We start from the raw sequence: 124,927 nt of genomic DNA, 5'->3' as shown, positions 1-124,927 counted from the left end.
ACCCAACTTGATATTTATATATAATATACAAGTTGTTATTATCATCGAGCCTTATCTCAAGTTGGGTCTTGGTCATAGGCGTTTTGTATGTATATATAAATAAAAGGTAATGATCCTATGAAACCCTTCCATACCTATATGTGTAGGACTTGAAATGATCACTATTAAATTTAACATACATCTCTAGAAAAGTTATCACATGGGTGTGAGACTTGACTCTTCTAGAGATCTGTACCAAATTTAAAAGTGATTCTTTGGGGTTCTACTTACATGGGTATGGGAGGATCTCATACATTACTTATATATATATATATATATATATATATATATATACACCTCAAAATATCACCATTAAATTTGGCACAGATCTCTAAAAAAATTATCACATGAGTGTGAGACTTGATTTTTCTAGAGATCTGTGCCAATGTTGATGGTGATCATTTAAGGTCCTACTATAGGACCCTAAATGATCCTATAAGACCTTCCCCCACCCATATGTTTGACAGGGATATCTAAAAAGGTCAAATCCTACAATCATGTGATAACTTTTTTACAAATCAATGTCAAATTTAATGGTAATCTTTTGGAGTCCTACACACATGGGTAGGAGAGGGTCCTATAAGATATAATTTATATTAGGTATCAACATTAAACTATCAAAGCACCACACCTCTAAATTTTGTTGAAAGGTATGGTTATGGTTTCGAAAAACCTGTCGATGGATTGAAAATTTATTTTCAGTTCTAATTATTAAATTTTAAATTCAAAAAAATATGTAGGTCGCACAAATATATAAACTCTTGAAAATCTTGAAAATAGACAACCAAAATAATATATTTAGATACACTATTTTTATGAACTAAATCATTTTTTTATATCCATCATCTAGAGGTTGAGATGATCAATTGGATGGTTTTTTACATTCAAGAAAGCTTTTTTCTGTTATTTTTTGAGATGCACCTTACTTTTGTAGCATAAAGTTGACACTTTGGATAAATTTTTTTCTTATATATGTCCTAAAAATATTTACACGTATATTTGCTCGTTTTATTTAGACTCAACAAAGTGGTTAGTCTAAGACCAAATGACCTGGACCCAACACGGGTGAGCCAGGGGTTTGGGTCTTGCTAATCCAATCAAGTCGGGGTTGACATAAACTCGACCCGACTAATCAACACCTCTACAACTAGTCATTGAATTGATGAGGGGCTTAGTCTAATAAAAAGTGGTTTTACTGCTGGTCAAATTAGTTCGACCGAATCTTATAGAAAATAAAATAGAAATAATAGCTAAAAAATATAAAATATATTAACAAAGTTGTCCAACTTTATTTAATCAGTCAAATAGGTCTAAACCAACCTCTTCAATTGGCCCAAATTCGTTAAATATTAATTTTGACTTCAACGAAAGTTAGGTTTTTACTTTGGCCAAAATTCGTTAAATATTAATTGGCCAAGACATTGACCTGTGTGTGTTGGACAGGTCAATTTGATCTGGCCTTTGAGAACTTTTAGTTATAGACCATGTTACATATACACTGATGATGCATGTGTCAATGTCTAACACACACACGAGCTCCAAAAATGTCAATATCAAAATTAGCTTTTAAAATGCATTGAAAAAATTGACATTAAAAAAAAAAATTATGAAATTTTAAGGATAGGAATTAGAAAAAAATAATGCCTAGATTTATAAATTATGGTGACATTCGCAGAAAACCATGAACATATGCACCAGTTCCCTAGACCATGGCCCCTAATGTATTTCCTTTTTAAACATATTTTTTACATAGGAGCATAAAAGCATACACATGGTGTGTACTCTATACATTTGACATAAAGAACTCAATTTAGTTCATGGCTCATAAATAAGCTCAAAACAAAGACAATGATTTCATACAATGGTTGTATCATAGTATAATGCAATCACACTTCTTAAAAAATCATGTTTGTGGTGTTTGTATGACCCAAAATTTTTCACACACTCTTTTCATCTCAATAATCAATCTAAAAAAAAAACAACTAATATGCACTCTCCTATATAGTCAAAATGAGTCACTCCAACAATGAATCTAGACCATCTATTTGATGACTTTTAAGATCTAGGCCTTTATGAATTCAAAATCATTTTTTTTTTTTTTAATATTGTTAATATAACGATAATAAATTATCTAAATTTTTTGAAAAGAAAAACAATATTCTAATGTCTAGATCTAAGTATCTCACCAAATGGACATCCTATATTAATTGGGCTAAAAAATACCTTTTAAATTGTAGTTTTCAATTTTTTCATTCTTTTTTTTTTTTTTGTTATTGTTCATTAGAATTGAAACATTGTATATTTTAAAATTTAGATCAAACAAATGGCCCTAACATGGTTTTTGAAGGTCATTGCATTATATTACTATACAACTGCCGCATGAAATCATTGCTCTAAAAACAATTTTAAAATGAGTGTGGTTTATAGTTTATATCATTTATTTTAGTTGGATGGTATAGATTTGACACATATTTTAAAACAATGTAAAAATAACACGTCTAGTATTAGATTTACGCTGCTCCAATAAATTTGATAGCGTAGATCACTGCAATCTTATATTTTACAAATAAAATTGCAATCTTACATAAACTTTTTCCCATTTAAAATTGTTCCGATACGGATGATGGAGATGAGCTATGCATAGAGAAGTTAAATTGTGTCATATCACTACATGTCTCTACCCTTGGTATTCGAAATGAACGATAATAAGTTATTTATTACAATAATATCAAAAAGCTTTAAATAAAAGGTTGTATATTATATTATTTTATTTTATTTATAAATAAGTCATAATTATTTTTAGTTATTGAATATGAAATTTAATAAAATGAAGTGGGTTACAACATTCGAAAAATTTTATTTTAGGTTTTGTGTCCAATCAATGACACATCCTCCACCACTCAATTTCATATCTCAATGTCAATAATGATTGTGACATCTTTTATCAAAAGTAAATGATTTCATCATATGTATATTTATTTAAATAAATTACTTTTTCTAAAATTTATTAAGGATTGTTGCAACAATTCAAATTATATCATGATAAAATAAAAGCAAAATAAATTTATAAAAAATATGTGTCACTGGAATCGTGTGCAACAAGAGTGAGCTATTTCCAATGGAGCTTGATTGCAAGGAGAATTCCCTCTCTCCAATGGATCCAAAGACCCTAACAAGGAGAACAACTCTCAAGGTTAGACTGGACTGGTCAGTCAAAATGTCGATTGGTATTTTGCTAGTTTAATTTAAAGTAAAAATCTGATAAAAAGTCAATGTATGATTGATTTTAGCCGGCCAAAGACCATTTAAACAAAATGGATAATTTTTTTAATATACTTTACATTTTAAATCCAATACTGTAATTTTATTTGTTCTTTTAAAATTTCAACTGTCAAACCAGATTTGGCAAAAACATATCCCTCACCTATTTATGGGCACGTCCAATCCTCGTAACACTAATTAGAAGATAACTATTTCTTGGCTTACTAGATGTTTTTAAGAAAGAAAAAATTTATATAAGATTGCAACTTTATACTATTGAATTAAGGTGCACTTCAAAAATCCTACAAAAAAGAGTGCTTCGGTGTTGGAGAGCCCTCCAATTGATCATTTCAACCTCAAGTTATATCGATATGAAGAAAAAAAAAATTCAAATTCAAAAGGAAAAAGTTTATATAAGGGATGCAACCTTATAATGTAGAACTACGGATGCCCTTCAAAAATCTATCGGAAAATGTAGTTGTAATGTTGAAAAGCCTTTTGATTGATCATTTCGACATCGAGATGTATGAATATGAAAAATAAAAAGATTTTAAGTCTCAAAAATAGTACATTTTATAACATATTATTGACCCTGTCCATTTTCAAGATTTTCATATGTTTATAGATCTACTTGATTTTAGCCATGTTTGAAATTTAAAATTTTATAATTAGATATAAAAATAGATTTTAAGATAATCCTAAGAATATTTTACATCAAAATTATGTACCATGATAAAATTTGAAGGTGCACCTTATCTCTACACCTACGGATGTATCTGTATGTCAACTACACTCAATTCAAAATATGGTGCATAATGAAACAAGTTATTTGAACTGACCATTTTCAAGATTTTTAAGTGTTTATTGATCTGTTCAATCTGTATAATTTTTAAAATTTTAAATTTCATAAATAAGAATAAAAATAAATTTCAGGCCATCATGGGATTTCTGACACATGAATGATATCTCTAAGTAAATTTTAGAGATGCGCCTTACTTCTACAGTGTGAGGAGGCAACCATATACAAACCTCACCCTTTAAAGAAAGCAAAATTCGAGAATATCATGAGTGAGGAGGTGCATGGAATTAAAAAATAGTTGAGGAGTTTATCTCCATCTATAAAATAGGGCAGTTTAGTCATTTTCCATCTCAAAATAAGAGACTTCACTGTATTGTACTCGACATATTCTGCATGGTCTCCAATATTTATATTTAAGGGTTGGTCCCATCCAAACATGAAAAAATCTATTTAATATATTATTAATAAATAACAATTAATATTTAATAAATGACAATTAATATATGGTATGTTGGTCAGGTGAGGAGGCAGTGTACCATACGCAACGAAAGGCAGAAATGTGCATGAAGCATAAATTTGCAGTAAATTGTATCGGACTCGGTTTGAATTAAATATATTTTTAAATATAAAATAATTTTAAGTTTTAGAGAATACATCATCTTTAATATGGTGTTCATGAATATGACAAAAAAAAATTAAAATTTTAAATATAATTGTTTTTAGATGGACTACCTATTTGCATATATCTTTAAGATGGATGCTCGTGTAATGTAGAACAGCGGTCCAGCTCACGTAAAACAATTTTTCAATTGTATTTACATCCAACTGTTTTTGAAACTTTAAATTTCATAATTAGAAAGAAAAATAAATTTTAAGGCCATGAAAAAGATTTCAAATATTTAAAAGTATGTTTAACTTTGATTATTTATTGTCTCAGCCTTATAAAAACCACACCCTTTCCTTATTCATGGGTGGATATCTCACTTATCATTTATAATACATTGGGTTTAAACGGGCAAACTTGTTGGCTGACTGGCTGGTATAAAGATCATGGCCATTTGCATATAATGAGTGGGTCCCTTATCGGGCATTGGCGTCCTCTGCGCCTCACCACCACCCAAAAAAAATAGTAAAGCAAAAAAATAAAATAAAAAAACAAATTATTATACGATTGTGTCCCACCTCTCTTACGCACACATTAAGTGTCATGAGCGTATGATATCTTAATATATAAATTTTATGAGAAATTGGATCTTTTCTCACCCATGTGTGTAGGATTCAAAAGGATCACCATTAAATTTAGCATGAATCTATAAAAAAGTCAAATCCTACACCTATGTGATAACTTTTTTAGATATATGTACTAACTTTAATGATGATCCCTTGGGGTCCTACACATATGAGTGGGAGAGAGTCCTATAGGATAATTATTCAAATTTTATATACATAATTGCTTATAATAATACACTTCAAGTTTTATAATGCATAAAGATGGTTTGGATCACCAAAACTTCGATTGCGTTATACTTTATAAAAAAGAGTGATAAATAGTTACCTGGAAGCTAGAGAAATGTCATTACAAAACATTAAAAAAAGGAAAAAGTTTATACGAGGATGGTACCTTATAATGTAGAACTACGGATGCCCCTCAAAAATCCATCGAAAAAGGTAGTTTTAATGTTGAAAAACCCTTTGATTGATCATCTCGACATCGAGATGTATAATTATGAAAAATAAAAAGATTTTTTACAATATATTATCTACACCATTCATTTTCAAGATTTTCATATGATTACATATCTACTTGATTTTAACTATTTTTGAAATTTAAAATTTTATAATTAGATATAAAAATAGATTTTGAGATAATTCTACAAACATTTTACATCAAAATTATATACCATAATAAAATTTGAAAGTGCGCCTTACCTCTACACCTACGGATGCATCCGTATGCAAAACTGCACCCTTCAAAAAATAGCTTATTATCATACAAAGCAAAATATTTTATGTTTTGTTGGCCTAATATCCTTTTTTTTTTTTTTTGGGACAAATTGTTGGCCTAATATCTGATGGGACAGAAAGCAAAATTTTATATTTTTAATTATAAGGTTTTACAAAGCAAAATTTTATTATTCCCTAAATTACATATTTTTATCAAAAGATGCTTATAAAGGTCTTTATTATATGCATGGATAAAAAGCGAATTGGCTTAAAAGATAGCTTACCCTTTTTTTTTGAGGGGTGAGTCAGCAGGGAGAGGCCCCCAATTGAGTTTACAGATTGTCAAGGGCTAACCAAATAAGCCAGGACTCTAGATTGCCCTTAAATCTAGTTATGTGGGTCTCTCTCAAGAGGTATATTAGTCTAAAGTTGAATATTATATGTTCCTGCCCTTAACAATGACTTGATATATGTAAAATAGATAAATATATTTAAAAACGATTATAAGAGATTAATTATTTAATATATTATATATTTTACTTTAATTCCAAAACCTATCAAATTATGAATTTATCATAATAATGAGTTGGAAAATAAGTATAATTAAATGGGGGAGGTTCGTATAAGTTTGCAACCTTAAACAATCAAATTAAGACACACCTCTAAATTTTATTATAAATATAACTTTGCGGTCAAAATTCTTAGGATGGATTGAAAATCTATTTTCCTCTCTAATTATAAAATCTTAAACTCTGAAAATAGTTCAAATCAAGTAGATCTACAAATAATTGGAAATCTTGAAAATAGATGGTCCACATAACGTGTTTACAAGATTTACTATTTTTAAGACTCTGAAATTTTTTTTTTCTTCTCGACGTCAAGATGATCAATTAGAAAATTTTTTAAATCTCAATTTTATACTTTAAAGCTGCAATTTTACATCAACTTTTTTCTCATTAAATTGATAAATTAAGTATGCTTTGATATATTTGCCTATATTTTTATTTGCTTTGTCTACACATAGCTCTTGGTGCGACACCTAGCTTGTATGAGAGGATTAGAGTTCCAAATTCGTCCTCATACCAACCTAAGTCAACCTACCCAAATGAAATTGTCATTATAAGGATTAGAAAAGAGAAATTTACATGACAATGGCCAGGAATAATTAACTTTGAAGACACGTGAAACTCATTTGTAAGTAGAAGGAAGAGAACAAGAGAAAAAAGACCCTTCCCAAATAATAAAAAAAGACAAAATGATGTTATAAAATGGTTAAACATGGTTGAGGGGGTAATAAAAGAAGGCCAGACAGTTTACAGCAAGGTTAACTATAGCGATTGCGGCTTTTGTTTTTGTTTTGTGTGTGCATATGGGTCCCTGGGAAGATATAGAATAAGAATGTTTACATCAGTGATTTAAAAAATAAATCGGTCACCTCGATCGGCACCTTTAAAATTGGTAAATCGATTGTCAGGATCACACCCTTTCAATATGCGGAGAAATAGTGAATCAACATGCGTGAAAAAATAATGAACAAGCCAAAAACCGGTCTGGATTGGTGAATCGGCAGTCCAGATTGCCATTTTGCTGTGCGGAACCGCTGGTTTCCTTCTAGAACAGGATGACTGATTCAAGGGTCAGATCGGACCATTCCCTACCGACCTGGCATTTTTTAAATCATTGGTTGACATTCTATATAAGGGTTTGTTTACATAAGGTTGCAACGTAAAACAATCACAGTAAGGTGAACATCTAAATTTTTTCACGGTATGTAATTTTTTTGTCAGAAATTCTTAAGATGACTTGAGAATTTATAAAATTTAAAATTCTAAATATGGTTCAAATCACTATATACACATAATTTTTTTGAAAGTAGATGGTCTAGATAATGTTTTGTAACGTATACTATTTTTGAGACGTAAAACTTTTTTTTTTCGATATCCATACACCACGATGTCGAGATGATCAATTATAGAATTTTCCAATATCAAAAGAACATTTTAAGATGGATTTTTGAAATGCACCTTAAACTTTTGTATGAAAAATGACAAATCTATAGTTTTCATTTTTCATATTTGACGAACCGAGGGGGTTGTGGCCTTACATGAAGACACGGTCTTATAGGAATATCACAAATTTTAAAACAAGGTGGATCGGCCACCCACCAATTTCGATAAGGATTGGCAATCCAGGTGAACAAATCCGGCAAAATCAAAAGAGAAGAAGAAAAGATAAATAAGGGAAAAAAATTTGTGTAGATCTATCTTTCATTATTTTTGATGACCCAAGAAATTACAAGTAACCCAGATTTGTGCTAAATGAAAGAAGAGTCTTAAGGTTTTTTTACCTATAAAGGACGATCATCCAATTTGGACCAAGAATCGTGATGGTGCCTCCTAATTTCTAAACGGGATCAGCAGCTTTTAAGTCACTTATATAACCCTAATTTATCTGTGAAGAACTCAAAACATATCCACACCACAACCATACAGAATCCTAATTTACCCAAAGTGCAATAAAAACACATGCAATCACTCTCTTCGAGAGGACAAAACATGGCCCCATGTGTACACAAGTGGTAACGAAGGACCCCCAAACCAACAAAAATGACCCATCACGGTCAAAGCAAGACACAAAAACACTCCATTTAAAGTTCCATGCCAAAAAGCAAGCCATTTTTAAGGACCCCCCAAGTACAATGACTCCACATTTTTTTGACCTAGAAATATGCCAATTAGTCTCTCATATGCAACCAATTACGATGCAATTACAATGAGGAGTCTTGTCTTATTGTGCGTGTCAAACTTCTCTTTCTCTCTCTCTTTGGATCCTTCTTTCGTGGATCCTTCTTTCAATTTTATATATGAAAGCCAAAATATTTCCTACTCCTACGGGAGTATGCTATCTTTACTCCCTCGAGAAAATACATGCTCGAGACATTTTCTTGAGTATCAAATTTTGGTGATGATCGTCTCAAGAAACATCGTACCCATAGGATGGCTGTAGCCGAGATGATGATGTTGAAATGGATGAGTGACAAGACAAAAATAGATATAATTTAAAATAAATACATTAACGAGAGCTTAGGTGTGGCTCTAATAAGTGATAAGATGAAAGAAAGTAGAGTTAGGTGGGCTAAAAATGTACAACATAGACCCAATACAAGACTTTTTAGGAGGTGCGAGTTGGTTCAAATAGAAGGCTAAAAAACGTAAAAGATAAGCCCAAAAAGACATGATTCAAGATAGTAAGAAAAGATATGGAGACTTTTGGTCTCACTGATGGTATGACCTTTGATAGAGCATGATAACATACCGGAATTCGTGTAGATGATCCCAAATAGTTGGAAAAAAGCTATGTTGATGATAATCTCAACAACCCATAGGATAATCTCAGCCCAATTCGACTGTTGCAGATAGGTAAATGGAGTGACCGATCCATGTCTTACAACATTGGTTGCACACACTCGTAATCATATGAATTGGCCTAGAATTGGGGATCCCCTAGTTCCAAATGTTTCCAAACTAGGGCATCACCCCATGTTGGAGGCCGTTCATTGCAGAAACCCACTGAGTTCATTATAGGGACTTTGGCAATTCTGACTTCTCCCGACTTCCTAGTAGTTTTTTCTTTCCATGTTTTTTTTTCCTAGTTTAACATTTTTTTTGGGCAATTTTTTTTTCCTAAAATCGGAGTCAGCTAACCGAATCAAATTAACAGATGCCACCTGATTCCTGGTTTTTAAACACTGGTTGCTAGTGTAAAAATTCAAACTTCCAATACTACTCAAAAAGCAATTACAAATTTTGAACTTTAAATATGTCCCAAAAACATCAAAAGTAATTATAAATCCAAATGTTAAAATTCCAAACTTCAAATACTCCTCAAAAGTAATTACAAATTTTGAACTTTAAATATGTCCCAAAAACATCAAAAGCACTCCCATTATTTCAAAACCAAGCCACAAAGGTAGGAAGAATGGGATGAAAAGAACCAAGATAAAAGATAACAATGAAAACCATATTATTGGTAATCAATGGAGTAATCCAATTGAAGAGGATTTAGACAGGGGAACTCACACCATAAAATAGTGGTATGTGGTTGATGATGGTACATACCAGTGCCACATCCACCATCCATTCTTGATGAAGGATGGTGGAGATTAACAGAACCGAAAATCGAGTGCCTATCATTGAAACAGACAGTAGATATCCCTGTGGTGTACCATACATCATGCACCATAACACCACTTCCCTTCAGTTGGATTCAAGATAAGATGAGACCTGGTCTTCAAATACCTTGGGATTTCCCTTAGGATTATCCTCAAACCTCCTCATCTTAAAGTAGTCAAGCTCCACACCCTCAGCCTCCCCCTTGAGCACCAAGTCAGTCACAACCCTAGCCACCACAGGTGCCATCTTGAACCCATGGCCAGAGAACCCAGACGCCAAAACCACATCTTTTCCAAAATCGCCCCCGAAAAAATCTATCACGAAGTCTTCGTCTGGGGTCATCGAATACATGCAAGCCTGACCCAAAGCCGGTTTTTCGGCCTCGACTCTGTCCCTGAACAGGGCCCGCACCCATGGGCCCACCACCTTCTCTAGTGAAGCCAAGTCAGGGGTGCACTCCCTAGTGTCAGGGTCACAAGCATAACCACCATGCAATGCTATCTTGACTAGACCAGGAAACTCAGACATGGGAGTACCATATATGTAATCCTTGTCATAGCATGCGAATGTCGGGAAACCATTTTCCGGTAAGAATTCTGGCCAAAATTCTGGTCTCACCCTCCAATACCCTACTGTAGTGTGCAATGGTCGAATTGGCAATTCGATCCCACTGACCCTCTTCGCAAGCCTGGATGCCCAAGCACCAACAGTAACCACACACTTCTTGCTTGTGAACATGCCCTTGGTCGAAATCACCCTCACGCCCCCGCCCCCGCCCCCGCCCCTGCTCTCTCTTTCTATGTCAAGGACCTCTGTGTTGTCTTTCAGTATAGCGCCTCTCCGCATGGCTAGCGATTGGAACATAGAAACTGCCTTCGTTGGCTTAATGAATCCGCCTTTTGTGACCAAACCAACCCAGTTTTCTGGCAAGTCAAAAACTTGCTGGAAAAGTTCTCCAACTTGTTTTGAATCAAGAAGTTGGTGAGCCATCGATTTGGCTCGACAAACCTCAATGACTGCTCCAAGGCTCCTATTTTCTACAGGACCCAAGTCAAGGTGACGGGTTTCAGTAAAGACTCGTAAACCAGATTCCAATTGCGCTTGCTCCCAAAGGTCCAGTGATTCATGGACCATGCCAGGGTAGTACGGTTCGGGGTACGTGAGGCGGAGGGTGCGGGATTCACCGTGAGAAGAACCACGCTGGTGGAGGAAGTCGAATTGCTCAAGGAGGAGGACATTCTGAGAGCATTTAGCAAGGTGGTAGGCGGCCGAGCTCCCCATGATCCCAGCGCCGACGACGATCACATCAAACACTCTGTTCTGATGTTCCATATCTCTCTCAATTATGTACGCTGTTTGATGATTTGGATGCTAGAGTATGAAAACGATATGATCCCAAACCAGTGCTAAAGCAGATACTCCTCCACTCTTTCTTTGTTGTTGGAAAGTAGCATGGTCTCCTCCTCCTTATGTAGACTTTTGAATAGAAAACCATTAGAAGCAGATTACGTGGTTGCCCTTGGTCTTCAAGACATTTACAAGATTACACTTTATGGAATTTGTAAGACCATCAGGATTGTCCAGGCTTTCAGTTAAAAAGCAAAGCTACTAGAATATAATATTTCGGTATCGAAAATTGCTACTATAGCATGAAAATTTATTTCTGCTCCTAATTATAAAATTTGAAAGCTCAAAAAATGACTAACATTTCGCAGATGACGGTCCATAAATAAATGCATTAAAGATTCATTGTACTCAGCCTTGAAATCCCCTTCTTTTTACTCATATCCATAATTGTTGAAATCAAGATGATTAATTTTGCGGTTCTTCGACATTGGAACTGCAAATTGCGGTGAAATCTAATCCACCCTTTTTGACTCGTATCCATAATTGTCGAAGTCAAGATGATTAATTTCGCGGTTCTCCGACTTTAGAACTGCAAATTGCGGTCAAATCTAATCTGCGGCTTTAGAAAACCACGGCCTTACATTAACCTGTTCCAATTTATCATCCCCCAAAACATTTAATAAGAAACTACCAGCTCTTGAATTCGTTCAAAATTATCTGAACACTATCATGGAAAGTTGGAGATATTTTAGGGGTCATTGATTGCTACAGTGGTAATTTCCAGTTAAAAACAAGGGCACTTTTGAGTCGAGATTGGACAACGCCTCGTGAGGCATGCCGCGGCACTATCTACACAGAAACAGACACCTTGCAGAAAGAGCAAGGAAGATTCCTGACCTCTTTTTCTTATAATTTAATACTAGTAATTAGATTAATGGTGATGTTGTCATCATTTGTTAATATATATACCAAATTACAGTGTGTGCATGAAAAAATATTTTAAATTTCATTGAGCTTATAGGATTTTTTTTTTTAAGTTTTTTATAATCCTTGCAAACGTTACGTACCTAAAAAACCAATAATTGGCCCAAATTTAGTGGGATTACTTGCATATAAAATGGACTCGCTTATGCATACTTGATGTTTCTAATCTTATTTTTTAATTGTTTTTTTCCTTTTTACTTGATTGTGACCTTCTAGAGCTAATGTCCTCATTCCTTAGAGGAAATTATTTTGCATGAGTTGAAAGAGAGACTAGAAAAAGACGAGACTATTTAACTTTCGTACAACAGGTCACAATTAACCTTGACCATTAGATGTGAAATTAGATGGTCGTATTTATTCCTTTGACCAAGCTCAAACTTCAAAAGAAATTTTCTAAACCTGTGTGATAGTGCACATGGGATGGGATGGTGGTAAGTTATTGTGATCTGATCTCATTGTATACAATACCAATAGATTATTATATGCTGCCACATGAGCAAATTGTACACTTGTTCCCTTGGGGGCCAACTTTTGTGGATGTAAACTAATACCCAACAACTGATACTAAAAAAGGAAATCTATCTTCTTCTTTTTTATATGTTAATGATAGGAATGGAGACCGAGACGTTAGGTAGCGGCATCCGCTGTGCTAAATACCCATGCCCCACCCCTTGGAAATATATCACTTATAATTTTAACTATTTAAGATTTCGCTCCTTTCCAACTATTTCAACTCATGATCTCATGATCGTGTGTCTTTTGATGAAATTTTTTAACTTAAATAAAAAATGAGTAAAATATATGATAGTTAGTTTCCATTAATCTCTTAGGCGTATTTTGGTAAATTCCCCTAAAGACCCAAAAACTTAATAAAAAAAAGAACAGATGGATAACTTTAGGGAGTCAAAATTTTCTATTTTTCAAATATGGCAATTCCAAGATATTATCCAAATTTTCATTTTAAAAAAAATCCTCCATGTTTTTTACGAGGGGAAGCATGCGTACAATTTGCTCCCGCAGAAGTACATTGACATGTTGAATCCATAGATTTACTTGTTGATATGTACGATTGAGCATTCTCACTAAAAATCGTACTTATCAAACATGTTAAATGGTACATGATTATTACCCTCTTGACTTGATATCAGTAAAATACAGGCCTATGTAAGCTTTAAACATTGTTCAAAGAGTGGTGCTCCTGCTCCAACTTACCGATGCCCAGTCGAGTGCGAGGCTCCGACTCAGTTGAGCCCGGATTCGGACAGCACTTTTAATGAGAAAAGATCTTTCTAAATGTAAAAACGGCGACTCGGGCATTATTCTGGAGTTTTCCTGACTGTAATCACTCGGCTATTGATCCTACAAGTCCTCAGATTGGCAAATTTTTAAACACTGGTTTACAAATCTCTTCCATGTGTGTATAAGAGAGAGATACTGATGAACCAACAGGAGTGAACCTTACAATACCCTCAAAAACAGAGAAGGGGAAATCCTCAAAGATGATGAGATCATTCTCTGTTTCTTTTCTTTTTGAATGGTGAATAGAAACTTTGAATCAATCCTAAAAAAATATACAAGTATACGAAATTTATACAACAAGAAAATTCAAAGACGAATTATTCAAAATCCTCAAAGATGATGAAGTTTTTCTCTTCCTTGAAAATAAACAAATATACGATTTAAGAATACCAACTTGGATTGATCTTAGTTGCCTTTTGCATATGTGGTCATTTACATAGCATTTATATTCTTGCTACAATTTTGATAAATCCCTCATTTTTAGAAAATTTTTACCAAGTTTCTATTGAGATTTTCAATACCATGTTTTATGAAAAACTTCGAGGAAGTCAAAAAAATGAAATAAATTATTGAAGGGGGCAAAAAAAAAAACAAACTACTGATATAAACTTCTGGTTATCCTATATTATTATGGGAGATCTACATTTAAGCACAATTTATCAATCTCAAAAAAAAAAAAAAAAGGAAAAATTGTTGAATTTTTGGACGAAAATATTTACATACATTTCAAGACCTGGAAAATTGAAGATGCTTCTCACTCTGAACATAACACATTTGAATTCAAGTCAAGTCCAGAGGAACCAGAAATCCAAAATCTGTGCCTACAATTTAATGGGTGCTTGTCGCATTGGCTGTAAAATTAAGCTATTATTTCAGTCGATGCCATAAATTTTAGCAACACCCTTGTGGTGACCAGTCTAGCCCCCATCACTTGGGTTTGGGGTTCCTTATGTTTTTTCTCTCTTTCTTTCTCAATATGGAAGTTTGGATTCTAACCCAAGATCATAGTGCCACAGCTCTGATGCCCTTAACAGGTGACCAAGGGTCAAATCATTGTTTGCGAGGTCTGGGTTTTAGGATCAAATTTTGTTATTGAGCATCAACTTGCAATAACTGGTCATTTGAGACGCCAATCCCCTGAATCTCTAAATTTTGGAGTTTAAAAACTCTATCTAAAATACTATTTAACTCTTTGCACCCCATAACTTCCTTTCAAGTGGGAAGATGATATACAACTTTGAGTTATGCTTCAAAGAATAACTTCTTTCTACATACAGAAATCTATAGGCTTTCATGTACTCCTAGTGAAATACAGAGTAGATCATACCATGTCTAAGAAACAATTTGTTCAGAAAAACATTGAGTTCACAATAATGGGGGTTAAGCATCGCAAGAACAGGGCTTAAACCCCAATATAAACCAAAGATGCGTCCATAAAGACCACAAGGAAAAAAACACTGTAAATTTTATTGTACAATTCCACAACAAAAATATATTCAAGGACAAAGCAACTTCAATCACTTATCGACACGATTCCTTCAATAGAAAGAGTCATAAACTGCTCTAGGATATTTTGGCAGCTTTATTAAGTATCAAATGCGGATTCTCAATGTAAAATGATTATTTATCAGAAAAACATCAGTAAGAGAAATGTATAAGCACACATTTGAAGTTTAGTATGTAAAAAAAATTCTATTTTCTTACTTCGAGAAGCTCATCTTTTTACACTGTGACAATCGAGTGGCAAAAATTTTGTACAGTTGCAAGTCTGGGAATATAACATGGTTGAAATAAAACCTACAAAAACAAATCTTGAGGTGAAGGCACAACCTATAAACATATAACAAAAAAAAACTACAATAACAAAGGAAATTTACCTATAAACATATAACAAAAAAAAACTACAATAACAAAGGAAATTTTTCATGAACCATAGGTTTGGGTACCAGGCATGGGATGTTAATATGTTATTACATTGTAACCAAGCTGGTTCCAAGAGTGGAAGTATATTTGCTTTAATGAATCTCACGAAAAAGAAAACGAACAACAAGAGAAATCACCATCTGCTAAAAATCTAATGCCTAAAAAACATCCTGCCCAAATTCAGAAAGAAATACAACAGATATAAGTGTTGTATAGACTCCGGAGCATGTTACTTAGCATTTCCGGAAACTCACAAAAGAGATATAGATGAGCATCCTATTAGTCAAATTGATATATACACATTATTTTCACACACATGCAAGCACACATAGATGCACAAAATTGAAATACTACAACGGTGTATTTTATATCTCTATTACATAAGAATTATGTTCACATTAAACTCTACATACATCACATTACCTGCCCTAGACATATAATTTAGAATTTTCACATTCTAACTTAGATAACCAAACTAAACATTTCAAAAATGAAGGCTAAAGTAGTCTGTTTGCGTCTTTCAGGACCAACTTCAAGGGTTCGGACCCTTGACCTCCCTCACCCAAACCAATACGTCTACTACGCCAAAGACTTAAGAACATGAAACTATATATTTCACATCAGACATCAGAATTTTAGGTATGTTATATTATACTACACAATTTAATTTTTTATTTATCTTACAATAACATTTGCTCTTAGTTTTGAGTTTATAACTATCCTATCCTAAGAATATCTTATAAAAAAAAAGAAAATAAAAAAGATTCCTAAGAATAAGCAGTATTGATTTAGTATTGACGCATATGGATACCAGTAAGTCGACCATTTCAAAACTCTATCTGTCTTAGCTATAAAGTATCTCATGACAAGCAGATGTCCACAACTTCACACCCATTTTTTAACATTATATATAGCTTGCCATCCCTCTTCTAGCCTATCATTTCTTTCATAAATATATAACTGTTCCAGTAGGAATTACATAAGATCTATACAACAAAAAATCTTTTTTTTTTTTGATAAAGTACAACAAAAAAGATCTAAACAAGATATACCCTATGTCCCTGGCTATACACAGATCCTATTATTAAAGAGCATAAATAAACACCATGAACAGCCATTGCTTGCTACTTGATACTGAGCATTAGGCTATTTTTCTTTGGAATCCAAATATGGTTCTATGTCATGTGGAAAGCCGCAAGAGGCATGCAAAAGTATTTAACCATATAGATAGTAACCATGTCCTATCTTTTGGCACAGGGAAATATAGAATACCTTCACTGAAAGGCCAAATTGATAAAGGGTGTCATGGAAAGTGGTGACCCACCTAGCGCTTTTTGATACATTGTTTCACAGTGAGTCTCGCATCTACGACCTGCAGTCTTGGCTCCCTCAACTGTTCAACATTGGCTTACTCTACTGGTATCCCTTGACAAGGCATCCTTTCACAAATTCTCGGGGAAGCATTTAAACAGCTCATCGATTGGCATGGGAAGAAACCTATTTCGGTCTATCGAATAGGCAAACTACATGATCTCCTCATCTTTCTCTTTCTTTTCTTCTCCCCAACTCTTTCTTCTTACCCATGTCACCCTCTTCTCCACAAAAAAAAAAAAATCTTTTATGAGGTTTGTTTCTTTCTGATTATTGGGGCAACTTGCTTCGCTTCATGCCAGTGGGCCCTCACATATATTAGCCATCTGGTCCCTGTCGTTACCTCTTCATCAACAGCCCCGGTTGCTGAAGACTATGCCTCGATCAGAGTTTATTCTAAGGTATGCACCTCTGTAACTTTTCCCCCACAACCTCAGTCTCTTCTTCCGTCTCTTTCCCCAAATTTTGTCTTTCTAAATCTCTATCTCAATTGATGTGCTCCCACTCACCTTTATTCTTCTTCCTTCCTTTTTCTATCTCTAGCTCCAATCTTCTTTTCACTGTATTCACTGTATTCACTGTAGCCCCTCTACTTTATCCAAGTTGGGTACAATCTCTCCCTGTATTTAACCCACCACAGCCACCTTCATATAATCTTTGTCTCATCCTGTCTATTTTCTTCCTTTACCTATTCACTCTCTGCTCTTAGTAGTGGGAATTGAATATCTAGGGATGGTCATACACTCTCTTTCTCATCCTCTCCATTTGCACTTGCCTCCTATCTACTCTCATCTCAAAGAATTGGGTTTAGTCTATACAGGGAAGAATATCACGCTGTGGTCTGTTGTTGTCCGCTGGATTTTCATCTATATTGGAACCTGCTAATTCAACCTCCTTGGCGCGCTACACTCCATGCTGCTGTTTGATCTCTTCATCACCAGAAATCAGAAATCGCCACCACAAATCATAGTCAATTGCTTCTTTACCATCTTGCAGCGGTTTGAAGCTCTCATAAGATCTTTTTGTCAGATGCTGAGGTCCAAACCTCACTACTGATTATCTCAAAGTCAATTGTTTCTTTACCTGCTTCTAGTGGTTTGAAGCTCTCATCAGATCTTTTGTCGGCTGCCAAGGTCCAAAACTCACTACTGATTATACTACAGAGGCCTAACAATTGCTACCACTACTGGAGGGCCTTTCCTCTAACCTTATGGCATTCAGTTACTCATTTCGAATTTGCATCTTTTATTCTCATGTATTTTCTTTTTCTTTTGCCTTTTTTTCCTCTTCTCTTCGTCTCTCCCCCTAACTCTATCACTTCTTTTATCTTTTCTTTCTGTCTCTCTTGTAGTCTGAGCACCCAACCTGTGGGACTATCTTCTTTAGGATTAGATATATTGCAATTCATTCATTCTCAATGAAGTTAACCTTTTCTCAAAAAAAACAAAAGATCTAACATTCCATGACTGATAAACATTGAGACAGTGGATCAATGAATTTAGATGGTCCAACAACAGATAAAGTTATAGCAAAGTACAGATTTGCTTCCAACTGCTCTCTTACAGTGCCTCTAATCCATACTTGAATTTGATAAATGAGTCATACTTTAGTATGACAAGTGAATTGTAAACAAGTTAACACCTTTATATGCAAATTATATAAGAACAAAAAGAACAAAAATGGATTCTGTGTTTACAAAGCATGTTCCAATAGGATCCAGTGGCCCCAAGAAGGTAATTCTAAAACTCAAAATCTTCATGAAAAATGGAGCAAGTGGACAAGAGTATAAAACCTGGTGATGGCGTCAATCATATGAGAAAAGAGCTTGACTGCTGCCAGCAGGCAACTTTAAGGCATGAGACTATCTAGAATGAATGGAGCCTGCAACTGTCATCGAAAGTGTTGATACATCAGGATAACATGGAAAAATGTAAGGCCTTAACATTTCAGCAAAGAATGCAAATAATATTAAACAAAGGACACCAGTTGCAGTTAATTTATGAAATGACAGAGAGAAATACCTGAAACAAACTAACCTGTAGGCAATTGTTGACTGAACATTAGACAAATGTTGATCCACCATTCATAATTTTGCACCACCTGAGCCCACCAAAAGACTGTACATGAGAAAGAGAAGCAACACCTCCTTAAGGTTGGAACCAGTAAGGAAGTAATTCCCCATAGAAATCAGTAGCAGGTCACGTATTTGGTAATAATTACCTTTGCATGGAAGTTGCAGGTATAGATTCTTTCTCCTTTTCTTTGAACAATCTGCAGTATTGACATTTCATTCAATGCTCCCGCTGATATAAACGCCAAGGCAGACAAATCAGGGGAATGATAGCAATTTTCAGGAGCCTTCCCCTCAGAAATCAAAGAATCCGGTGACCCCAAATATCGCTGGTATCCTTGAGGATTAAGGAAGTCTAAGCATATACTGAGGTTTTATGCATAGCATACCACTATTTTGAGTTCTGAAATTCCATTGCTGCTTATGAAGGATTGCCAGCAGAGAAAACTGGATTATTATGCCCAGGAACAACACCTTGAACCATCATCTCTTTAGATATTAAACTAGCTTCATATTGATGACCAGAATCATGCAACCAATGGACCAAGGTAGTGTAACTAACATCATCAAAAACCAGACCTCTCTGTGACATCTGATCACAGATTTTAAAGGCCCCATCCATATTTCCTTCCTTACAAAACCCATAAATCAATGCATTATAAGTGACGAGGTCAGGGGCAACACCCTTTTCCATCATCTCATCTAAAACCTTGAGAGCTTCTCTCAATAGACCAACCTTGCAGTACCCGTCAATCATAACAGTGTAAGTGATCTTATTAGGGACTAAAGCATATCCCTGCATCTCTTGAAATACAGCATCTGCCTCCTCCATCTTGCCCAATTTACAATATCCACCAATTAGTGCAGTGTAGCATATGATATCTGGTGCAAAACCACTATTTTGAATATCAATCAGATAGTTCCTTGCCTCTTCAACATTGCCAATGTTGCACATACCATCAATGAGGGATGAATGGGTCACAGGTGTTGGTGCTATGCCCCTACCCTTCATTTCATCGCAGAGCTTGAAAGCCCCAGACAAGTTCCCCATTTTACAATACCCACCAATCAAACTATTGTACACAACATCATTAGCCTCTAACCCTGGACCATCCATCTCCTTAAAATGCCGTTTTGCCTCTTCCATTTTCTGAACCTTGCAATATCCATCTATGATTGTCCCATACATAAACACATCAGGCACCAAACCAGCTTCCAAGCATTCCTTCCAAACTACTTCAGCTTCTTGCATCTTACCCAACAAGCAATTTCCATATAGGATCGCATTATAAGTGAAACGATCGGGCTTTATACCCTTCTTGATCATATCATCCCTGAGCTTAAAAGCTTCGTCAATTTTTTTCTCTCTACAACAACCCATAATCAGAGTATTGTAAGTTACATGGTCAAGCACCATGCCCCTTTCAAGCATTTCTTTTAGGAGCCTAACTGCCTCCTTCATATTACCAGGTCTACACAGCCCATTAATGAGTGCATTTGAAGTCACTATGTTAGAACTAAACCCCTTCTTTGACAATTTAGACCACAATTGCAAAGCTCCTCTGCAATCACCTTCCTTACAGAGCTTATCAAGCAGCATTGTACATATGGCCTCATTAGGCCTCAAATCTCGGAACAACATTTCCTTAAAAAGCCGAACAGCCGAACCCAACTTGCATTTTTGACATAAACCATGAACTACCGAATTAAACGCCCCAGCATTTATGATAACTCCTTTTGACAACACTTCCTCAAGGAGAATTTCTGCCTGTTCTATCTCTCCTATCTCACACATCCCCTGAATAAGAGCATTATAAGTTGCTCCATTTGGCAAGATTCCACTTAATACCATCTGATCCCTTATCTTCAGAGCCTCTTTCATATCCCTTAATTTACAATAACCATCAATCAATACATTAAATGCAATTTCATTGACAGGAAATCGATTATCAACCATTTCCTTCAAAACCAAATTTGCCTCCTCGATTTTCCCAGCTTTCACAAGCCCATTCATCAGAACAGTAAAAGTAACAATGGTAGGATCAAGACCCTTATCAATCATCCTCTGTTTAAATTTAAATGCTTTATCTAAGTCCCCAGATTTGCAGAGCCCATCAATCAAAGTATTATACATTATTACATTTGGAAAACAGTTAGACCCATTCTCCATTTTCTCAAATATCTTCAGTGCATCATCAAGTTTCCTTGCCTTACAAAGCCCATTAATCAGAGTACCAAAAGAATAAGAATCAGGGGTGATTCTGGCAGTGGACATAAGCTCGAAAGCCTTGAAACACTTATCAAAATCGTTTGATTTAACAAGCGAATTCAACAAGAAATTACAGGTCTTGAGAGAAGGTACATACCCGAGAGAGAGAAAGATCCGAAAGGCCTCAAAAGCCTGGAGTGGTGCCTTGAACTGAGAGCAATAAACATGTATCAAAAGATCAGGAGCTGAAGAACCAGGAAGATGGGTCTTGACCAAAGCTCTAGAAATTTGCAAATGGGGCTCGGGGCAAGGGATTGGAAAGAGATTGGGGAACTTCCGGTCGATCAATCGGATTAAGATCAACCGAGCTGAGTTTGTAGCATATGAGCGAGAAAGGGTGTGAATGAATACAGAGAGAGAATGGGCAGTAAGGATTTGGTTGGGCTGTTGAGAGGCCCAGTGAATGAACTGGAGAGCAGAGGGTGGGTGTATAGAATGGTGGATAGAAAGAAGGTGGTGGTGAAGTGTATTTGCAGAGATTGTAGAGAGAGAAAGTGGGAATTTGGAGGGGGGAGGTGGGTTCTTGGAGAGGACCAGCGAGAGGAACAAGAGGGGGTCGGGCGGGTCTGGAGAGAGGGGCGCGGGGCGAGAGAAGTGGCGGCAGAGAGAGAATGGTCTGCGTGTTCGATGGGGGAGCTTAATGTGGAGGAAATGGCGCTTAAGAATAACCATGAGAGAGGAATTTGGCGGCGGTGGTGGTGGTGGTGGCGGCGGTGGTGGCCGGGATGCTGGGAAGGATGGGTATCGATGGTGGGGGGAGAGTTAGAGAAGGTTGTTTTCAAAATATTGCAGAGCCACCTCGTTTGAAGAGAGAGAGAGAGTTGCACCGTGCGCTTGTGCGGCGTAGAGAGAGAAATACTATTTATGTGTGGTCGTGTGTACGAAGATGTGGCATGAAGAGAGAGAGAGTATTAGAGTGAATTTTTAGTAAATATATTTTTTTTCTTACCATATGAGAGTTTTAATATATTTCGTTTCTTAACTTATGAGAATTTTTAGTGAAAATATGATAACTTAATTTTAAAATATTACGGATCAAAAGATCAGGAGCTGCAAAAAATATCATGAAATTTAAATAAACATAAATTTCAATAAATATTTTTATTTTCTTAAAATATGAGAATTTTTTTTGTTGCTAAATGGGAAAGTACATAATAAAGCTATTTTCCTGTGAAATAAGGAGGTCACAATTATTCTTCACTGATGGATTTGAAATTAGGTAGTTGGGGGTGTATCACTGATTGTGGAATCTCAAAAAATGGTCACAAAATTTGTAATATACCCCCAATATGTTGAATTTGACATCTAGTACCTAGAGGTGATTTTGACCGGTACGGAAGGTAAATTGTCTTATAAAATAAATTATTTTTATATGAGAAAAAATAACATGCAACTATTTTTCTTTTATAAATATGTTTTATTTATATATAAATTACCAAGAGAAATCAAGGAACTTGGGCCAATTATAAGTTATGTAACATTGTTTATTTTGTTAAATGTAAAATTAAGTAGTTTGAAGCAGTGTTTTAAAAAACGCCGAGCCCGGTTCGACTCGAAAATCGTAAAAAAGGGATCGTATCGGCTAAAAAATCAGAAATCGTCAGGTTGTAGAGAGAACCGAACGATTCTGCACAGTGACTCGCTGCGTCACTGTGCGGAATCGGCGAGTCCGTGAAGAACACGGGTTGCACAGTGTTCTTCACGGCATTATTTGAAATTTGTCATTTTTTTATCATTTTTTTTGTTTTTTTTGGCATGTGATCTAATTTGCAGGCTGTAAACAGCTTTATTCAGCTTTTTCAAGGATTAAATGGTTGAAAAATTTGGTGTTTTTGGATCACGAAACTTGTTTTTTTAGGGTTTCCGCCTTTTCTGAAAGTTTCATGCCAAATAGAGCATAAATCTTTCAAAATTTGTAGGCATTTTGATCGTAAAGCTGTGAATCAAAACCTTTTGTTACTAATTTGTGATAATCGTTGAGAAAAACAAAGTTTTTTGGAGATTGAAGGCTTCGGTTCACAAAATCAGGTAAGAAGTTTGGGTTTTTTTTTTTTTTTCCGCCATTTGATTTATTTAACGGCATATTTTGAACATAATGAGTTCAATAATTAGGGTTTTTAATCTTTATTGTGTCTAGTATGATTTAAAATTTTCAATTTTACGTAATCTGGTCAATTACAGCAAAAAATTTGAGATGAACACTGAAATTTTTTGTAATCCATGATCGAAATGTTTGTTTTTTTTTCTTGTAATCCATGATCGAATTTTTTGTTTTTTGTTTTTTTTTTTGTAACCCATGATTGAATTTTTTGTAATCCACGATCGAATTGTTTTTTTCTGTTCTTGTAATCCACGATCGAATTTTTTGTTTTTTTATGTTTTTTTTTTTTTTGTAATCCATGATCGAATTTTTTGTAATCCATGATCGAATTTTTTGTAATCCATGATCGAATTTTTTGTAATCCATGATTGAATTTTTTGAAAATTTGTGATTTTTTTTTTTAATCCAATGATCGAATTTTTTTTTGTAATCCATGATCGAATTTTTTGAAAATTTGTGATTTTTTTTTTTTAATCCATGATCGAACTTTTTGAAAATTTGTTTATTTTTTTTTTTAATCCATGATCGAATTTTTTTTTGTAATCCATGATCGAATTTTTTGAAAATTTGCTGTACTTTTTTTTTTTATTTCTTTTTATCCATGATCGAATTTTTTGAAAAATGATGATTTTCCGAAAAGATGTGAAAATCGTGATAAAGTTTTGATTATCATGATGTATTAAACCCAATTTTTAATTTTTATTGTTTGAGTTTGCTGTAATTTTTTTTTTTTTTTTCCATGATCGAATTTTTTGAAAAATGATGATTTTCCGAAAAGATGTGAAAATCGTGACAAGGTTTTAATTATCATGAGGTATTAAACCATATTTTAAATTTTTATTGTTAAAGCTTTTGTTGAAAAAATTGTATGTTGATGGATTATTTATGCAAAAAAATGCATGTTATTATATTTTTAATGCAAAACTGTATTTTTTTTATCTGTTGTTCATGGATTTTTTTAGTTGGAATGACTGATTTGGGAATAGTCAGACGCCCACTAATATCGATGATTCGTTTTTAGATCAAATCAATGAATTGTCAAACGTATTTAATCAATGGCACCAGCGTGACCAAGAAGAACAATAACGTCGTCTATCATTTTTTTTTTAGATCGTGTGTTACTAATTTTATGCTTTATTGTAGTCCATGTATGTTGATATACTTATTCCATGATAATTCTATGTTTATCCTTTTATGTGATGTAAATTAAATGCTGAATGACGGTTCATGCAGGGAAAGAACATATCAATATTTGCATATTCATTCAAAAACATGAAAATTCTTAATGGAGTACCCTCATTTCTTATTGAATTCCTAAAAAATAATATTTATAATGAATTTTAATAATTTTTTCGGACTTTTTTGAAGCTTTATTCTGACCGATTCACCCGATTCCCGATCCGAATCGCCGATTCGTCGATTCGGATCGATTTTTTGGGAGCCCAATCCGAGTCACCGATCCATTTTTTAAACCATTGGTTTGAAGTGTACCATTGATAGCATGCCAGATATGAAAAAGTATCTTTGGACTTCTTCACACGCCCTCACCATTCAATGTTCTTGATGGAGTAGGATGTTTGTGACCATTTTGTATAAACAGTAAAGATCTCGTTGTACGCAATCCTTATAAAAAAAACAACAATATAAAAATTACACAAAAAAGGATATTGGAATAGCAGTTTCATTTCCTTTGTCACTTAAATAAGCCAGTTCTTTGATTATCTTTTTAATGTTTTCATATTAGAAACTGAATAAAAAGTTAAATGAGAAATTTCTCTGAGGAACACAACATTGTCAGGATATTAACTGAAATAATGGAAAAAATTACACATATATTTACTAATTTAAGCACTATCACAATTTCACCTAAACATTCTATTATTATTACTTTACCCATTTTATATCCGTTATTCAATATTTTGTCAATATTTTTAAAAAATAACCAAATTTCCCTTTTCGGATTTTCAAGATCCGAAATTTAATTTTGCATGGCTCCTAAGAACATGCATACATGTAATATCCAAATCTCTAAACGTAATTAGTGAAAATTTTGAAATAAAATTGTAATAACTCTTAAAATAGCAAATATATGCTACAATTTTCCCAGAAAAATATTAACAAAAACTAGACTTGCATTTAGGACCAAAAAGCATGTCACACTTACTTGGGTAGATGAAAACTGGACCCAAAGCCAAACGCATGGGCTTGAACATATTTCGTATTATAGGTAGCAAATAATTTGTACAAGTATGAGGGACCAACAATTAGATTGACAATTATCGGATGAGTTGGCAATGAGGCCTTTTACTTTCTAGGAGGTCACAATTATTTACAACCATTCAATGTGAAATTTGGAGGTCACCATTATTTATAACCATCCAATATGAAATCTGATAGCTTGGATGTGTCTCAAAATTTGAAAAAATATATTTTGGACTTTGAGCTCGGTCAATAAAATAACTACAGCTACCCAATATCACATCTAGTCATCAAGATCAATTGTGACCATCTTGTAGCAAGGTAAATGGTCTCATTATATGTTTTCCCTACTAATTATCACTACTTATGATATCGCGATAGGAAGCGCTAAATTCCCACACATATATAAATCACATAAACTATAGGTATATGCAAACCTATTGAAAATAACTTTTTCCAGAAATTGAAAACTATGGCGTATAAAAATGATAAATAAGGATGTTGCATCCACTTTCAGTCTCTGTTTTACCAATGTGATTCTCTCCTTTGTTCGTGTATACGCATTCCATAGATAAGCTCGGGATTTACTAATGGAAAAGATTTTAAAAACTAATAATCAGTGTCATTAGAGTAAATATAACCAGCCTTATTTAGAGAAAATACAACCTTTCATTCATAGATGGAAAATACCAAGCAAGCATTGGACTCAAAGCGGCTTCTTTGCCAAATCAGGAGACGGCAAACAGGCCCGAAGATGTATGTTTTCTAACCAGTCTCTCTCTCTCTCTCTCTCTCTCTCTCTCTCTCCCCCTTTGACTTCAAAACAACACCATAACGGGCAGAAACGGGAACCTGTCAACTTCTTCAGCCCTCCTAAATGTTCAACCACGTCAAAGAATCTGATGCATCTTTGATCCACCATATCCAAGAGCTCATAGCAAATTCTTGAATAAAAAACTTAAAACTGTTTCTTTTCGATGAATAATTCTGTTTTTTTCCACAAGCGCCAAGAACTCTGCAATTCCATTTTGGCTTCCTCAGAAAATTCATATTGAGTATAAGTTCCTTCCATGCTTGAACCATCTATCCTTAGAGCTTAAACCGAGAGATTTGTCAGGTGTGTAGCGATGATGTACCTACTGAGCAACTCTCTGGCTATGTTTCAGAGCTGCCCTTTTTCTGTGTTTCTACTCTGATGCACAAAAATACCCCAAAATTTCTATTGGGCTCATTCGGAATTCAAATCTTCCCTCCTTTCTTCTCCATGCTTGTATCTTCTCTTGCATGAGAGCTTAAACCAGGAGATTGCTCAGGTCTATAGCCATGAGGCCTGTACTCTCGACTGCCTGGCCATGTCTCCTCCACTAAAAACCCTCTGCTAATCTCAACCCATATCCCTAAATCTAAATTTACATCTCTCCACCTTACTTCTGCAACCATGAAACGACGTTTCCGAGGAATTTGTAGGGATTGTGCCTCCTCTGCAACCTTTGCAGCCATGACCAATAACTCATCCAAAGTCAATATATTCTCATTATACACCTCGGTAACTACTGGTGATAGCCATTCCTTCTTTGGAACAATGTACCACCTGGTCTCCTCTGATTTCCTAGCAAATGTTTCGAATTCACGGACATTTGCCCACCACCCAATCCAATGAAAAGGATTCAAGCCTGATTTAGTGAGTTCAGTTCCATGAATTCCTTGTTCTTCTAAAGAAATACCGATAAATTCCATTGAAATATCAGAAATTTTGGGAGAAATATCATGCTTCCTGCGTTTCTCCAAGACTTTCCATAGCTCAAACTCATAGAACAAATATCCCTTCAGAACTGCACCTGGAATCACAGTAAGCGGGTTCTGAATGGTTTCCATGTCGTTGTTAATTTTTCCATCCGAATGCTTCAAAGATTCATTGGCTTTTTCCAAGGTGTGATCATCAGCATCTGAATGGTTATAGGTCCTCTCAAGAAATGAAGCAGCAAGAGAGTTTTTAGAGAGATAAAGCTGGTTGGAAAGACGGGACTTCCTGTCACAGAGTGTCTCTCCAATATGGGGGCCAACAAAACAGCAGAGCAAGCAAACCATGGAGAAGTTTCCAACTTGGGTTTCTCCCATTCTATTATGGCTTTCAAATAAGATATCTTCCTTGATTTTCATGGATTTCCAGGTCGCTGTGTCTGGTGTCTTCAGACCAAATGGTTCCCAGGGACCAACATAGAGCAAGAACTTCACAGAAGCTTCCCAATGGTGAACATGTGTAGCAGAAAGATAGTCAGGAGAGAGCTCTCTAGTTTTAGTGTGAGAAACAAAATCTAAGCGTTCTCTTGCTTTAGTGTGAGGAAGATGTAAGCTTTCTAACACTGGAGCTTTCTCAATGTAAATAGAACTGGGTTTGGAGAGGTTGTGAGTCTCAGAGCATGAGAATATGAAATCAAATTCACCAACAGTTCGAGTTGGGGTAGCTTTCAATTTCTTCTTGGCTAATTTATTGTGGAGCTTCTTCTGCTGCTTATTCATGCCTGTTTTAGAGAGAGAGAGTTCTTCAAGAATACTTTCCATTTCTCTCAATGAATTGGGATCCCTGTCATCCATAGCAGCAACTGGCCGAACACCCTCAGCACTCTCTGAAGGAACCCTGATGGGTACTTTTTCTGGACATCATTGCAGAGAATGTCATTTCTGGTCAAGGATACTGAAGGAAATGCTGCTAATATCCTAAACCCTGATTTTGGAAAGGAAAATTTTTTCATGCGGGCCGGACCGCATTTCTACATATGCGGTCCAGAAAGTGTAAAGCATTCATCTTAAAGATGGATGCAAGTAGATGTTCCATCTAAAAACAATGGAAACTAATGGTCCAAAGATTTTCTTACTAGAATTTTATTTTTAGGTTTTAAAATTTATTTATTTATTCATATTCATAATCTCCATGTTAGAGACTACACGTCCTTAAAAATTAAGTCTTAAAATCCATCTAAAAAATAGATTTATCAAGAGGCCCGCATTTCTACATATGCGGGCTTGGCCGCATAGAAACCGGGTCCTTTTGGAAAACACCACAGAACTAGCACTCTTGCAAAAAGAAGCAGCCAAAGTCTCATTAAAAGGATTAGAAGACATCAACTACTCATTTTCAAAGTGATAACTCTCCCTATATGCGTGTGTCAGTGAGAGAGAGAGATGGAGGGAGGGAAGTTGAAGGAAAATCACTGTTTATCAGAAAACAAGAAATGACAGTTTCTCATAATTTCAAAGACAGTTCAGCAATTTTTGTGGCTTGTAATAGTTTTTAACTTTAATTTTCTAAAAAATGTGCTATTTTGGTAATACTATCCACAATAAATGTGTTCCACAAGGGGTTGAGAAGATAAATATGTACCATCCAGTTTGTATGCTATATTTGTCTCATTGATTTGTTGAGAAATGATCAAATTGCTAAGTTTGACTGCGGGAGAAAATCGTAACGTATATTCAATGCATGCAGCAAAATGGTCTCCTACAAGAGAATACAGAAAATATAAGATCCCAGTAAAAGAACAAAGAAATCAGTAGCAAAGAAATATTTGGGTTAAGTATGGGGGATAAAATCTTCTACTCAAATGTAAATGCTGACATTGATAAAAATGGGATGGAAGAATTGGTGGACTTCCAATTTTATAAGAAAGCTTAGAAGATAGTAAGAGTACACTATTAGGACACCAAGAGAAAAAAAAACTGACTTTAACTTTGTTCTAAATAGCATCAACATTGTAAAATAGGTGAAAACACAGAGAGAATTACTCCTCAATAGCTAATCAGGCTTATTTCAAATAGCATCAACATCGTAAAATACGTGAAAACACAGAGAGAACTACCCCCTTTACCCAGTCAATAGCTAATCAGGCTTATTTCAACTAGGAAGAAAAAACAGTATGTAGAAAAGAATCAACAGCCATCATGTGTAGATGTTAGGATAAGAAGAAAAGAAAAGCGGACTTTGTTAGAACACCAAATGAAAAGAAGGAAACTGCCAATTTACCCAATCGTGTGTTCTTCTTTCGAGATCCAAACCAATCAACTAAATGCTGCACATCCAACTCTTGAAGCCACGCTTCAGAGAGCTCCCAATTTTCAGAGCTTCCACCCGTCATGTGAGAGTCAGCAGTTGGAAGCTTCAAGTCGAAAAAACATTTGTTAGGATAACCAAACATCTTGAGTATCAAGTATCCGAATTGGCATTTTACATTTAGACATCAAGAAAATCATGGTGGTCATATAATATGTGGGCAACATAATGCATGCATAGTGTATGCATATCATTAGTAGTGATTTTACCAATGAAATTATTGTACTGGTCGTGAAAAATAATAATGCAATTAATGTACCAAGGTGTGAGTGGTTGACATAATTAGGTAACCAGCTCATGATCACTAGGTTTATTTGGATATTTGTGCAGTAGGGCTCCGTTTCAACTCACTTGGGTCTCCTATCATAACTATTGGCTGCGTATGCCCTCGCAGGAGTGTTTCAGGGATTTCCTTATGAGCTTGTATAGAGATACAGCTCACATGCTTTTCACATAGATAAATATAGAAATTGGAAAAGTTTTTAATGTGTGAAGGTATACAATAAGACAGTCTACCTTTGGTTTAAAGCGGTCACAATCACCCAGGGCAGTTAGATGAGAAATTGAGCGGCTAGGACAGTGCCATAAAACGCGCTTGAAGTTTGAGAAAATTTTCAGCAGACTTTGCATGGGGAAATGACACCCCCGCTGTCTCGTTTTACATTCAACGGCTTGGGTGTTTGTGACTTTTGTGTGCACAAGGTAACTCTCTCTTTCCATAAAATCCCTTTGAATTTTTGGGATTTCCATTGAGGGGTTTTGCTATTTATGAATTGGGACTTTATCCACTAATTCTAGTCTCCTCTCAACCTATTAGAGAAATTTTGGGATTTCCAATGAGAGCTAATAGATTATCAGAAAGCACCATAACGAGACTTTGCCACACTTTCTTTCCATGTGTAGGGGAATCCCAGCACCCCAAATCCAAAAGAGTGATGAAAATCTTTAAAGCCTAATCCAAGAGAGTACAACGCAAAAAAAAAAACCGAAAACTGACTCTTTGAGGTTATATGATGAGAGGAGATTTAAGCAATCAAACCCCACACTTTACTTATTTTTGCCCTAGATCTCACCACCTGGACATGGGTAGAGTAATTTCCGACTAAAGGGAGTACTACAGATTTTTAATAGATGAATGAGGTTCACTGGTTATCTTATGGGCTGCTTGTTAGAAATGACATTGAGAGATTAGTGTTGGCATGAGTTCTTAGAACATGCCATGACAATCCAATTACAGGGAGAATATGCAAAATTCACTAACCTCAACTGAACTGAGTAGGAGGTCGGGGCATGCTATTACAAAACCGACATCTCGCACAAGCCTGCATTCCAAAGTCCATAAAAAATTTATAATTAGAAAATGAAAGATCAATGACAGTACCTATCTGATCATTCAAATTGTTTACCAAAGAAAAGAAAAAGACTCTCCATTCGCAATGAAGAATCAAAAAGTATAAATTGGTATCAGTCCAAATAAGACCCGTTTACTGGTGGCCTTCTAATAGGGCTGCAAATGGGTTGGGTCGGCCCCAACCGGGATCAGGATCCCACCTGCCAGTTATGGGGCCAAGATCTAGATACAGGCCTATGTACATAGCAGACCCAGTCCCAAATCAGACTGGGATAGATACAGGCTTGACCCGGGCCCAACCCAAGGGGTCGGGTCCAGTCCATACCTGGATTTGTGCCCCATTGAGTCGAACCAAGCGGTTCCTATTCTCAAAAACAAAAACATACTCCAATAAAAAGTGATGGAAGAAATGAGGAAGATTTATGTTATTTTCCTTCCGACAAACACTTAGATAATACTAGCTCTGTACCACAAAATATGCAGGAATATGAAGAATCTATTTCTTTGTTAATTAACAAAAAATTTCTTTGACTCTATCCAATCCATAAGTGCAACTAATTTCTTTCTCTACAAGTCAGAATGCCCAAATAATTAGATCCATATGTTAATATTCAACTCTATGAGCGGCATTAAAGATGTCTCAAGCCACGCACTGAAAATTTAAAGTTTGTATTGTGATCAATTTAGGGTTACTTCAAGAAATTATCGATAATAGAATAAGAACAAGATCCATTAAATGAAAGATGAGAAATTCAAAACTTGAAGCAGTAATAGATTTTAATTTCAGGAACCAGCATAACAAATTGAGCTGTGGAAATAAAAAATATACCCATATGGACTTTATTTTAGTCATCAACCAAAGGAGAGAAATAGAAGAACAACAAACAAAACTCCAGAAAAAACAGGCATTGATATCAAACTCACAAATCCAAGTTCGTATATTTCTGAGTTCTTCACTTGACAACGTGAACATGGAGTTTAGGGAGATGAATTGGCACAATTATATAGAGAGAGCTGATATAAAATTAACAAAACCAAATTCGTGGATTCTGATTTCTTCACTTGATAAGGCCAAATTGGAGTTCAGGGAAAATTGGAGATGAAACAGCACAAATATAGTTTAGAGAGAGAGAGAGAGAGAAAGAGAGAGAGAGAGAGAATTGTTATCAAATTAACAGACCCAAGTTCGTGAATTCTAAGCTCTTCACTTGATAACAAGGAATTGGAGTTCAGAGAAAATTGGAGATGACATGGCTTACACACAGAGAGAACTGATATTAAATTAAGAAACCCAAGCTTCTAAGCTTTCGAGTTCTTCAGCTGAGAATGCGAACATGGAGCTTAGGAAAAATGGAGATAAGATGGCAAAATCATAGTTTTGACTTAGAGAGATGATATAAAATCAACAAACCCAAGTTAAGGGAGAGATGACATCAAATCAATAACCCAAGTTCAGTGAATTTCTGAGTTATTCATTTGATAACGCTGAAATCGCACATCTATGGTAGAGAGAGATTTGTGTTACTTGTTGGGTAGGGATTTGAGGAAGTTCCATCCATGTGAGGAGGCTGCCATCTGAGAATGAGAATGCATTTTGTTTTTGGGTTTGCAGCAGCAGAGATTGGTTTCGTGCATGGAATGTGCTCAAACTTCATCATTCTTTCCTCTTTAAACTTCATCTTTCTTTCTTTCCTTCCTTCTTTCTTTATTTAGTCTTATCTCATTTTATTTCTTTATGGAGCCAAATAAAAAGGGATTGCATCATGCAATCGACCATTTTAGATTGGGAATGCAGCCAATTAAAAGGGATTGTGTTTGTCTTCTGGAAGGCCAATTAGAGTTGTTAAATTGTCATAAAATTTGATAATTGTTCATGGGAAAATAGTTTGATAGGTTTGCAGCCCCGTCAAATTTTTGAATCAGTAAACCCTCACTTCATAACTCATTAAAAATTGCAATTCAAGCATTCGAAAACCTTTACATCGATCATCTTGACATGAACATTATGGTTCTCAGGAAAAAAATAGGACATCAAGCTTTGAAAATAAATAGGATATCAAGCTTTGAAAATAGTGTATATTACAATAAATTATCTAAACTGACCATTTCGCCTTAAAAATAAGTGTTATCATATCTGCAAAACTTGTATTATTTTTTAGTTTTAAATTTTATTGATGGCGTTGGGAATTGATTTTAGAGCTCTCATAAATATTTATGTTGGTGAAAGTGCTTTCTAGATTAGGATTTGAGGTGAGGCTTTATTTTATTTTCATAAGACGTAGGTCTTATAGAAACTTCATCCATTGGAGGGTTCTCCAACATAACCCTCTCTTCTAGAGGATTTTTAAGGTGTAATTTGCTTCAATCATATAAGATTGCATTACAATGTTTTATATTTAATTTTTCTATAAAACATTTTGACACCAAAATTTGGATGTCCACTCCTCTCGTAAACTGAACCGAAAAAATATATATATTTAAAAAATACTCTTGATAACATAAAATAACCAAATACCCCTAAAAATAAGTGTTCTCGGATCCGCAAAACTTGTACTATTTTTTAGTTTCAAAATTTATTGATGGTGTTGGGAATTGATTTTAGAGCTCTCATGAATATTTATGTTGCCAAAAGTGCTTTCTAGACTAGGATTTGAGGTGAGGCTTTATTTTATTTTCATAAAGCGTAGGTCTTATAGAAACTTCATCCATTGGAGGGTTCTCCGACATAACACTCTCTTCGAGATGAGGTGTAATTTGCTTCAATAATATAAGATTACCATTTTATATGAACTTTTTCCAATATAAATACAGGAAAGCATTTTATTTTCCCCCTATTATATATTAGTTATACACTTCCCCTTATCCAGCCTTCTGATCTAAATAGACAGCTGAGATTGACCCAATCACAATGTCACGTCATTACAGTGTTTTATATTTAATTTTTTCTATAAAATATTTTGACACCAAAATTTAGATGTCCACTCCTCTCATAAACTCAAGAGGAAAAAAAAAATATTAAACAAATAGAAAATACTTCTGATAAAATAAAATAACCAAATACCCTTAAAAGTTTTAAGGGTATTTTGGTCATTTTTATTTAAAAAATTTATTTGAATATTTGTTTTAGGTGTCCCTCATTAAGATAATAGCACACACCAATTTCATATCTATATGATCTGTAAAAAAAAATTAAAAATAAAATACTCTGAAGCATTGGATTTAAATCACACGATTAATAGCTCATTTGATCTAAATTGAAAAGCTAGATGATAACAGACGAATATAAATTATATAAAACAAAGAAAGTATAGAAAGCTGTCCCTATAAAATAGCTTGCGTAAGAGTCCAACTGAGGTGAATTAAGGACCCCTATTCTGGTCTCTCTCTTCAACTCACTGAGAGAGAGAAAATGTGGATTAAATAAGGGCGTGGCGGTGCTACTAATAACCTAGCCCAGAAAAACTAAGATCTAGACCATAAAATATGGCTCGAGGTCAGGGCCAGGTCATTAGGACCCGAAAGTAGGATCGGGCCGAGCCTGGGCAGAGATGCCTGATATAAGGGACAAAACAAGATTAGGTTGGCTCCCATGCAAACCCATCCTTTGTAATTTTAACCTAATTAAAAATACATTCCTGTCTATTGGAATTCATATCTAACAACAGGTTGGGGCATATAAGGTTCGAGAAAAAAAAAATTTATTTGAAGTCATTTAAAGGTAACCCTCGTTCACTTCACATTAACCCGGTGACCACCTTGTGACTATGGTAATGTCCTTTCCATTTTAATCACTCAATTTCCCCCTCTCTAGCTTAAAAACATGGATTGATCCACCAGCTGGACAGGTTTGAAACGATCCAGACTGGATCAGATCGTTTCAATTGGTTCCACTTAAAAACGGAAGAAAATAAAAAATTAGTAATTGGGTAAGTAAACCGATTGTTAAAACTTCGAAGTTCAAGCTCAAAAGACAGGACTAATTAAGGACAATGAAATAAACTTGAATATTTGATGGTTAAAAGTTATAAAGATTTTGATAGATTTCCCTCTAAGAAATGAGGAAACCAAGTCCCCAGCTCGGAGATTAAATACATGCGGCTAGGGACTTCCACCCCAAAAATCTCACAAAAGAAATTTATCAAAATACACCTCATTTCAACACATCTTACCTTTCTTCTACTATTCCAAGTCAAAATCATGTGTATTTTAATAGGCATTTTGTAATTAAGAAAATTTACATAGAAATCCTACTTTACTTTTTACATTTAAAAATAGTCACATATATTTCATATTTTACAATCAAGTCTCATTTTTTAGAACATAAAATATATTTTAATTTTATTATTTTTTTTATACATTAGATTAAACTCAAATTTGGTATGTGTACTCGATTGATTTAAATAAAATGTGAGAAAAACATGTGGAGAGGTCATCTATTATTTCCTCTTGGGCACAATAAGATTTGCTTTCAAACGGCCTACAATGTCGTGTGCGTGTGTGTGTGTGTGAGAGAGAGAGAGAGAGAGAGAGAGAGAGAGAGAGAGAGAGAGCTCTTGTCTAAAGATTTGGAGAAGAAAGAGCGTGAGTTTTGTGCAAGAAAAGTAATAATGTTACTTTGGCATGAAAAAAGCACACTTGATCAGATTACGAAAGACACCAGAAAAGAAACAATAATGCTACAAGATTGACCCTAGCTTTCACTCACATACAGGTACATGGCCCAAGCAAAACCAACAAAAAATGATCAGATTACAAAAGACACCAGAATAGAAACAATAATGCTACCAGATTGACACTAGCTTTCACTCACATACAGGTACAGGGCCCAAGCAAAACCAACAAAAAATTTGACACTTAATTTACCGAGACTACAAAGAGAGAAAACACCTAGCTAACAAGCATAAAGTTGTATTACAAGCAACCCTAAAGCAAACAGGCCTGCGAATTATCAACTGCACAAAAATTAGTCATTTAGCAGCTCATTAGCTACATCCTTATAACTCACTCTCTTCTTTTTTAATAGGGTTGGGTCCATCCAAGCCATCGCTTCATTATCGGGCCCAGCCATTGACGAGGCATTCTCTGTTTCATCAATCTTGAAGCCAAGGCTAGGTATCATATCAAACAGCATAGCCTCAACTGGATCTTTCATACTACCTGGATTTGTTTCTACTTGCGTGGCCTTCCTTTCTACTGTATCAAGCACAAAAGATAAATACAATAAGATAAAAAATCACATAAAATTAATATAAGTCTCCTCCAATATCCTAACATAGTTTGCCCTCCAAGGTAATCAAATACACATTCTTAGTCTCCTCCAATGCCCTACCACATTTTGTCCTCCAATGTAATCACCAAACTTCAATTTAGTCTCAATTTAGGTAGAACCTTAGTGTGGCTCCCATAGCCAATAAGATGAGAGAAACTAGAGTTAGATGGGCTGGCCATGTGACGCGCAGACACAATATAACACTTGTTAGGAGGTCTGCGTTGATTCAAGTGGAAACGGCTAAAAAAAGGCAAATGGTAGACTCAAAAGGACATAGTTAGAAGTAATGAGAAAAAATACGGGAACTTATAGCCTCACTGAAGGTATGACCCTTAATAGAGTAGAATGACAGACCAGGATTCATGTAGCCGACCCCAATTAGTTGTGAAATGATTTTAAGGATGATGATGATGGATAATAATAAATGGACAACGTGATTTGCACGTAATAGATCAATTTAAATACATAGGGAGAAAGCATAAAGATGTTTCTTAGAGAGAACGAGAGAATAGTTTAAGAAGTATTAAAAAATGTAGGGCCCAGTCCATTTAGGTATTAATTTTTTATATGAAAATATTATATTAATATGTGATTTGTAGTACATAATATACAAAATCATCATTTTTATATAATTATAGTTTTAACAGTTATGCAGTAATTATATGAACCCGGGTTATGGTGAGTGAGCCGACTGACCTATTTTTGTGAGTCTCCTTATGTATCACACATCGATCTTAGAGACGGACATCAAAAAATGGTGCCTCCACAAAAAGGCCAAATAGATAGCGGGAAAAAATTCAAAAAACGCAATATCTATTTTTCAGAAAAGAAAATTTTGACTTCCATGGTTGAGATTAGCAAATCCTATGATTTGGGATCCAAAATCCATCTTTAAGATGGATTCTACAGTGGGGCACACATACATAGATGAATCCCTTGACTCACCGAATATTTTTCCTAATTATAAAAAAATAATTCGTAGTAAATTAATACAATTATAATTTTATAATTTATAATCATAGTTTATCTAGACACATTTTTCTTTATCAACTTTTAGGAAACAAAAAGAAAAAAGAAAATACAAAAATTGGTATATGAAATAATATTATATTAACATTGATGTTATGATACCATAATTATTACAATAATAAGAGTGTTATACAGTTATAATATTCATATTTTATATTTATTTTTTTATTATTTTGTTATTTAGGATAATCTAGAAGGAAAAGAAACTCCAATAAGGAAACTTGGTGGAGTGATGAGGTTTAAAAGAACATTAACGAAAAATGATCATGTTATAAAACTTAGTAGTGCAATAGAAACGATTTAGAAGACCATAAAAATAGTTAGAAAAACGCTAAACAAATAGAAAGTAAAGCCAAACTTAAGGCATATGATAATCTATACAATAAACCGCAACAAAAGAAGGTGAAAAAGATATCTTCAAAATAGCAATAATATTCAATAATAAGAGTGTTATACAATAATAAGAGTGTTATATAGTTATAATATTCATATTTTATATTGATTTATTTTTTATTTTGTTATTTAGGAGAATCTAGAGGGAAAAGAAACTCCAATAAGGACTTGGTGGTGGAGTGATGAGGTTCAAAAGGCTATTAACAAAAAATGATCATGTTATAAAACTTAGCAATGTAATAGAAACGATTTAGAAGAGCATAAAAATACTAAGAAAAACGCTAAACAAAAAGAAAGTAAAGCTAAACTTAAGGCATATGATAATCTATACAATAAACTGCAACAAAGAAGGTGAAAAAGATATCTTCCAATTAGCAAAAATTAGAGAAAAACAAAGTAGGGATCTAAACCATATTAAATGCACTAAGAGTGAGGATCAAAGGGTCTTGGTGAAAGATGACGAGGTCAATGAAAGGTGATGAGTTTATTTTCAAAAGTTATTAAATGACAAACAAAATAGGAACATAACGATAGAAGGAATTGGTGGTACAAATGAGGGCGGAGGTCATAGATACATTCGTAGGATTAGGACGTCAGAACTGAAACAAGCATTGAAAATGATGAAGATAGGAAAAGCTTTAAGACCAGATGGTATCCCGATATAGGTTTGAAAGCGCATGGGGGAGATTGGCATTGAGCTATTCAACAAGGTGTTGAGAACAATGAAAATGCTAGACGAATGGATGAAAAGTATTGTGGTAACTATTTACTTGTGGGAACTATTTACAAGGACAAATGAGACATACGGAATTGTGTGAATTATCGAGGGATCAAACTTATGAGTCATACTATGAAGCTCTGAGAGAAAGTGATTGAGCAACGATTAAGATATGAAACAAGTGTATCTGAAAATCAATTTGGTTTTATGCTAGAAAAGTCAACAACTGAGGCTATTTTCCTACTTAGGCAACTGATTGAGAAGTTTAGGGCGAAGGGAAAAGACCTTCACATGATCTTTATTGATCGAGAAAAAACTTATGATAGACTACTTCGAGATTTGATATGGTGGTTGTTCAAAACAAAAGGAGTCTCTAAACACTACATCGACTTGGTGAGTGATATCTACGATGATGCACTAACTAGTGTATGAACTAGTGGAGAGACAAGTGAGTTTTCAGTGATAATAGATTCACATCAAGGGTCAACATTGAGCCCATACCTCTCTGTCTTAGTTATGGACGACTGAACTACGCACCTACAAGATGAGGTACCATGGCACATGTTTGCAGATGACATAGTTTTGATCAATGAGACCCGAAACGACGTCAACACAAAGTTAGAACTTTGGAGGGATGCTCTAGAATCCAAAAGTTTTAAAATTAGCCAGACTAAATAGAGTATATAGAATTGAAGTTTAGTAATAATAGGAGTAGAGATGGGGAATTAGTTAAGATTGACGGTCAGGAAGTACAAAAAAGACCACAATTTCAATATCTTGGGTCGATAATCCAGAAAAATGGAGAGATCGATGAAGATGTTGCACACAAAATTAGAGTTGGGTGGGTGAAGTGGAGATGTGCAACCATAATTTTATGTGATCGCCACATACCAATGAAGCCAAAAGGCAAGTTCTATAGGACAATTGTTAGACCAGCTTTGCTCGATAGGACAAAATGTAAGGCGGACAAAAAAAAAAAATATACCCATAGAATAAGTGTAACAGAGGTGAGGATGTTGAGATGGATGAATGGAAAGAGAAGGGATAGATTTCGAAATGAATCCATTCAAGAGAATTTAGGTGTGGCACCAATAAGCGATAAGATGAGAGAAAGAAGACTTAGGTGGCCTAGCCATGTGGCGACGACCAAATACAGCTGTTGTCAGGAGATGCGAGATAGTTCAAGTGAAATGACTGAAAAGGATAAGAGGTAGGCCCAAAAGGACATGGTTGAGAGTAGTTCGAAAAGATATGGGAATTTATAGCCTCACTGCAAGTATGGCTTTTAATATAGCAGAATGGCAGAACAGGATTCATGTAGGTCGATAATTTGGAAAAAGACTATGATGATGATGATGACGATTATTTTGTTATTTATGTTTGAAATATTATACTATTATATTAACATTAATATTATGATATTAATATGACGAAAAAGTTTATATAAGGTTGCAACCTTAAAATGAAGAACAATAGATGCACCTCAAAAATATATTGGAAAGGTTGTTTTAATGTTGAAAAACCATCTAATTGATCATCTCAATATTGAGATGTATGAATATGAAAAAACAAAAAAAGAGTGTTTGAGTCCCAGAAATAGTGCCTCTTGCAACACATTATCTAGACCGTCCATTTTTAAGATTTTCATATGTTTTATAGATCTACTTGATTTTAACCATTTTTGGAGTTTAAAATTTTCTAATTAGATATGAAAATAGATTGTAAGATAATCCTAAGAATTTTTACAACAAAATTACAAGTTATGATAAAATTTGGAGGTGCATTTAAGGTTGCAACCTTGTAGAAACGACACCCTTAATATTATGATATTATATTCTTGTCTAATTATTATAATAATGATTTTATCGTAAGATATAATAATTACACGTAGTCCTATTACATTATTTAATAGTACTATTTATATTGTTATTTATTATCATTATTAGTGAAATATTTATTATTGAAATAGTATAAATATATTAAGGGTGGAGTATATTTTGCTGGTCATATGTTATTAAAAAGTGGCCTAATACACATTAGAATATGTTTATTTTCACTTTCATATATTTTTAAGGGAAATTTTGTCAAAATAAATTTAAGATATCAACAATTTAACATTTTACCCATATGTTTTCATTTAACTTCAGAATGCCTATCAAAATTTACATCCTTTTAAGTTGGAATAGAAAAATGTTAAATAGTTAAAAAATGTGGTGCAATTGATAAATTCTCTATTTTTAATAATATATATTTCATACATGAAGATTTCTCTCCCAAAATTTCTCAAGTACATATATTTTCTCTAGCCAATCCTAAAATATCTCTCTATCTAAAAGAGATTTTTTTTCAAAAAATAAAAAGATATCCTAAATTATGCCCTAAACATCTCTATTTGAGATTCACATCTCCTAAATCCACTCTAGAGATAGAGTGCCCCTTTATTGAGATATGTGTCCAACCCTAACTGTGGCTTAATAAGGTAGTAGAGATAACCATATATACCTGTCAATAAACCATAAATGAGAGAGAGAGAGATGTCAAATTACATCGTATACACTTGAATCAAGCAAGTTCTTGGGGAATGTTAAGGGTATCTTATTCATCATCATCACCATCAAAGCCTTTTCCCAACTATTTGGGTTCAGCATTAAAGGCATCCAAATGATTTTCATGTTATCATACTCTGACTCGACCAGTTAACTAATTTGGGCCCATTCATGATATTAAAGGGAAAAGTGAGGAAGGAAGTTCTAGCAGTAAAAGTATAGCACCAGAAAATAACTCCTCTAAAGAGTTAGATTCGGCTGAACATGCTGGAATCACACCTATAGCCTGGAAAGAAAATCTATGTTGAAGCGATAGACACCCAGTCACATAAATTTCATACCTTTTTCTTCTGCTTTTTCACCTTCCTGGTTACGTGCTTCTCTCTCTACGTTTACACCACATGCAGCGTTATAAGGCTTTACATGCTCTCTATCAGGGCTCTTGCCATCTTTGATAGTATATTCCTCCTTTATGTAGTCACCATGTGTAACATTTTCAGACTGACATCTTTCTTCTTTTTGCTCCCTAAGGCACAATGCATCATGAGAATCACTTTTCTCAGATTCATTTCCACTGATTCTAACTGCTCGACCACGTCTAGAGTGAGTACTTCGTGCTTGAATTCCACCTGCTATTTTTCTTTTTATAGTCGCATGAGCTGTTGGTTTCTGTCCATTTGCTTTCCCGTGAGTTGAAGCAGTAACTGTTCGGCCTTTGCTTGCATCCAAATTTCCCGATACATCAAAATCAGATCCTCTGAGAAAATGAGAACACAGATTGCATTGTCAGAAAAACTCTTCTCGACTTCCCACCTAAAGGCTACTTATATATAGAAATAAAAGTGCATTTGAAGTGATGCCATATAGCACGGTCGCCTCTCCCTTTCAATAAGGAGGTCCTAACGAAACAAAACTATTATCAAAGGTAGCAGTCGCAAGGTTATGTGATACATACTCTGCTTCTACCATCCCCTCCTCCATGTTGTCACCATGTACAGCATTGACAGACTGATGTTGTTCTTCTTTTTGTTCCCTAAAGCTTAATTCATCATGAGAATCACTGTTCTCGGATTCATTTCCACTGATTCTAACAGCTCGGCCACGCCTAGCACGAGTACTTCGTGCTGGGATTCCACCCCTTCTTTTTCTTTTTACAGTCTCACGAATTGTTGGTTTCTGTCTGCTTTTTATTCTGCAAGTTTGGTTTTGGCTTGTATCCAAATTCTCCGACACACCAAAATCAGATCCTCTGAAATGATAAAAATACAAATTTAACCAACAGAAAAAGTCAATCTCTTCGCATTTTGCTATTTAAAAGGGTAGTTATATATATAAAAACATAAGTGCAATCAAGGGGACATACATAGGATTCAAAATATAGCAGGGCGGTCTCTCACTCCCAATAAACAGGAGGTTCAAAAGAAACAAAACTCTTACAAAAGATAGCATACAAAAGGTAGCAGTTGATCAAGGTTACACAATACATACTCTGGTTCTAACATCCATTCCACACTTTCTGGCCTCAAATTATATGCATCCTCTTGCAGTTTCTGACCCTCTTCCAAGCAGTCTTCTATCCATTTGTGCCTTAGAATATGCAATCTTTTATTCCTCAGGAAACGTCTCTCTGAATCTGGAAAACTGCAAACCAGACATATTAGATGCCAGGAGTCACAATGCTTGTAACCAAGGCATTGAAAGGCAGCAATCTAGATAGGAATCGCTCGATCTAGATTGGGTTTGGGGGTTGGGCAATATGGGTCTATGGCCACTGGCATCACCCGATTCTCACGCATTTTTATATTACTATCATTATTTTCCTCGATCTCGCCAACCAAGATTGCCTAATTTGGCTGATCTTGATCAGTTCACCGGAGGTTCAATGCGGATCAGTTCATCAAGGGCAAATTAAAAACCCGATTCTGGGGTTTTAAAACATTGCTGGTAACTAAGCACAAAAATTAAAACCTGCATGGGAATGCATGATATCACAGAGGAAATGTATAGTCCAATAGAGTATTGAAAACCATAATCTCGTCACCGATTCAATGAAATTACAGATGGGAATGGAGAGCGAGTGGGACACACCAGAAGAGGACAAGATCTCAATAGTGGCTCACTGGGTCCCACTCCCTCTCCATCACCCTCCAACTCACTGGACAGTGATGAACCCAATGGACTATGACTTTCCAAAGTCCAACGCATTGAGTATACACCCCATTACCATAACATGGAGGAGGAATAGAAAAACCCGAGATTATGCACCTCTCGAGCAGCGCACAGCAGTCCACATGAAAGTCTGTTGTTGAAACAATCACCAAATGAGTAGCAGAGGACAGGTTATTAGTTACTTGTCCACCATACATCAAAACTTCAAGCTTCATCCTCCTTGAAGTAATATCCGTGATAATTTGGGAATCTGAATTCCTTACGTTCAAAACACCAGTATTAGTTGAAGAAACAACGTGTTTTAAGTCGATTCAGTAGAATAGCAGTAACAAGTCAACCTGCAAATTGTTGCAGTCAGAATACGCAATTTTCGAATGACAACAACGTTGGGAATTGAAAATGGCAGATAAACATGGTCATTATCTAGCTAAATTTTGGTCCCAAAAGGCAGAAGTCGGAGGTGAGAAATTTTACTTGTGTGTTCAATAAAGCCACCTTTTATGAAATTTAGAAATAAAACCCAGTCAAAATAACAAATTTAAACTGCTTATCCAAACTAGTCAATGAAAGTTTATATAGGAGTGAAGGTTTTGCACCCAACCATGGTACAAACATAGGACCCTATATTGTTCATATTGAAGTAGTAAGTGAAGGTTCAAAACCTATTGTAATATATTGTAATTACCAGTTTTATTGGAGCTAGCAATTGCACCGCATCTCATCCAATGATGAATCTTTAGACGGATGAGATGCAGCAGATGGTTACAAAGCTTTCATACGCAATATACTGCCTTTTTGAATTTTCGGATGAAAGGAACTTGGATTCAAAAGTTAAATGTGGAATCCAATTTCTGCTTCTACGCTAATGGATGTGCTCCATGTGGGTGATGTCACACCCCATGTGGATGATGCCACACCCCTCCTAATGACCAAAAATACCATTACTAAAAAAATATTGTATTACAAAACAAGGGTATATAAGTGTACAAAATTTGTTGAGTACAATTATAAAATGCTCTATAGTATGAGCACCCTAACATAAATTATATATATATATATATATATATATATATATATATATAGGGGAATGATTTCATGCAACGGTTGTATAGTAATATAATGCAACCATACTTCTAGAAAACCATATTTAATACATTTGTATGACCCTAAATTTTGCACACACTCCATCCCAATAATCAATACCAAAAAAATAAAATTCAATTTTCACCCTAGATATAGTCAAAATGAGCACCCTCCAACAATGAATCTCGACCATCTATTTGGTGAATTTCAAGATCTAGACCTTTACAAATTCAAAATCAATTTTTTATTTTTTAGCACTGTTAATCTAATGATACTAAAGCAATCTAAAATTTTTGGAAAGAAAATAATCCTTCTAAGGCCCTGATCTAAGCATCTTATTAAAATGGATGGCCTATATTAGTTGTGCTCAAAAAACATATTTTGGGGTATATTTTCAATTTTTTCTTTTTTTGTGATTGTTCATTAGATTGAAAACAACGTATATTTAGAAACAAATGGGTTTAACATGGCTTTTGAAGGTTGTTGCATAATATTACTATACAACCGTTGCATGAAATCACTCCCCATATATATATATATATATATATATATATATATATATATATATGGGGCAGTGATCTAATGCAACAGTTGCATCATAGTATAATGCAACAACACGTCTAGAAAACCATGTTTGTGGTATTTTGCATGACCCAAAATTTTGTACACACACTCTCTTCATCTCAATAATCAATCCCAAAAAAAAAAAAAATCAATTTGAACCCCTAGATATGGTCAAAATGAGTCCCTCCAACAACGAATCGAGACCACTCATTTGGTGAATTTCAAGATCTTACCTTACAAACTCAAAATCATTTTTTTCTTTTTTACCATTGTTCATCTAATAATAATAAAGCCATCTAAAAAAAATAGAAAAGAAAAAAAATCCATCTAAGGCCTAGATCTAAGTATCTTATCAAAATGGACGGCCTACGTTAACTGTGCTAAAAAAATACTTTCTAGGTTGCGTTTTCGAATTTTTTTTTTTGTGATTGTTCGTTAGAATGAAAAGATTGTATATTTTAAAATTTGGATCAAACAAATGGCCATAACATGATTTTTGAAGGTTGTTGCATTATATTATGATAAAACCGTTGCATGAAATCACTGCCCTATATATATATATATATATATTAAACCTTGCAATAGCTAGGCAGCTATAATGAATATTAATATAAGAGGAATCCGAGCCATCAGATCTTTATCATATAGTTCAGAATGCATATCACCATATGAATTTTAATTTTTTTTCTATAAATCTGATTAAGATGAAATGTTGAGTGTATATACCTAACACTATTGCACACCATATAAAAATATATAAAAATTATTTTCAACAATTTAAAATGACCAAATTACCCCCATCATTTTTCAGGGGTATTTCGATCATTTTATATTTTGGGAAATATTTTGTATATATTTTTTAATTGTGCGGCCTATTTTTTAGTACACACGTCTAAAATTTCATTATGATCCGATTTGTAGAAAAAATATTAAAATTCATATAGTGATATACATTATGAACCACATGATGAAGATCTGACGGCTAAGATTCCACCTATATTACTATTCATTATAGCTGCCCAGTTATTGTTAGCTTTATATATATATATATATATATATATATATATATATATATATATATATATATATATATATATATATATATATATATATATATATCTATATATATATATATATATATATATTTGAAGACAAGAGGCACATGAATGAGAATTCTTACTTTGACTGCAGTTGGTGGAAAATGTAGATGCAGCAATCCTGGAATTGGCACCATTTTTCACTTGGGCAGCATTTCTTCTTATAGAAAGCAAATTCTTTTGAGTCATCCACTTTGTCCATCTTATTGAAGAGCTAGAGAAATTGCCAGTAAGGGAGATTACTGATCAACCATAGCATACAACCAATGCAATCACAAATGCCAAATATAGATGGATAAACACCTAGAAGTTGAGTATTTAGAGTCATCCACTTTGTCTATCTTATTGAAGAGCTAGAGAAATTGCCAGTAAGGAAGAAAAGTGATCAACCATAGCATTCAACCAATGCAATCACAAATGCCAAGTATAGATGGATAAACACCTAAAAGTTGAGTTCTTTTTTTTTTCCTTTGGGGGGCGATGTTGGGGTGGGAAGAAAAAAGGTGGAAAGAATGATAAAAGGCACCTGCAATTATTTATGCTTGCCTTTTACCAAATGTTATGTACAAGTAATTAGAAGAAATAGACTCAAACAAGAATCCCAACATAGCATATATTGAGACATAGGGAATTAAAAATCAGCAACCAATTTTGCTGTTAAACCATCACAAACACAATGTGACTTGTTGACTAGCCCTTTGAAACAAAACGTGCAAGCCAACAAACTGGCATTACTCTAAAAAATTGTGCACTAGTCGTCTTCAACGAATTTAATTTATCAATGGTGAAGTAAACGTGCTATTGCAATTCAAGTATTCTAGGGATTTAAAACTGATAGACTATTCACAAAAAAGATTTTGTGGTACAAAACACTTCTTTTTTTCTTTCCAACATTCATAAACCTACAAGAGCATTTATTTAACTGCAATTTTTATCATGCACGTGTATCCTAAGCCATACACTTCAAACTCAAAAGAACTGCTCCCACAGTTATGTTTTTAAAACCTTAAAAAATAAATTCGTAAAATCCACCAATAAGCATACCTCCCTAAGGTCGGTAACATCCAGATCCCAGTAATAGTAATCTGAAAAGGCATCGATCTCTTCTTTTAATTTCTTCTTAGAAGAGTCTGAAAGAAACAGGTAATACCTGATGTACGAGAACAGCATCATTTTTTGCAGAAAGATACCACAAAAGAAATAAAAACAAGACATAAGTCTCAGAGAACAAGTTGCCAGTTTGGATAGAATCACAAACTTTGGTTGCAAATGCAAGAGCTGCTTTTGTGAGTAACAATCCAAAACCCATGAGTAGTGTAGGACATCTCCACGAAGCACTGCAGCTTGGTATTTGATCCCTACAATATTTATCTAAGGGTGATCAGATATTTGATAAAGCCCAACTAACAACATCCAGAAGAACTGAAATTGCATAACATACCTTTCCTCTCAGCTGCTATGCAGTGAGTTACAGAATCATTCAGATTCATTGAGAAACTGCCCCCATTCTCAACAACCATTTTATGAAAGAAATCCACAGAATACGTGGGAGGAACATTTACAAAGTCTATGAAAGTCAAGGTAAGGGACAAAATCATCATCATCCTAAAAAACAGAAATATTAAAAATCATCTAAGACAACAAATTATATGGGAATATGCTGTGAAAATCAAACGTGCACGACTGAAATGGGAAAAATGCTTTAACATAGTCGACAAAACCAGAGACAAGGCAAACAACAAGAGCAAATATTAAAAAAACTGAATAGAGAGAATGGTCATTGCCAATATTGTTTTCAAGAGACATTAAGAAAAAGAAAAACACAATTTTAATACTATAGTTTCTAGCAACTCCACAAATGCCACCTTTGTTTTCCGTTTATCAAAATTGCAATCAAAGTTGAACTAATCTTCCATGAAAATATTTTACTGTATTATTCGATATCAATGCCCTTTTTCTTATCCTATAATAACCAGTGGTCACACCCATTGCTTAGCGGTGTTTACATTGCTTCTGATTCTAAACCATAATACATCAGCTCCCTATTTCCACACTGAAACACTCTCCCCAACCATGAACCATTTAACCATCTCTGTTCACCGAAACCACAAATTCTTTGGCCTTTTCCATCTACTCAAGCCCAATTTTCATATAGCTCTCTCTACCATATTAGCTCTCTCTACCCTATTTCATACACCCCCCCTTTGGCCCTCTCTATCTAGTATCTACTTAAACCCCAAATACGTATAACTCTCTTTCATAAACTCCTTCATTCCCTCCCTCCCCCGACATACCCTCTCACCCTTCATCTCTCCGCTCCCCCCAACCCACACCCCAGGAAGAAAGGGTTGAGTAAAGACGGCCTTGATATCAAATTAATACTTAAATATCAAATTAATACCTAATTGCAAGAGAAAAAGAATATTAGATTGTATAATTGTAATATATCTCTTTTGAATTAAGAAATTACAAATCAATAACCGGGAGGACTCTAAATATCAACAATAGCAATATGATAAAATTTACTTTAATTAATATGTGATTTTGGAGAAGAAATGAAGAATCTGCCGCTTCCCAATACCCATTCTTTTATATTTCATTCTTCCTGGTAGAGAATTCTATTATTACTTTGAGGAAACAATCTGTGATTCTTGATTTCACCAAACACAAAATACTAAAGATAGTTTGAGGAAACAATCTGTGATAACACAATGCTAGAGAGAGACGGGTTGGGTTCGAATACCTGAAAAATGGAAAACATAAGTTTTTGAAGAAAGTGATAAAATTTTGAACAAGGCAGCAGTAATCAATTTTGAGTGAAACTTGGGTGGTATTTTGCAAAACCTCAAATAATGGTGGCATTTTTTAAGATTTGAAAACCATGGTCGCAAAGGTGAGGTTCCCCAAAGTTAGTTTTGACATCAATGTGACACGCAATTGGAGAGACATGGAAGAGATCTCATGCAACATAAAACACTTTACGAAGCCATACTGCAGTGTGATGAAAACTATTAGGGATACAGAACATCATGTTTGTAAACAGTAAACTCTCTTCCTTGACTCTGGAGATGTCTGTTTGAATGAAATGAGAAGGCACGACTGTGGTCATCTTATTGGGTCCTTTTCTCAATGGCCTTTTACGTTTTGGTCCTTTATTATTCAAGCCCCCGGGCTCCATATCTCTTTGCATGGTGCCATCTTTGGAATGTACCAAGTCAACGAATGCTGCCCAAATAAATCCTGACTATCAGTTACAGGAGTATCCAATGCATAAAAAAAAGAGTACTACACAGAGAGTCACTAACTACAAAAGCGCATTACTGACGAAAGACTATTAACATCAAGCATACACTTCCTAGCATGTGCATGCATGCCATGATATGCACACTGCATGCACAGCACAAATCCAGAGGGGCCTTGGAACATTTTACAGTAGCAGTATAGCTGTCAAAGAAGGAATCAATGTAACGTATGTCTAAGAAACAAAAGAATGGAGAAGCAGCTTCAGTTCATGATAAGAAATGAATACAATTACCCTTTGTCACTGTGCTCCCAACAAGTGAATTTTTTTTCCCCCAAAAGTTCCTAATAAAGGAATTCTACGATCATAACAATAGCCTCAGGACAGACCTGGGATTCAAGGTGTCCTCGAAAAAATGAACAAAATTACCCTTTGTCATTATTTTTCCAAAGAGTGATTTTTTATTTTGAATAAAGTAAATTTTGTACTGATAATTGTAAGTGAATGTATCAAAAATCTTGTAACAGGATGAGTGCCCAAGGCTGGGATTACATACCAAAGACCGAAGCTTTATACAAAAGAAACTTTTTAAAGTTGTCGAAAGTACAAAAGTCCAAATCATGAGTCAATCATAATAATGGTGAAGGTATTGATCGAGTCACCTTCTTTGCTAACAAGGCAGCCACTGGGCTCCTTTCATACCAAGTATGATCGAAAAAAGTATGACTATTGTTCAATTAAGGCTGCCGCTTGAGTTTGTTTTAAGTTCCAAGGACATAGACCTCTTTAGAGGCCCAACAGATCACCTTCATCAACTCTACTTCCACATGAAGTGTTCCACCACAACTTTGGTTGAATAATTTCACTTCCATGCAGGCATAACGACTCTGCCATGGTCGAATTCACGACCAGGAAAGAGCCTGAATCATGAAAGGAGACACTGACAGAGGCTATTTCTAATAACACCACCTATATAGTGATCACCATCAGCCTGGCATTTCAAAAAAGACATCAGTTCTGTTCAAATCAGAGGTAAACCACCCCACATCGCTGCAGTAGGCCCAAAATACACCAAGGACCTTATCCTGTCCTTCAACTCTTGCGGGCTCAAATCCTCACCCTTGAATATACAGTGATTACATTCAAACCAAATACACCAATTAGTGCCATAAAAGAGGCAAGCCACAGGAATAACCCTGCCTTTGAAAAGGGCGTGAAATAGGCTGAAAACAGTCGCCATGCATTCTGTCACCACACCTACACCCACTCAAACATGCACAAACCCCCGCACTTGTACAGTCACTAGCCAGTGAATAAAAAGATTGTCTTAGTCTCTTCCTCTTCTCTAAACAGGACACAACGATTGGAAATGGGAACATCCTTTTTTTGCATCTCATCTAGAGTTAACACTCTCTTCGAAAGAAGCAACTATGCGAAAGCTTGGAACGCCTGGGAGGTAGGACTGGATGAGGCCCTGAAAGTAATGGTTCGGCCAACATTGGCGGAGGTAGAGACAATTTATATAGAGGAGATTGTAAAGCAACCTGAGGTCAGGCGCCCAAACCAGTTTGTCAAAACCCTACTGAAGTATGAACTGATTGTAATGTAGTAGAGAAAAGATGACAATAAAGGGGTGGTCACCAAGACCCACAGATTTCTCCTAAAACAAGCTGTCCCCCAATTACCTCATAGGAATCTGAAATGAGAAAGTTGGGGTCCAAAGAGACCGAAAATAGGCTTGAGAATAGTGTATCTAGGGTGCAGTCCCAGCCCAAAGGTCTCTCCAAAGTTGAATACGGTGATCCATACTTGCTATGAAACGGATATGTCACGTGAAATCTTTGTAAACCAAACAATCCCCTTCCAAGCTGCTAATGCTATAGGACCTCATGACACTTTGGCAGCCACCCCGACTCAACAAGGCTGTATTTTGCTTAGATGACCAGTTTCCAGAGGTGGACATTTTGTTTTGCGAAATCGCTACCACCATTTAGACAGTATAGCTAAGTTACACTCATGCAGCTTGCGGATATCCAAACCACTGTCCTTTAACTTACCTAAAAAATTATTTTTTTCATTCAGCTCCTAAGAAGAGGATTATTGAGAAACTGGATGCAACTTTAACAATAACCCAAAGGGAAACAGCCAAACAGGACACCTGGGATTAATGGAATCGTTAAATAAGGGAATCACTGTACATAAAACTTAAGATGGAATACAAAGACAAGCAATTCCCCAAATGATTTAAAACCTTTCAGACCAGTTTCTCCATCTGCATAACATTTCAAAGGACACCTATATATTATATAATGTGTAAGAGGAATGGTAGGTGTCACGGGGCTATTTTTTTACTATACTCCGCCAAGCTTTGCCAAAGCCGAACCTGCAAAGCTAACCTTCCGCAAGCACACATAAGAGGAATGGAGCGAGACAAAGACAAAAGGCACGCATAAGTACGCAGGAGGCCCTCAGTCCACTCTTATTAGCTTTATACATTTGGGTGTATAGAGCCACTGATGCCCCACAATGGTCCCGGCAAGGTACTGAATACACACGCACACACTTACCCTTGGTTGCATGGCCATTAAGACAATCACTACTATTCTTGCCCACCACCTGGTGCAGTAGTGACAAGCCCACGTCACCATCAACAGCTGTCCAACATGGCTCATTAAGGGCATGGTTAATAACCTGGTCAGCCCACTCCAATAGTCATTACCAGTTTATCACAAATGCATGCCTATTCAAACATGCATGGTCATTGCACGACTATTAATGCCAGACCCATTACTTGTGTTGTTGCGCACTCATAGTGCCCTTGTGACCAGCCCATGTCTGAAGTAGTTCCCCAATCTGAATTCGAATCCCACAGCTCATAGTGATGGGTCAACACACCTGCCCAGCCCAAGTACCTGGTCATCCACACCTCTTGCACATGGGCCATGCCCATGTCTCGTTAAGTCATGCTACCCATGAATCAACCATCAAAACCTTAGCTTATTGGTCTTGGCAGTCGATCAAGTCCCACCATCTTAGACATCTATCTACACCATCTTGCCCAAGGTCTCGCACCAAGTGTCCTTACTACGAGCCCACATGTGCAAACATGTCCTCTTTCCGCATAACACCAACCTCGCCTACCATCGAGGGTTGATCAATGTCAGAGGTACTCCCTCATATAGGTTTGTCAACCTAGTGAAGGATTCAATTGCCCAAACTAGCAAAAGCCCGTACAGGACTTGAGGGTCCTTTGAAATTTTTTGGGTATAGATTACTTTATTTTTCAAAGAAGTGCAGGGTAAAATAATCAATATAACCTCTAAATATCACAAGTTAAAGACTGCATAGAATTCAGAAGTTGGTCAAGTATTGTAAAGGGAAGAATAAGGTCAACTTCTTATAAGTTTGTGCTTGATGTAACCACACAAAGTGTGCATGTATCACTCCAACAAATATTAAGGGTATGTTTGACAAAATAGGATTTGAATATTCAAACTTTTAGATATCAAAATAAAGGCATTGCCTTGCTTTCTGCATATCTAGATTTTATATTATCATGATATGTCTTTTTATGTGCACGTTTGATTGTCTAACTGTATTTAAAAATGTTCATAGATTTGAAATTTTCTAAACTTTTTGGCTGAAAAAAATGAACTTATTATTGTTTTATATTTGGCACATATTTGAGGGCGGCTTTGTTCCACGAAGACAATACCAACCTCGCAATCAATTGGTACAGGAATGGAAGTTGAAGGAGATACGAAATCTGAGAAAAAATGCACCTTTCATTTGCTCTGAGAATCTAATATACACAGTTTGCATGAAAAAAGACACCAGAAAATTAATGGGACTATAACTTAACGATGAAAAGGAGATGAATTAAATCAACAGTAGAAGGAGATGAATTAAACAAAGCTAGAGAAAAAGATGAATTAAACAAACAAAAAAGGAAGAAAAAGATTGTGACTGAGAAAAACTTAGAAGAAACACAGATCAACTTATTTGGCATATGGGTGAAGTGATTAAGAGTAGAGAGAGAAACTGATACTAATGTCTAGAGTACTCTCTCTCTCTCTCTCTCTCTCTTCACTTAAGCATGAGTAGAGAATGGTTTAAACCTATAAATAAAAAATAAATAGAAATAAAAATTTCTCTCAAGAATGGCTGAAAACTGTTAAGAAAAATAAGGGCAAACTCCACCTAATCCTCAAAAATGGCTTAAAACTGTTCAAAACAAGGGACAAACCACCTAATCCTCAAATTAAAACCCCTAGGCCATCGCAGTATTCAAAATCTCAGAAGCAACCAATCAAAACAACATATGAAACAGAGAAAGCAAATAGGGTTTGATCCCTTGCTCTATGATGAGGTTTTGTAGACGCTACTGATGTACTATGTAAAGCTTCTGTGAAACAATTCTCATCTTTCTACACAACTCTTTAATGCTTCAAAGAGAGAGAGAGAGATCTGGGGGCTGAACTTAGTGTGAGAGAGAGATTAGGGTTTAGAGTGTCTCTGTTGAGGGGGAGAGAGAGGATCTCTGATGAGAGAGAGAGAGAGAGAGGGTTTCCTTTGAATGATAGGAAAGGGGCAGTTGGGCAGGAGAGGGAGAGAGAAAAAAGATGGTTAAGAGTGGATGAGAGAGGGAGAGAGACGCAAAAGATTTTGACGCACCAACTGAATCCCGTAAAATTCAAGTACAACTTGAATTTCTAGGGATTGAGATATTTGGAGGTTATCTGAATATAAAAAGATATATTTTGACCCTATCAAACAGGGCATATTAACTCGTATAATTTGAATTACAATACATTATATATTATCCTAAAATATTAGGATATTGGCGTTCTGTCAAACAGACCCTAAATTTTGAATAAAATGTTAAAGAAATACAATTTCATGCACATATCATCTTTTTCTTTTTTCTTTTTTTTTTTTTTTGGGGGGGGGTGGTGGTTATAGTTCAGCAGTAGGAATCGAACTTGAGATGTAGACTTTCATACACATATCACTTAGCAGATAATAATTCGTTAGGACAAAGAGAAGCTCAAGAAATTTGATGAGTAGCTTATACTTTGTCAAAAAACATAAACCAAAAATGGTGGACCAATCAGCTAGGACCCTGTAAAAAGCAAAGACCAGGTACAACACAAGAGGCAAGAAGTGATGACTACTAAATCCTAAGTATTGTAAAATGAAACATGATTAAAAGTGTAAGCCATCACTAGAGATGCACTGGAAAGGAAAAGTTCCAGGTATCTAACAACAATGGCTTGTCTCCCTATGCGAAGGTGTAAACATGATGTTAGAAAGACCTCACTGTATGAAGAGTCTGTCTCTCTGCTGGGCCCCTCGCATCAAATTCATCAAATTTTCAAACTTCAAAAACGAAAAAATTTGCATGAAAAAAACTTGGGGGAAAGCATCCCAACATGTATCTGTATCCTATATTGATGTCTTTGTTGATTGTGAGAGCCTTCAGATGTGCAGACTGGAATTAATTTAAGGAGTTTCCAAACCAGAAATGTCATTTCACAAAACTAAAGGTTTGAACTGGTCGAAAGATCACAGGGGTCACTTCCTCCATAGGTCCTTCATAGGAAATTAGGAGACTGGTGAGTATAGGAGAAAAATCTTCCAAGTTTTATCATGAAATTGAAAAATGCATTCAACAATGATAGCTCTTCATAAATCAAATTGAGAAGAAATATCCTTCTGTATCTCTAAGCAAACATATCAACATCTTCCACTAGTCTAAAACAGAGCAGGTATTTGAGCTAAAAATGACAATCAAAGCCATATGTGGACACACAAGATTGCAGCTGAGAGAAAGAGATTTGAGATAGACTTGCGGATACTTTAAAACATGCTCAACTGCTATTAATTGCCAAACAGGCCCATTACATTTTAACTTACTACTTATCCACTTCACATGACTTATGGGTGTCACATAAGCCCATGTCTGGGGTGGTCCCAGCATTTAAACTCAAATCCCATTTTTGACCATTATGGATCAACACACCTGCCCAAGCTAGGTGTCATTCTGCCAATGGGTCAAAATCCAAGGCTCAGCCTGATGATCTCGGTGGTGTACCAAGTGCCACCATCTTAGCCATATGTCCACACTATCTTGCCCAAAATCTCGGTCCAAAGGTCTTGCTGCTAGCCCACAGGTGGCCCTCTCCACACTGCACTAGCCTCGCCTTCCATCAAGATCGGAAAGGTTGGAGGTGCCCTTTATATACGTTTTTCGCTCTAAAGAACTCCCCAATTAAGAGAATAGCTAAATTGCCTATAGTATCACAAGTCCGTAAGGGACTTGCAGGTCCTCTAAAATACGTTCTATTGCTAAGGGAGGTACCACACTCCACGCTTAGCCGGACATAGGTATATGTGTTGGTAACTGAAGACACCTTGATGAGGGGTCCCCTTGCTTGATTAATGCTACAATGTGAGATGCAGTTTTAAATATAATTACAATTTTGTAAAATCTAAGTAATAAACATATAAATAAGAATGTTACATTCACTTTATTTTAAAAAAAAATTGTCCTTTCAAATTCCACACATCCACATTTTACTTTTTTTGTATTTAATGTTCCCATGACTTCCCAAAGAGGACCAAAATTTGGAATGAGATCCAGGAATTAGGTCATAACAGGGAATGGGAAAAAGAATCAGTTCATGAATCCCAAAATGGGCCTATAAAGTGCCAAAGCCACACCATGGAAGGAGTTTCTAAATGAAACCTAAGTTTTTGCTTATTATACTTTGGATACAAAATACTTACTCACATTGTACATCAAGGCATTCGTGCCATGGTTTATCATATCGAACCCGATGAATACGTGGGAATCTCAAAGCATAAGGTGAAGCAAAGACCTAGACAAAAGGCAAGATTAATCACAAAACAACCAAATAAAACAGAAAATTGAATAATGGATACATCTTTATATGACACCGTAATTGCCAAACCCGCACTTCTATCATTGGAAAAAAATTTATGATATAATCAACAAAACTAACCTCTGTCTTTATGGTTCTTATATCACTAGTGATTGAAAGTATAATTGACCTAGTACAACATAAATAAAGAGTTAGACATCGTAGTGAACACATTTTTTTTAGTAAGAGAGCAAATGAGAGAACTTCATAAGTATCTAACTTTTCAGGGTTGCCAATCCAAACATCTGGTCTTTCCTTGGAATGATTTGTCACCTCATAAAAGTTCGGCGCCTTCTTTGGGTTCTCATTTTTCCTGCCAATACATATGCAGAAAGATGATAATTATAATAGTCAGCTAAAGAATCCATGCTAATGCCCAATTTTATTGAAGCATCAGCAAATGATTCAACTACAGCAGAGTTTGTTAGGTGACAAAACAGAACACGTGCATATACTCATTGAAGCAACCAGAATCACATGAAACAATCCCAATGGAATTACAATGAAATGTCTTCTGAAGGAATCTAGATGTGTGATTTTGTGAAATGGAATTTTCGCACCAAAACCATGAATCAGATCACCATTAGTTTTAACATAATCAAAGAACAAAGAATCGGTTGTTAAGCCCAATCAGACACTGTTTAGCCATTAAAAAACAATAACCTATGCAGATATTCGAGACCTTTCCAGGTCCAGTGAATTAATCAAGAAGCCAGAATTATGAGGAAGATCAACCAGTAATCCTACGGACATGGCCCTTGTCAAATGCAAGTTCAAATACATTTCCCACATCAAAACATAATCCAGGTCCGACAACTATTCAGACTTTGGACTGAACATAGAGCTTTAACATGAAACTCACAATTCAACAGCAACATAAAAGCTAAGTTGATAAAATTCGCCATTTAACCTATATCTGGATCAGTCTCTCCTGCTATATCAATGACCATATATGGCATATCATTTTATGCCAGAAGAAGCACTTAGAATCAAGACATTCAGAAGCCAATCATTTCAAAGGAACTAAGCCAGGTTACAGAACAATTTATAAACAACGCCTGTAACACACATTCCCAAAGAAAAACATAGTCATTGTAATGAAGAAAAGATATACTAAATGCCAACAAATGCCTACTTCTTTCTTCAAAAAACAAAGATCGAGAAGACTTTGAAGTGATTCCTAAAAGTCATATGCATTAATTGATATCAAATATATGCATTGAGTGGATAGCAACCTGAGTTATGCAAGCTGATAAGCATGAAACATAATATGATTAAAAAGACGTATATTTTAACAGTTACCTTTTTCTGCAGACACTCAAAACAAGGCCTTATAGTTGAGAGCAATTTTGGAAGCAAACAAATTTCCTCAAATACTTGGGGAAAACATTATGTACAGGAATTACCTAAAATAAGGCTTCAATTTATTCACTAGAACATCAAGCTCATCTTCCGAAAGACCCGTACCAACACGACAAAATGAGAGAAACCTGCAATGAAGTATTGACAAGATAAGAATCATAATATTTATAAAAGATAACATGGATAAGGAGATGAAGCATCAAGATACAGATAATCTAGGTTTTAAAAGGCATAAGATGCCGCCTACATGGGTACCTCATACCAGAGGTGGCCAAAAGAAAGGAAGGGGCAGTTACTACCATAGAAACCCCCATTTTTATAATATATATATATATATATATATATATATAGAGAGAGAGAGAGAGAGAGAAGATTAATTAAGAGAAAGAGAGGCAGATACTGGTTGGTTGAAGATAGAATAATAACACACCCACAACCCACGAACCAGCACTTTTCAAGTGAACAAGGACTGGTTTAACAGGAAGAATGGCTGCATAGAGATGGAGGGAAAGGAACACACACACAAAACACAAGAATACACAGGGTAATGTTGGGTGTTATTTCGAAAGAGAGAGAGTGTAATACCACACCCACAAACAACCCCAATTTTCAACAGAGAGAGGACTAGTCCGGAGAGGGAATGGTTGAAAAGAGAGTGGAACAAAGCACAAAAAACACACACACACACAACATAACCTCCCTCTCCAACCCCCCCCCCCTCCCTCTCTCTCTCTCTCTCCCCCACAGGTGTATGCATGCTTGTGCAGACAAACACAGACAGCACCACAGGCAGGCACCTAGATAAGTTGCTAGGCACCCGCCCAGATGGGCTCTGCCTAGGGCAGCCCACCCAGGCCTAGGCAGGGTGCTGAGGCCCTTCAGCACCTCAAGCAACCGCCTACACATCCAAGGCAGACACCTCTAAATACACTGCAAATAATTATAAAGGAAAAACCTGAATCAAGAAAGCAACTATATATAGACAAAGTAGACTGCAAAAGCTTCACCCAGTTACCCCCACACACAATTTAAGTGTAATTTTTAAATCAAAAGGAAAGAAATGTCAATTCAAGACTTCAGGTGGATAGATGATAACATGGATGTATGCCAATGGTTTAAAAAACGGATCGGTGACCCGGATCGGGCTTCCAAAAAACCGATCCGGATCGGCGAATCGGCTATCCGGATCGGGAATCGGGTGAATCGGTCAGAATAAAGCTTAAAAAAAATTCGAAAAAATTGTTAAAATTCATTATAAATATTGTTTTTTAGGAATTCAATAAAAAATGAGGGTACTCCATTAAGAATTTTCATGTTTTTGAATGAATATGCGAATATTGATATGTTCTTTCCCTGCATGAACCGCCATTCAGCATTTAATTTACAGTATTTCGTGCTCATCCCTACACTGTTGCTGTTGGGACTCGATATGTGAATAATATGGCTGGGATAGGGTGTCCTCAGAATCATCTCTCTCATTTTCTCTTTGAATAATATGGATTAAAAAAAAAAAAAAACAAATTTTCAAAAAAATCAATCATGGATTAAAAAAAAAATCACAAATTTTCAAAAAATTCTATCATGGATTACAAAAAAAAATTCGATCATGGATTAAAAAAAAAAAAATCACAAATTTTCAAAAAATTCAATCATGGATTACATAAAATTCGATCATGGATTACATAAAATTCGATCACGGATTACATAAAATTCGATCATGGATTACATAAAATTCGATCATGGATTACAAAAAAAAACAAACAAAAAAAAACAAAAAATTCAATCGTGGATTACAAAAAAAGAAAAAAACAGTTCGATCATGGATTACAAAAAATTCAATCATGGATTACAAAAAACTCTATCATGGGTTACAAAAAAAGCAAAAAACAAAAAATTCAATCATGGATTACAAAAAAAAAAACAAACATTTCGATCATGGATTACAAAAAAAAAACAAACATTTCGATCATGTATTACAAAACATTCGATCATGGATTACAAAAAATTCTATCATGGGTTACAAAAAAAAAAAACAAAAACAAAAAAATCGATCATGGATTACAAGAAAAGAAAACAAACATTTCGATCATGGATTACAAAAAATTCTATTATGGGTGACAAAAAACCAAAAAATTCGATCATGGATTACAAAAAAACAAAAACAATTCGATCATGGATTACAAAAAAATCGATCAAGTATTACAAAAAAATCTATCGTGGATTACAAAAAAAAAAAATCCGTACGGGACTCGCCGATTCCGTACAGTGAATCGGCGATTCACTGTACAGAATCGTCCGGTTCTCTCTAGAACCGGACGATTTCCGATTTTTTAGGCGATCCGGTCCCCTCTTCACGATTTCCGAGTCGAACCGGGCGAGTCCGGTTCAACTCGGCATTTTTTAAAACACTGATGTATGCTATTAACAAATTCATAAAATAAAAGCTACAGCACAGAAACCTGCCACTTGGCAAGACAACTTAAAATGCACTGTAGGGATGGTACGCACCTTGTGGGATAGGTACCAGGGTTTGCACGATCTGCAAGACCAACCAAAAATTGTGCTACCTAAATTTCATAGAAACAAGTTCCAATTGAAGACATATTGGATGGAAGAAAAATTGATCTGACAGAGCTTTGGAAAAAGAGTAGTTACCTCTCCACCACGATGCCCTGACCCAAAATAGCCCCCTGACATACAAGAGATTTCAATCGAACCATTCATAACGAACAAAGGAAACTTAACAACTTTGTCATAATGGCCTTATCTACAAGTAACAAAAAAATGGAAATCCAACCTATAATTAGCACATCAAGATCAGAACCAGTATGGACATAGTCAGGCTTCAGTTTTAACCATTTTCCACTACGATCACCAGGTTCCCATTTCGAATCTAGATCTTTTAACACTATCCCTTCATCCCTAGTAAGAAGTAGAAGATGCCCAGCCTTTAGACAGCAGTCAATGAATAAACAATCTTTGCATAAGATAGATTAAACAAACAAACAATTCACCTTGTAAACTCAAGTAAAAACACAATTTTACTTCTAAAGTTTCATGGGAAATCAGCAAAAGCATATGCCTAACCTGTTCTCAATGGTCTCTTTAAAAAACTTTTCGACATCTTCCACACTGTAAGCTATGAGAGACCAGCACGGTTCATCTGCACAAGGTGCATAAGCAATCAAAACACATGTATCCAACCACGAGATTGACTAAATAAATAAATTATCTGGCTCTCATCAGTGAAAGAAAAAGAATCAGTAGCAACAAAATATGGGCAACAGAATGTTACTAACTCACCAGAGGGACGACGAACATTAAGGCCACCATCAGGCACTAAAATTTCTAACCGACCCTTTACAGGTTGTACAACTTTTCGAAGAAGTTCATGTCGTTCTCTGAGGCTTTGATGGATAACACTAGTATCTCCAACATAAAGAATATCAAATGCAACATCTAACAGTCTTTATGTCAAGGTAAAGTCAACCAAATAAATTATTCTTGAGATGGATAAGTAGTATCTATCTGGGTAAGGACTAATAAGAAGTACCATAATGGAAATTATCTGGGTAAGGGCTAATAAGAAATACCATAATGGAAATACAAAAACAATAACAACAGAGAAATACATATAAAATGAACTATGCATTCAAAAATACTGCTTCAGACCCTCACTCGGCTAGCCCCAGCTCAAGAGGTCAAAATTCCGAGCTTGCTCCATTTCCCTCGGGTATTTCAATGATCAAATGATTACTCCAAGAAAATTCGATATCAATATGCCACATACAATAAGATCAAAACACATAATAAACCAGATTCAAATTTAATAATATAGATACCATTGAGTTCATCAATTTACAGTGGATCACCATCTAAGAGCAAGCACATCCCAGTGCAAAGGATACAACATAACTGCAAAAGAACAAACATAAGAGGAAATCCATTTAATGATCCAATGTAATGGTTCAGAAACAAACATAATATCAAACAATAAAAGTTAGGTGAAGAGAACCTGCCGATCACCCTCGATACCGTCGTTAGAGGCCTTTGCTGCCAAATAACATTATAATTTTTTTCAGAAATTGCAAAAACCTGGGACTAATGATGAAAAGAAAGACCAAGCTCATTATGTTAAACACCTATTTCCTGATTCGAGCCAAATTCTGCAAAACGGTTGGTAGATGTATCCCAGACCAACATTTCCCCATCAAGGATGCACCTGTACAGAATTCCATAAAGAACATACGGCAGTTGTAATGTTATCTTTTAAGATTCAGACAATGAATTTAAGAATATAAGGGATGAAAAGTGACATATCAAGGCATCAACCACAGGAAAAAAATGTGGGTTACTTGAACATTGAAGAAGAACAACAGATGAATTGCAATTGAAAAACATGCATATCTCTGACCTTTGACTGGCAGATTATGCTAAGATCTAACTATGATGCAATAGTAATTTGTTATGAGCACAAAAACCATTTGAAGAATCAGCACTTAAGAAGGTGATATCAGATAATGAAGGGAATAAGATATCCTTAATTGCAGGAACCTCGTGCTTGGGTACAGGGCCAATATATTACAAGTAAAAACAAGAACTCAACAAGGAACCAGGTAAGACAGTTGGAAAAGAAACTGTACAAAAAAAGTACAATTGAGATTAATTTACCGTTCCACCAGAACATTTTGCAGTATTAAGCTCGACATGGCATGTCCGTACTCCGGGTGGTCAATGAAATTCCTTCAGAGATGGAAAACACAAATATAGTCAATAAGTCAAATAAATTTTGCATGACAGCCAATAAATCAAGAACCATTTTTAAATAGCTTCAGGAGAAATAAATGGTAGAAGTACCACTCAATCATTCAAATGATATTAAAAAAGAAGTCGACACTATAAATGTAGTCTAATAAAAGCAACTAACCAACCTAGATGGCCTTTATCCAACCCTTGAATAATAGTTATCACGTGTGTAACTCTACACAAAATTATTCTAAAGTTCTAGGGAAAAAATAATTTCAACAAATTCAACATGATTTTAAGGTAGTATACAGCAACATTAAAAAGCAAGTTTAATGATGTCGATGTTGCAAATGCATAGTTGGTCAATGTGCCCTTTTAATTCTTGGAGAACCAAACAATAACTAAACAAAATATATGACAAATAATTACCTAACTACATTCTGCCTAAAATCCCAGAAATAATAAATACCCATACATATATTAGTACCTCGAAAAGAAGCATAATTCATTTCCATTCTTATGAATTTGAATACGATCTCCATCAAACTTGCACTCAATAACGACTTGTTTTCCATGAAGCTGAAACACAAGAAAAATGTCATTCTATGTTTATTGAAATACCAATGGAAGGACTTGCCAAAAAAACTCTTAATTAAAGGCATATGAAATAGAGATGAATATGCATTGATACTGCATTATGAATACAAAAAAGTGAAGGTCAGCAAAGGGCTGTGGTTTTTTAAAGCCACAGCTCAAATCTCACTAGAAAAGGTGGATCCAGTGCCCAAAAACCCTCAAATTAATCATCTCGGCCTCAGAAATTATGGACAACAAAAAAGAAGTGGATATCAAGCCCTCAAGGTAATGTATCTTGTAACATGACATCTGGACCATTGATTTTCTGCCAGATTTGCTTCATGTTTGGAACTCAAATTTTGTAGCAAGGATGGAAACAGATCTTCAGGCCATCATAAGGGTATCTGGTGTGGGAACTGCATTTTCCAATGGGGTTCTAAGGTGCGGCTTTACTTTTTATCATAAAGCAGTGGCCTTACACTAGCTGCACCCGTATAAAAAAGTTAAGTGAATCTCAGGAACCAAGAAGCCGTTCATAAAACAATAATCTCTGAACTGTACTTGCATGTGTGGACATCCTGATTTCACTCAAAATTTCTAAACCTGAAGCCTCTAAAAACCTGAATTACGTTCACATAACCTCAAGTTTTTATAATTAATAACACATTAAAAAAGGCATCAAAACATAGAGTTCTTATAAAAACTAAAGAAGCAGATCAATTTGAAGGCAGCGCAAAAACCTATACTCCCCACCAAACCTAATTACATTTAATTAGCCAACTGAGCAACCTTTTAGCTTTTTAGGTGCATGGGCAGCATGACATGCATAATTCATACAAGCATTGACCAAAAACAAGTCATTGCATAAACTTCAACAAGCCTCCATGGAACTGACTAACAAAACCTTTTTCCATGCACTACTAGCATCAGCAACTCTCATAGCTAATTGAGGGCGCACAGCTTTCCCAGCTTCTATGTCCTGCACAAGGAACAAATCATCCCTGAGTAGGAACTGCCAAACATGCAAATAAGCACATATGGGGAAAGCATGCAAAAAAACTGAATAGAGAGTAGCAACCTGTTTTTTACCTAAAAGAAGTAAATGAAGCATAAAGAAACATGAATTTTTTCTTCCCAATAAAAGCAGGAATCCTTGTGATTTCAATTGAATGAAATGCACAGTTGACATATTTTTGCAGAAATCACTCAACCAGCATATGCTAAACTAGTAAGAAAAGAAGCAGTTTCAGGCAGAGATGGACTTGAATTTTCTAAATCACACCACCCTAATGATTAGAGACTCTTGGATTGAAGGTGAGCAAGCCTCCTTCCCCAGATAGTTGAACATGAAACAGTCAATCCACTTGTATAAACCAACCAGAACAGGATCAGCTCCCGTAATAGTTCAATCATCAGAGTGGTTCTGACAGTATTAACTCAAACTCTTTTCAGTAATTGGATGCAATAGGGGGACTTCCTGGAGGCCGTCAACTCTAGTACTACGCATGAATGTTTCCAACAAAATATTACATTTAGCAAGCTTATTTCATGAACAACTTTGAAGCATCTGTACCTTAAACTCTACATTCTTCTACCAACAATTCCAAGGCACAAAAACAAAAACTAATGTATCCAAATTTAAGAAGCGTAATTAAACCATATCCTTCAAACAGCATCCCCTCAACACATTCCAACATTCAGCCATAGGTCCAGCAGCTTTATGCCACCAAATTTATAACCGTATTCTTGTGTTGTGAACACTAACCATAACAAAGGCATTTTATGAATCAGAATGGACAAGAACAAGTTTTCCCGCATTAGGATTTCTTGATATTTATGGAAGTAATTCTAATGACTGACAGATTTGTGTGCGTGTGCAGGACAAATATATATACATAGATCAATAAATAAATATATATATATATATATGCATATATATATAGAGAGAGAGAGAGAGAAGATAATATTTACAACCAACAAACACACACCTACCTGTCTCTTGTTTCGTTGAGTTCGATCTTTCAGTTTTTCGCATACTAATTTTAGGTCACAAGTCACATTGAACAAGTCTTCAGCATCAGTATGAAATTCACGAAAGATGCTCTTTTCACTAATTCCAAGTTTTAGATCTGCACTATGAGAAGAGATTAAAGTTCATCTATGACAAGAACGTGTCAAAAGTATGTAAATTACTGTATTGAGAAAATGTTCGAAATAGAAATAGTAATCACCTTTAAGTATAATCATGACAATCCACTTCATTTCAACAGAATTCGTTTTCTTAATAAGCTCAGAAAGAACGGATGTCTTTTGCTCCCTGCAACAAATATTTTATCAGTACAATACAAAGATAAGAGAATGAAAAGGAAACAGGTTATAAGAAACAAGTAAAGTTTGTTTGCAACTCTCAAATTTGCAATTCTCAATTCTCAAATTTAGATTCACCCATGCATGCAGAAACAGAAATGTATATGAAATGCAGATGAGCACCTATTTTCAGCTGCTGCCAAACGATCAAGCAAATCGTTCACCTCTTTAATTGTTAATCCTCCAGAGGTCATTCCTTGCCTGCGTTGTAAAACCTGGCAAAAAAGAAATCAAGGGCAACAAGGTCCAGTGAAAATAGGTATCACAGGCCTCGAGGTTCAAGGCTTTAAAGTAAATTCATAGCTTTCACATCATTCACATGCATGCCAAATATGACAATTTTTTAATGTTTCAGATGTTGGCAAATATCTCATACCTATCTATTAGAACAAGAACCAACAAGGGAATGCAAAGAAAAAACACATATCTAGAAAAAAAGGAAACAAACAGGAAAATTAAAATGAAAACCAATATATAAATCACTAGCATACTGTGCATAAACCAAAGTTCTAAGAGGACTTTGGGCTATAAGATGTTCTGAGATTGCTTCAGTATACAACTTTAAGATTGATTAATCGAACCATTTTAGGCTAATGAATTTGGCATTTTGGAGAGCTCCATGTGTATTCTTTTTATTATGAAAACGAAGTCATGAAATGAAGGAAAAGGTTTTCAACAACATCCTAGTGACTACTTCTCAAAGACTCAAACTTTTATAAGTTCTCATCGGCTAGTGCCTAGTATTTAAGTCTAGCCATGTGTCTAAATAATTCCACTGGGGGTGAAGATATATCAACCAATGGGACTCTTATCAAACAAACCTTGGGGCTTTGTGGTTTTTGTTTGCTACTTCCTAAATGCTAATACTTCTTATCTAGTTCAGTGTTTGAAAAATCAGCGAGTCCTGCATGGACTCATCAGAAGCACTAGGAACCAGCACCCTGCCAGTTCGGGATTACCCTGACTCAGATAACCCAGTCTTAGAGGAGTTTACCAAGGGTGGCCCAGTCTTGACTTGGCTCTTTAAAAAAACATATTGAATTTTTGGGTCCAAATCTCGACAGGTCCGAGTGGGGGCTCTCCAATGACTCGGACTGGGCCCTGCCCTGTTCCGGATTTTAAAACTTTAATTCATTCATCGCATATTGTGTGCTATTTGTTTACAGTCGTGCCTAAAATAGCTGTATAACTATTTATAAGTGTAGTCTAACAATGTTTGCAGGAAGAAGAAGACCACAATCAAATCTAACAAGTTCCACTAGCACACTATCATAAAAAACAGCCGATCCCAAATAGTTGGGATAATCAGATGACAATTACACTATCATCAGAAAGTTCAAAAACAATCTATTAAGAAACGAAACATATAATCATGCTTATGCAGCAACAAATCATAGTTCTGTGGAAACAAGGGAAAACTTAATACAAATACAAACAATGCTCAAGGCAAATTAAAATAACTGCAGAGATTAAGCATAATTAGCCAATTAGCAAAAATAATAAGCATAATCACCCAACAGGTCATATTTTTAGCAGGGCTAACTAAAAAAATAACAAAAAATAACAAATTACCCAACAAAAAGAGCAATTAAAAAAATTAAGCAAATCCTATCAACTACCCAGCAAAAAATAAGCACAACGATGAATAAACACATAAACAAATTACAAATTACCGAAAAAAGAGAGAGGGAGAGAGAGGGAGAGAGAGAGAGAACAATCAACACGAACAAATTTCATCAACTACCCAACAAATACTAGGAACATTCAACCGTGATATAATCTTTTCGCAGTACCTCAGCAGCAACTAAGGCAAAATTCCCAGCATTTGGCCCAGTTTTTGCCCCACCCTTTCGCCAATTGATGAGGCGTAGTGCATCCTCCGATTCTCGAGAAATCCCTAGGGCATCGATGAGACAAGTAGCGAGAACAGATTCCTTCAAACCATATGTTCCTCTCTCTCTGTCTAGAGAGGGGAGAATGAGGCGAATTGCACTGAAATACTCTTTCGATTTGTAAACATGATCCAAGAAAGTGCGGAAATGCTTTCGCTTCATAACAGAAGATTTGTTCCTCGCAAGGGCCTGAAACATACTACAAAGAACGCTGAATTTCACCGTTTCATCTGACATTTTTTTGATACTGAGAAACAGAGAGGGAGAAAGAGAGAGGGCTAGAGAGAGAGGAAAGAACTGTGAAATTGACGTAAGCAATAGATGGTGAGGAAGTGGGATATTGAAGTGAGAGAGATAGGATAGAGCCAGTGTAGAGAGAGAACCGGTTGAGAGAGAACTGGTTCATGAGAGAGAGAGAGTTGATTGAGAAAGAACCAGAGACTGAGCGCGAAATAGAAAAATGTGCGCATATGCTTAAGGGGTGAGTTTTGCACAAAGTTGCCTCCCTATACTGTAGAAATGAGGCGTGGTTTCTAAATTTTGTAAGGATGAAGTAGCGTTATAAATTTTATGATGGTCCAAAAAATTTACAAAGGACCTTAATCGTAAAATTTATTTATTTTTAAATAATACTGATCGAGAAAACTTTTAAACACTTCAAAATCGGTACCAATTTTTGGACTGCAATTTATTTTCCTTCTTTATATCCATGAGTTGCACCTTACTTCTACAATTGTGTGGTCCAAAGAGGAAAATTGTGTCATCTACTATGGGAGAGTCTCCCATCCTGTGACGGTGGAAGGGTGCACAGGCACTTTTTCAATACTTCAGTTAAACACTGTACAAATAAGTTATTTCTTTTTATATATTTTTATTTAAAACTAATCATCCATGCTTTATCTTAATTATTTGAGTTAACCATACGAATCATGTTTTACCGTTATACCCTGTCAACGGTCATTTTACCAACATCATAATCGATTTTTCTCTTCATCTTTTAGAGCATTTTACTTGAACCAAATCACCCCTTCTAATTGGTACTCGTCTTAGATTGATAATATATATAACAAACATATCCTTTATATATATATATATATATATATATATATATAACAAACCCCACCTTAATCTACTTTCCTTCATAGTCACCTCTACGTTCTATTGATTCTATTCATTCTAAATTCTATCATTTAATGTCTTGTTGCTCATTCATTACACTTATTCATCTCAACATTTCACCTCAGTTATACTCATTCCATTAATATATTGTTTCTTTATCGGCGGGCATACCATCTCATAAAGTATGGTTGGTCTTACACCTATCATGTATTATTTTAATTTAAAAATAAATCTATTTAAAATTTAAGGTATTTATATATTTATATGGTGCATCAAATAAAAAATAACAAAAAAAAAAATTTATATTGTGTATCAGGATTTGTGTAACCAATCATCGAAGGACATGGTTGAAAGTAGTAAAAAAATATATGTAGATTTATAGCCTCATTGACGGTAAGACCCTCAAAAGAGTAGAATGACATACTATGATTCATATAGATGACCCCAAAATAAACATTAAAACTCAAAATACCAGTTTTTTTATAAATATACTTATAAGATGACATTATAATTATAGATAATTAGTTAAGATTTAAGGTTTATCCATAAACATTTAAACCCTACATGTCTTGATTTACATTTTATTTGGATGTAATTTCTAAGAGACCTAGGGAAAAAGTAAAGCTTAACCTCCCTCGTCTGAAAAAATACTCCAGACATGAAAATTTGGTTCTTAATTTATTTTCACCACCTATTATTAAAGTTTGTAATATGTTATGTATAAACCAGTGTTTAAAAAAACGCCGAATCGTTCGGTTCTAGAGAGAACCGGACGATTCTGCACAGTGACTCGTCGATTCACTGTACGGGAATCGGCAAGTCCGTACAGTGAATCGGCGAGTCCTGTACGGAATTTTTTTTTTTTTTTGTAATCCATGATAGATTTTTTTGTAATACTTGATCGATTTTTTTGTAATCCATGATCGAATTGTTTTTTTTTTTTTTTTTGTAATCTATAATCGAATTTTTTGTTTTTTTTTTTTGTTTTGTAACCCATGATAGAATTTTTTGTAATCCATGATCGAATTTTTTGTAATCCATGATCGAAATGTTTGTTTTTTTTTCTTGTAATCCATGATCAAATTATTTGTTTTTTTTTTTTTTTTGTAACCCATGATAGAATTTTTTGTAATCCATGATCGAATGTTTTGTAATCCATGATCGAAATGTTTGTTTTTTTTTGTAATCCATGATCGAAATGTTTGTTTTTTTTTTGTAACCCATAATCGAATTTTTTGTTTTTTGTTTTTTTTGTAACCCATGATAGAGTTTTTTGTAATCCATGATTGAATTTTTTGTAATCCATGATCGAATTGTTTTTTTCTTTTTTTGTAATCCACGATTGAATTTTTTGTTTTTTTTTGTTTGTTTTTTTTGTAATCCATGATTGAATTTTATGTAATCCATGATTGAATTTTATGTAATCCATCATCAAATTTTTTGTAATCCATGATTGAATTTTTTGAAAATTTGTGATTTTTTTTTTTTAATCCGTGATTGAATTTTTTTTTGTAATCCATGATAGAATTTTTTTAAATTTTGTGATTTTTTTTTTTTAATCCATGATCGAATTTTTTTTTGTAATCCATGATCAATTTTTTTGAAAATTTGTTATTTTTTTTTTTTAATCCATATTATTCAAAGAGAAAATGAGAGAGATGATGATTTTGAGGCCACCATATCCCAGCCATATTATTCACATATCGAGTCCCAACAGCAACAGTGTAGGGATGAGCACGACAGTGCAAGTGAACATGAAGGATGAACAATCTTCGGGGATTTTAGATTGGGAACACAACAAAACACTAACACTCAGGGATTTGGGAATAGTCAGACGCTTGATAATATCGATAATTCGTTTTTAGATCGAATCAATGAATTGTTAAACGAATTCAATCAATGGCACCAGCGTGACCAAGAAGAACAATAACGTTGTATATCATTTTATTTTTAGATCATATATTACTAATTTTATGCTTTATTGTAGTCCATGTATGTTGATATACTTATTCCATAATAATTCTATGTTTATCCTTCTGTGTGATGTAAATTAAATACTGAATGGCGGTTCATGCAGGGAAAAAACATATCAATATTCGCATATTCATTCAAAAACATGAAAATTCTTAATAGAGTACCCTCATTTCTTATTGAATTCCTAAAAAACAATATTTATAATGAATTTTAATAATTTTTTTGGATTTTTTTTAAGCTTTATTCTGACCGATTCACCCGATTCCCTATCCAGATCGCCGATTCACCGATCCAGATCGGTTTTTTGGGAGCCCGATCCGGGTCACCGATCCTTTTTTTAAACCATTGGTATAAACTATTTTTAAGGTTTGAAATCTAACTTTCTTTCACAACCACAATGGTCAAGGTCGAGATGATTGATTTTAAGTTGTTCGACGCCCTAACTACATTTTGAGGTAAATCTTTATCCCTTTTTTTGTCTTTATTTTTAGGTCCATGCGTTATTTTAATATTTTTCTTTTTTTCTCATTTGTTCTTCTAAGTTGGCGGAGTTGAGTTACCTAGTTCCCATCATTCGATTTTTAAAACCTCAGGGTTGGATAGAATAAAATCTCATAGATGCAATAGACAGTATATACCTGCATAAGATTCGTGATGGTGCATTGAGTATTCCGGAAGGGCACGTCTCTTCCGTCCATCTCCACAATGGACGGTGGATGATTATTACGGTGGCCCACTACTAATAATCCACTTTGGACCATCGTACAATATGCCCCTCGGCCTCCCCCTTCTCTCTCTCCGCCCTCCAGCGAGGAAGTAAAATAATGGAAGCCAAAAGGTTTTATATTCCGGAGGGAGCGTACTGTCCATTTACCACCTCGAATAAAACCTAATGTAGGAGCTTTTATGGGATTTATGAGGATGTAATTTTCTCAATCAAATTAGGGCGCACTTCAAAAATTCATTAGAAGATGTTGTTTTGATGTCCAAATATCTTAAAATTGATCATCTCGACCTCAAGATAATGGACATGAGAAAAATAATGGATTTCAAGTTTTGAAAACAGTACATCCTATAATGCATTTTTTGACGGTCAATTTTAAAGTTTTCATAGTCTACTGGATCAACATTATTTTTGAAACTTTAAATTTTATAATTATATATAAAAATATATTTTAAAGCTATTAGCAAGATTTTCACTATTGAAAACACATTTCTCAACACTATTTGAAAGTGTGTTTTATTTTAATTGTTTAAAGCCTCGGTTTTGTACAAACCGCACCTTTTTTTTTTCTTTAAGTGTTCTTGATCCACATACTATTATCAATAAAAAAAATTGCTAATTGCATTTGTAAGCCTTGAAAAAATAACATTTTAATATTGCCTCGAGACTCGATTAAAAGTGTCCAATTGTTGAAGGGTGAGATCCAAGAGCTAGAAAAACTCAATTTTTTTATGGGTGTATTTTGCATAAGGCTGAGGCCATAAAGCATTAAAGTAAGGAGCACATTCAAATAATATTAAAAGCATGTTGTTTCGATACTATAAGTACTTAATATGACTTGAAAATTAATTTTTATCTCTAATCATATATTTTAAAGCTTCAAATATGCCTTCAAATTTATTACAATATGCCATATTTTTAGTATTTGAAATCTATTTTTCCACATGTCATATTTAGGTGGAGCCGATGCATTTGCGGATTTTTTGGGCATTGAGATAAGCTCTTCTAATGAGCCATAATTTAATTTTTTAGGGCTCATAAACGTTTTCCTGATTTGGAAATTAGGAAAGGTTAGTATCCCCGTGAATCATCTCCCTCGTCCTCCCCCCTCTCACTCTTCTGTGTATCACCCCGAATGCAGAACCTTTCTCTCTGTAAGTAATTAACCAGTCTCTCTATCTCTCTCTCTACCGATAAATTTTTCATTCTCCTGGTCTTCCAATCAATGGAGGTTATCTCCAGATCAATACTGCTTTCCAGATTATCTGAAACCTCTGCAATTCTGCAACAAAACCCTAATTCCAGAACTTATGTGCATAAAAACCGTCCTTTTAAGTTATCTGAGAATCACTGTATCGATCTAAGAAGGGTTGATGGTGCAGAACCCGCTTGCCTGAAAGCTTTATCATCTATCAATAGTAGCTCGAGGAAAGGAAGTTCAGATCATAGTGTTAGTAGGGACAGGCTTAGGGTGAGGGTTTATCGGTTTAGTCCAAAAGCTTCATCTGACGAGAATGGCGCTGCTGATGGGGAAGGGATGGTTTTGGATAACGGTCATGCTCTTATGCCTGAAGAAAGTCATGTTTTTAATGTAAGTTGGAAGCCATGATCACTGTTTTCTAGTTCAACTTTAGCGATTTTGCACTTTTTTTCCCTGGCTTTTATATTTTTCTTTTTCTCTTTTACTTTATTTGTTTGTGGTAATGCATTTTTTTTTGGGGGTTTTACTTCGATATTTTTGGGAATAATATCACTGGTCCGATAAATGATAAAATTTCTGAAGTTTTTAAAATTACTGGCATGAAACTATTTTTCCGTCATCGTATTTGGTGCTATAAATGCTTAGATGGAAGATGTTGTAAGCTAATCGTTCAGGTTATAAGTTTTGTGATGTAATTTTTTTTGGTAGATTTTATAAGATACCGGTTGTAACTGATTTCTGGGTGATTCAGTCTATTCCATTATGAGTCTTTTTTCTTTATTCAACTTTTTTTTTTATTTAAAGTTGATTTGTCCAATTCCTTTTGCCGATAATGGTTTACCCTTTATCGAAAAGCAATTGCTTCGATTCAGTAGCGCTTGTACTGCTAAATTTCGTGTGCAATTAGCATCATTGTTAAATCCCAAGTTTATTTGATACAAAGAGTTATTGATGAAGATGGGCATGATTGTTTCATTTATGCTTATATAACTTTACTGTTAAAAGTGTTGTCATCATTCAGTGAATAAGTAGATCAGTTTGTTATAGCCATGGGAGTTTTATGGTGTCTCTTTGTCTATTTTGTGCTAATTTTTATTTTGTTTTCTTCAATTTATGTATAAATTCAAACGATTTGAGACTCGCGGAGGAAAAACCTTGGGAACTTCTCCTGGTGTCCAAGTTTTATGTTTACTTTTTTTTCATTTTTAGAGACTTAGCTGAGTCTCTCAAGGACTTGGCTGAGTTGAGTTGCCTGCTCTGGCTCTAGACCATTGTTAGAAAAACCGGGCGATCTAACTGCTAACCGCCCGGTTAGATCGGAATTGGCCAGTGGCCGGTTTCGGTTTTGGTGATCAACGGTATTTAAAATTTCTTTTTTAAAAAATGTATATAAATTCCCAAAAATAAGAAATTTGGTTTGTAATACATTTTTAAATATTTTTTACATTGTGGTAAAGATTAAAAATTGTTTTTGTCACTAATACTCACGTTAATTCAAAAATCAATTCATTAAAATCTATTTTTTTCCATTAATTTTCAACTTCATTTGAATGTGTTTGGTTTTAATCATTCTTTATATGCTTTTCATATTTTAGTAGATTTTTTTTTGTGTCTTTTTTTTTTTCAACACTTTTAAGACCGCCTGAAACTTACCCAATTAGAATGGCTGAATCGGCCGGTTTACCGGTTAGGCCGGTTAAACCTCTTCCGGGCCCATGTCCGGTTAACCGTTCCGTTTAGATTTGGCGAACACTGCTCTAGACCCTTGTGGGTCACGATCTGAGTCCATACTTTACAACAATGATACTTTTTGTTTGACTTAACTAAAATGTGAAGTTTTCCTTAAATGTCAACTTTCCTATGCTCTAGATACATTTATTATTTGGAGTTGTTTGAAGAGAGGTATACTTGCTTCGCTATTTTTATGATTATTGTTATTTTCAGGCAAATCTTCAATGTTGCAAGTATAATTCATTGCATTTTTTTAATTTTGTAGATTGACTTTTATGTTTTAGGATTACTCAGTCATATGCATGATCATGTCTAAGGATCGGTATAATCGCATGTGTGCAATGCAAAGTTTGCAAACTGTGTTTATTCATATATAATTTTGCAGACCACGATGATTTACGTATATATTTGTTTTGAACAATGTTTTAAAACCACTGATCTGGAGCAGGAATAGGTCGGGACCAAGCAGGATCTGGGAAGGTATCGGTCCTGGACCCGATATTCTATTTTTTGTCCCCTTCTCTTAAGATTATTCTAGTGTTCTCTTTGGTCCTGTTAAATCTCAAACCCATAAGCCCCTATTTTAATTTTTTTATTTTTAGGAAAATTTATCAAAACATCTATAAGAGATGAACTATTTAAAATTCTACTAAATTGCAACTATTCCAACTCACGATCATGTGTCTTTTTGATGGGTATTTTGAAGTTAAATCAAAAGATATGGGTATAATGTTAAATATTTATCCTCTTATGGGTATTTGGATAAATTTCCCTATCTTTTAATAATTTATAAATTGCCGATCCGGCGATCCAAGTCGGATGTGGGGTGGACTATCTGCCCCTTGGATCCAGGTTCTGAAACACTCATCATCATCATCATCATCATCATCATAGCTTTTTTCCAATTATTTGCGGTTGGATACACGATCCTGGTTCGTCAGTCTGCTCTATTAAATGCCATACTTTCAGTGAGGCCATACAATGCGTCGTTTATGGGAAACGCCCTAGCACAAGTAAATATCGTAGATTTAAGATTCATGATATGTTTTGGCAAAATTTTGCGTTGGCTGCCTACGTAACACAACCCAGCCTTTTTACCTGGGTATGGGACAGGTTAAGGGAAAGTCTAAAGTCATCACCCTTCATAGACCAATACGTGTTCTAGCATAATAAACATAATATTAATGAACACTATAAGGGATTAAATCCTCTTAAGTGGGAAGAGAACAAGGAACAGAGATCAAAATATAAACGATTCATTGGGTAGAAAATGTGAGGGCTTTTTTCTATTTCCTTTTCTATAGTTTGGGATGCAATGCTGTTGGATCTCCTGGTGTTTCCTATGAAGATTGCATAGACAGAGGGAAAAGAGAAGATAAAGTGATGAGGGAGCTTGAGACATGCTGTAATTGTCATCAATGCATGGGCTACAAAGTTGAGATAAGATAGAGGCCCAATTGTAAATGGAAAGTTTTGGAAGAAAGAGGCTTCCATGGAGTATTTGTATAAAACATGGAGTATTTCTATAAAACAAGAATGAGAATATCATTAATGATCTCTAGGAAAGGGGTTTCAATTCCTTAATTTTGTCATTTTGTGTGAGAAGAAGACAAGGTGGTAATTTGCAGAAGCAAGGAGATGATTACTGATTCGGTTTGACTATAACCCAAGTCAATTGGGCTATGACAAGTTCAATTTGAATTTAGCACAAGAGTGGCCCATTGTGGAATGGAACAAAAGAATATATCATTGCCCAGTGTATGTTCCCAAAAGCAATTGGAAAGTAGAAGAAAGAATGCAAAAAGGAAAGAATAAAGGAGCATCCGCAGACCATTTATGGCATCAACAAAAGATATGACATTCCACGAAGGATAAATATTGGGGCACAGTGGATCAATGAATTTAGATGGTCCAACAACAGAAAGTTATCGCAAAGTATAGTTTTACTTCCAACTGCTCCCGCTCCCCAACAGTGCATCCACCTGATACTTGAATTTGATAAATGAGTCATACAAATAGTATGACACGTGGATTGTAAACAAGTTAGCACCTTATATGCAAATTATATAAAAACAAAAAGAATAAAAATGGATTATGTGTTTACAAAGTATGGTCCAATAGGATCCAATGGCCCCAAGAAGGTAATTCTAAAAATCAAAATCTTCATGAAAAATGGAGCAGGTGGGCAAGAGTATAAGACCTGGTAATGGTGTCCGTCATATGAACAAGGAACTTAACTGCGGCACCAGGCAACTTTAAGGCGCATGAGACTAGCTTAAATGAATGGAGCCTGCAACTGTTGTCGAAAGTGTTGAAACACCAGCATACCATGGGAAAAATGCAAGGCCTTAACATTTCAGCAAAGAATGCAAATAATATTAAAGAGAGGACACCAGTTGCAATTAATTTATGAAATAACAGAAAGAAATACTTGAAACAAACTAACCTGTAAGCCATTGTTGACTGAGCATTAGACAAATGTTGATCCACCATTCCTAAATTTTGCACCACTAGTTTTGAATATTTCAAGAATAGTTCGAGGATTGATATGTTTATATATTCTTATGCACAATACCTGGGGTCGATTTATTATGTATTACACAAATTGTGTTAAAACATCTCCCAGTACTACATTGGATGTTGTGCTTTGTTTGATTGGGAATTGTTATTGTTTTCCTTTGAGTAAACTGATCCACTAATTCACATATGCATTCACAAGAAGGGCAACATTTGAACTTCCTTACTCCTTGTCAGTGTTTGAAAAGTCGGCGAGTCGAGCCGGGTCGGCGAGTTGAACCAGACTTGCCCGGTTCAACTCGGGAATCGACGCCCCCATGCCGGTTCCAGCAAAATACACGGAACCGCCCGTGTCTAGAGAGAACCGGGTGGTTCTGAACAGTGAACAGCCCGATGACATCATAAACCAGCGGTTCTGACATCACCAATATTCGGTTCTACACGTGGCACAATTTCACACCCGTGGTGTCACGATCACACGTAGTATCTCACACGTTGGGTTGCTTCAGCAGCTTCACGCGTGTACTTTACACGTTATTACATTGTTATTTATAGAGGAAAGTTCAATACCGATCCTTCGATGTGGGATAATTCCCACAAACATCGTTAAATGAAGACCGAATTTGAATATGTACTATTAATAGGAAACTTGATATCACATGCGGCGAGGTGGCGTTGACGGTTATCATGTCCAATTTCTTCCTTGACGTCCCAAGGTCGAATCCTCTTGCCTTGGGCGCTATGTATTTCTTTTGTTGTAATTTCTTCCTTGTTGTCCCAAGCGCTATAAATTATTTTTGTTGTCAATAATATAAAAGGCATAAAAAAAATGAAAAAGAAAAAGTTTATTCTATTTGAAATCTCTCTCTTTCTACTAACAATCTCTTTTACTAAATTTATTCTAGAAACCTAAAAATTTAAATTTTTGAAAATTTAAAGTGTTATTTCAAAAACTGGTACGCATTTTAATAATTTCTACATTGATATTCAAATCTTTTATTTTATTTATTAATTTTTACATTATAAATCATTTATTGTACTATTTTTTTTACAGTTGTCAATAATACATTTTAAATTAGATAATATTATAAAATATTTTGGATTTGTTATTATTTGTATAATAAAATAATTATAAAATGTAAACCAAAACTTCTAATTTCAGTATATAATATTATAGTTAGTTAGGTTGTAATAATTTTGGATTATAGCTAGTTAGGTTGTAATAATTTGGGTTTTTTTTAGCGGATTAGGATTTTCCGCCAATTCGAGATTTTAGTGGTCATTTTTTCATCGATTTAGTCTACTCTTTGTTGTAGTCCATGTATAATTATATACTTTATCCACGATAATTCTATGATTTTTCTTTTACGTGATGTAAATTTAATGGTTAACATGAGTTTATATAGGGAAAGAACATCTCAATATTCACAAATTGATGAAAAAAATGAAAGTTAATAATGTAGTACCCTCATTTCTTATTGGATTCTTAAAGGTAACATTTATAATGAATTTCAATAAATTTTCTGGATTTTTTTTAAAGCTCAATCCAATCGATTCGGGGGATTCCGGATCCGGATCGCCGATTCACAGATCCGGATAGATTTTGGAGTGGCCGATCAGGGGCAAATGATCACTTGTACCAAACACAGAAATTTGAACAAGTGAAAACAAACCTAGCTACATATTGCCTAAATTTTGAGGTTATACATTGGTTTTGAAGCACTTTAACTGTTTTTTGACCATTTTCTACTGCACCCATTAATCATGTTTTATCCGTTCGCTTTTGGTGTTTGTGATTAATGTTTTTATTTTCTTTTGATATGTTGAAGAGTAACTTAAGCTATGGGGAAAGCGCTGAAAGGGGTGAGGATGGAAATCCACTGCCCATTTTGGGGGGATCTACTGGAGGCTCTAGGACTGGACTTTTCAGAACTCCAATTTCAGGTGGTGTGCAAAGTGCAACTTCGGCTCATGGGTTACCTCGACCTGCTTTAGCTGTGCGGAATCTAATGGAGCAGGTGAAGTTGGCTCTTTGGGTTGTTTGATTCCTTCTTTATCTCTCTTGTAACGCACACAACTTGAATCATTACCTTGTATCCCTTCTTGCATGTGGCTGTGTTTCTTTGGCATTTTACTTACTTAAATTTAAGCACATTGGTGTGTTGCAAGGGAAGAAGTGGTTATGTTTTCTTATTATCTTATATATTTTACTGGCTGTTATTCTTCTACTGATTTTACCTTCATTATTTGCTTGTTTTGGTCATTCAAGGCCAGATTTGCTCATTTATGTACTATGATGTCCCGAATGCATCATCGTCGGAAGGGGTACCCTTTTGGTTCTTTGGTAGATTTTGCGACCGATTCAATGGGCCGTAAGTTTGTTATTGCTAACATTTTCTTTTTTGCTGAAGTGGTTGTTTATTTGCAAAAGAGAACTCTACAGTCCGTAATTCATGAAAATGGAGGATGCTTCTCCTTAGCCTATTAACATTTGATTGTTGTGGTTGATGTAGATCCGATCTTTTCATTTTCTCCCTTGGCCATCCACACGAGGAATTTGTTGGCTGATTCAAGATGTACACTTGTTGTACAGGTAATTTTATGTCATTGCCTCTAGTATGATACGGTCATCTATGGACAGAAGTAAAAATCCATGTAAGGATAGAGGTTCTGTTCATGATCTGATCTTACTATGTTGACTGCTGGTTTCAATCATAGATACCTGGGTGGAGTGGACTTTCAAATGCACGGGTGACTATTTTTGGTGATATTTATCCACTTCCTGATGATAAACAGGTGCTCTTTCTGTTCTCTTATGTTATATACTTTGCCTATGATTGATTTACAAGTTAAAAACTGCAGTTGTGTTAGATTTTGTACATTGGAGGAGTTAATCAGTGGTATATTATCGATACTTCTTCATATTGCCAGGAATGGGCTCACAAGCATTATGTCACAAAACATCAACAAGGGGCATCACAACAGTGGGGCAATTTCTATTATTACAGAATGCAACATATCAGGTTAGTCCTTTACTTAACAGCATTTTGATCTGTCCTCATTTATAGTTTGTACATAGTGCTTTTCTAGAGCTATTTATTTATTCATTTAAAAAACATAAATAACATTTGCATTGTCCCGCGAATGGGTTGGGGGGCAGATGCTTCAACATAATGCCTCACCCTCCCTTCCTACCAGTAGCATATCATCATCATTTTAGCCTTTTCTCAATTAATTGGGGTTGGCTACTATTAGCATTTAAACATTGACCCTGTTGTGCTATTGTCACATTGTCTCACTATTCAACTAATGTTTATAGTCTTGTCCTTGCATCATTTGAAGGAATTATGTCTATTAGCTAGTCATCACTTGGAGATTTCAACTCAAGAAGCTTGGTCCTTGCAAATTAAAGTAAAAGAATCTGTGAAGTAATGGTTTGGGAAACAAATAGCATGTCTTTTCTAAGCACGATTGCCATTTGTCTTTGGTGAAACCATATACCATTGTTTTTTAATGAATTTTGAGCATTAAACTTTGTTATTATTTAATGGAAAATATTTGCTCTCATCTTTTCTCAAAATTTCTATCCAAGCAGTGACATATACTTTATCGGTGGTTTTGGCACTGTGGCATGGGTTGATGTGAAGGAATATGAAAACCTGAAGCCTGATAAGATAGCTGTTGATGGAGGTGAACAAAACCTTAAGGTACATTTTCATAAGCTCAGATCTGCTTGACGTCATGCTTTTCTAACCATTAAATTTGCGGTTAGTTTCATGGAGTAGTATAGGGATATAATGGTGCAAACTTCACAGACCTCTTAAACTGAAGGGAAATTTTCGAAGAAAATGCTCCAGAGATTAATTATTAAACATCTCACCAATTTCTTTTAATTTAATTTCGAAAAAACTTTTAAAAACACGTGATCATGTGTTAGAATAGTTGATACTTGATATTTTAGGCGTATTTTGATAATGGATGAAATGTTAAATAGTTGATGTTTTAGGTGTGTTTTGATAAACTTTCCTAAATTAATGCCCAGTAGTCAAAGGCTGATACTCCCTTCTGCTGGGCAGAGAGAGTGCGCACTCGGTTTTTTTGTTTCTTTTGTTTGTTGGGGCGGGGGGGAGGGTGGGGGTGGTTGGTGTCACGGGTTGCTGTCGTGACTTGCTCCTTGTTTAGTCTATTGTTCACATTAAGGGGTTTTGTTGAAGCTTTTAATTTGTATCCAGGAACTCAATGCAATGTTCTCGAAGCCTTTAAAGGAACTCCTCTCATCAGAAGCGGAAATAGATGATGCTGCTCTCATCTCCATTGACAGTAAAGGCACTGATATTCGTGTACGCCAGGGTGCACAGGTGCTTCCTTCTTTTCCTTTATAACTTGTCTTTCCCTTTGTAGTTACTTGCTTTTCGTAGTGAGTCATTTGGACCTGCCTACTCTGATTCAGAAAATTGACCAAAATGCTCTTCTACTTTGGAATATAATATAATCAAAGTATTTTCTACTAAAAACAATCATTTGCTATTCTGGTTTGAAAAAGAGTGAGTGATTTGCAATTGTAGTCTGCAGACTCTGCACTGCATTCTGTAAATGACCTAAATGCTCTTCTACTTTGGGAGAAAAATCAAAATGTTGTTCTGTATAATGTATATGAAATAGTTGTCTTGGAGGAAAAGCCAGTTCAATTTTCCTTGAGAACAAAGAGATGAAGAGTCAAGATTTGGCTGCGCCTCTAGCTGATAGATGTTCCTCTGCTTAGATTCATACTTCTTGCCAATTGATGGTGAATCAGTTTTAGCACTGATCCAAATTAGATTTTGCTTCCCTGCATTTTGTTCTGATTTTGCCATTTGGCTATTTTCCTCCCATTAATTAATTATGAAGTTTCTATTTTCGCATGCAGTTTAACATACAGAGGCTATCATTTGAAGCTGGACAGGGAATTGAGACCTTGGAAGAAGCTAAAGCTGCTCTTCAGAAATTAGTGGACAAGGGTACGCGCCCAAAGTTGCATAAGAAAACTTAACATTAATGTATTGTGTAATCTACAACTATTTTTAACATCACAACACCCCACTAAATGAGCTAGTTTTCATTTCTTAGGATTATGACCTTACAAGATTATCTATTTCGATATATATATATATATATATATATATATATATATATATATATATATATATATATATATATATATATATATATATATGTCGTAGCATTCTCCCAACTTCCAAGTTTTTTCTTCAGTTTTTTGGAATGGAATCAGATGGCTGTATGTGAGAGGAATGTTAGTCACAGTGGCGTAATTTTACTGTCTCTACATTTTCCATGTTGAGATTGTATTCCTTGCCTCTCCAATCATCCATGATTGCATTTTCCATGTTGAGATTGTATTCCTTGCCTCTCCAATCATCCATGATTGCCCTGTCCCCCTTCTCTCTCTCTGGGCAGATAAGATCTCGATCTCTCTCTCTCTCTCTCTCTCTCTCTCTCTATATATATATATATATATATATATATATATATATATATATATATATATATATGCACACGTCTTTCTCTACAAACACATGTACTCTCTCTCTCTCTCTCTGTGCACGCACACTCTGGATGATGATGGCATGTTTGGGACTTGAGATACTGCATTTGGAAGAGCACCTTCGGAATACTTCAAATTTTAGGATGGGATTTTCTTAGGGCCGCAGTTTTTATGAATAAAATTTAGTGGCGCCTCATATCAGAACCCCTACCGAGCACTTTTGGTGCATGAAAACCTTGTGATGGCTTGCCTATCCATTTGATGCCCTAACTTGGTAATTTGAGGACTTAACAATGGTGCTGATTTGTGGACGGTTTGAGAAATACATTACAAGGAGTATTTTTAGGGCTTGAAATACATTTTTGTTTAATCAGTGATTGTCAAGGTTGAGATGATCGTTTATAGATTAACTTCATTATCCAGTGAGATATGAAATATAGTTGTACTAAAATTGCAGCCTTAGATAATACTTATTTTAAATTTGAAAGAATAAAGACTATACTAAGCAATAGCACACTGTCCATTTGCTTCAGTCGGATTGCATGAAATAATTGAGATTGTCTACAAGGAGGTTATTTATCCTTTGTATATAAGGGTTACAATTTTTTTTGTCCTTTAAATTTCAAAATGAGTGAATATAAGAGTGTCATTGAATAGACACAAAGTTCTAAAAAAGAATTATTGAACTTCGAGGCATATTCCAAACCATCCAATTTGACATTTAATGAGTGAAAATGATTGTGACATTCATGTACAAAAGATAAATAGTCTTGATAAGATAATTAGTTTTGATAGATAACCCCGAAATAATTTTTGTACTTTTTAAGATGCTCTATATGTATATGAGGTGGTCTTGGTTGGGTTTGACCCTTATGGGGTTATGGTCTATTGCAGTCTAATCAAAATACTCTTCTTAAATTTGAATGCATATTTAACTTTCAAGCTAAATCCCTTGTCTAGAAAGCATGCAAGTGTATCTGCATTTGTATAATATTGTCCGTATGAACAGGGCATCGAAAAAAAGAAACCAAGCTTTTCTCTAATATTTGTTGCACTTCTTTTATTGCTCTCTCTCTAGGTGGGCATGTGCAAAGACCGAAGTATTGATTCCATGCATCCTATATCTTTTTTCCCATGGTCAGGTTTTAGGACCGCATGCATTTGACCAACATGCCCTCAAGGGTAAATATTTATAAAATGCCGGCTTCTTTCTAATTTCTTCATATTTATGTTACAGTCCCAATTCGAAGCCATTGAGATCGAACTCCTTTTTCCGGCAGCCCCCGCTACCAAAATCTTCATTCGAGGGCTCAAGATTGGAGTTTAAGTCCAAAACTGGGGCCATTGGCTTCTTTTTTAACCTCTCTAACACTTCACATTTGGCTTGAGATCCAGTGAGCCCTTGGTGTCCAATGAGGGAGAAAGTTGCTGGATTCCGGCAACCGTCCGACACTTTTGCCGATAATTCTGACAACTCTCTTCGTGTTTCTTCTATCCCGGCCGAACCCATGTGATGCCTTGCAAGTGTTTCCCTTGCCTTCTCCAAAATTGATTGCAAGTATTTTCCCTGTGCTTCTATCCTCATTTGCAAATGCCTTTGCACCTAGACAGAAACACACAAGTCAAATTCGCACTCTCTCTCTCTCTCTCTCTCTCTCTCTCTCTCTCTCTCTCTCTCTCAAAAAATATTAGTAGTTTTGATTACCTCAAGTTGCTCATGGAGACTTTTCTGCACCTCAATTTGCAGTCTCAGAGCTTCTGAAATTTGCAGGGTGCTGTGAGACATGCAAAATAAATGAATGAGTGAAAGTCTCTCAAAAAGTAAGAAAACAAGTCAAAAGAGATATTACATCAGTATTGCTTTTTTGGCAAGTAGAAAACGTTGTTGAAAAATTATGTCCTAGACATAATAATTATTCATCTTTTTGACAATAAAGTTTATTGATTTTGAAAACCTTGTGGAGGCATGTGTAGATGTTGAATATGCAGGTACATGAGTTTGAGATGTTTTAAGAATTTGTGGGGACTCTTTTTTGTCCTTTGATTTATTCTAAGGCCTCTAAATTTTGGAGATGTAATTTCTTCAAATACTAACTAATAAAAAATAATAATTTAAGATCTTGAAGCCGAGCAAAGCCCCAATGATTGTTAGCCAGTCTTGCCAAAGCACCAGTTGAAGAAGTATGCGATGTGCAATGCCCGATAAAATTGAAAAATGTGAGATTGAATAAAGACCGTCCAACTTTTGAATGGTATAACCTATGGGTTCAGAAACTCAATATCCAAGTTTTGTCTTCTGAAAACTGAAGGCGGAAACTGAAATGTCAAATTGGAAAAATTATCATGATTAGCTTAGCCCATGAAAGCAAACATACAGTAAGCTCCCACGGAAGGAAAATAAGCATGCTTATCGATTAAAAGGTGCGGGTTGTGCAACTTTAGACAATCAAATTAAGGTGCATCTCCAAACTATGTCATGAGATGTGATTTTGATGTTCAAAATTTCTAGGATTGTGTGTTAATCTATTTTTATCTCCAGTTATAAAATTTTTAAACTAAAAAATTAGTTCAAATCAAGAAGATGCATATAAAAATCTTTAAAATGAACGGTCCAGATAATGTGTTGTAAGATGTATTATTTTTAAGAACTGAAAATCTTTTTTTTTACTGTATATATATACATCTCGATATCAAGATGATCAATTGAATGTTTTTTTAACATCAAAACAACCTTTTTCCAATGACTTTTGAGGTGCACCTTAATCCTATGTATCAACTTTATATAAACTTTTTCCTTTCCTTGATTGAATGCCCTTTGTTGTTGGTAAGAGTTCATAGTGATCAGAAGGACTAAACTACCCATACTTTGTTGGGCCCAAAAAAGATAACTTTATCTCTTATAAAATGGCAAGAATGCTTATTATGCCATGGAGTGATATAATACTCCATAGCGTACCATCATTCCTTTCAAGTCTAGACAGAAACAGGAAAGTATAATAGCCTTGAGAGTCACCCTTCAGTCCAGTTTAGGTTCAAATCTCCCAAAAAACCAAACAAGGCTAATTCACCCTTGTTTTTTGGGTGCACGCATTTACGCACCGAATCCCATCGTGGCGCACCACTTCACTTGTAGGACACATGCTTCCGCTTGTTTATGGGAACGTATTTTGAAATGAGTAATATGCCCTTATGACCAATCTACCCTTATAAGGACTCATGGTTTAGGGTGGCCAATATTCTGAAATAACCAAAATGCCCTTTTGACCAAAACGGCCCCTATAAGAAACCATGGTTTAGGGTTTACTTACTCTGTCACCATGGTGGGGCTGCAGGTGTCCGTAGGTCGGTTTTCCGATCCCAGGCAAATTGATGAATCAGAAACTGTAGTTACTTCTTCAAGGGACACTGCTACAATAAAAGGCCAGGCCAGGCCAGGCAATTAATTTATTAGAGAAAAGCCAAAAAAAAGCACTTTTTTTTTTTCTGTGGAACATAAGCAAAAAGAAACACTTGATTAAACATGAAATACATTATAGAAATTTAGATAAAAAAATATTTTATTTTTTGAATTTAAAATAGACTCTTATATTCAAAGCCCCAAACCATAAAGCTTATCTCAATTTTATTTATTTTTATACATCTTGAGCTTGAATTTATTGAGTCCATACTTTTAAGTTTTAACCCTCATAATATTTGAAAGAAATAAAATTAACAAAACATACCTAACTCTTGTGAGGGTGTTTGAGTTATTTTTTTATATTAAGTTGCTTTTTTATATTTTTTATAGGTGCGCTATGGTGAGAACTATAGCCAATCCAATTTGAGATTAATCCAATAAAATAAAAAATCTAAATCTAAAATACACTATAGGCTCTTAAAAAATAGGATTTTTAGTGTAAAATTCAAAATACAGTGAACTCATTCTTTTCACATGAGCTTTTTATGTTGAAGAAAAAAGAAAAACAAAAAGAGCCATGGCTAAAACTAACTACCCACCATCTCTGCCATTTGAATTGATGACGGCCTCCCTTTGAGTTTGCTTTCCCAGCCTGTATTTCTAATAATCCACAAACAAGAAAAACCAAAAAAGAAAAAAAACATCTATTAAACAAAAGAAATAAATAGCAAATGCTTTGAAAATTAAATGTTTTATTGCCTATAAAATTGAGTGCTTCATGCTATAAGCTTTATGAATAGTTTCTGATGAGTAGGAAACTATTAATAGTAAAGATACACATTATCCACAAAAAATTATTTTTTTTGCTAAATGTTACAAATGTTAATGACAAAAATATGCCTAGTCACAAATGGCTAAATTACACCCACATTATCAATTTAATAGGGAAAGGTTTCTATATTTTTCCTATATCTATGCTTCCCTTACCATCTAGTCGTCTAATTTTGATCAATAGAGCCACTCACCGTTTGATCTTAGATCCAACATCTCAAAATATTTTATTTTTAGTTTTTTTTATACAAATTATATGAATATGAAATTTGGTACGTGCCATCTTTTCGTTAGGGCACACCTATAAAAATTATTAAAAATAAATTTTTTATAAAATATAATGGCTAAAATACCTTTTGAAACTTTCAAAGGCATTTTGATCATTTTATTTTATTGAAAATATTGTTTTTATAGTTTTTGCTAGTGCAAGTTTAATAGAGGATTGGGCATCCAAAATTTGGTTTCAGAATAACTTATAGAAAAAAATTAAAAATAAAATAACGTAGAGACGTAAAATTGTGATTGGGGCAATCTTATCCAGAATGAACAACTGGATAAGGGGTAGTATATAAACTTTATGCTGTAGTGGAATCATAGAAACCTTGCCCAATTTAATATGCTTGTTGGGCAAACATAGAAAGCTTGCCCATTTTAATATGCTTGTAGGGCAAGCATAGAAAGCTTGCCCATTTTAATACGCAGAAGAGCCCTCCAGTTTCCTCGGAATTAAATATTTAACCATCAAATTTTCCATAAAACTAGAAAAATAAACTAAAATATGAAATGATTACTACCATTAGAATTTGGGCCCTTTCTGTTTCAGTGAACTTTTCTATCGAACAACCCAAAGTTCCATATTTTCATGGGGTAATTAATATTTTTTTTTTCCAGTACTAAAAATCCAGAATCTAAAATTTGACGATGATTATTCAAGTTTCACCAAAATGGGTCCCTTTAACCCATTAAAATTTCCACGTTAATTATCAAGTAAAAAATAAAACTTACCTGTAAATGACTCTTGAGGTGGTAGAGAGTGAGGCCTTTCACATCCATAATCCTCATCACTGATTTTGGAGTAGCTTCTGCCAAAACAAAAAAATAAAAAAATAAAAAAACTGGAAAAATGAGAAAATATTGTACTTTTAAAATAGTCAGATTAATAGAATTAAGAAATGAAAAAATCAATTCCACCCCAAAGCTAGCAAGTATAATTAAACGAAACATTTCCTCAGAAATATTTATTTAATTGAAAGTCAATAAGAAGTGAAAACTGAAGAGAAAAAGGATTCAAGGAACAGTACAATTCTGAATAGCTGTTTACTAATTGATAAACAAAAGTTGTTTTTTTTAAAGAAATTCGATCCATGCTGATGCAAATTGTGAATTACAAAAAAGAAAAGAAAAGACTGATAACTAGAAAAAAAAAACATTGTGTTTTTTATTTTTTCATTTTGTTCCCATACTCTCTGGTCCCCCAAGCTGGGTTACTGCATCGACAAAGCGCTGGTGAAGCTCAGCCGTCCATCTCAGCCTGGGCTTGGGATCGGCGGACAGGATAAGCCGTGATGAATCCGAAGAATCCTGACCGTCTATCTGCCTGAACGATCCATTCGCTTCAGAATCCATGATCGGCTTTTTGACCCCCCCTCATGCATAAACATGAATCTCTCTCTCTCTCTCTCTAACCAACACAACAAGGCTTCTGCAACAAGACTTCTTTCTCTCTAACCCACACTTGTCTCTTGCTGGCTTCTGCAACAAGACTTCTTTCTCTCTCTAGAGCTTCAACAACAAGACTTGTCACTTGGGCCTTCATGGACCTCCCTCTCTTTATGCTAGTGCAACTCCAGCAAACATACAACTGAGGGCATATTTGTCCATCTTTTTCTTTTCTCTCCCATGCTCTTTTCTCTCTCTCTATCTTTTGTTTTTATCAAAGAAAAATTCTGAGTTACTTTCACATTGGAATCTTAGACACCTAGACCTCAATTAAAAAAAAAAGAAAAGAAAAGGCCAACAATTTTTTTTCATTTTTCTAAATAAAAAAATTATTTTTTAACTCTCTTTTATTATTAGGGTCAAATCCAAAGCCCTAATGGAAAGTGACTTCAATGAGGATTTTTTTATGGATTGACCAAATTGTCCTCGGTTTTTCCAAAATTTATTTTTAAATTTTCGATCTTCCCCTTTTTTTAAATTTTTACTTGGAATAAATTACTTCATGTATTGTTCAGCGTCGAATCTTAGACCCTCCAAAAAAAGGGCCGCAGCAAATCTATCCACTTTATTGTTATCATTATTTAAGTGCTTTCTTTTAGTGGCCATATCCAAAACCCTAGAAAGGGATTGGGGATTTTTAATCCTACCCTTGAGCTTTTAGAATTACCAAATCTATCCATATTTTAATGAAAACTATTTTTTTTATTTTTTTTTCTTTTTCTTTTCTCATTTATTTTCTCTCTTTATAATGTGATCAAAGTTAGACCATCACATCCCACGACACTGACGGGAAAAATAATAATTACTTCATTAAATAATTTTTGTTTTACAAAAAAAAAAAAAGATAAAAGCTCCCCACCGTTGTGTTTAAAAAATCGCCAATTCAACTCGAGAATCAAAACAAATCCTAGTTCAACTCAGAAGTTCGAGAAGGACCAGGCACATTAGAATCGGATCCCACTTGAGTTAAGAGGACCAGATCCGAATTTTTAAATCACTGCTCCAAAGTCACAAGAGAAATTTAATAATTTTCAAAATTCACAAGAAGGTTACTTTTCATGATTTAAGGGGGACAAACAGATATCTGCCTCATGGAAGTCGAGTGTCACTTCCAAATTTTCAAAGGGTATTAGTAATTTTACCATTAAAGGAAACATAAAAGTAGGGGAATGAAAACGATGTAGAAGACTAAAAAAACCTGAGATAGATTCGCTTCTTATTTTTTAATTCCTTTTTTCTTAAAAAAAATATACAAATGAAATTATGCTAACCAAAATAAATAGACCACACAACAATAAAAAATAAATCGAAAATATAAATGGTTATTAAGTAGAAATTTCCCTCATTCACTACTGATTTAGGACCCAATTGTTTAGATTTAGAGAAATGAGTATGTTATATTTTTTTTCCTAATTTATTGGGTTATGGTCTTTTTATAAAAGGATGAAGTTTCTATAGGGCCTAGGCTTTATGAAAACAAAATAAAAGCTCACCTCAAATCCTCGTCTTGAAAGCAGTTTTGGTAACGGAAATCTCCTTGATGGATCTAAATCAATTTCTAATACCGATAATGTAACTTGAAACTAAAAAAATGGTACAGATCTTGTGGATTTATGAACACTTAATTTTAGGGTGAAATGGATGGTCTAGATATAATTTGTTCAACATACATATTTTTAGATCTTAAAATCCTAATTTGTTTTCACAACTGATGTATTCAAGCCGAGATGATCCATATAAAAGTTTTCCAATGCTTAAATTATAAATTTTGACGAGTTATGAGGTGAGGCTTTACTGATTTCGATAGGGATATAGCCCTATCAACCTATTTTCCTTCTATAAATACCAAAAAAAAAAACATCTTCTTCAATTCAAAGCATTATAGCTTCTTGAGATATTCTTGCATCATCCATGACTTTTTCTCTCTCTAAGTACAATTTGCCTCATGAACTTCTCACCAAAGATATTCCTTATGCATGAAAGATACCGCAACACATAAAGTAAGGGAAAAGTTTATATAGAGCCGAGGCTCTAAACAATCAAATTACAGCGTACCTCGAAATACTAGAAGAGGTTATTTTGATGCCCAAATATCTTCTAATCGATCATCTAGACATCAAGATACATGGACAAGAGAAAAAAATGCATTTCAAGTTTTAGAAATAGTGCATATTGTAATGCATTTTTGGATCATCAATTTTCCAGATTTTTAAGTTTTCATAGATCTATGGATCTACACTATTTTTGAAGCTTTAAACTTTATAAATAATTATTAAAATACATTTTAAGGCTATCACAAGATTTTTAGTATTGAAACCACATTTATCAATACTATTTGAACGTAGGCTCTAATTTGATTGTTTAGAGCCTAGGCTCTATACAAATCGCCCACATATAATGTGTAATTTTTTATCACCATTCCCTCTTAAGAACATTATTGCATCATCTCCTATGTTAAGACATTTTTTCTTCCCTCTCTCTCTCACACACACCCCACCCCATTCCTTCTTAAGACATTATTGCATCATCTTCTATATTAAGACATTTTTTCTTCTCTCTCTCACACACCATTCCCTCTTAAGACATTATTGCATCATCTTCTATATTAAGTTAGTTTGTGTGTTCTCACACACACACATTTGTGTATGCATGCATGTGTGTTTCATCGACGCGTCGTTCAAATTTGTTAAAATTTATTTCCCATAACGTTTTTAAATGGGGATGTCTACAAAAAGACCGTTTACCCTTTGTACAAGAGGTCACAATAGTTCACATTCGTTGTATGTAAAATTGGATAATTTGGAGGAAGTCATGAAGTCTGCGAATTTTTTTTTGAACTTTGTGCTTATCCTCTTACGCTCTTACAACCACTCATTTTAAAATTTAAAGGACATGAATGATTGTGACCTCGGTATACAAAAAATAAATAGTATCTTTGTAGACAATCCCTTTATACATCATCCAATCCATAAAATTCTCTGTCTCCATTTATTATGACTATGGTACTTTCTAGATGAATAATGCAAAGTCTTGTGAAATGTGATTGTGTATTTCATATGCAATTTTTTTCTCAATTCACCAAGTTTATGAAAACTTGATCTCCCATGGCATTTTTACACCATCCAACATATATAATCTCTCTCTCTCTCTCATTTCTTCTATTTTACATAAATTTTCTATATGGTAAGACCGTATGCTGCTTGTTTTTCCTGAGAAAAATAGAAAGTGAGGAATGATATTGAATGGTAAAATAGAAAAAGTAGAAGAGTTGAGGGGGCGATTCTTGCGTGTGTGGAGGGAGCAAAAAGAATCAGAATAAGGGAGCAAAAAGAGGAGAGAGAAAGAGAGAAGAGAATAAAGTTAAAAGGGAAGTTTGGAAAAAAGTGGAGATTGACAAACGATTCCCTTTCAAATTCAAACATTTCAATAATCAAAATTCGCCATCGCAGCTGCCTCCTTTCCCCTTTGTGTGTCTCTTTGCGTCCACCACGAATATTCCCCTTGCTTGTCCTTTGGGTGGCCCATCTATTTTAATAAAGCGGCCCCATAAATATTCCCATCTCACCTTTCCCTCACCTAAAGACCCCTTTACTTCTCTCTCTAAAACACACTCAAAAAGCACCATCCCATTTAGCCCACCCCTCTCAACCACCCAGTCCTAGGGTTGGCAATGGGCCGGGCGGCCCGACATGCGGCGATCGAAGAGTTATAGCCTGAGCCAAAAAATGTGGCGCAACGGCCAGGCTGGGCCACGTAGGTATCGACCTGATCCTGCCTGGCCCTGTATTTTTACTTGCTTTTTATTTTAATGTTTTTAATTAGGCCCAGCTTAGACAAGGCCTGAAAGGACTTCGTTAGGGCTGACCCTATAGGGACCCGGATCCGGCTCGGCATGGCATGTTGCCAGCCCTCCTCTCTCTCCCTCTTTAGTCTTTGTTCGATATCGGACTTAACTACTGAATAAGTGAGGGGGGTGGTCTAGTCAAAATTAGATTTACAAAAGTACAAAAAGAGATAGACTAATATATTCAAATTATGAAAACATTAAAAAATAGGATTGTATACTATAAGACCATTTATTTTTGGTACAAAATGGTCACAACTACTGTTAGATATTGGATGTGAAATCTAATACATAAGAGTTTATAACAACATTCGAGAAATTTTGTTTTCGACTTTGTGCCTAAATAATGACACATCCTCCACTACCTGATTTCAAATATAATGGTTAATGATGATTGTAACTTCCTTTTATACAAAATAATTGGTTTCATTATATATATTTCCTAAAAACATTTGTCAACTTCATTTTGTTAGAGGAAATAATCATAGTGTTTGACTATTTGGTTCGAGTACTTGGGTGTTCCATAAGAGGATATTAAAAAAAAATCAAATCAATCATAAAAAAATTAAAAAAATAAGAAATTTATTTGTAATATAATTTTTTTTTGTTTTTTATATCATTTTGACGAAGATTAGAAGGTGTTTTGGCCATAAATACTTGTTTTTACATTTTTCCATCTTTTTAAAATTATTTTAAAAATACCCCCAGACACATAAGTTGATTTTTGAAAATCTATTTTTTTTACTATTTTCTAACCCCATTTTGATACATTTTGCTTAATCTTATTTTAAACATACAATCCTTATTTTTATGTATGTTTTTATATCTTTTAACCAATTTTTTTTTGCTACTACAGTACATAACACTACTCGAGTCGAGTATTCAGATCGGGCATGGGGCCAAGTACTCACCCTGATTAGTGGCTTCGAACACTATTAAAACTAGCCTGTCCAGCAGGCTAAAATTGATCCAACATTACTTTTTTACCAAACTGGACTTTTTTTTTGGATCAAACCAACCAAAGTACCAGTCAATTGTTCGGAATCAGTCTCGATAAGTATATGCATCCATGCAAAAACGTGTTTAGTCTTCCCCGTTCTCTCTCTCTCCACGAAGCTCAAGAAAGCTGCCTCCTTTCCCTCCCTCTCTGAATCTAACTCTTTGGCATACCCCTTCCTCTATGTATATTTGAAATTATAAAAGTGTTCCTATCTCCACATAATAATCTCTCCACAGGGCTGAGAATAGGTCGAATCGAGCGTGTGTGAATCCACCGAGATCTAAATTTTGATACGAAAAGTAAAATGGGATCTTGATTCAGATCCGGACCCGATTAAATCTAAAAAATTATTTTATATATTATTTATCTATAAGATAATATATAACAAAAAGTATTATATAACACATATGTATATATAAAAAAAAGGCTGTAACGCGATGTTGGTCCTGCCTATACAGGGTCCCGAGAGCGGTGAGCTGGAAATGGTTATAACCTTTGGCTTTTAATACACAAAGTGGCATCATATAACATATATGTATATATAAAATAATATAAATATTTCAATAATAATTGGGTCAGATCCGAATCGTATCCACCTCTACCCAGATCCTATCTAAATTACTATTTGGTTTCAAAATTTGGATCTATACCCAGATTCGGATAGGGTTTGAAGTTTGAGTTTCAGATCCAAACCAAGTAAATTCTAAGCCCTGTCTCTCCATCAACTTTTGTTACCTCCCTCTTTGAACAACTCAACCAATTGAGGCCTTTGGTTAGTTCGCAGTGCTTATTTATGGTGCGGCTTAAGGTTGCGGGATACTACACTATTTATTTTAGTTTGTACATTCAATACATCTTTTAAGGCAATGTAAAAAAGTGCACATTTTTTAAGATTGTATCAAATCTACATCATCCAAATAAAAAGATGTGGATTTACAATATATTTTTAAGAGATGTTACTTTTTTTTATAGTATACGATTGACGCATCATATAGATTTTTTATTTTAGAAAATGGTGTAGACATGGCAAATCTATGAACACTTGAAGTGAGCAGTCTAGATCAAGTATTACAAGATGTGCCTTTTTAGGGGATTTTTGAGATGTGGCTTTACTTTTTTTATAATGCGTAGTCCTCGTATAAACTATTTCTCTAAAGTTTATAGTACTTTTAATATTTTAATTATAGAAATGTATCATTTACTTTAGGTACAAAGAGGTCACGATTACTCTTGCTAGTCAGATTTCAAATGGGATGGTTGTAAAAATCTTATTAACTAGACTCGAAGTTCCATATTTTTTTTTTTTTTTTTCGAACTTCATAATACTCTTCAAGCTATCTAATTTGATATCTAATGACTATGAATAATTGTGGCCTTCTTATACCAAAAATAATGGTCTCATAATATACAATCCCTTTAATTATAGTTTTTGAACTTTTAAACTAAAATATAAAATATTGTATCTTTCAACTATCTTTAAAAAGTGTTATCTATGTGATATCTAATATGGAATAAAATATTTAAATTTCTTAATTACAAATATTATTTCCTTAAAAAATAATTATTGCGGAACTATATATGACAGTAGAAGAATATATAGGAGGCGGTTTTTGAATTCCTTAATGTGATTATCTTTTCCCTCCAAATTTCTTAAAATTTTCAGATACACATTAGATTGCAGTGTTATCCTATTTAAACATTTATTTAGTTACAAACTATTTTTTTTATGCTATGAAAATATGTTTATATTATGACAAAAAAGTTTCCTATCAAAGACAATTTTTAATACTTTAAATGATAAATATTATTTGTTACAAAAATAATTAATGTAATTTTAACATCGATGTTTTTAAGAAAATATGAGATGATAATTCTAGTTTCCCTGCACTTTTGAGAGGGAAATTGATTACTTGGAATTAGACATAAAGGACTTGCTTAATGTTAATAGTGATCGAGAATAGAACTTGAACAGAGATTTATGAATTCCATACCTATTCCTCATAAGATAAAACTTCGGGGAAATTGGGCCGAAAAAAATTCTTCCTCCTATTTATTCTCCCTTAATAACATAAATTTATGAATCTAAATGCAAATCTAATATACTAAAGGAAAGGTATACAATGAGATTATTTACTTTCAGTATAAGGTAGTCACAATTAAACTTGATCATTGGATGTAAAATTTGGTGGCTATATTTATTCCATTGACCAAGCTTAAAGTTCAACTATCAAATTTCATATTGGATGGTTGTGCATGTTTGTGACCTCCTTATATTTAAAGGTAAATGGCTCATTATACCATAAAAACTTCTCGACAATACAATGATACATGGCCTAATGTATAATGCATGGCACATACTTGGGTTATCCACCATTTGTTGTTTATGACCGACGATGGAGATTAACTAGAATTTTTGATGACATAAGTTCACTATATGGGGTGGAAATTAAGTATTATTTTTGAAGATGTATACTCGATCTTATTAGTTATAAAAATAATTAAAACATATTCACTATACTGAAAATATTCCTCTCTCGCGTGGGAGCAAGCACACTGCCCATTCACTCCCTTGGGTACAACCCAACCTAGTAATATTTTTTGGGAAAAGCTTTCTATACTTCCCATTCTGTATAGAAGTTCTATATTTTTCTCTATCCACCTGTCCGATATGAATTGATGGCTGAGATGGACCCAATCACAATGTCACGCCACTACAATGTATTATTTTCATTTTTATTTTTTACAAAATATTTTGACACCAAATTTGGGCTTCCACTCCTCTCTTGAACTCATACTTGAAAAAAAATAACATAAATATTCTTGATAAAATAAAATGATCAAAATTCCTATGAAAGTTTTAGGGTTATTTTGGTTATTTTATTTTATCACAAATATTTTTAAATATAATTTTTAGGTGTGAACCATTAAGATGATAGCACTACCAAATTTCACATTCATATAGTTTGTAGAAACTATTAAAAATAAAATACTCAAAGGCATCAGATCTAGATCAAACGGTCAATGACTCACTTAATCTAAATTTGATGGTTGGATGAGGAGGAAGTTATTTAACTTCTATACAATAGGAGAAGCATAGAAAGCTTTCCCTATTTTTTGGACCTTGCATCTTTGCACTTGCAGATATAACCTCTTAGAGGTAGCAACCTAAAAGTTGGACTTATGTGATTTCACTGGGGCATCTATATATATATATATATATATATATATATATATATATATATATATATATATATATATATATATATATTTTTTTTTTTTTTCTTCTTTTTTTTCTCCTCTTTTTTTTTTTTTTGGCTTAGAAAGTCCATTTCGATAAATTGATTTGAAAAGAAATAAAGAAAAATAAATCTAGGATCTAAAACTTGATGCTACTAAAATCTTTTTTTTTATTAACCAAAGAAAATCATAATGCTAATAACAAAAGACATAAGAAACAAATATAGGAAGAAACAAAAAAAAGAGTGCTAGAGATGGGCAAGCTTTCTATGCTTCCCCTACAACATAAAACTTATATACTTCCCCTTATCCAACTGTCCGTTTTGAATGAAGGGTTGAGATTGCCCCAATCACAATGTCACTTCTCTACACTATTTTATTTTTTATTTTTTTCTATAAACTATTTTGACACCAAATTTCGTATGTCCAATACTCTATTAAACTGGCATTAGTGAAAAATATGAAAAAAATATTTTCAATGAAAAAAAATGACCAAAATACCTCTGAAATCTTCAAGGGGTATTTTGGTTATTATATTTTATCAAAAAAGTATTTTTAATATTTTTATAGGTGCGCCCCAATGAGAAGATGACACGTACTAAATTTCATATTCGTAGATTTTTTTATAAAAAACCTAAAAATAAAATACTTTGAGAAGTCGGATCTGAGATCAAACGGTGAGTGGCTCTCTTGATCAAAATTGGACGGCTGGATGGTAGGGTAAGCATAGATCTTCTATGCAGTGAGGGAAGCATAAAGACCTTTACTGTAAGATATTTCCTCAACCGAGCTTGTTATACCCCACACCGAATCACCACCTTCTAATGGTGAGGGATCAATAGTCAACCTTCAATCTTGGGAAAACAATTGGGCCAAACCCTCCAATGGAAGATGAACTCATTCCAAAACTTTGGATCTCAAACTAAAGCTTAACCTCTAGATAATCTAGTTGACGCTTAACCCATAGGTCATTATAAACAAGATGGGAGAGAGAGATCTTCAACAATAGGTGGGGTGTGCCCCTTTCTTTGGGCTTAGAGAGAGAGCCTCATCTAACTATATGGGGGTGCCCCTATCTTTGAACTAAAGAGAGAGACTCTTGGTGGGTCGTGCCCCTCTATGGGCTTATAGAGAGATGTAAGAGAGAGAGAAGAGAGAGGTGTGTAGAGATAAGGGAGAAGGTACCCTTTTTTATATTGCTTTAAAAAGTTTAAGGTGTTTTAGGGTTTTTCATGACTTGCATCTTCTTGTGATATTGAATATGCACTATTGATCTTGGATGACTTGTGAGGTAAGAGATATGAGCTCTCAATCCTATAGATTGACCATCAAGATTATATAGAAGGTGTTAAAACTTTTATCCCCCATTTTTTAAACCATTTTTTCATCAATTAATTTAAATAATAAAATATCTAAAATAAATATTATATTTTCTTATTTTTATGCATAAGCCTTCTCATACTTTCTTTATTCAATTTAAGCTTCATTTAAACACAAAGTTTATAAAACGCAAGCTTTCTTTACTCTCAAGCCATGAGCTTGATGCAACAAAAGAAAGGTTCCATAAGGTGGGGCGTGCCACCCTAGGTGGCACTTCATGGCCCCCACCAAATTGCCATAGTGGGCCCATATACATATTTAGGCCTCCCATGCAAATATTAAAATTATTTAAAATAATTATGATTTTTAAAAATTCATAGCATCCAATTTGAATAATTAAATCAATATAAAATCAATATCTTTGTTGTTATAAATCTAAATTTCATAAATAAAATACCCAGTGATTCAAAAAAATTCAAATAACAATTCTAAAAATCATATAACATTAAAATAAACATAATTAAATACTTTTGATCAAAAAATGATCTATATGGTCTAAGAATAAATAAATAAACACTGGGGCATGGTCCACATTTACATTCTCAAACCTATCCAGTGTTGCCCATGACCTACAGTCTATGCAGTGGCTCATTAATAGATCACTAAAATCTAGCCAATGGACAAGGGGTCATAATTTTAATCTGTGGATTTCAGGTTCTCCTCGAGAGACGTACCAAACTCACCTGGACTTAATGCAACCACAGTTCTATGGTGTATATGAGTAATCTCTCACACATACACAAGCTTCACCCTGTAAGTTGGTTTGTTTTCTCCAAATGGCTATCATATGTGCAAACTGTGATGGTACGCGAATGAGGCTTTGGCCTCCGTCAAACACAAGAGCCACACAATTCATCGGCTTACTCATCTGGGCATACCTCGACCTTATCAAGGGATGATTCACTATAACCTTATCGATTTATTCTCTATGATCAAGTAACATAGGTTTTTCCTAATCGACTGACCACGCTCGTCAAGCTCAATTCGGTATCAGCAAACATTGTTTGTTTAGTATAGTCCACACATGACCACACTCTCACTGAGTTTATGTTCTATTATATCAAAAAATTCACTTACAAAAACTCATAAAGCTTTTAATGGCCACATATACCCTACACAATTTATCTAATAAAAGACAGACATTCAAATTATATTTGCGATGTGCCTAAAAAAAATAACATCCGAAGATTGAACAAAGATCGTCCAATTTTTAAAGCGCAAGATCTAATCCAAATTTAAGTTATTTTTAGAGGGGGTCCTAAAATTTCATGTAAAAAATCTTTCCAAGCCACTCTTTTTCCCAAGAGCGTAAGAGTACAATGTGTTCCCACTAAAACACGCATACGCGTTTTTCACTGTAATATCCACCATTCATCATTGACAGCGGACAATAGATGCACTAGCTGTTTACCAGTTACCACACATTACATACATATTCCACAGTATACTTTCCCTTTATTCTAGCTCCAAGGAATTATTGGCATTGAAAACATATCACATTGTGACAGCAGGATAGTTTAGATAATGTGTTAGACTATATATTACTTTTAAGGCTTGAATTACTAAATTTTTTCGATGCCATGACTGCAATCTTGGGTAAGTTCCGAGGTACTTAGATTATCTGATTGGCCGCATCTTTAAGCACAGTAACACAATGTCCAAAACAAAAGAAGGGTGTGTTTCGTTCATAGAGATGGAAAAAAAAAAGGCTCATTATATATGGTTAAGATTTGAAAAGTTATAGGGATTGAGTAATGTTTCATTGAATACAAATTATATCCAACCATAAAAGGCCCTTTTCAATAACAAATGCAAAAAAAAAAAAAAAAATGACAAACTGAGATTAGTGCCCAAAATCAGGAAATTAATGAGTTGTTTGGGTCCCTGAATACACAAATCCTGAAATTGTCTCAATACCTAGATTTACATAGTATATGTAAAAGCTGGTTTTAGAAACAATATTGGGCACCATGAAAATGAAAACTAGGCTTTGGTTGTTTGCTTTTAATATAGTTTAGCCGTTGATTCTATAAGTTGATCTTGTACAGGCTTAGGAAGGACAACACAGGATAAGATCCATCTTTCAGGTAGATTCACCTGATCCCACGAAATAGTTATGGGATGATTAAATTGGACTTTTCAACATTAGTCTGGAAAAAAATAGTCTGACCCTTAGAGTCAATCCTCCTCACATTTGGATAGATTGTCGTCATAGCGTTATAGCAGACCCTATAGGTAAGAGCTATATTTTGTGACCTAGCATCCATATCAAAACTATTGGTTAAAAAGTTGAGAGTAAGGACTTTCAAAATATGGGGGTCGGTTAAGGAAACAGAGAATCCTGGTAAGCAGTTAAAAGAAACTGGTCCTTCACATAGACTAGTTCAATAGCTCCTAATAAAGAATCCATAAATTGTCTATATCTACTATCTCTTAAACATAAGAGGATAGCAGTTTGAAGCCCAGCCCTAGTTAAGGGTCTAATACCAACTTGAACAAGACCAATGTGTAAATAATTATATTTCTTTTTTAAAATTCTTCAATACGGTCTTTGTTTAACAGATTTACGGTAGTCTCAACATTTAAGACAGGCTTGGTTTCTTCTTCAATTTTAATTGCATAATAACTTCTGAACTCAAAAGTTCCTTACTATATATTTCAGAAGTAGAGACCTTAGGCATATTCCAATTGTTTAAGTCATTTTCTATGTTGGCAATAACAATTTCTTTAGAATTCTTAACTGACCTACTAGATGATCTGGCCTCAGCATCAGATCTTTGAGAACCGAGTCTGAAAAGTCATGCCATCGAGTCAATAACGTAATTACGCCCGCGAGTCAACCAAGTCAATGAATTAATAGCCTGTCTTCGACACTATTCATGACTTTGGCGACTTATGGTGGCTTATTACTATTACGATTATGATGAACAATATTTTTTCAGGACTTGGACAGAGTTTTGATACAAAAATTGTTTATCTAAGATAGGAACAGATATGCTCTGATACCAATTTTGAGTACGTCAAGCGGAATGGAATTAACAAAACATAAGTAAAATAACAGAATGGTATTAACAAAACATAACAAATAAAATAACAGATTACGATAAACACATCAACTTATAAATAAAAAGTATTGGAATACTTACATAAAATCAGATACACCAGCACACTAATACACTCTAAAACTTTTACAATCTTTTTAGAGAAAGAGAGAGAGAATAGAGAGTAGGAAAGAAGGCTAAGCAAACTTCAAACTTAAGCACACTCCGAGAGATGCCTTCTTCAAAGGAGAAGTCCTCTATTTATCATCTTGGACTTCAAATTTTATTCATCAAAGTTTCTTAAACGCGGATGTCGGTCCATTGATTTCCTGCCACGCGGAAAGACGAGGGTAGTGGATGTCGGTAACGTCTGTGGTACTTGCTATGTGGAAAGGTAGGAATAGTGACAGATGGTGTTGGTGGCAGCATCTTAGTGGAGACATATGTCCATTGGTGTGACAGAAAGGTGTCGACAGCATCTTAGTAGGGACACCTGTCAGTATAGTAGGGACACCTACCTTTTGTTTTATCTTAAAGGTGTCGGTAGGATTAGTGAGCCTCGTGTCCTTGATAGAGTGGAGTCGGGCAGGCCCAATAGTCTACTTTATGTTTGACGGATCGGGGGTAGAGTCCCCTAACTGACATCACCGTTCAGGTTTCCTTCTTCTTCACTGATTGACATTGAGTCTTCTTCAAACATTGATAATAGTTTCTCTTTGAGTTCTTCTTTTGACAAATTTGAATTTTCAGTCTGTAAAAGCCTTAAATATGAGGTTGTACCTGTTGGCTGGTTAAGCCCAGGTGTATTGACTTTAATTTTGATGATTTTAATGGTTTCTTTAATATCAAAATTGTCCACCCATTTTATTTATATTATTCGTTCAAGATGGGGGATATAATCTCAATTTTCATCATCTCCAGTAACAGTATAAGACCATCTGAGGATCCAAAGGACCTCATATAAGATGGTAAATCGGACTAGGGTCTCTATTTTAGACCAGTTTCTGTTAGCTACTTCAAATTTTGACAGCAAGCATCGTAATTGTTTGAGATAAGTATCTGGGTTAGGTCCCCAATATAACATCTATTTTTTAAACCATGTGGGTATTCATTTATGACTTCATTAAACCTGAAATAGATAAACCAAATATGAGTATTTTGCTTGTTTTGGACTATCAGAACCTTTTCCCAGGCTTCGATGTAGTCATAATAATTATAGCTCTTGATTTTAGAGAAAATATTTCTAAAATACCTTGGCTTAAGAGGATCGAATGCCCAATCTTTATAGGCCAATATTCTCTTTATTCGGATTTTTGAGTAGGTCACAATGTCATGCCCTCTATATTTTCGGAAGACTTCTATTGATAATGTTTCTTTAATGATCGTTTTATAGAACATTTGAGACTTAAATTCGCCTTTAGGATGCATATGATTTATTAGATAGATTTTTGCAATATCATCTGGATTAAGATGTATATGAATATTATCTATTGGTAAGATGGGAAGATAAGATTTTTTTCCTGTATTCAGATGACTGCATTAAGCCGTCACTTGTATTTGGATTGTTTTATTTGTAAGCAGCCTGTCTTGAGGTTTCACCGCTGGATTTCATTTGGGTTTTTCCCCTGGATTCCCTGCAAAAACTCTTGAGTTAAGAAATTTGGTAAAGAATTTGTATTACCTGAGACATGTTCAATATTGAAGTCAAATGTTGCTAGGATAGCTTGCCATCTGGCAAATATTTGTTTTGAGACAAATATTTTAACATCTTTTTCTATTACATCTTTTGTTGCCTTACAGTCTATTCTAATGATAAATTTTTGATTAAAAATATCATCTTCAAATTTTAAAACACAGTAAACAATAAATAGAATTTCCTTTTTTATTGTGGAATAATTCTTTTGGGCATTATTCCATTTTTTAGACATAAATCAAACTAATTGTTCTTTTGTTGAATTTGGCATTCTTTGTTTTAAAATTCCTCCAAATCCTATTTCAGAAGCATCAGTCTTTATTATTTTGAAAGCCTCAAGATGAAGGATTGCTAGACATGGTAATTCTTTAACTTTTATCTTGATTTTTCGAATTACTTGGATATGTTCTTCTCCCCATTCTGAAAAATCCTTTTTGAGCCGATCATAAAGAATTGCACAGTCTTTGGCTAGGTTTTTATAAAAATCAGCAATATAATTAAGACTTCTAAGAAACCTTTGAAGTTGTTTTTTATCTTTAATTTCATCAAGAAAATGTTGAGCAAAGCTTATTGCTCTGTCAATGAGAATAATTGATTGGTTATGGATATTATGTCTTAAAAATCTGATTTTGGTTTGAAATAATTGGATCTTTTTTCCAGACCGAACCAACCATGCATTTTTTACTGCCTGCAAAAAGATTGTCAGATGTTTGCTGTGGTGACAATCTGTATAAGGCAATGGTTTAAAAAACGGATCGGTGACCCGGATCGGGCACCCAAAAAATCGATCCGGATCGGCTAATCGGCGATCTAGATCAGGAATCGGGTGAACCGGTCAGAATAAAGCTTCAAAAAAATCCAAAAAAATTATTAAAATTTATTATAAATATTGTTTTTTAGGAATTCAATAAGAAATGAGGGTACTCCATTAAGAATTTTTATGTTTTTGAATGAATATGCGAATATTGATATGTTCTTTCCTTGCATGAACAGCCATTCAACATTTAATTTACATCACAGAAAAGGATAAACATAGAATTATCATGGAATAAGTATATCAACATACATGGACTACAATAAAGCATAAAATTAGTAACATACGATCTAAAAATAAAATGATAGACGACGTTGTTGTTCTTCTTGGTCACGCTGGTGCCATTGATTGAATTCGTTTGACAATTCATTGATTCGATCTAAAAACGAATCATCGATATTAGCAGGCGTCTGACTATTCCCAAATCCTTGAGTGTTAGTGTTTTGTTGTGTTCCCAATCCAAAATCCCTGAAGCTTGTCCATCCTTCATGCTCACCTGCACTGTCGTGCTCATCCCTACACTGTTGCTGTTGGGAATCGATATGTGAATAATATGGCTGGGATAGGGTGGCCTCAAAATCATCATCTCTCTCATTTTTTCTTAGACCCGCTTCCCACTCTCCCTCATTAGGTGCAATATCACCGACATCTCCGACGAATTGTGGATACGTTGGCTGGTTGCTTCATCTTTCATGCTGCTCATCACTTTCTTCAAGATCTTCATCACCGATAGCCTTAAGGAACGCTCTCTTGTACAACACTGGCTCCTCCTCTTCTACTACCCATTGGTCTTTTCGGAAAATCATCATTTTTCAAAAAATTCGATCATGGAAAAAAAAAAAAAAAAAAGTACGGCAAACTCAAACAATAAAAATTAAAAATTGGGTTTAATACATCATGATAATCAAAACCTTATCACGATTTTCACATCTTTTCGGAAAATCATCATTTTTCAAAAAATTCGATCATGGATAAAAAGAAATAAATAAAAAAAAGTACAACAAATTTTCAAAAAATTCGATCATGGATTACAAAAAATTCGATCATGGATTACATAAAATTCGATCATGGATTACATAAAATTTGATCATGGATTATAAAAAAAACATAAAAAACAAAAAATTCAATCGTGGATTACAAAAAAAGAAAAAAACAATTCGATTATGGATTACAAAAAATTCAATCATGGGTTACAAAAAAAAAAAAAAAACAAAAAATTCGATCATGGATTACAAGAAAAAAAAACAAACATTTCGATCATGGATTACAAAAAATTCGATCATGGATTACAGAAAATTCTATCATGGATTACAAAAAATTTGATCATGGATTACATAAAATTCGATCATGGATTACAAAAAATAAAAATAAAAAAAAAAACAAAAAATTTGATCGTGGATTACAAAAAAAGAAAAAAACAATTCGATCATGGATTACAAAAAATTCAGTCCTGGATTACAAAAAACTCTATCATGGGTTACAAAAAAAACAAAAAACAAAAAATTTGATCATGGATTACAAAAAAAAAAACAAACATTTCGATCATGGATTACAAAAAAAAAACAAACATTTCGATCATGGATTACAAAACATTCGATCATGGATTACAAAAAATTCTATCACGGGTTACAAAAAAAAAAAAAACACAAAAAATTCGATCATGGATTACAAGAAAAAAAAACAAACATTTCGATCATGGATTACAAAAAATTCGATCATGGATTACAAAAAATTCTATCATGGGTTACAAAAAAAAAAATTCGATCATGGATTACAAAAAAATCGATCAAGTATTACAAAACATTCGATCATGGATTACAAAAAAAAAAAAAATTCTGTTCTCCACAGAGCCATTTTACATAAGCCATTTTAACTAAAAAATCCACCTCTAAATGAATAAATTACATCCAATTGAGTACATTTTCTGATAAACAACAATATAAGGAATCAAAACCCTAAATGTTTAACACATTATTTCTAATATATCATGAAAAAAAAATCAAAAGGCAGAAAAAAAAAAGAAAAACAGTGGAATTTTGGTTCCGCAGACATCTCTGTGTTCATCTCAAATTTCATGCTGTAATTGACCAAATTACATAAAATTAAAAATTTTAAATCATAATAGACACAATAAAGATTAAAAACCCTACAAATTGAACTTATTATCTTCAAAATATGTCGTGAAATAAATCATATGGCGGAAAAAAAAAAAACCCAAACTTCTTACCTGATTTTGTGAACCGAAGCCTTCAATCTCCAAAAAACTCTGTTTTTCTCAACGATTATCACAAATTAGTAACAAAAGGTTTTGACGCACAACTTTACGATCAAAATGGCTACAAATTTTGAAAGATTCATGCCCTATTTGGCATGAAACACAAGGAAAGGCGGAAACCCTAAAAATGCAAGTTTCGTGATCCAAAAACACCAAATTTTTCAACCATTTAATCTGTGTAAAAGCTGAATAAAGCTGTTTGCAGCCTGTAAATTAGATCACATGCCAAAAAACACAAGAAAAATGATCAAAAAATAACAAATTTCGAAGAATCCCGTGAAGAACACTGTGCAACCCATGTTCTTCACGGACTCGCCGATTTCGTACAGTGAATCGGCGAGTCACTGTGAAGAATCGTCCGGTTCTCTCTAGAACCGGACGATTCCCGTTTTTTTAACCGATTCGATCCCCCCATGGCGATTCCCGAGTCAAACCGGGCGAGTCCGGTTCGACTCGACGTTTTTTCAAATACTGGTATAAGGCGTAAAAATATCATTCATAATATGTTGAAATTTGGAGAGAGCATTTTTTAATCCAAATGGCATCACATTCCATTCATAATAACCGAATGGTACATTGAACGTTGTTTTATATCTATCCTTTATGAGATCTGTATTTGCCAGAAGCCTGATTTCATATCAAATTTGGAGAATATTTGGGCTTCAAAAAGTCTATTAAGCAAATTTCTTTTGTTAGGGATTGGGTATCTTATCCATCTTAAGGCTTTCTTCAAAGGCTTATAGTTGATGACAAGTTGGGCACTCCTCTTTCCTTTTCTGAAGCCTTTTCCACATAAAATGCTGGGCAACTCTAAGGAGAATATGAGTTTCTGATTAATTTTTTATCAAGGAGGTCTTGTATTTCTTTCTTACAGATTTTCAAAAGTCTACTATTCATTTGAATTGGTCGAGATTTTGTAGGAATAATTTTTCATTGAAATCAAGTTTATAAGGTAATTCAACAATATGTTTTTTTCTTTCCCAAAAAGTATTTGGAATATTAGCACAAATTTTCTTTTCAAGTTTATTTCTAAACTGCATAACTTTCTCTTGGATAGCGGGGTTATTAATCTTTTCATTTATTGTTTGGTTATGATCTCTTGATTAAGCGTACTGAGTAGAGATTCTTTATTCTTTCTTAAAATCGTAACTTGATTTATTTCTTTTAGTTTTGGTTTATCGATGAATTCAAACTTGACTTTATAACCTTGGATCTCAGATTCTATTCCTGAAGAGTCTAAAGATTTTATAGGATAAAGAAGACTCAGGAAAGGAGTTCTTAAAATTATATCTTGAGCAAGACCTTTCACCATAATGAATGGCATTAGAAAGCAAGCTCCGTTATTACAAATAGTAGCTTCAGAAAGTTTATAATTGATTAAAAGCCTTTTACTATTAGCAGTATTTTAGACTTGGGTAATCTTATCAAAGAATCTTGATGGGACAAGTCCCTCATTGATGCAATTTAGATTAGCACCTAAATCAATAAGAGCTATGGCAGAAAAACTGTATTCTTTGGATACAACAATTGTGACTTTGGTACGCCATTTTTGAGTAATAACTTTATTTACCATATTAATGTAATTTAGTTGACTAAGAACAATTTTCTCAATAGTGTTAACAGTCTCTTCTTCGTCCTGATTTTGTATATTCTCAAATTCATTTATTAAGTTCTCAAGTGATTGTGGATTTTTTTTACCAAGAGTTTTTAGTATAGTTACTCTATTATTAAGAGCTTGTAATTCTTCTTTTAAATTTTTTATTTCAAACCTTAGTTCGGAAATAGTGGTCTCACGCTCAGAGAACACTTGTTTTTTATTAACTCTATCAATTATTTGTTTGAGGTCATAAGTGAGTTTAAAAACTTGACTTTCAGTCTTTTCTTTGGCAAGGTATTTAACAAGAGCATCCCTTTATTCAAGTGGGTCAATAATTTTATCAATAATATCTAGAACCAAATTTTGTTCCTCAGCAAGCATATTGAGACTAAGACCTTGCATATTTAGCAAGGCTCTATAATGATCATATTTACAGTCCTCTTCAGTCTCACTAGTATCAGAGGTTTCAGTGTTGATGTCCAAAACTTCAACTTCCGAGTCTGTCTTATAAATATATAAGTCTTCATCAGAGGAATCTCTTATAAGGAGGATTTGCTCTAATTGTCTTCTTAGTCTTTCATCAGAAATTTCATTAATTTTTTGTTTTGTCCTACATCTATTTGCATAATGCCCATAACGGCCACACTTTTTACAATAATTTTTGTGATGGCTTGCAAATTTATTTTTATCTCTAACTATAACATTTAAAGCTTCAAAAATACACTATAAATCTTGAAAATTGATGGTTCACAAATGCATTACAAGATACACTATTTCTAAAACTCGAAATCCAATTTTTTTCATGTCCATGCCAACATGTTTGGTTCGTGTGAAATTGTTTTTCAGAAAATATTTTCATATGAAAAAATTATCTCATGTAGTCGAGTGCCAAAATACTTTTTATCTCATGTAATCGAGTGCTAGAATACTTTTATATCAATTAAGTGCTAATTGGTGTGAAATGATGCACTAAGATCAATTGGTATAAAAATATTTCCACACTTAACCACATAAGAAAAGTTTTTCATGTAAAAAAATTTCCATAAAAAAAATACACTCGTTGGTTTCAAACATCCACTTGTCACATAGTGTTGGAGGGGCAATTTCCAACTTAAAGTAGATACAACATACATTATTTTGTACAAAAGTAATGACCCCAACGGACTATGGTGTCCCATAGCCAATTGGAATGCAGCACTTCTCAGATGTTTTCCCATAGCCAATTGGAATGCAGCACTTCTCAGATGTTCCAGGTCGAGCCTGACCTGAACACGACCAGATGGGATCCAGGTGACACCTTGACAGGACCCGGACCCAGGTTGATCCAAGTAAATTGAACCTGATTGCGTCCGGTTGAGACCAAAAATTAATTAAATGTTATATCATATACAATATGATGTACTTTTTTAAAATGTAAGTCACATACATATACCTGGTCGGTTCGAGTCGTCCCAGACCTGGTCCCAACCTGACCCAAACCAATATGGTCCAGGCTAGACCTGGACCCTGAACTGACCATCGGGTCCAATGCCCAAGTCCAGATGGACCCAGGTCGGGTTCACCCATTCGTTCAGTACAAATATGTCACCTGAGGTTGCATCACAATGAACTCTGTGAGGGGTGCAAGTAGGCAACCCATACTTATAAAGGGTCTTTCAGCATTCAACTGCATTGAGGTCTATCAAAAATTCAAGATCTTAAAGTTACTTATCATAAAAGCATTCAAGAAACAGATTGTTCACAAGGTAAAAACATTCTACTTGAAAAATGTCAAATGAAGAAAGAAAATCAGAAAAAGGCTTGCAGGTTGAACACCGAAAGCTCTCAGAAACGCTCATAAACTAAAGATTAGTCACTGAAACCCATCTAGCATAAACAACCATAGTCTCTTCCAAACAACAAAAGTTATCCACATTGCCACCCAAAAGAAAATTGAGATAAACCTGTATCAAAAGATTGGATGAACATATAAACTGCATGAATAAAACCCGGCTTCTTTGCGAGGAGAATTATCATCAGCAGTGTAATGGCATGAGAGCTCTTCCGTAGTCCCCGGAACTACTGTAGACACAATGAATACCTTTGTCTCTTCTTTCTCTGCAATTAAAGACAAGAATTTCATAAATGCTAAGATGTTGGAATTGGACAACTTCCGTATTCACCAATGGCGGAAACAAAGTGCTACAAGACTATACGAAATGAACTCCTACATTTCTTGAGGTCAGAAAACTGAAGTCAAAAGAAACATGAGGTAACGCATAATGAATCTAAAAACAAAGATAAAATAGGTTTCAAATGATGTTTAGCTCACCTTCGGCTGCAGTGTAACGATTTGAGGATTGCTCATGCTCCTCAGACATGTATTGGAAAACAGAGTTGTTCACAAGGAAACCACGGCTGAGCAAGGAGAAAAACTCCTGGAATTGGGTAATGCCATAGACCAATTGTTTCCCAGATCTCCATATCCTGAAAAGGTGTTAGAAATTAGTTGCATGAGTAAAAGAATTCATAATGATGCAATGAAAATTTCCCCAAAAGCAACAGCAACCACAAAAATAAATAAATAAATAAAAAGAAGCACAATATTACCACCTTCAGCTTTTTATTCAGAAATGTGAAAGCCACATTGCAAATATATGTGCTTGCAGCCCAAAGAAGAATGAAGACAAGTTCATCACTGAAAGTTTTATATAAGACAAGAAACATGGTGATGTATCCCAACTTATTAAACATTAATAGCATTCAAATGCAGACCAGCTGAATACACAGTTTAGAGAAAGAGAAAATCTTCAATAACATGAAGGTCACACTGCCAAAGCATCATGAAAAAGGGAAAAGTTTATATAGAACCTAGGTTCTAAATAATCAAATTAGAGCCTACCTCAAAACTTTCACTAGAAGAGGTTGTTTTGATGCCCAAATATCATCAAATTGATCATCTCGACATCAAGAAAAAAAATGGATTTCAAGTTTTGGAAATAGTGCATCTTGTAACACGTTTCTGAACCATTAATTTTCAAGATTTTCAAATTTTAACACATTTTTGGACCATTAATTTTCAAGATTTTCAAATTTTCATAGATCTGCTCAATCTGTACTATTTTTTAAACGTTAAATTTTATAACTAAAGATGAAAATATAATTTAAAGCTATCACAAAACTTTCCAATATTGAAACCATATTTCTCGATACTATTTGAAGTTGAGCTCTAATTTGATTGTTTAGAGCCTCGGTTCTATACAAACCACACCCAAAAGTAAAAGGTCACAACAATAGAACTTCGTATAGCTCTAATGGCTTTGACACTACAGCCTAGTGTAGCATAAAAATCTAAAACTATGACCTGATATAACTCATTAAAAGCTTATCACTCATGAGATAAATATGTTTAATTACAAGCGTGTTTTAAACTACAAATTGCTCTAGGATTAGGCGAGTGTCCAAAATGATCCGGTGCAGGGAGTCCTAAGTGGAAATTTAGTTTTTAGCCAAACAAATATAAGAAAGGCATATACTTTCTAAATCCCATATTTTCTCTCTTTTTACGTATATTCCCCATACCCCTTCATTCTCTCTTCACGTATATTCCCTATACCCTTTCTTTCTCTCTATTTTCCCCAATTCTCTCTCTTCTTGTATCTTCTACACTCTCTCCTTTCTCTCTATTTTCCCCAATTCTCTCTCTTCTTGTATCTTCTACACTCTCTCCTTCTGTATTTTGCCAAACCCATCTCTCTCTCCTAATATTTCCCAACTTCTCTTTCCCCCTATGTTTTCCACAAACACAAAAACAAGTGATAAAGTTGCTCCTCTCTGTTGATCAAGCGGTACGCCATACATTTAACTCCAAAAAACAGCAAGAATAAAATTTTCTCTTCTTCCCTTGAAGAAGCTAAAAACGAAGGCCTTTACATGCTCTTGTAATTTGCAGACATCACCCATTTTCATAATTTCATAACACTATCAGACAACCACCCACTTTTATAATTTCACAACTAAATTTAGAGCTACAGGGATCAAACAACAAAAAGCAACTTCTTTTGGGTAGAAAAATGGTTATAAACATTGCTTTTTCTCTCATTATCTCACTGTAGAGGCAACATTACAGGCCCAAAGTTTTGAGATGCTCCTTAATATCCCTGCCTTGACTCAACCACGCATTTTTCATTGAATCAACTTGGTCTCTAGTTTTCTCACTAACCATGCCTCTCAAGTATGACCTAAAAATGTTTTTATTCTCTTCTTCTTGCTTCTCATTCTCTTTCTCCTTAATCTTTACCATCCTCTCCAGACCGGGGATGATGGATTTCAATCTAAGACTCAATTCACTCTCCTCAAATGTAAAACCCAAATCTATAAACACTTTCAATTCCTCCTATTTCTCCTTAATCTTTACCATCCTCTAGAGGCCGGGGATGATGGATTTCAATCTAGGACTCAATTCATCGAATGTAAAACTCAAATCCATAAACACTTTCAATTCCTCAAACTCAATGTACTAGAGTCTTGCCCTCCTTAGGGGAAATGAGTGTGGGCCTTCTAGTATACATTGGACAACACCGGAACCGACCATGGCCACCACATCTTTGGGGGAGACAGAGAAAGGATGGTATCTCTGGGGACATTCATGGGAGAGAGAGAGGGAGAAGTTTGGGGAAGAGAGACAAAGGATGGTATCTTTGGGTACATTCACGAGACAGAAATTTGGGGAAGAGAGAGAAAGGACGGTATTTTTGGGGAGATTCACAGGAGAGAGAAAGAGAGAAGTTTGGGTAAGAGAGAAAAAAGATATGATTGAGTTAAAAAAATAGGTTTAAAGTGAGAAAAATTATTCTAAGGGTTTAGCGAATATAAAACCTAAGATTTCTACGTCCCAACATATGTTTGAAACCTTAAGTCTATAATAAATGATACCTAAAAATAGGAGGTAAGGAAATAACATGAAAAACAAAAAAAAAGAGGAAAATTGCAAAAATTATAGTTAGATCCAAAAATAGTTTCATGTTTTATCTCAGAAAGCCAAATCCCAAATAATTGGGATTAGGCTCAGATGATGACAATTCTCCTTGGATATAGTTAATCCAAAATTCTTGAAATTTTTGGAGAAACCCATGTTCGATATTCTAAACCTCACAAAACCTAGATTTTGCAAAAATAGCTTAGAAAGGACGATATTCTAAATCTCACAAATCTAAGATTTAGCTTTTTTTTTTTAATCTAGAATTTGACTTTGATAGAGAATGCAAAATAGCCTAAAAAGGAGCAAGAAAAAGAGCGGGTCAAACTAGGTATGAATAATAACTAGGATGTGGGGTGTTGCCACCATGACACAAGCCCCTTTCCTATTTAATTTTTAAGATGTGGGGTGTTGCCACCATGACACAAGCCCCTTTCCTATTTAATTTTGATTACAACCAGTACAATAGCGTAACACAAGCCCCTTTCCTATTTAATTTTGATTACAACCACTACAATAGTGTAACACAAGCCCCTTTCCTATTTAATTTTGATTACAACCACTACAATAGTGTAGAAAACTAGAATAGTTAATCGGACATAGGGTAAAAGCCGTTACTCGTACTAACCTGTAAATCGGCCGGTTCAGCCAGCTTAACCGGGCAAGTCCAGATGATAAAAAAAGTGTTAAAAAAAAAATCATGAAATATGAAAACTATATTTAAAGCATATGATTAAAAAAATCACATCCGAATGAAGTTGAAAATTAATTTAAAAAATTGGATTTCAAAATAATCAATCTATTCCCAAGGGTATTTTTGAAAGTGCCTAAGGGTATTTTTGAAATTTTTCAAAAAGGGAAAATTATAAAAATAAGTAGAAAACAATTTTCAATCTTTGACGAAATGAAGAAAAATATTAAAAAATGTATTACAAACAAAATCCTTTATTTTTGGGATTTTAATTTTTTTAAAACATTCAGCTAGTTCAACCAGCTTAACTGAACAAGTCATGACATACATAAATACAAAAAAACTATCATAACATATTAAAAGTATACTTAAAGCATGATTAAATTAGGCACATCTAAATCAAGTTGAAAATTAATGAGAATATATATATATATATATATATATATATATATATATATATATATATATATATATATATATATATATATATATATATATATATATATATATATATTTTAAAGAATCAATTTGTGCCCAGACATATTTTTGAAATTTTTCAAAAAAGGGGAAAAAAAAAATGAACAAACACGTATTAATTGTCAACAATTTCCAAAATGATAGAAAGCATTAAAAAAATACATTATAAATAACCTCATTTATTTTTTGGGATTTTATGTTCTTTTTTTAAAAAAAATTTAAAATGCCCTTCCACTTAAACTGGGCAAGTCTTGAGCAGTCAAAAAGTGTTAAAAAAAATAAAAATATATAAAAATCATAAAAAATGAAAAGTATATTAAAAGTAGGATTAAACAAAACATATCGAAATAAAATTGAAAATTAATGAAAACACTAGATTTTAAAGAATCACTTTGTGTTTAGGGGTATTTTTGAAATTTATCAAAATAGATGGAAAAATATAAAAATAAGTATTAGTGGGCAAAACAATTTCCAATCTTTTCCAAAATAATGAAAATACTAAAACATGCATTACAAATAAAATATTTTAATTTTTTGGGGATTATATATATAATTTTTTGAAAACACGGTGTGGTTCACCAAAACCGGCAAAAACTGAAACATCTAACCGTAGGTTAGAGTTTGAATCGACCGCCAATTTTTCCTACACTGCACCACAAAACCACCATTAGATTTCTTTGAGATAAAAGAACAATAAAAGAACTAAAAACCAATAACGAAGAATTTAATAAATAAAATAAATGGGGGCTACCCAAGATCAACCCAACAACCAAGTTCAATTGTGACATCTTTCTAAAGACTGGATGGCTATGGTATCTTGCCAAAAGCTACAGATGCAAGTACAAATTCGGAAAGCTGTTGGATAGTCGGGATGCACCATTCATTCATTCTGTAATTCATGTAATTCATTTGTAATAATCCTAATATTCAAAAAAAAAAAAAAAAATGGAAAATAAACTTTTAATAAGTGATGGTTTATATGAGCATGATGGTCCTTAGGGACCATCACTTTTTTCAAAAGTTTTTGACTTAAGCTTTTCTTAGCTGATGACGTGGCTTGTAGTTTCTCTTACGTGTTGGCCCTTGACAATCCACTATGACGTGTAAGTAAATTAAATGTGCCATCTTTCTATGGTACAATCATGAGATGTATCTTTTTAACGGAAACTTTTATCACTAAGCTCTTGTACATACTGATCCCATAAGATCTACGGTAAACGAACGGCCTTTTAGTGCCCCAACCAACATACACCAAAAGCATCAATTTCGTGAGTGATTAAAAGTAAGTGACATCATCTTTCTGAAAAAAATAGTCCGTTTTTAATAAATAGTGATATTTCCGTTCAGGATCTTTATTTTATAAGTTTTGTATGTAAGTGACCTCATTGTCTCGAAAAATAATCCCTTCTTTTTAAAAATGAAATGAAATAATTATTTCTGCTTATTATCATGAATTTTAGGCGCGATAAATTTTATGCGCATGTGACCTCATTATCTTGAAAAATAATCTTTTTAATAAAAATTGTGATATTTTATCTATGTTAGAAATTTTGAATGCTGTAAATTATTAGAAATAAATTTATTTATTTTTCTTGTCTATTGTTAGAAATAAATGTGATATTTCTGCTTTTAGTAAAATTGTGATATTTCTTTCTACTGTTTTGAATATTTAGACATTGTAAAATTCATGTGCAAATGACTGCCTTATTATTTAAAAATTGACATTTTTACAATTGATTATAGTACTGTTGTGAAATGTTTATTTGTGGATTGATATCCCATAAATTGTGATAATTCCGTATTCTTGAATTTCTATAAGAGTTTTTCTATACATATTAAAGTGGCAATTATGCTAGAATGTCTTTACAAACTGCTACCTTTCTAAATTTGAGCCCAAAATATTTGATTGGTTATTTTTGAAATGTTATTGAAAGTGACTATTATAAATGGTTTCAGTGAAATTCATATTAATGATTTCAGTGATATGTTGAGTACATGATATTTGCTGCTTTCGGATGTTTAAAGAGATTTAGAAATAATTTAAGTATGCAAGTGGACTCATCCGGTTCGCCGGTGAGGTATAAGTGGACCTATCCGGGACGTCGGTAGGGATTAAGTGGACTCATCCGGTACGCCGGTGAGGTATAAGTGGACTTGCAGGGATTAAGTGGACCTATCTGGGACGCTGATCGGGATTAAGTGGACCCATCAGGACGCTGATGGCGTATATAGGTGACCTACTTGGGACGCCAGTAAGGTATTTTGTGAAATCCTTTGAATTATGCACTACCGTTAAAGTGTTATATGCATTTCAATTATTCGGATTATACTTAATTATGCATTTATTGAAAGTGAAACTGTTGATGCATTTCTGTTAATATATCTCCTTTTGGAAAATATTGATATCTTCCAACCATGATTATTTTTAGGATTATGATGATCACTTACTGAGTAGCCAAACTCATCAAACTATGGTAAACATTTTTTTCAGAATAACTGCGGATTCATTTTGAGTGCTAGTCAAGATCAAACTTGGAAGATATTGTTGTTGTGCTAGCTTTCTTTATTTACTTTGTAAGACCTCGTCACTGTAAATTTGTCCTATCAAGAGTTGTATATATGTTTTGGACTGTCACATCTCAAGAATATCTATATTGTAAATTCTTGGGGTGTGACATCATTAGTCAAATTTTGGTAAAGTTAATATCACAGGTGTATTATAAATTTCTCATTCGATTATTGTAAACATACATTCTAATTTGTGATTTTTGTTAAAAGAACAACTTTCTATAAGATTAGAAGTAAAGTGCACCTAATAAATCTAGCATAAATGAGTGTTCTCAAGTTAAAAAACCTTCTCATTAATCACCTCAACCTCGAGATCTATGGATATACAAAAAAAGCAAATCTAAGCCTTCTCATTAATCACCTCAACCTCGAGATCTATGGATATAAAAAAAAAAAATCTAGCCATAAAGATAGTGCATCTTGTAATAAATTAAATTATCATAACCATCTATTTTCAAGATCTTTAGGTATTTATAGATCTGATTGATCTATACATTTTTTGAAAGTTTAAAATTCATAATTAGGATTGAACATGGATTTAAAAACCATCGCAATGGATTGTGATATCGGAGCTGCATCTTCTGGAATTCCCTTTGTCCTATATGTATAAGGCAGGAACCTTATACAAACCTCAACCCTTTAAAAATGCTAAACAATTTTCCAATATTGCGCTCATGTATTTAGGAGTCTGTATTTTCAAGTTTTGCAATAGGGGAACTTCGATATCAAAACCGCGATACTTGTATTGTTTGGGGTCAATCTGTAGCTCTATCCAACTATATCTACACGAAAATCTCAAGATCTATTTCAAAAAACATAGCTTCCCCTATAGAAAAGAATCTGATGCTTCAAGCAAGGTCTGAAAAACCGGATTTGGAGGGTGATTTGTCTCTTACGAATCTCGACCGGTTTATGCTGGATCCACGATCAAGATCTACCAGATGGAGCGCCCAGATTTTTCTTTTGGAAAAAGTTCATATGGAGCTGAGGCTCTAAACAATCGAATTAGAGTCCACCTTAAAAATTTTAAGGGAAGAGATTGTTTTGATGCCCAAATATTATACTCAATTGATCATCTCTGTATCAAGATGCATGAACATGAGAGAAAAAATTGGATTTCAAGTTTTGGAAATAATGCATCTTGTAAAGCATTTTTGGACTGTCAATTTTCAAGACTTTCAAGTTTTCATAAATATGCTCGATTTTCACTATTTTGAAGCTTTAAATTTTATAATTAAAGATGAAAATATATTTTAAGGCTATCAAAAAGATTTTCAATATTGAAACCATATTTCTCAATACTATTTGAAGGTGTGTTTTATTTTGTTTATTTAGAGCCTCGATTCTATACAAACCGCACGCTTTTCTTTTTGGAGCGAAAAATATTAATATACGCAATTTATAATATGTGTTTTTATTATAGCTCGCATTGCAATCGACTTTGATTGCACAAGAAAACTCTTCCAAGGAAACAAAAATGGGGACTTTCTCGTACTCCCACGTTGGACTATTGCACTTTCGACCGTTGGAAGAATTAAATTCTTAGCGCATAAATTATGATCTCCTGGACTAAATTGTACATTTGCTCCCTCAGGCAAAAGACACAGTTAGGATAAATTTTTTGGTCTAATTTAGAATCACTAGATGAATATTTTGTAAGAACAAAAAATGAGTTTTTGTTTTTATACACTTAAATCTGTCAAAAAATTGAATAGTTTGTGGTTTTTTTTTTTTGGGTAAATAGATAGTTTGTGTTCAATCCTAGAGCATGCTTTTTTTCAAGCACATACAAGCGCTTGTTTGGTTTCTTTTTGTTATTTTTTCTTTGCTTTAGGTTGGTTTGATCAGCTGGCATCCTCAAAAGTTTGTAGTTCAAAAAAAGACTTCTGGTTTAGGTTTTGACCGAGGTAGCAAGATAGACATTTTACTCCGGCAGGCACATATAAATTTTCATAAACAAAGAAAAATAGACATATGTAGAACAATTGAGGCCACAATAAAGGACTTATGGACAACAAATGCTTTTATCCTTTCCACATATATTCCATGATTTCCTTCATTTACAATATAAAGTGTAAACCTTATAGTATTGAAGTAAGGTGCACCTCAAAACTATGCTGAAAATGCAGTTCCTGTGGCAAGCCTTATAATGGTATGTCCTCAACTATGAAATATAAAGTTTTATAAATGGTGACGATTAAGTAGATCTATTAACATTTGAAAATCTTGATAGTGGATGGTTCAGATAATGTGCCAAAAGATGAGCCATTTTTAGGATTAGAAATTCCCTTTTTTTTCTTTTTCTATAAATCTTAAGATTGAGTTGATCGATTTGAGGGTTTTCCGACACAGAAACAACCTTCTTTAATTGGCTTTTTAAGTGCACCCTACTTGCACAAATATAAGATTGACACCATATATAAACTTTTTCCTTTAGGTTATGATCGAAAACGACCCTCAACTTGTTGTGTGTAGTGTACTGTGATAGTGTGGGCATGAGAGAGAGAGTTCTACACGATTCCAAGAGGGTAAGTAGATGGATTTATTAGCATGAGCATAACCATTACACTTAAATTGGATTTGTTACTTTTAATAACAATTGACTGTGGCAACAAGTGGTTATCTTTACCTTTCAATGAAATTTGGCAAACTTCCAAAGCGGGTAGGGGCCTGTAATCCCATTCATCCTCTTTTTTTTTTTTTTTTTTTTTTTTTTTTTTTTTTTTTTAAATGCAAATTATTTTGCCCGCTCTCGAGAAAACACTATCTTTTTTCCAATAGATTTTATGCTCCCATTGGAACGTAGCTTCCGGGGATCAAAACCTCGTGACTCTCCAATTTTTAGATGACACTCAAAATTCAATTTCCTTCTATATAATAATCACATGGTCCTTGTAAAGAAGATTCCAAAATTTCAAGTAAAGAAAATATTCCTCGATAAGTCTTTTGCATGCAAGAGTAGATATACCCACTCGATTATAAGGCTCGAAATCTCCTTTTGTGCTTAATTTTTTCATATTTATGATTGTGGTTTAGATGATTAATTTGTAAGTTTTCTAACATCAATTTTTTATTTTTAAATAATATTTAATGTGCGGAATTATAAAACCGCAGCCTACAAAATACTTTCCGCTATAAAAAAGGGGTGAGGTTTGTATGAGTTAAATAGCTAACGGCAAACCTTATTGTTAAGCGCAATTTTGGTGTCAAACATTTACAATGGCCTCAAAATTCATTTCTAACTCTAATAATAAAATTTAAAGCTCCAAATATGGTACAAATCGAGACTTATAATAACATAAAAATCTTAAAAATAGATAGTCCACATAATACATGAAATTTCGAACGTCTCAACCAACCCTTTTCTTAATAAATTTTTGAGATGCACCTCACTGTTATAGTATAATATATGATTGACACATGTGTAAACTTTGTTCATAAAGGAACACTCCTCTTTGTTCAATGGATATTCTACTCCAGCAAGAGTAGAACGCCTATTCATTCTCTTGGGTAAAACCCCACATAGAATTAATCTTAGGACAACTTTAAATTTTGGGATATAACCTTTTCAGCCCATAGATTAACTTTAATAATAAAAAACTCCCTAATTGTACCCTTTATAAATTTAAAAAATTAATAATGTCCGAGATTAAATAGAGATGGTTTAATTTCTAGATGGTGAAATCTAAGTATAAAAAAACTCAAATTTTATTTTATTATGTTTAGAATAACCATCTAATAATTTTTAAGTAATTCTTAAAACTTCATATTAAAAAAATCTTCCAAAATATATCTTCTAAACCAAGGAATAGATAATTACAGTCTCTCATCATTTTCTTTCGCTCTCATCGTAGAGCTGCAATCATTAGAATGTGTCCAAAAGTCACATGGTTTGTGGATAGGAGTGTGCGTCAGTGTTTATCTCTTCTTGATGTTGGAGTAGTAAGATAGCATGTCAAGTACAATCCATGGTTAATAGAAGGTCTAAGCTTTTCTTCTTGTATTTGATTGTTTTAGGAGATTAGTTGAGCATTCGCATGATGTGGACGTTGAGAGGTACACAATGGTTCAGATTGAATCTAGGTCTATCCAAGAGTCATAAATTGATTTTATTTATTATTTTTAAATTTTATTCACATTCAAATTGGAACGTCAATTCATCTGACAAAGGAGCATTTAATAAAAACAACAAGTACCCATATGTTCTAGGGATATTTTCATCAATTTTTTTATTTCTTATTTTTATTGAGTGTACCCTTAAAGATGCATCTACACTCCAAATTTTCATGTGAATAAAATTTGTAAAAGAAAAAATTGAAAGTAAAAAGAAAAATCAATTAGTAGTCCTTGAATAGTCCCAATTTCAATCTGAACTCTTAAAACATGTTTTGTTCTTCCTTCAAGTGTTCATATAACTTGGATGCTCACCAACCCCCACCCCCCCTCCTCCTTCCACACACATGCACAAGACAAAAAGAAAAAAAGAAAAAAGAAAAATTTCATGGTTGAAGTTCTCTCTAGACTTCTTTCTCTTATTTATTTGTTCGTAAAAGATAAATCAGTTGCCATCGTGCAACTCTGTCATGGCAGGTCCCAAGCCATGAATGATGATGATGAATTGCGATTATGTATTAACAGTAGTTTGTTTGATTGATTGAAGAGAAGATTAAGATACAAAAAGAAACTATGGTCTCCATTGACCCCTTAATCCAGTTCAAGAATAGATAAAAAAAAGTTAGAAAATTTGAATTTTTAGGCTTGAAATGGTTAGTACTAGGATTAATTAGGACCACTAAGATCTTAGGCTAACTTTGATGTGACTCGTATGTTTGCTTACTAGAATGTTGCAATGTTACATAGAATTGACCATTTGTGCTATGAGCACATATATCATACTATGTTAGGAGCATAGTTTACTTCTATTCCCTCGATCAGAAGATTTACTTGGAAGGATTTTTTCATTATGAAATTTTGGGAACCACTTAAGAATTAGTAGATGATTATTTTCAAAAAGTTCTTTGAAATTTGAGTTTTCTAACACTTGGATCTCACCATCTAAAAATTGGATGCCTCTATTCAATCTCAAAACATTATTTTTGTAAGTACGTAAGGTAAAACTGGGATTTTTTAAAATTGAGGTTAATCTATAGGTTAAAGAGGTTATATCTCCAAAATTTAGGATCCTCAATTAATTCTAGGTGGGATTTTACCAAGGGAGTAAGTGAACATTCTACTCCGGTGAGAGTAAAATATCTTTTGCCTTATGCTATACTATTTTTGGAGAAGGCTTCCTCAAGCGGGAGCAATAATTTGTTACCTTCCCTTAGAGAGAGTGTGTATGTGCTGAGGATCATTTAAAGATAGAATATGTATTTGAGCATAGGACTGAGGGAGTAGAAGTAAAATATACTTCCAAGGGAGCTTAGTATATGTGCTATTTATGTTATATTCATACACTTCTATAATACACCGAATTTGCCATTTTGATGTTATATTCATACACTTCTATAGTACACCAAATTTGTACACTTCTACAATACACCAAATTTGCCATTTTGAACGACACTCACTTTAGTTCGCATGAAAATATTTTCTGGGAAAAAAATTCTCTCATATGTTTATGCGTGGGAATCTTTTCATACCAATTAGTTGCTAATTAGCGTGAAAAGATATATTGAGATCCATTGATTGAAAAAATATTTTCACATCTAACCACAAAAGAGAATACTCTAATGTAAAAATATTTCCACTTGAAACAAACGTGTCCTTAGCTTACATGTGCTTGGGCAAAAAACCTACTTAAAGGCATCTCCTCGATAAAATGTTTTGGAATGTACTTTTAAATCATTACATTAGCATACCTCAAAAAATAGAGAACAATTGTTTCATGTGGGCTAGACTGCATTTCTACAATACGTGGTCCAAAGGTATAAAGCATCCATCGTTATACCTCTACAAACAATTATAACTAGTGGTCCAAATATTTTCTTAATATAATAAATATTTCTAATTTTTAAAATTTATTTATTTATTCATATTCATGATCTCTATATTAAAGATTATATATTCTCTAAAAATTAGGATCAACTTATATTTAAAAAATATATTTATTGTCAAGCCCGTATTTCTACAAGTGCGGGCTGGCCGCATGCTAACCACGTCAAAAAATAAATGGACCCGGTGTCTATGCGGCCAAGCCCTCATATCTAGAAATGCTAATAAATATATTTTTGAGGCGGATTTTTGGACTTAATTTTTAAGGATATGTAATATCTAACATGGAGATCATGAGCATGAAAAAATAAGTAAATTTTAAAAGTGAAAATCATAATTTTAGTAAAAAAACATTTAGACCGTTAGTTTCCAGTGTTTTTAGATGGAACACCTACTTGCATCCATCTTTAAGATGGATGCTTTATACTTTTTGGACCGCATATGTAGTCATGCGGTCCAACCTCATGAAACAATTTTCTAAAATAAATTTTGGGCTTCTAAATAAATACTTAGATCTAGCCAACCAGTAACTGGACTCGCTCCATTCAATGTTAGGATGATATTCTTTTGGGCACATGTAGAATGCACATTTTATTATTATTATTATTATTATTATTATTTTCTTTTCTTTTTTTTCTTTTTTGCAAATTGATCGCTAGATTGAGGTAATTACATACCCAAAGTTTGATGTTTTAAAATACTCTTGGATAGGGTTTTGACCGGAGGGAACATATATCATAGGAGCATATAATCTTTAGGATTTGAGTTTAGGACTTTGGATCGAGGATCAAGAAACATATACAATGAGAACGAATTGGGGCTGGTTTGCTTTCATGTTTTCTAGGAAATAGATGTTTACACAGAATGAAATGGGGAGAAAAATTACAAACGGCCAAAATAATGGAAAAACATAAAGAATCATAGGATAGTATTTGAAAATATGTGTTATTTTGTTGTCATATTCCAATATTTTTGAAAAAAATTCTTTTTTGTTTCCAAGTATTATTCTATGAAATTTCTTTTACAAAAGTATCATGGAAAAAACTTGACCTGATATTGCAAGGGTGAGACCGTTTTATAACTGGTTTTTCCCCTTCCTCTTACATTTCCAACATGTTTGATGGCACAAGGACCCTCATTAACATGCACATGATTTTATGGGATTATATACTACGAGACCTTTTATTTATAGTACAAGAATCCACAATCACTTTTACCCATTGGATGTGAAATCCAATAGATGAATGTGTATCATATCATTTGAAAAATTTTATTTTAGACTTTGTACCCAAACAATAACACATTTTCGATTACCCAATTTCAAATCTAACAGTTAATGATGATTGCGACATCTTTATATCAAAAATAAATAGTCTTATTCTTTTTAGTATGACATTTTTGCTTTAGGTGAGCATGAGATCACAAACATTTTAGCCATGTGATGTAAGATTAAATGTTTGTTAATTAGAGTATGTGATGCCCAAAGTTTAAAAAATAGAGTTTTAGAAAAATTACGTAAATATCTGTTTCATTTTTTGTTATTACAACAATACCTAATACTTTTTATTATTACACATGTATCCGTTTTTTGAACTTCATAACAATTTTCTTAGAGCTCTGTCCGTTTAAAACAAAATACCTAACACTTTATGTGCAATTAAGCCTCTAGCAACGGGTTTTCATGCATCATGCACGGGGGTGACTGTGACTGTCTTATATTAAAACATAAAGCGTCTTATTGAATATTTATTCTATATTAAATAATTTTATGTAATATGGATGGATTTATTAGTAATATAAGGGCCTTTATTTACATGTAATTGCTGTTTTTTTTTTCTTTGTTTAAACTTGCTTTGGATTAGAGTGTGGATCAAGATTACTCAATGGGTTGGATTAGGGTTTGGATATTAAAAGTTTGGAATATTGGCCCAATTATTATGGGGTGCAATTTGTGATGTTCTTGATGGATTTCACTCTTTATATGACTTTCAAATCTACTTCACCTATAATTATAGATTTGAAGCTCTGAAAATATTGTAGATCTAGCAACTTAAGCAATTGAAATAAATAGTCCAAAAACCATGTTATAATATGGATCATCTTTTTGTACTCGAAATCTACTATTCCTCGGATCCAAGATATTGAGGTTCAAATAAATGTTTTAAGTTCTCCAATGCCATTGTTGGGCTATTTTTGAGAGGAAGCTTTATAATGTTGTAGCCCAGCAAAATATTTTTCTATTATAAGGGATTGTATACAATGATACCATTTATCTTTGGTACAAAAAAGTCACAAATCACTCGTAGCTCATGTATATGAAATTTGACATCTTGGGTCACAAAGTTATGAAAATTTTCTTTTGGACTTTGAATCTAGTCAATGGGATAATCTTAGCTGCCACCAAACTTCACTTCTAATTATCAAGATTAATCATGACCTCCATGTTCCCAAAAATAGATAATCTTAATGTTACCTTTCCTCGTTGCGATACTAAAGCGCTAGATGTTTGAATCGGTGTTTTTAAAAAGGGATCAGCAGGATAGATTGTCCATCCACCAATCCTTATCTAGATCACTTGTATCACTAATCCAATAAAATTTTGAAAGAACAAAAAAAATGTACATTGAAGCTAAAAGATATTCTATTCCCTTAGGATTATATTGTCCATTTACTCCCTTGAGAAAAACCCCACCCAAATTAATTTTAGGACCCCCATTTTTTGGGGATATAACCTCCTTAATACATAGATTGAAGTTAATAAAAAACTTTTCCTAGTTGCACGTTCTAAGCACTTAAAAAAAATAATGTCTCAATATTGAATACAAACTATCTAATTTTTAAAGAGTGGGATCTAAATGTTAGAATACTCAAATTTCAAACTTTTTTCCTTTTGACTTAATTAGTTAGTGATTCTTAAGTGGCTCCCAAAATTCAGAATAAAAAATCCTATCAAATAGTTCCTCAAACAGGGGTAGAAGTAAATTATACTCGTGAGGGAGCATAATATGCATTCTCTTGTGTGAAATCTGTATCTGAGAACGGTTCGGTTGGGTGCACCTTGTGACCTCGTGGTCTATAAATACCATTCAAACCTTTGGCTACAAAGTGCATATTAATTACTTATCTTTATTGAATCGCTTTTTTCAACAAAAATAAATAAATGTCATCGTCAATTTTTATCGAGATCGGTCATTTTCGTTTAAGATTGATAATTTTTTAATTATTAATTTAACTTATTATGGGTTAAAAGTGTTGAATATATGTCACCATTAAAAAGCCTTATAAGTGATTGTAATTGAATTTTTTATATAATGAAACATGAACTCAGTAGAAGTGTATCCATATTTCAAAAACGCTCTACAATAAAAAA

The 124,927-nt window shown here is 34.2% G+C and overlaps 6 protein-coding genes and 1 non-coding gene across 25 annotated transcripts; 1 reads left to right on the top strand and 6 right to left on the bottom strand.

Annotated features, from left to right (window-relative positions):
* Positions 1–10,044: 10,044 nt before the first annotated feature.
* Positions 10,045–11,547, bottom strand: LOC18440670 (FAD-dependent oxidoreductase family protein). The gene has a single exon (XM_006850808.4). The coding sequence runs from the start codon at positions 11,545–11,547 to the stop codon at positions 10,300–10,302; it is 1,248 nt and encodes a 415-aa protein (XP_006850871.1). The 3' UTR covers positions 10,045–10,299.
* LOC18440671 (Tetratricopeptide repeat (TPR)-like superfamily protein) lies at positions 10,045–21,881 on the bottom strand. Of its 7 annotated transcripts, none has more exons than XM_088849449.1 (5): positions 19,360–21,881; positions 19,176–19,256; positions 18,932–19,026; positions 15,550–15,642; positions 10,045–11,691 (listed from the first exon to the last, which is right to left on the bottom strand). In XM_088849449.1, exon 1 carries the CDS (start codon positions 21,483–21,485, stop codon positions 19,632–19,634), a length of 1,854 nt encoding a protein of 617 aa, XP_088705575.1. In that variant the 5' UTR covers positions 21,486–21,881; the 3' UTR covers positions 10,045–11,691; positions 15,550–15,642; positions 18,932–19,026; positions 19,176–19,256; positions 19,360–19,631. The 7 variants fall into 7 exon arrangements, with proteins under 7 accessions (XP_088705575.1, XP_088705585.1, XP_088705594.1 ...); XM_088849459.1 differs by having other exon boundaries at positions 19,161–19,239; XM_088849468.1 differs by lacking the exon at positions 10,045–11,691 and having other exon boundaries at positions 15,282–15,642; positions 19,161–19,256.
* Positions 21,882–26,428: 4,547 nt separating this feature from the next.
* Positions 26,429–32,935, bottom strand: LOC18440672 (uncharacterized). Of its 4 annotated transcripts, none has more exons than XM_020671494.2 (5): positions 32,163–32,935; positions 31,149–31,209; positions 29,801–29,933; positions 29,162–29,278; positions 26,429–28,433 (listed from the first exon to the last, which is right to left on the bottom strand). In XM_020671494.2, the coding sequence occupies exons 3-5, from the start codon at positions 29,910–29,912 to the stop codon at positions 27,019–27,021; spliced, it is 1,644 nt and encodes a 547-aa protein (XP_020527153.2). In that variant the 5' UTR covers positions 29,913–29,933; positions 31,149–31,209; positions 32,163–32,935; the 3' UTR covers positions 26,429–27,018. The 4 variants fall into 4 exon arrangements, with proteins under 4 accessions (XP_020527153.2, XP_006850873.3, XP_088705605.1 ...); XM_006850810.4 differs by having other exon boundaries at positions 32,764–32,935; XM_088849479.1 differs by lacking the exon at positions 29,162–29,278.
* Positions 32,936–35,852: 2,917 nt separating this feature from the next.
* Positions 35,853–67,727, bottom strand: ATLIG4 (DNA ligase IV). Of its 8 annotated transcripts, XM_088849435.1 has the most exons (29): positions 67,136–67,727; positions 65,466–65,557; positions 65,207–65,292; positions 64,968–65,104; positions 63,880–63,954; positions 62,887–62,978; positions 62,325–62,396; positions 61,796–61,875; positions 61,669–61,706; positions 61,562–61,568; positions 60,957–61,112; positions 60,741–60,816; positions 60,451–60,575; positions 60,309–60,343; positions 60,162–60,220; positions 57,698–57,781; positions 56,512–56,604; positions 56,373–56,421; positions 56,141–56,228; positions 49,128–49,331; positions 47,548–47,673; positions 47,365–47,464; positions 47,151–47,256; positions 46,190–46,320; positions 43,459–43,620; positions 42,682–42,834; positions 42,149–42,442; positions 41,535–41,950; positions 35,903–36,431 (listed from the first exon to the last, which is right to left on the bottom strand). In XM_088849435.1, exons 1-29 carry the CDS (start codon positions 67,469–67,471, stop codon positions 36,202–36,204), a joined length of 3,702 nt encoding a protein of 1,233 aa, XP_088705561.1. In that variant the 5' UTR covers positions 67,472–67,727; the 3' UTR covers positions 35,903–36,201. The 8 variants fall into 8 exon arrangements, with proteins under 8 accessions (XP_088705540.1, XP_088705547.1, XP_088705531.1 ...); XM_088849414.1 differs by lacking the exons at positions 61,562–61,568; positions 61,669–61,706; positions 61,796–61,875; ... (5 more) ...; positions 65,466–65,557; positions 67,136–67,727 and having other exon boundaries at positions 35,853–36,431; positions 56,137–56,228; positions 60,957–61,120; XM_088849421.1 differs by lacking the exons at positions 61,562–61,568; positions 61,669–61,706; positions 61,796–61,875; ... (5 more) ...; positions 65,466–65,557; positions 67,136–67,727 and having other exon boundaries at positions 35,853–36,431; positions 56,137–56,228; positions 56,565–56,604; positions 60,957–61,120.
* LOC148783954 (small nucleolar RNA snoR145) lies at positions 54,555–54,705 on the bottom strand. Its single transcript, XR_016047593.1, has one exon. It is a non-coding gene; the product is annotated as a small nucleolar RNA snoR145 (small nucleolar RNA).
* A 4,178-nt stretch (positions 67,728–71,905) lies between the features above and the next one.
* Positions 71,906–83,996, top strand: LOC18440674 (Pyridoxamine 5'-phosphate oxidase family protein). 2 transcript variants are annotated; one of them, XM_020671306.2, is made up of 10 exons: positions 71,906–72,642; positions 78,330–78,518; positions 78,770–78,872; positions 79,014–79,093; positions 79,219–79,296; positions 79,432–79,523; positions 80,096–80,207; positions 80,733–80,858; positions 81,407–81,497; positions 83,280–83,996. In XM_020671306.2, the coding sequence occupies exons 1-10, from the start codon at positions 72,277–72,279 to the stop codon at positions 83,297–83,299; spliced, it is 1,257 nt and encodes a 418-aa protein (XP_020526965.1). In that variant the 5' UTR covers positions 71,906–72,276; the 3' UTR covers positions 83,300–83,996. The 2 variants fall into 2 exon arrangements, with proteins under 2 accessions (XP_020526965.1, XP_006850875.1); XM_006850812.4 differs by lacking the exon at positions 83,280–83,996 and having other exon boundaries at positions 81,407–81,605.
* On the bottom strand, positions 82,995–88,086 carry LOC18440675 (protein PHR1-LIKE 3). 2 transcript variants are annotated; one of them, XM_011627421.3, is made up of 6 exons: positions 87,734–88,086; positions 87,276–87,352; positions 86,039–86,099; positions 85,351–85,450; positions 83,748–83,817; positions 82,995–83,645 (listed from the first exon to the last, which is right to left on the bottom strand). In XM_011627421.3, the coding sequence occupies exons 1-6, from the start codon at positions 87,894–87,896 to the stop codon at positions 83,274–83,276; spliced, it is 843 nt and encodes a 280-aa protein (XP_011625723.1). In that variant the 5' UTR covers positions 87,897–88,086; the 3' UTR covers positions 82,995–83,273. The 2 variants fall into 2 exon arrangements, with proteins under 2 accessions (XP_011625723.1, XP_006850876.1); XM_006850813.4 differs by having other exon boundaries at positions 85,351–85,447.
* Between the last annotated feature and the right edge of the window lie 36,841 nt (positions 88,087–124,927).

The sequence above is a fragment of the Amborella trichopoda genome, chromosome 1 (assembly GCF_054954075.1).
Source record: "Amborella trichopoda isolate Santa Cruz 75 chromosome 1, AtrichopodaSantaCruz75HAP2 v2.0, whole genome shotgun sequence".
Taxonomy (NCBI): Eukaryota; Viridiplantae; Streptophyta; class Magnoliopsida; order Amborellales; family Amborellaceae; genus Amborella; species Amborella trichopoda.
This window is presented reverse-complemented; position numbering and strand designations above follow the sequence as displayed.

Coding starts and splice junctions, on each gene's coding strand:
- LOC18440675 (XM_011627421.3), bottom strand. CDS start 87,896: ATGGATTCTGAAGCGAATGGATCGTTCAGGCAGATAGACGGTCAGGAT. Junction 87,353..87,733: donor CCAGCTTGGGGGACCAGAGA/GTATGGGAACAA, acceptor TTGTTTTGGCAG/AAGCTACTCCAAAATCAGTG. Junction 85,451..86,038: donor CAATTCAAATGGCAGAGATG/GTGGGTAGTTAG, acceptor CTTTTATTGTAG/CAGTGTCCCTTGAAGAAGTA.
- LOC18440672 (XM_006850810.4), bottom strand. CDS start 32,873: ATGCACGAAACCAATCTCTGCTGCTGCAAACCCAAAAACAAAATGCAT. Junction 31,210..32,763: donor CTCAAATCCCTACCCAACAA/GTAACACAAATC, acceptor TTTGGAATGCAG/GCTTGTGCGAGATGTCGGTT. Junction 29,279..29,800: donor AAAGAAGAACACACGATTGG/GTAAATTGGCAG, acceptor ATTCTCTTGTAG/GAGACCATTTTGCTGCATGC.
- ATLIG4 (XM_088849435.1), bottom strand. CDS start 67,471: ATGTCAGATGAAACGGTGAAATTCAGCGTTCTTTGTAGTATGTTTCAG. Junction 62,979..63,879: donor CTAGTAGTGCATGGAAAAAG/GTTTTGTTAGTC, acceptor CTTGTGTTTCAG/CTTCATGGAAAACAAGTCGT. Junction 60,576..60,740: donor AAAGAGACCATTGAGAACAG/GTTAGGCATATG, acceptor ACTTCTTACTAG/GGATGAAGGGATAGTGTTAA.
- LOC18440674 (XM_006850812.4), top strand. CDS start 72,277: ATGGAGGTTATCTCCAGATCAATACTGCTTTCCAGATTATCTGAAACC. Junction 80,208..80,732: donor GAGGTGAACAAAACCTTAAG/GTACATTTTCAT, acceptor ATTTGTATCCAG/GAACTCAATGCAATGTTCTC. Junction 80,859..81,406: donor GTGTACGCCAGGGTGCACAG/GTGCTTCCTTCT, acceptor TTTCGCATGCAG/TTTAACATACAGAGGCTATC.
- LOC18440671 (XM_088849449.1), bottom strand. CDS start 21,485: ATGTCCACTGCCAGAATCACCCCTGATTCTTATTCTTTTGGTACTCTG.
- LOC18440670 (XM_006850808.4), bottom strand. CDS start 11,547: ATGGAACATCAGAACAGAGTGTTTGATGTGATCGTCGTCGGCGCTGGG.